Below are 130,375 nucleotides of genomic sequence, written 5' to 3'. Positions count from 1 at the left end.
TACTGGAAATTTACTCGCACGGAACTTTAAAGTCGAAAAGATGATAGGCAGGTCAATGAATATACATTATTAGAAACAATGACGCAATACATGTTTTTTTCACTGACACTATTGGAATATTTTGCGTACTATACACTTTACTAACATTTTAACTTTTTATCACCTGCTCTGTCAAATAATTTAGATCGGCTCTCTCCTCTTCGGATTGAAATGCCAGGATATATATATATATACATACATACATACATACATACATACATATATATATATATATATATATATATTATATATATATATATATATATATATATATATATATATATATATATATATGGAGGAACTTTTCTACGAAATTCAAATAACTTAGTGGTCAATCGACAAAGAAAAACTATTTGGAAACAGAACCACAAAGGAAAATATATAGACGTTTAATGTTCTCTCGTAAAGACTTTTACTGGAACCTTGTGATGAGACGCGTAGGGACATCGTATTCAAAAAAGTGGGAAACAGAATTGGTCTGTGTGTCAGTTGGCACCTGATATGGTCAAGTAAGGTGAAAACATGGGAATCAAGAAGATCGCTGTTTGACTTGTATCTGTTGTATGACAAACTACCTCACAGGTCAAATTTTATTTAGATGGGAGAAGGAGCCTTCTCCAATGGGTGAGCAATGTATTTCTCTTGAAGACTGTGAGCATTTTCTTTTTGAATGATCACGAGTAAAGCAATTTTGCGAAATGGTTTTCAGAATCTTCACGAAGCATACAATATCCACTTAAGAATACGCTGGGAACATTGGTTATTTTCTAGGTATATCTAAGTTTGAAACTTTGAATATGATAATTACGGTTGGAACTTTTCAGTATACAAGACAAGAATTTTAAACAAGATAATGTGGTAAGATATTGATTGAGGAATTATATTACATTATGTCAAGAGAAACAGAATTATTTCAGTTTTTAGTCATCTGCAAATCACTTATGATCAGTTGTATGTTTAATGTCTAAAGAAAAAAGCTGATCTTACTAAAAAATGTTTTGACCTTCGTGCAATATATTACCTAAACCTCATTTTTCAGTAAAATCCTCAGTACCTACTCACTTTTCATCCGCACGAGAATGCTAACAAACAGCTTCAGTAGAAAAAAGTGCCGACCGTAGACCCCTAGACGTTTTAAAGGAGGATAAATTACGATACCCTTCAAAACATGACCGTAACAGCCATTGCATCCCAATATTTTTTTCTATTTAAAGTATATTCCATATATACAAATAAAACTGTTTTCATACAAAGCATTGCCCTTTGTAGTATGTCTGGGTACAAACTGGTAGAATATGATATTAGCTGTGACAGTAATTTGAACTTTGGGGTATGGCGTAAGTTCTGGTCTTAGTTCATGAACACTATAAAGGATATTGTATATAACAAAAAATTGTCTTAAAGAAAAAAAATACCTTTCAAATAATACCCCACAAGCTAGATTATGTTAAAAAACAAGTCATCGTTGATGACACAGTCCCCGCTTGTCCATTTTGTTATAATCTTTGGTGTCTAGGTAGCTGTGATCTAGGTAGCTGTGGAATGACATTGATGCAAGGGTGTATCAGGCCTGTGACTTGCATAATAAAGTAATCTGAGGAACGTTCAATAAATGACTCATCTCTGCCGGTAATGACCACTGAAGGAACTTTTGATTACATCACACATAACGATGACCTCACTGCCTCTAGTGTCATAACGGCACATACTATACACATGGTTTGGTGGAATTTTTGAAATGGTATGGGATCGGGTATGTTGTTGTAATCAGCCATTTCGGATCATATAATGAAACAAATTAATGTGCACAAGAATGCAGCCATAGTATTTTATCTTCGTATCACGTTTGAACAAAATCAGTCCATCGAGGGACAGTGAACTATGTTTATGTTTCAAAGACATAAAAAAATCACACCAAAATTGAAATCAAATGGCTGTCTATTGACCATATGGATCATAGCACAAAATTAGTAGACATGTATATGTATGCCATAGTACTTTATCTTTATACCAAGTCTCAACAACATTGGTTAAGGAATATTTGCATATGATTAAGCCTCAAAGACATGAAAAATTCCCAAAATGACCATCTGGCAGCGATATTGGAAAAAAATGACAATCTGGCAGCCATATTGGAACATGTCACGAAGTAAATTGACGTGTATATGTATGCCATAGTGCTTGATCTTTGTGCCAAGTTTGGACAAAATGGGTGTAATGACCTTTGAATTACGCTTCAAAGACATGCAAAATTCCAACAAAATGGCAGTTCTGCAGCCATATTGGATCCTATCGCAAGGTTAATTGATACATGCATATGTATGCCATAGTGCTTTGCCTTTGTGCCAAGTTTGAACAAAATCGGTTCAAGGATGTTTGAGTTATGGTTCAAAGACATGAAAAAATCGCAAAAAAATGGCTGCCTGTCAGCCATATTGGATCATATCACGCAATATATTGGTGTTCATATGAAGGGCATAATGTTTTGCTTTTGTGCCACATTTGAACAGAATCGGTTCAAGGATGTCTGAGTTATGGTCCAAAGACATGAAAAATCGTAACAAAATGGCCGCCTCACGCCCATATTGGATTGTATCGCAATATAATTCGACATGCGTTTGTAGGTCATAGTGTTATGCCTTTGTGCCAAGTTTGAACAGAATCGGTTCAAGAATGTCTGAGTTATGGTCCAAAGACATGAAAAATCGCAACAAAATGGCTGCCTCACGCCCATATTGAATCGTATCGCAATAAGATTTGACACGCATATGTAGGCCATAGTGTTATGCCGTTGTGCCAAGTTTGAACAGAATCGGTTCAAGGATGTTTGAGTTATGGTTCAAAGACACGAAAAATCGCAAACAAAATGGCTGCCTTGCGGCCATATTGGATCGTATCACAAAATAATTTGACATGCACATGTAGGCCATAGTGTTATGCCTTTGTGCCAAGTTTGAACAGAATCTGTTCAAGGATGTCTGAGTTATGGTCCAAAGACATGAAAAATCACAACAAAATGGCCGCCTCGCGCCCATATTGGATTGTATCGCGAAATAAATCGACGTGCATCTGTAGGTCATAGTGCTATGCCTTTGTGCCAAGTTTGCACGAAATTGGTTCAGCAGTGTCTGAGAAACTGTTGATGACGGACGGACGGACGGACGGACGGACGGACGGACGCACAGACGGGACCCAATCTATAAGTCCCCGCGGACGAAGACTAATAAGCTCAGCATTTTCACTTAAGCTATTTACTAATTTGTGTATTTAACGAACTTTTCCAATAAGGGATATATATCTAGATTGACATCATCAAAGTTGATGAAACTTGCTATGCATATTTGGGACACTCATGTAACAATCATGAAAGTTGTTTTAGCAGTATTAGATAAAGATTACTAATTTGCATATTTAAAGAACTTTCCTAATTAGGGATATATAATATGAATTAATCAAAGTTGAAGATACTTGTGATGAACACTGAAGGTACTCCGTAAGAGCATCGTTTAAGTCGTTTACCGTATATAGGATTAATTAACAAATTTTACTAGAAGACCTGTCTATAATTTTAGATGCAATTGGCCAATTGTGATCGGGTTTGTTTGAATGAGCTTAAAATCAATCGGGAAGTTGATATCTGGATTAAAAGAAACGAAACTTTGAAGAAACCCCGAAATGGGAATACCAATAAGGATTGACCAAAGCCTTCATTGTGTAGATTGGGTAGGGGTAATCTACAAAATAGAAAAACAACGTAGAAGTTACGGAGGTAGGCCTTGCGTACGTGTGAAACATTATGTAGACTTGCTCAGATATTCTGTGAGAGAATATGGACGGCTATTTATCTTTGTCTGTGTGATGAGTATTGAATGAGATCTTCGATCTTCGCTCTTCGTTTTGTACACTGTCTGATCTTGACAGCTGCGAACGCACCCGAGTTATGCGGGCTTCTGTGCATAGCAAACTGCAGTGCATGGAATGCAAAGATAAGCGCCTGTGCAGTCCCCGTTCATAAATGTCACTCTCGTTGATTTAAATGACATTATGGTGATTAAAGTGAATACTACGACTAGCTCCTAATAATGCTGTCCATTCTCGGAAATCGTTTAAATCCAATTTTAGGCATGGCGATCGGAAAATGCAGCCATCCAAGGGGATAGTTTTCTTCTGACAAATCACAATGTTCTATGCTGTGCCCACTATTTCTATGCTGAGGTTCCGACATAGATGTTTTTTTGTTTCATGCAATAAAATTAATGACAATTGACAGATGTGCGTACATCCTCCCAGTTTTGTCCGTGCCAAAATCAATGCACAAATGTACTCAATATAGAACTGCCCTTGTACAAAGTGCAAATGGAAATTAGGCATGGCATGCCAGAGTATTTGAGTCGTAAAAGGAAGATTTTCTAAAACATGGCGTCAATGACACTTGGCTCACATTTTGATTTTGATGTGACAGGCCAGAGTGAGTATACTAATTTATGTTTACCCCTAGAAACATGCGCACCAAGTTTAAAAGTAATCGGATGAGCGATTTCAGAGTTTTTTGACCAAAAATGAGAAAAATTTCCCCAAAACTACAAATATGTAAAATTCACCCCAATTTAAAGATACTCAACTTAGGTTGCCTGTAGGTACATGCATACCAGGTTTCAAAGCAAACAGAATATTTAATTAAGAGAAAATTAAGCTTATTTTGTGACCAAAAATGAGAAAACTTGCCCCAAAAATACAAATATGAAATTTCACCACAATTTTAAGAAATCCAGCAGAAGACAACCCTAGCATCAAGAGTACTAAGTTTCAAAGCAATCCAACACGAACTTTGGAAAAAAATGAGTTTTTGACGAAAAAAGGGAAAAATTGGCCTTAAAATACACATATGAAAATTTCACAACAATTTGTACAAATCTGACAAAGACTAACCTTAGGATCATGCATCAAGTTTCAAGGGGTGAGATGAGCACTTTCTGAGATTTTTTGACCGAAAACAGGAAAAATTGCCCCACATATACAATCATCAAAATTTCACCACAATTTTCACAAATCTAACTAAAGTAAACGTTAAGAGCCTTCATAAAACCAACAAAATCTGGCCTAGGTTTACAGTCTTAGCAATTTGCTAAATTTGCCTTTTTTACCTCATTTGCATATTTTTGACACTGACATGTTCATTTCAAAATGTTCTCATCTCCACCCCTGGGCTGACCTGTACACCAAATACTAAGATGGTATGTGCTGCTGTTTTGGAGTTTTTGATGGGGACGGACATACATCCACACATATATACATACAGGTGCTGCTGACCTAACCGGGTATATGCTCCTTTTGGTATATATACACATACCAAATGTGAGCTAAAAATGACTATTTGGAGGTCATAATGAATTACAAATTTTAAAATGAATTGACATGTGTATGTACCCAAAAGCACGCTATTCTTCTCAGCAGTTAAATAAAATCAAATTGGTTGAGGCATATATGTTTTTGCACAGGCACGTAATGTGGGAACCCTGCTACCATTTCTAATAGCCCCCCCCCCAATGATTGTATTGATATGGTTGGAGAGCCTTGAATAAACATGGCCAGGGAAACTATAGTGATCACATTTAACCAAGGTAACAGCCCTTGACAAATACACTGCATGACTTTTGGCAGTAGTCATAGATAGTGCAAAATAATATGGCTGCCACAGAGGCAAAATTGGATCATATTGTAAATCAAATCCGTGATCATGTGTACATTATTGTAACACGCTTGAAAGGGACTGGTTTAGCAATGTCCGAGTAGGGGCAGAAGAAATGGAAAACGGCCCCATGGGATCGACTTGCAAGACAGATCTACTTGCATATGCATATTCCTTGTACCATGCATGAACAAAATTGGTTTGAGTATGTCTGTGGCACCAGATGACATGAAAATTTGAGCCATGTTCCATACAGTGATGAAACAAACACAAAAGGTACCCGGTATGTTTTCCAGAGGGTTTCTGTTGATGATGATCAATCTGAAGACAACCTTAAGATACTCTTATCAAATAAAAAGCCCTTCTATTATTAAAAGTCCCTACTAAATTTATTACATAAAATACTAATTTGACATAAAATATTTTTGTCTAATTTCAAATCTTGACATAGACAAGCATGTGCTTTTAGCTTTCTTACATACAAGAAATAAAATTGTGAAAAAGGATCTTTACAAATCTAAGAATATTTTGACAAATTTTGCATTATTTGTTTGAGGCATGATTGTTAAAAAAATCCATATGTGAGTAAAAATAAAGATACATATTTCAGTTGGAAAAAAATTTCTTCAGCAAACAGGAAGGAGAAACTTCCAAAATCTTGTATTTTCACAGCGTGAGGTCAAAGTCAATTCTTTGTTTTGCGTCCCTGTACTTGAGTTTTTCAGGAGATAAGAACATAGTGTATTTGAAATAGGTCTTCACCACTTGTGTTTCTGCCAACAGATCGTTGTTTAAAAATTTTGCAAAATGCTTTGAAAACTGCATGCTTGCATGATGTCACACTATTGTGCATATCATGGAGGTGAGAAAGTTTCTGCTTTGACTCTTGCTCGGGCACTTCAGATAAACGTGAAACTTGCCTACATTAAAGATTTTGCATGTTTTTTTTTTAACTGCTTACCCGCTTACCTGTCCAAATTTTGAGTGGACGCAAAACAAAGACAATAATTACTCTCAACTTAATGAAATTTTGTGATTGAAATCTCGTTAATAATCCCACAAAGAACTACACTGCTTCAACTACTACCACCAAATGTAGGTACGTTAGTGCGTCGTTTGGCACCAATGGCTGTGTTTCACAAAAATGTACGGCATGAATTTGAAACCTCAGTTTCTGGTGCATGTCTTCACACGGTACTATTTCTGTCTTGTAATCAAAGTTAAAACATTGTTTCATTTGTTCTGTAAAAAAAGTACTTTCCTCTCATGGTTGACATCCACACACACAACATTTGTCTTTTTTTTTCTCAAATCTACAATTATTACTGAGCCCACTTGTAATAATTGATATTATATATCTTGATCCCGATCTTGATATGCATCATTTTGCTAGTATAAACTGTGACATATCACAGAAACGCAGTGACACAACAAATAATAATTTATCATTTTTGTTGAGGTCTTACCTAAATTTGTCTCTAAAAAATGTGGGTTACACCTATGTACAGAGAACTTCATGATGACAAAATTATGACATTTTTTTCACAGAATACTATATTTTTTTCCATTCTTACAGCTGATGCTCTGGAGATTAAAAAGTTCACCATTGACATTGTACTTGCTACCACAGAAAATAATGTCCCGACATAAACTTGGCACTGTAAATGTGTTTCTGTTTCAAAATGCTAACCGGGCAAATACCTAGAGAGTTTACATAGTTAAATATATACTTAACAGTTACTAAGCTATATCGCTTTACAGTATAAAAAAGCCAGGAAAAAGCTAGCTGTCAAAAGTATAATTTCAGGAGCAACAGGGTGACACTGATAGCAGCAAAAGGGTAAAAGTCAATCTGATTAAAATCAGATGTAGAGTACGGCGACGTCTACTTGCGCGTACGTGGTATTTTCTTGCTGTCGCCTCTAGGCGACAGCAAGAGAATACCGCATAAGTATAAACGTCGCCGTACTCTTCATCTGATTTTAATCAGATTGGGTAAAAGTCAGTAGTAAAAGAGTCACAACCTTGGGCTGACTGAAACAAATTCAAAGTGAATGAAGAAGTCAGAATGTACTGGGGTTTCATAGAGTTCTAGTTGCATTGCTTGGTGACAGCTTATCTGCACACTTCACAGAAAGGTGAACCTTAGGGTACTATGTTCCAGTCCAAGGTTACACATTCTTTGCGCTATTGAGAGACCTAGGCTACTGAAAACAATGCAAGTTGACCAAAATATCAACTACTCTGAGATCAACACACATGGCCATATTTTCAACTAAAAACATTCACCTTGTTGTACGCAGGTTGAGGTGATTTGGTTTTTTTTCAGACTTGTGTTTTAGGGGGCTTTCAATGACTGTTTGTAATGGTAAACAGTGATCCATGACTTCAACTTCTGTTCTTGTCCAGAGTTTCGTGTTATGTTGTGCAAAGCATTGTGTGTGACACTTTTGCCCTTGAAGCCAGCATGAACACACTGCTGACTCACGAATTCTCTCAATGATGTATGGAAATTTTGCAGACTTCCAAGTACTGGGGTAAGACTGACACACGGAAATTTCAAGTCATTCCAAAATTTAACTCAGTGAGTTCAGAAATGTAGTCAGCCATACTCATAGGGCTAACAAAACAGTGAGAGAAGACAAAGGTTACAAGGTTTTCTAATCACAGCTCTCTTACTACTTGATTTGATCAGTAAATTGGCAGTACCCTATGAAATGCAAAGTAACAGGTTCTGAAGGTTCTGAAAGACATTCTCATGGTTCTATGCAATCATTCATAAACCATACACTTATATTCAATGTCTAAACATGGGTATATGCTCTTGGGTAGTTCATGTGTACACTGGTGAGCTGTGACAAATTATTTTAACGCAATCTTGCTAACCATTTCTGAACAATACCTGCAGGCCATCCAAGCTCCAAATGAAACACATGATCAGTGTGGATGATGGCAATTTTTGTTATTGATGTGAGAAAAAATTGAAAAAAAAAATCATGATATCCTATTTATGACAACGCAAAAGTCCCCTGCAATACAACATGTAAAACTAGATAGGTGGAAATTGGTCAGATTGAAACTTTGGACCTGGAAGCAGAACACGGTTTTGTACAGCTGTTTTGAAAGTCAGACTGAAAAAGATGTGGTATTGTGTTCATTTTAAATGCAAGGTTTCCTTGGTGACCCCTGAGCTGTTTCAAAGTTGCTACTCTCAAAGTATGTGACTTTAGCACTTTTCAGAAAATTATGAAAAAAGACAGCATCAGATATTTTCTGAGTGTCCAGATTTTCTTGCAGCCACTCTACAAAGTCAAAACTTTTAAAACTTCAAAACCTACACCCCTTTAATGAAAATATCTGAGGAAGACTCTCTACCAATGTGACACATATTAAAAACCTTGTTGGAAATAACAAACCAACTCTGCAAAAGATTCACAGAGTGTGATCCAACTCACAGGAAATGGCTTTTGCCAAACCATGAGACAAACTTGTACAATTACAATACCACAAATCTGTTGTCCTCACTTTGGTGACCACTCAAAGTTCAAAGGGCAATAGCTGTCACAGTTGTCACTCGTAGTTGTATTAGTTCTGTTGAAGACAATTACATATCATCTACTTCGCCCATAAATGTATTTAAATAGAAAGTATTGGCCTTGGAATCACAGCAGATAGTGAACAACACGCAGTGGTAATATCGACAGATAAATTTTAGTCCAAGACTAAATATTAGTCATCCTCCATGTGTTTAAAGGTATAGTCACCTGTAATCTAAATATGTCCTTATATGGTCAAAGGGGCATTCCTTGGTATTTAAAATGCCCATGTGAGGGCGCTGTTTTGAAAAGCGGCCACCCGCTTAAAATCTGTGATTGGTTAGATTTTCTCTTTCCATGGTAACTGTGGCAAAGTTGGAACAGGTGACAGTATACCTTTAATGTCCGGTCATATCACTGTCGGTCAGTGACATGACTGGACATTAAACACATGGAGGCTGTGTTGACAAGTTGAGCACTTCGGCAATTTTGACGCAATATCAGGATGAGAACAATGGTACAAAAGTACTAGAAAATACACCAAAATGTTACGCTGAATGCAGCTTTAACAAAAACAAACAAGAGCCACATTTTATAACATTTCAGAACTGACTTCTCAGAACTGAAAGGAAGTCACGGAATGTTACTGGATGTCATATCAACTTTCCACGGTCTCATTTACTTATTCTGTTTAAATTAATGCGACTGTATTTCAGTACTCTTGGAAAGACTCTACGCCCTTTTTTAACGTTCTCCTTCAAAATTTTCAAAAAGTAACGGTAAAAAAAAAAGAAAACACAGTCCACATTGTAAGTAAAAAGTCTCTAAAGAGTTCAGTTTCACTTGGACTACATTAAAATAAATATCAGCACTTCTCCGTCTCTGAAATCCATCACTTGGAATATATTAATAGCACCAAATCGTTGATAAAATCTTAGTAACCGACTGAAATGCATCAGTTGCTGGTCTGTTTCTTGTCTTCCTGCAGTTGTAGAACCTAATGGAGAGAGGAGTGGGGACAGGATTACGTATCATTCACAGACAATGAAATAACTGTTAATAGCTGGAACGTCTAAAGCCAGTAATGCTAACTGTTGATGATTTTTTCACTATTTTTGTATTTAATGTCAACCATACTTTCTTGTTCATCTCCCCAAAGTATCTTGATATACATACATGTAGTGTTCAGCTTGTCAACTCAGACTGTACATGTGTAAACTGCATTGTTATTGTTGACAAATGAATTCTGGTCCAGACTAGAATTCAAATGCAAACAATAACAGTACATTTTACACATATAGACACTACAATATATGTTGACAAGCTAAACAGTGAGAGATTCAATATTCTTTGGGGGGTAGAATAAGAACTTGCCGTTAACAAACAAAACAAAAGTAATGAAAAATCATCAAAAGTTAGCATTACTGGCCCTTTAAGTTTCCATTGTAGGCGACAAAACATGTTTCTCTGCAAATAATAAACTTTTGTTGACAATGATGACATGAGAACCTTTAAGCTTTTCACCCTTATTTCCTATACACAGGCCCTAACTCAATATTGATAACCAAGGGTTTGGGCCACAACACTATGGTAAAGGGGTTAAAGCCCAACAAGCTGTACCTTTCTGCACTTTTTTCCGATAAGGTGGTTTTGAAATCGAATGTAACTATATGCAAAACTGCTTACCATAGAACAGTCTTAAAGCATGGGTGGCAAACACAAAACTTAGTTTTTAACAACTAATAATTTTTTGTGTTGCAACTCAAATGTAGCCGCCACATATATAAATGTACATGTAGGCGCCATAAAAAAGTTGATCAAATCCCTCACAAAAGACAATATGGTTTCATTACAGGAATTCAAAAACATATCTCAGAATATTGGATAATGGGAGTTTTTGCTAAACAAAATGTAAAAAGATTCAGCTTATTAGGCTTAAATCTCCAAGGATAATTGCAAATACACAATTATAACATGCAACTAGGGATATCTCATTCCATGCCAAAAACAGAAGTGTATTAAGATGGGAAGGAACAAGAGACCCAAAGCTATGGCTCTGTGCTGGACTCATTCCAACTTATGAGAGTCATTCACATTCTTTTTCAAATCATTCTCATATTTTACAGTTTTTAAATTGTAACTATTGTTTAATTCACTTCTTCTTTGCAATTTCATAATACACGAAATTCAGTAAATTCTCGATCAGATTTGAAGTTAAAACATATGGAACGTAGCCACCTAGTGATGAGAAATTGCTGTGAAAACCACTTGGCTAAATCCTTACCAATACAGTAAAAAGACAAGCTGCGTTGTTAGAATTTTGTACAACCACGACCCCTCGACATGCTGTAGAGTTCATGAAGCAAGCACATATACATGTTTGTCGCTGTACATTGCCACACAAACTTTATCAAAGCAACGAATGCACAATAAAACTGGGCTTTAGACCCTCGGGGACAATTCTCTCTACCAAAAACTGGTCCCAATGCCTCACCTGGTTAGTGAGTTCTTTCACAGTTTGCTGCAGGTCTGTGACAACGTCTGATAAATACTCGACCGTTTTCTCTAAAATTTCCTCATTGCCTTTGTCTTTCCTCTTCTCATTTGGTTTCACCGCCGAGTCTGTCACGTCTTCTGAGACTGTTTTCCTGGCTGACACGAGGGAATGGTCTTCTGATCTCTTCTTGCGGAAGAGCTGGGTTACTGTTGGACCGGTGTTGCTGTCATCTTCGCAATCTGATGAATATTCGAAAAGAAAAAGAAAAAGAAATATTTCAGTTTAACTTACGCATTATTAGAGTTATTCCGTCATAGAAAATTTGCATATATCCATATATTGTAGAAGAAATTCGTCAGCAATGTTTACTCAGAGAACGTCCATGGTTGTATGTAAGCGTACCAGTTTTTGTTTAGTCATCCAAGTAAAAATCAGCGGTTCACTACTATAGATGTAACTAACTGGCTTATTCCAATTTGATGAAATGGCTTACTTTGATTTACTGGGCTGTCACTTTTCGACTCTTTAAGTATTTTTGTTCTGTGCTCACTTCCGCTAAAAAGTTCATTACCCCTTCATGATATTTGTAGCGTTTGCATAGTTTACTATCTTTGAAAACTGTAGTCAAACCCAGACTTGAATGCATTTGTCACCGTTCCAAAGTAGATTACATGGCATTGTATCATGGCATAGGACACCGAGCCAGAAAATTCAGTCGAGGCAAAACTCCTGACAATGTAGTTAAGAATTACAGCTGACAGACATCTGAACAATCTACTTGTTTTTATACAATGTATTTTGATGCAGGGTTCTTCCTAGGATTTTCTTATAGAGTGGAGGATAATTTACATAAAATTTGCTTAATTAGTTTTCGAATATTTGCATAAAATTTGAATATAGTTTGTGTTCAAGAAAAATTGTTAGGAGAGTTAATATGATTTAGATCAAAGAAACTATTAAAAGATGTAAACCAATGAGACACTGAAGTTCCTGTGACAGCATCGCTAGGAAAACATGTCTTTCAGTACATTTATCAGGGTTCTGTGACCCTGCGGCCCCAGTACCAAAATAGAATAGTCCCACTCTGAAAAACATGTCACATCTGCCATTGTTTACAGTATTTTCATTCATGTACACGATGTTGGTTTTCATTCTCTTCACATGCATTTTCATTTGTTTAAAGCAATTAAGCCTCCAACTGTGAACAGTTTTTACCAGTGACTATAACAATTTTCATTGCTATGTTGCTGTTTTCACAAGATGCTGACCGTTTGATCATGGAAAGTTGAGTTGCTTTTACATGCAGCCAATGCATACCAGTGCATTGACAGACAGTTCATACTTTGCTATGCTATGCTTAGCTGTTGATCAACAGCATACATGCTGTCTTTGTTTCAAGTTTACTTTTTATTTCAAGATGTGAATCAAGCGGAAATTTCACCAAATTCTAGAGATTGTGTAATCTGTTTGATCTGAAACAGTGACATAAAACATTTTGTCGATTAAGTGCGGAAATCGTCGCTGACTGTTGTTGTCTTTTGGGTATGGTTGTATATCGTATTTTCTGTCCTTTACACTTTCTTTGGATGGGTTGGTGGAGTTGAAAGCAGCTGGTACCGTCAAGGGTAGGACGTGTGAAATCATTCAGTTGTTATCACTATTCATACAAATTGAAAGGATTAATAACTAGTGACGTTGTAAAACAAAGAAGCTACAAATCATGTGTTCATCTCTCTTGCTTTCGTGTGATGAATTATTGTACGGAAGTTGACCAGTCGGTGCCATTGTGAACATTTTGCCCCTGACCTGATAGCGTCGCAGGTAAAAATAATAACGTCGCGGTGAGATTGAAAGCGTCGCGGGTGTGAACGATAGTGGTGCCGGTCGCGACGCTGTTTTTGCTGTGGAGAACCCTATGATGGATGAGAAAACTAGTGATCTTGATGAAATATTTATGAAGGACAAGTTTGTACTATAACTGCAAGAACAGTGAAACTTCAAAATGCACAAGAAGTGAAAGTGTTTAAATTTACTTACGTATCTCTTGAGTTTATTTGCAAGCCAAGTGACTCTCCTTTAACCCTTTGCACCCTGACCCCTCGATGACCTATGATGTCATACGGACACACTTGCAAATGCACACATGCCCAACCACACACTTTCTGTATGAACAAAGAGCAACAAACCTTCACAACAGTCAGTCCAGACTCGAAGGTCCATTCCTGTGATGTCTTCACATTTGCGATATCCAATAGGATATTCTACTTTTAGGAAGACATCTTTCTGGACTCTGTCTATGTGATCTGAATTATCACATATCACCCTGGCAAGGGACGTCTGTTTCAGCTGTGTTAGCTGGGCCGGTGTGAAAACACCAGGATTCTCATACCAAAACCTGCACGAAAATCATCAGAAACCAATAAATGACAGATAACATATACACCTTGATTTGTTTATGGAGAGAACATCATTAAATAAATTATAATGAAGAAAGCATTGTTTTTTCGGTGTCTATATTGTCAATAGATGTCACATGATGTGATTGCTATTTTGTTCACAAAGTTCAACACCATAGCCAAATGTTGTTATTGAATTAAACACACCTAAGCTGCTTTACCTGTCTCCATTTCTGGTTCTCTGAAATTGCTTCGCAATGATACAGGTGAACGTTGGACCTAGCATTCCACCAGGCAGAGCATCTTCAACCATGCCTGCAATCCATAGATCCACATTTCCAGGGTGGCCATAGAGTTCTTCAAGTTTGTCCCTCACTTCATGGTTGGGGATGTCCTCTCGGAGGTCTTCGAAAGTTTCAGCCGCTGTCATGTTGCAGTAGGTCCGCCAGTCGTTGTACCCTGGGAGGGCGTGATCGCGGCCCCTTTGAAGGTTCAGTGCCGCTAGATCCAATGCTACTGCGTGTGCCATTTCAAAGAGGCGCTCTGTGAGTTCCGAATTCATGATCGCGTCCGGGTCCATTTCCTTGGCTGGCGAGCCGAACAAGCCGCGCAGAACAGGGTCGATGCCGCCCTCATCGACAATCCGGAATGGCGAAAAGAATGCCTTGTGAAGCATAATATTGCCTTCTGGAATGGGCTGAAATGTGGAATTCAGCCTAAAAATGATTGGGTTTACCAGCCCATGGCCAAACCTGAATGCAGCTGTGGCAAACGCATTGATGACTGACGAGTCGGTATTTGGTTCATAGCCCGGGTACTGTCCCATGATCTCTTCTCCTCTTGGTCCTAGAATCTTTGGAAGCCAGTGCCTGTAGGTGATGTGCTGGTGCTGCGCTCCAACAATCTTTCTCGCCTCTTGGTAAATAGTCTCCCCATCCCAATGCGGATTCATGTGCAAGAGCTCGGCTGCTACGCGATTGTGTTCGCGCATCCACAGTGTGTGCAAAGACAGCAAGCCAAGCTGTTCGTTGGCCCGGTGGTCTCCCGCTAGGAAACAAGGCACGGGACTGGCTGCTGGATCGCGCAAACAGTCAATTGGAGTGTCCCTGTTGAACGGAAGAAGAGGCTTTCCCGACGACTGCACAATATTTCCAGTCCTCAACGTTCCCCGGTCATATACAAAGTCTCTCAGCGTATCTGAAAGACTCTTTGAGCTTCCGTAGACATTTGACGCATCAATGAATGAGGTAATCTGGTTAATTTGTTCTCTGGGCATGACACTAGCGAAGAAACCTGATGTGATGCCACTCCCACAGACGGCGCTGGATCGTGTGAACTCCATGCATCGCCTACTCCTTATCCTGTGATCGCCCTCTGGAATCTTGATCGGGAAACAAGGTGGATGGTTCTCGCAGGTCTCGTCACACTTTAAACCATCGACAAACTGCACTTTGCTCGGGCTCACCACTGCGAAGTCGATATCGTGATCTAGAAACTGGCCCCACTGCATGAGCATATGGGAAAATTGCTGATTCTCTGAGATTTCTGCCGCTGAAGCAGCGGTGGTTGAAACCAATCGAGGACTCGGTTTCCTATATCCATGATATAGTCGAGACTCATTCCAGCCGACAGGTGTGTTGAAACCGTTTTCATAGATTGGTTTGAGAAGTCGGCCAAATGGTCCAAGGGACGCTCCCCAAAGAGGGTACTTAAGGTTGTTACACGTGCCATCGGAGGTTCGATATTTCTGATGAAAACACATGTTAGAACAATTTGGGGTCCTCGTGAGGGCAGTACATCCAGATACATTTGCGAGGTGTTGAAGATACTGAGGTGACACTAGATTATTAAACCTGCTGTTATAATCTGTGGCAATAAAAAACAAAAGGAAACAAATATGTAAACCAGTGTAATAACACTGAACAGTCTGACAAAAAATGCCAAATATCTACCAAATTTTCATCGCTTGCAGAAAACTACAATCATACTAATAACTATTAACACAGTAATTCCCGACGGAATTAACAAGGGTTATACAATGAAAGAAAACAAATACACAACAAAAGAAATACAAGAAAAAATATAAAAATACACTGGCAGTGATTCACGGGTAATTTGAGTGGCTTTGGGTGGTTTGTGGTATTTGTAAACTTCTTATTACAAACTGGGCAACATTGATCACCGTAGTCTCATTTTTCATAGCGTTAAATATTTTCTTTTTATGCCAAACATATCAAAATGGGGATTTTCAATTTCACTTCATGAGACAGCAATTGCCTCTCCAATTATAGAGGGAGCACTATGGTAGATATTTGTTGCAATATGATGTTTGATTGAAACTGGTTTTGAGGGGAAATAAAATGAAAGGTAATGGTCACCTGTTGAATGTTGCAGTTACATACAGCTGATCTAAAACCCATCGTTACCATTTGCACATTTGGTGTTTTTCATTCAGGTTCATAATTGGGCAAAATTTCCACAAACACTTACCATAGTTTTTTCCTAACCTTAGCAAATGGCCTCTTGTACTTCTCTTGCACCAAGTTTGAAAGTAAAAGCACGTCAAAAAAAGTGAATGAATGGGACCACGTCATTGTATCTTTTTTTTCTGGATTATGTCTGGTGAGGACTAGCAACATAAATATGCAGTATAAGAACGTGGACACTAACCAACGTGATCCAGATCCAGATTCATCCCCTTGACGATCACATCATGGACTCTTTCCAAAGTGGTCTCAAAGATTTGTGCCGCCCTGCTGATGGCGATAGCATCGGGTGGAGGGTATTTGAACAGATTCAGCAGGTCTCCGGGTGTCCTCGGTACAGAGTTGTTGAAAAGTCGTTCCCTGGTGAAGTTGATGGCCGCATCGATGCTGTTTGTGGTCTCACTGAGTGGACCTTCCACGTCTGGTTGGTTGAATTCAGGATTTTCCGGTACTGCTCAATCAAAACAAGAGAAAAAAACTGTATTGGAATTGTTTCAAGAAGCCTACAAATTCCAAGCGTTGGACTGATGAAAAATTTCTAGAGCTCATGAACTTTGAGTATTCAATAGCCTTTGAGATCACATTATTGAAAAAATTTTTACACACACACAAAGCAATTTTTGCCCTGAAATCTTCTTCATAAATGAAACGCAATATTGCTACTGTTGTAAATACAATGCATGAAAAATTGAAAGCCTGTGTGCCGGATAATGGACCCTAATCATGCGGTTACACATTTCAGTAAGTGCATTCTCCAGATATCAGTCTGTCTTATTTCTCGGGAAGGAAGTGCGTGTTGTTGAATGTGTACATGTTCACTACACACAAACGATTCAATACCCTATGCATTCAATAAAGATAATATTTGATGATGGCAGTCAGTGACACAAGTAATACAGCAAGCTGAAGTCAGGCCAACTGATTACAAGTATGTTCCCTAGTACATATGTCAGTGCATTACTTTCTATTTTTAGCGGAAGTAGGTTATTTGTAGCAATTCTACTTAAATAATATCACACACTAGGTCAACTTAGGATAACATGTAAAAGCAGAGACAGTGTTGTTCAAGCTTTTGTCGTATACAAATCAATGATATATTCAAGTCTGGCTAACTATTGTACCTTTTCAAAGCCATTGCTGTACAGAAAGTACCCATCAAATGTACTACGCGATGATGTGGTATGCGCAGAAATGACAATGGTATTCGAGAAGGCAGTAGTTGGTTGTGTGCGAAAGGGTACTATCAGCGCATGTGGCAGGGCTATATCACCTAAACCATGTTTTATTATTTTTTGTTCTACATCATGTGACTGATGCTCAGCCAATCACAGTAACCTGATGATGCGTGAGGTGTAGTAATTTCTCTTATTGCATGCATCCACATCCTTGTGGTGATATGGTAGGACACAACACAACCTCCTTTCTGAGAAAATGCTTTGATTTGGGCCAAAAATCACTAGGTGTTTAATATTTCGAGACAAAAGTATGTAATACTAGGTTACACACTAAATACATTGGCTGGGGCTTCCTTGCCCGTGCATGATATTTTGTGATTACAGCCTCAGTATACTGGTCTCACCTATGACATTGAGTTGACTGCTAGTGGAAGAGAAACCGACGATATTGCGAGCAGAGCATTCGTATCTGCCTTGGTCACCTCTGCCGATGTCCCGGACTGTAAGAAATCCCTCTGGACTGATGAAGAACTTGGTGCTCTCGCTAATTTGGATTCCGTCTTTACTCCAGGTGAGGGTGGGCGCCGTATGCCGGTGGCACTGCATGGTATCTGAGCATCCGATCCAATCGAAACCTCAACGTCTCTTGGAATTATCAGAAACACTGGGGGCACTGAAAATGAGACATCACAATGCCTTGAGAAGTTCCTATAGCTGTCATCTGGTTATTTTGCCAGCATTAAGATTCTACAGAGCAGTACTTATCTAGTACATGTCTCCTTCAATCTGTACCAATAGATTTTGTGGTGTAAGTTTAGATATTTTGTGGTGTAAGTTTAGATATTTTGTTGGTGTAAGTTTAGATATTTTGTGGTGTAAGATTAGATATTTTGTGGTGTAAGTTTAGATATTTTGGTGTGAAGTTTAGATATTTTGTGGTGTAAGTTTAGATATTTTGTGGTGCCAGTTTAGATGTTTTGTGGTGCCAGTGCAGGAATGTCCTGACCGGCATTTTTGGTTGAAATCACTCTCCTGGAAGTGACTTGTGATGTGGGGTGAAGTTCAAATGAGTGAAGCATCCTTGGGTAAGACCACTGTTGAATATTCATTAGTGAATATTTCAAATTTACACCATGACTGCTACTATTTTAAAATTTATTTCCCTGGTACACCTGTCAAATGCAATAGCTTATATGTTCAGAATGAATTGGTGATTGTCAAATATAAAACTGGAAGCAATACTTTGCAGTAACAGTGGTTGCTATGAGAAGTCAGACAGTAAAAAGTGACAAAAATAGCACATAACAGAGTGAACTCTTACCCCAAGATAACAAAATTCCCTTAATCTTTCTCTGAGTACCAGACAACTCAGATTTTAGGAGTAAAAGTGTGTAAGTGCACATGAGAATCTCACAGACAGAGTAAAAATGTCTTCTTCGTCAAGGGCTTCAGTTTGCTATAGCTGCATCCCCTGAATGTAAAATGCTTTAACCCTTTCACCATCATGGTGTTAGCCAATCCTATTGCTTTCTATGATAAAGTTGGATTTCTAGAGAGGGAAATGGGGATGAAAGGGTCAATCCTAAATCTTTTCACCCCCGTTTACCTCTGTAGAGATCCAACTTTGTCAAAAAAACACATTAAGATTGGATGAAACCATAGTGGTGAATGGGTGAAATAAGTGCTACCAGAATCCTGCAATATTCTATGGAAAAGTTGGACTTTTAAAGAAGGAACCAGCAAATTGATTTTAGGAAGCATACCTCGTCTTGACACTGAAAGTGTAGCTGCTGCCCGCCTATGACCAGCTGTATTTATCGCCTGGCACTCGTATCGTCCTTCGTCGCCGCGTTTAACTCTTGAAATATACAGTGTTCCGTTGGCGAGTACAGTGTATCGTCCATTGTCGGTCAGTGGCGACCCATCTGTGGTATGAGAAAGGTAGACGTCTGTAAGAATGAATCGTACAAGAGGTCTATGCTGTGAGTAGAATATGTAAAACTAATAGTGCTGGGAATCATTGCATTATACTTAGAAAGACAGGGAAACATTTATGAAAATGTGGTATATAATTTCATCTGCACATAAAATGGTGGAAGCAGCTTCACAAGTGTAACAGCGTTGTGCGATTGTACACGATCACAGATTACTTGAAACACATCAGGGGATAAGGTGTGTGTGAGTGTTATTAGATATACATGTAGTTTCATACACCGCCCTTGCAACACTACACTCACAGTTTCTGTACGACAGTTACTTTGTTAGAATCCTACAAAAGTCATATGCAAATGTGACAAAGATGTCAGCCTGCTAGTCCTGTAGGACACAACAGTCAAGAGTTGTCACACGTTTGTCATGCATACCAGCACACATACTGGCTGGATGAATTCAAGAAGTACATGTCACATCATCAGTTGTCTAGTATTTTCTCCAGAGTGCAAGATTATGTTAATCCCCTATTCAAACAAAATCTCCCGTAAAATGCGCACAAACATGCACTATGTCCCCCTCTACCATGAAACCTTAGATATTGACGTACCGGTACACAGAGTATTAATAGTGGCATTCCATCAGTGATGCGACACCACATAGTTGATAAAACCCACTTGCTGACTAGCCAAAGAAAAATGACACAACTTAGAGCTTCCAATATACAGAGAGATGTGCTATCAACTTCTTTGACTCCAGATTACATAACTGTGTGGGACCAGTGCGAATGATTTGTGTAAACTTCTCATGTATTATTAATTTACTAGATGTAAAAGAGCAAGAAGCTAGAGACGGCCCTTTTAATGTTGGTATTTAATCCATGCTACGGTATGATAACTTTAATTTGCTAATATATTGAACTACCTGAATTGGTATAACTTAAATTTTACACGATCTGTTATGGTCCCCTCGAACCAAATTCCCCCCCAATTTTCAAGCATAGGCGGACATTCCCCTGCCCCTCCCCTGAAAGAAAATAGAATACTGTGAAAGTCTTTTTTTTGTCATTGGAAGCATAGTTTACATGCCATGCTAATTTGATTTCTTAGTGCATCATAACTTGCATATGTCTACGTAATCTCACGGCAACACTGCATAAAATTGTCACATTATATTTGTTTGTGTTTACTTAGACATGCAGTGTGATGTAGTTAATGGAAAATACCTCCTCTTGTCCATGCTATCACTGGAAGTGGGAAGCCACGAGCTTTGCAATTAAATACGGCCCTTCTGCCCTCGCTCACTTCTTGGTCAGCAGGTCGTATCTCAAAACTTGGTGGTGCTGCAATAAAAACAAAAGTACGCACATAGTACCGTAAGTTGAGTCTGTAGAGGGCGCTGGATGACCTGATTTGCTGGTGATACCAATTCATGAAAGAAGACATTCAAACTTTCAAAGCATTTGAAACTCTGTTTTTGTGCTAAATCTTGGCAAGTAAGTGTTGTGTGTCTTTACTGGAGCTTCAGCTGATACTGGGAACTGTCAAGTCACTGCATCTCAGGTAGTAGTAGAGGAAAGTTTCCACTTTCACAGAGTTGACTTTTTTATGGTCCACCGATATTACCGCTAGACGACAGTTACACCTGACAGTGTTGGCAACTCTGCAATTTAGACAGTATGTTTAGTTCCCATACTGCCAATGGTTCAACGCAAACCACTGTGAACCATTTTGGTGTGTTCCATTATGCAAAGCGATACTACCCGGTACTACTGATATACATAGTTTCCCAATGCATGTATCATAATTACCCAACTTGGTGTTATTCTTCCACAATACTTGCCAGGTGGTAGATACCACAGTTCATTGCTATGACACAGAGGAAAAAACCCCTGTCTACAGCCTCAATTTTACATCCAGATTTTCTCATAACCGCTTGATTCACCACCCAGGTTTTTATTTTCTTCCCAAGTCAACTACCTTATAGTATACGACAGTTTTCAAAAATGTTACCGAGGTAACACAATATTGAATTTCATAATTCAGTAAGTGATCACATATTGGTAATGATTCCATCAATAGGCAACTTTTTGATGTACTTTCTATGAGTTATATTTGCTTTGTAAAATACAGTTTCTTGTTCAAAGGAGAAAATCATGCTGAAATACCGAGCAGTTTGTTAGGGGAAACTGGTGGCAGATCGTCCATGTAGCCGACACGAACATGAACTGTCTGATACCGGCTATCAAATACAATGAAAAATAGTAAAGAATGAGCTACAAAATCACTATCAGTTTTAAGTTGCAGGTAGTATAAGTCTGTGACTTTGTATAAAATACTATGAAAATAGTAGAAAGTGAGGAACCAGTTGAAAGTTAGTCGAGGAGACCTTAAACTTGTACATTACGCATATCATTTGCATCTCATTGTCGGCTACATGGACTGTGTGCCAAACTTCATCCATTTTCTTTCAAAATGAGGAATAAATAAAAGGGGTCACTGTGTAAATTGTGGTACTTTAGCTACAATTACTCCAACACTGGAAATTCAGAACAGCCAGCATCCCTGTGTTAACTCTATTGGGAAACATTATATTTTTGATTTCAACAAATATAAGCCATGAAATTTTATTCTATGAGCGTAAAAAATGAGCCCCCTAAAGTTGTAGACCAAAAAAGGCAGTGTTCAAGTTTGAGAGTCCAAATATCTGCACCCAAGACACATTGTACGTTACTTACTCAACACGATGAGGCGCGCAGTCGCAGAGATTGTACCCACACTGTTGACCGCCTCACACTTGTAGCTTCCGTGGTCGAGTCGCTGTACGTCCAAGATGTGCAGGGACCCAGACGGTGAAATGTTGTACCTTTCCCCTTCTGGTAGGCTTTGGTCATGCCGGGTCCAGTGGAGGACGGGCCTGGGGTATCCAGTGGCACTGCAGTGTAACACCACACTCTCTCCTACTCTGACTTCCGTGTCTTCCGGTTGGTAAGTGAATTCCGGTTGACCTGTAACGCAGGAATGTTTCAAGTTGTGCCAATAAATGTTTTGGTCGATGTTCATACAAAAGTTTTGCAACCTCTGGCAATGATATTCTTCTCAATGAATCTCAGTAACGAAAAAGAAACAATTTTACCTATCGCGGCTATTCCCAAGTACAAATGCAAGACACATCAAATTTAAATAATTTTCAACAATAGGAGGTTATGTATAGGTTACAATCAAATTGAATGCCTATTCTACTAGTAGCTTCCGCCAATAACATTGTGATAGACATGAACTGTTCATCTATTGATGTCATCAGTGCGAAAATTCCAGAGTCAGTCTAGCATTAATTATTGATAAACAATGTACTTGGCACTCTAAAGAGCCAATTCTCACCACCTTCAATGGCTGTTGCCAAGTATTGGAGGTAGGGAGGGAGGCAAACTACATGATAATGAAATGCATTGTGGGTAAAAAATCAAGTTCTCACCATAGCATGAGTTTGAGATGGTGATCTCATACTTTCAACACAAAAGTAATCGCTCTCATGCCAAGAAGTTCCGTTTGTTTGTGAAAATAGCTAAATTCATTCATCTTTTCACCATTTTAGATATTTCTGGCAGTAAATTCTTGTATAATCTTAACCTAAAACTTGACTTTTGCGTCAGTAATCTTATACGTTTCAGCTGTAGTAATCCACCACATTGAAAATATGGATGACTGCCTGAGATTTTTATGACTCGATTGGGTGGCAAAATTGTAATTAAGGTACCGAGAATCGGTTTTAAGGGATGGGTTGTAGTGCATTCTTATATTGACCGGTGTATTGTCCACAGTACACTCCTGTGTACAATTAACACGGCTACATGACCACAGCGTTTTAGAGATTTTATTCCCATATCCAAAACACCTGACACTGAAGTTTTACAAAAAGAGTGAGTATACAGCAAGGCAGCTGAGCTGACATTTTACAGTTTCATCTCCATTTAAAAGTGCAAGAGCCTTATCATATTATTGGCAATAATGGAGGTTGTAAACGAAAACTTGATTGCAAAAGGGGTACAAGCATCTACACCATGATGTAACAAGAGTTTTGTTCCCATTTTTATGTAACAATGATCTTTTGCTTTTCATATTATTAAATTCAAACTTATTTTCTTTTATCTGGATAACCATGATACCAGACAAATTCAGACAGGTTTCTTGCACAACCGTGCCATACTTACCTGATAGTCTGTTGTTGCAGTTTGAAAGAGAGATGTTAAAACACAGACTGGACACACACATCCGACGCCACAAGAGAAATGGGTACAACAGATTGAGTGTCAATTTGAAATGAATACTTGTAGGCAAACACAGTAAAAGCTCAGTAGCGTTATAACAAAATTAATCAGACAGCATTTCTATAAACACATATTATGTGATACGTGCATATCAAAATATTGAACTACAGTATTGGTTGTGTCTGAGTCTTCTTGGCAAAACTTACCGGTACAGCCAAGCCGAGAAAGGCCATGACACCAAGCAGGAAAGCCTGAATTCTTTTTTCCTTGCTTACGGTGTGCAAGAAGAGCTATTCATTACATTTCAAGACTGTTCACAAAATGGCTACTACATGCAATTCACAATTTCTTTGCACTAGTTTAAGCATTGGAGCACTGCTTAAATCCTTTCACAAAAATGTGTCCAGCATATGGATCAAGCCATTCTGTTTTTAAGTAATGGAATATTCAGAGATATTCAAAGGTTGAAAAGGTTGACATATTGTTATGTTTTTTAAAAAATGCAAACAGGGAAACCGACTTCACACCGAAATTTGAAGCTTTGTTTAAGTGGCAATTAGGGTGATTTGTGGACAATCTAAAGACCGTATGTTATGTTACTTGGTTTTGGGTGGACTACATTAGTCTACCGGTACATTTGAGCTGCAAGTCTTGCTATTTGTATATAAAACATTTACTAACTCAGATCACAAGGTGACTGGGCTTTGCATGGGCATTTTACCATTATATACTGCCCTCAAGGTAGAATGAACCTGGGGGACAGATATTCACTTTCTCTAAAATTTTAAAAATTCTTTTCTGGTCTACCACTTGTGGGGGTTCATTTCGAAGCTCTTGGTGTAAGAAAAATATTCCACATTATTAGTTTTTCGAAAATCAAAAATTTTCCAAAAAATATTCCAGAAAAATATTCCACATGTTAGTTTTTCGAAAATCAAAAATTTCATTTTTCCTCACACTGGTAGAGTTAGCACAGGGATGGCAGCCATGTTGAATTTCAAATATAGGCCGATGTTAAGTCATTTGTTTCTCTAGTACAAAACTTTGCATGGTGATCCCCAATTTTTTTTTTACTTTGGTAAGAGAATTGTTAAATGTTTCACTGTGATTGAGGAAAGTTTTAGCAAAATTTGAAGTCTTTCACTTTTGAGGCATATACCACCTTAACTGCCAACTTGGACGACGTATTCTTTTGGCGTTAAAGCTCAGCTTTTTTAAAAGACGTAGTACGGCATATCAACCAGTGCATTCTTCTGGCATTGAGGGAATCCGAAGCACATTCCTTAAGCCAAGACGCAACCAATACTGTCAGAATTTTGATTTTATTTTTAGTGGAGAATTTTCGGTTACTGGAAATAAAAGATGTGTGAAACGTTACTGTGTCAATTGAACATGACGGGATAGAGAGAGGTTGACGCCACCACACTTACTTGGCTCACCAAGATATCTGAGTTCAGCTGTCCGAGTCACCGCTTCCCCGACAGCGTTCCTTGCCATGCACTCGTACGTGCCCTGGTCGACGTCTTCCGTGTGATGGATCATGAGGGTGCCATCATCTAGTAGGTGGTACTTCTCTTGGTTGATATCAACATCGATAGTAATACTGAAATCGAGGGGGCAAAAATGATTATCATCATCATCATCATCATCATCGTAATCATCACAATTATGGTGGTGTTGGTGGTATCAGTGGTTGTGATAATGATCATATCTTCATCACCTTCATCATCATTGTCGTCCACATAATGATGATGATAATGATGATAACCATCACCATCATTATCATCATCATCATCATCATCATCATCATCATCATCAATATTGGTATGCTTTGCCAAGTGCAGCTCACGCTGGCAACCTTCAACATATGACTGATGTGCGAGAAAATACACCACAACTGAACACAGCCTAGCTGTTAGTGTTCTCCAGCAATATACTGCAGATAAAGTGGCAAATGATCAGAAAGATGAGATGGGCTAATCACTGGGACTGTAGAAAAAAGCTGAAACACTGTTCCCTAAAAAAGAGGAGAGCTACCAGGTCTCATTCTTGTGTTATTGAAACCCTATCCTATATTCTAATTTATTATGATGTAACTGAGCTGCTGTAGAAAATGATTGCTCTCTCTTGCAAAGATTTAAAAAAAAACAAGCCTACTTCTTTCATCACAATAATTACTCCTGAAAGTTCAGGCGGAATAAGAACCTCCGATGTTTCAAGCACAGATGACTATTGTGATGTTCAGCTGTTAAACGCCACTCATCTAATGGGAGACTGTGACACCTCCCCCTACCCCCTGACCCAACCTACCAACCTTCTGATCAATTCCCGAAATTTGACATCAGTGTAAACATGCATTCGCTTGTGAGCTAATGTACCAATCAGGCACCCTGTGAACCAAACACTATCTATCACAAAGGCTCCGAGTGCCATCCCTTTATCTTGTAAATGTTTGCATTCCGCACCACTACTTTTCTTGTCTCGCAAACTCTGTGATGACAACTGTGGTTGTTAAATGCCCTGAGAAGAACTCTGTGAGCGGGATTCAAGCAGATTTATGGCCAAGACTTTAACAGAGTTTGATGACCCACTATGTTTGAGGTCAGACGATACGCATACTGGTTAATCCGCTTCTTGGGAAACGAGGCAGTGTACCCTAGCTCTCCACACAGCACCTCACTTGTAACATGCTTTCTACTGATATATTTTTCCCCTCAAACAGCTGGTCTGAAGAGCTCTACAGCCGTAGCCCATACATCCGGAGTGCAGACACCTTTTTAGTGCTCTGTGTACCAAGTAACAAGGAGAAACCCCTTATAGCTCTTTTTCATGGTAAACAAAGAGCTAGGGGGCAACAAATAGTATTGGGTATCCTTGCAAAGAGGCTGACAATAAAATATTCTGAAATTTTGGACGGGCATTAATTCCCTCGGACTGTTCAATCTCAGAGTGATATCTCCACAGGTTTATGCAGCCGCCGGCTGTAAATTATGTGAGCTTCTGCTTACTTTATGCGAGCATGCCAAGAGTACATGTATGTGTCTACATTCCACTTTATACACTTACAGACTTACAGACAGGTTTGGGTTCCATTTGATGAGCGTATGATACCAATTGAAAAAGGTAATGTTAATTTGTGAAGGTAGCTAAGAAGAAATAATGGCCCATACCTTCAAAATTGTCCAAGTGTCTGGATCAATTGTCTTTGGAACCTTTCACAAAGAATATACAGTTTGGGGTACCATCCTGGGATGGAGGGATGTCTATGAGAGGTATTTATTACCACTTGGGGAGGAAACGTTACCCATAGGTTCAGTTAAAAGCCTTTGAGAAATAACATGACTGGGAAAGTTTGTTTTAAGTAGTTTCTCTGTAGTCTTTGTGACGTGGCCTTGGTGGTCACTGGAATGGATGTGTCAGATCACATGATGTGTAATAAAATGAGCAATTGCATGTATAATAGCACAGCGATAGTGCCAGACAGTCCATCCAAAATTTCCCAACGGAATAAATTCGGCACTGGTATGGGAATGTTGTGAGCAAGGGTTTGAATATAAGTATGACAAAATGGTTGGCTGAGTACTAGAAATCAATTCTTATGTGGAACAAAAGACATCAAAACTTGGTCAATGGACTACAACTTATAATTTCACCATCAGCTTCCATTGCACATGGCCCTAGTCGTGTCACTGTGAATGCTTGGGCTGAAACACAAGGGTTCAGAAAAGGGGGAGGGGGAGGGGTAAATAGGACAGAGTACCATAATATTCACTGTCTGAAAATCTTAGACAATCAAGAATTGACCATGTTCATGATTTCTGCATGAACTTTCAACCTACTGGTAGCGCACTCTTTATAATCCTTATTTGATTGAAGATTCTGTAATTGCAACCTATTATGCACTGACTTGCTACTGTTTGCGGTTATAGGTTTGTTACTAAATACAGCTACATGCGGGACACTGCTGCTTGAAATGCAGACAGCTTTTGTCAGTGTTGCATGTGCTGCCATGTTACAGCTTGTAGTCTGTGAGGTAAATGTGTCTTTTAGTATGCATTGTCACGCTAACAGTTGCCTACTGGTTGGTTTTCATCATTCTTGCATGCATAATTTTCAAAAGTGTAATCTAAAACTGCAGGAAAAGTATGTATTTTTGCATATTAATGAGAGAACAATGATGTCAGTTGCAAACAGCCCTATTGCTATTGTCTTTAATTTTCAAGCAAACCTTTGTAATTGCTTACACAGCCAAAATGTTCAAATTTCAACATTCCATACCAAAAACACACCAGGATGCTAGGTCACAGAGGGGTCAAGAAAATGGCCAATGTCAGTGGGAGTGTCACTCAAAACAGAGCAATTTACCTGTTATGCAGCCATATGATATCTGGTTCGGGGTCACCCGTTGCCTGGCAACTGAAGAACACTTGGTTTCCGTATGTGGCGTCTACGTCTGCTGGTTCAGTCAAAAACTCCGGAGCAACTGTGTGTAAGAATCGGGACATTACTTCATTAAACTATATTATCTAGCCATTTTTGTCAATAATGCACTAAGTCGTTGCATAATATTCTCTATACAAATCAAAAACTCCACAGGATGAACCCCCTCATTCGATGAAATGTGTACATTTTGTCATAATTTTCTAGACAATCTTGAGAACCTATTTCATAAGTGTAAAACTATTATTTCACTTAGAAACAGAAACAAACTGAATGGGCTCAGAAAGCCATTTAATTTAATCTCAACTCCAAGTAAAATATGCATGATTATATCAGATCCAGAACAATCAGTATTATTAATTTTATTTGTCTATTGTATGACGACATATTTACCATTGTAAATTAAATGTAATTTCAGCATTCAGAGGTGTTTTGTCTTCAACAAAGAGAGTTTACCAAAGTGAATACTATATAGCAAAGACGAACAGCAAACTATCAACAAATTTTAACCCTTTGAGTGCCAAAGTCAATTTTTGTCGCCTATATAAAATAAAGTCCACTCAAATTTTTTCAGAGTTTTGCCAAAATGTTGATAAAATCCTGTAGGCAATGAAATGTGATGTCTATTTGGTCCAAAATTATTGAAAAAATTACAAATGTTGAACAAAATATTAGTGGGAAAAATTATATCAGTCAAAGGGTTAAATAGTTGTTACCTATTGTACCATACAATAATGTTCATTTCTTTAATACTTTGATGAATTTGTAGGGAATGTGAAAAGACCAAAATGTATTGTATATCCTTTTTTATGATACAGCGATAGATATGCCAAATATAAAAAAAAGGTTAGTCCAGTCAAGTTCACTTGCTTTGATGGTGATTTAGAAATCATCAAATACTGTGCAGAACAGGTGTTGTACTTTAATCATGACCTTTTGTGGAAGCTATGTTTGTGTAGTTTTTCCTAAGTGTAATGAGTTAATAAGTGTAAGCTGAGCTTCTTATCTGAAATATGAGGTACCTGTCAACTGAATGATACCATGTGGTTCTGAACACATCTGTCTGAGATGTCACTCATTCTGTGTGCCTTATATTACGGTGATGAGTGGGCACATTACACTCTCTAATTACCAAACAGTACTAAGAATTCTGTACCTCTATCATTAAATAGCAACTTATTCTCAGTTGTACTTTTTTTATTCTGTAAAAACAACACTGCACGACAGCCTGACATCTCCAAGCCGCCAGCGCCCAACATCATCACTCACCGCAATTCAATTCCTGCACACTGACGGAAACCAGGGGTCGTCCTCGGAGAGTTATCGGCTCATGGCAGTTGGCGGCTGACTGCGTGTTGCCGCTGCTCCTGGCCTCCCTGAGCAAGTCGGCCAGCCACAGTATCTGGCAGTCACAGATCAGGTTATTTGAGTCAAGCCGTCTGGCGATGTTAAAAGAAACAGAATGCTTCAATAAAGATTTACAATTTCTTTAAGGAAGAACGCGCCTTGGGAACAGCAATTCGAACTCTCAAACTTTATCAATTCTATTCTGATCTACCACTTGTGAGAGTTAATTTTAAAGTTCTTGATGAAAGAAAACTTTTCGCCATCTTAATTTTTCGAAACTCAAACATTTTATTTGTCTCCATAGAGTTAGCACAGGGATGGCGGCCATTTTGAATTCCAAATATTTGTAAATCTTGGGAAATTTGTTTCCCTAGTACCAAATTTGCACGGTGACCCCAGTTTTTTATTCTTGATTTTGAAAGAAAATGGTTGAAAGATTCATTGAGGAAAGTTTGGGCAAAAGTTTAAGTCTTTCACTTTCGAGGCACATATCACTTTAAACACTACACTGAGGGGGATGATGGACCATATTGGAAAAACCCCATCTAAATGTCAAACATAGGGCCAAAGTCCCTGAAGCTACTATAGACATGGATACAAAATTAAGTATTTCCTGACTGTATGAAATTATCTCACTTAGGTCATCCTAGGGACTTGTAAACCAAATATTAAAGCTGTCTGACCAGCGGTTTTGAAAGAACAAGCAACTCAACAGTTGACAGAGCTGCTGTGTTATGTAGAGAATAACCTTTTGTGACACATGTATTGATGAAGAAGGTGGATAATCTTTGATTAACATTGTAAGTGAGTTCTGTTGAATAAGTTGAGACTGTACATACTCAAAGAAAGCGCACTGAAGAGACAAATGTTTGAAACTTAAGAAGTTCAAGGTCATCAAAAGCATTATAAGGAATCATGTAACTTTCATTGCACTGTTTACACAGATTGCATAATTGCTATAAATAGCACATGAGGAATCTTACAGCCCTGCTTTACCATAAAAACCCTATCACTTTGACCACTCTTTTAATTGACCACTCTATTTTTTTCCTCAAAAAGTAATTTTATTTTATCCTTACCAAGTCAACCATAAATGGAAATTAGAACTTTCTCTATCTCTATCTCTATCTCTATTGACTATTTTGAGCAATTTCTTTTAGATAACATACAGGGCACAATAAATGACGGTTCAGAATATGTCAAAGTTGGGATTCAGGAAAGTTGCCTTTACAATGTTTTAATCCTCCAAGATGGTAAGCATTTCACTATGAACTGTCAAAAAAAGTTGAACTTTCTGATAAATCTACACTAAAATTATTTTGGCTTGATGATTTCCTAATTAATTCAATTATTTAAATCATATTAATTATTTTTTTCTGGGTGAATTGATAGGGTTTATACAGTAACAAGAATTACATACAATGTAAGTCAAATTTGACCAAAAATGACAAAAAAATTCCTTAAAAATACACATTTGCATATTTCATCACAATTTGAACAAATCTAAGTTGGGTTACCCTAGGGACCTGTATACCAAATAACAAAGCTGTCTGACCAGCAGTTATGAAGAAGAAGATTTTTTATCAAAAACACCTTTTTTGGCATTAATTTGCCTATTTTCAACAATATCAAAAAATTAAAAAAAATAGTTTCTCAAAATCTATTTTTCATCTACACAACAAATATCAAAATCAGTTAGTACTGCGGTTCTCAAGATATTTGAGTGGACGGACGCCTCACAAACGGACATACATACATACATACATACATACATACTACATACATACATACATACATACATACATACAGACTGACGTCGGACGCCGGACGGATACCCATCCCAATAGCTTCTATAGACTATAGTCTACAGTAGCTAAAATGAGCATTTGTTCAATAATTTTATGCTGAACAGGAGAAGACAATGAATATTAAAAGTTGTCAATGTAAAGTTTCACCTATAATACTGAGATACAATCATAATTCCAAGCTCTTCTTGATAGATAAATGTCATTTAGTTTTGAGTTTGATCTCTTGAGTCGAACAAGGAATTGTCTGGAATTTAAATAAATAGAAGCCTATTTTGTGATAAATACAATGCTTCCAGAAATCTTGTAAGAGATTGTTACCAGACATAAGTTTTGGGGAGGGGTGCAGTGTACACCATAACTGAGGAGCAATCCTGGACTATTAATTTAGCTTTAGAAGGTATACACTGTTGAGAATAATCTGCAACAATGCAAGATAATTATCAGTGACTCTTACACTTACAGTCTTTTGAGCGATGACAAGTTCTTGAACGTTCCAGGCTTGATAACACTCAGCTGATTATTGTGGAGAAATCTGCAAAGGGAACAGAAAGTGTTTTAACTCTTAGAGTGCTGTAATTTTTCCCACCAAAATTTCAGTGCAACATTTCACAATTTTTTATGAATTTTTTGAATTTTTTTTTATAATTTTGGATCACATGCACATCACATTTCACTGGCTACAATCTTTGATCAAAATTTTGGCAAAAATCTGAAAAAAATTGACTTGGGAATATTTGATAATGGCGACAAAAATTGACTGGCGCTCAAAGGGTTAATCATCATTGTTAGGGTCCCAAGCCTATATGGGCACTTGTGGGTCAAGTTTAGTTATTGTTTTGAAAAAATCTCTGTATTTGCAAAATTTTTACACACACACTGCCATTCACGTGGGAAATTTTCGTAAATTTGATGGTTTTTGGGGTTCGTTGATAATATAATGGAAATAAAAGACTCCCATGCTGACCATTAAACGTTTATTTATGGGCACGGGCGAGAGGAAAGCCAAAATTAATGGGGTCAGCAAGCCTTGCCCATTAATTTTGGCTTTCCTCTCGCCCTTAACCATAAAAAAACGTTAATGGTCAGCGCGTCGCCTGTTATTTCTGCTGCAGTTATGCTGCAAGCACTCCAGTTTACTGCTTTGCACTTCTCTTGTCAGCTTTCTGGGGCTGTCAACATTGCTTGCAGCTATTAAAATTAAACTTGACATAATTGTTTCCTCCACTTTCATCCTCATCATCATCATTGTCATCATTCTATCAATCCTCGTCTTTCTCAACATTGGCATCACAATTAAAATCATACCAACACAAAAAACTATCATCATCATCATCATCATCATCCTCCTCAACACCATCATCGCCATATTTAAAAGCAACATCATTGTCATTGATATGATGATCACCAGTGTACAGCAACATAAAATTATTTATTGTCATCATCATCTTCATCATCGATGTCAAAAGCATCGTGATGGCTGGCTATGATTCCGTACATGTACTTCAAGGTGATGATTATCATTAATTTTGGTCCATGATGTTATTATAATAATAATTCTACACTGTCTTCCATACTATCATGTATCCCATAATGCATTTGATCAATTGAGAACAGCGAATAAAAGCAAGTGCCTTACAAGTCTTATTCAGCATTTTACTTAGGCCAAACACACTTTATGAGATACACCATCATCATCATCATCATCATCATCATCACTAAGAATAAGCTTGTCATCGTCGTCATCATCATCATCATCATCATCATCATCATAACCACCATAAATTAAGAGAGGATAGTAGGTGAATGCTCTATGCATAATACCTAGATCAAGAGGGAAATGCCATGTGCATGCCAATTAAAAGGTGGAAAAAATTACACTTACAGCCTTTCTAACGATGGAAGGTCGCTAAACGTATCCTCTTCTAGATGTTGTAAATTGTTAACGTAAAGATATAACTGTTCAAGTGAGTGCAGTCCTGCGAATGCTTTCCTTTCTATTTCCTCAATTTCATTTTTGTAAAGGTATCTGCAGACCAAAACAGACAAATGAACAAAAAAGAAAGAAGAAGAAAGGACCGTCTTTAACGATAGATCTAATATTTGCAGTTCAAGTGCGCATTGTGAGAGTCACTCAGTAAGTGCGGCGGTTGAATAACGACTGAATGTGTAATACCAGTTCAGTGTTCTCCCCAGGCCATTTAGCGTAGCGGTCCCGCTACGCTTTCGCCTCTCCCCGCTATGCTTTGATTCTCCCGCTACGCTTTAAAATATTCCCGCCATCCTTTAGTTCACACGCTAGCGCTCTGCGTAGCTACCAGCTGTTGCATGCATTGTCTACACATTAGCGCTCACTGCAACTTTCAACCTTGTGAAAGAGTGGAAGGTGTGAAGTATGGTATGCGTCCGATAACTTGTCAGTAAGTGTTGAGAGGAACGTTACAACAATAGAAGAATCGGCTGGGTTGTTCACAAGTTTTCATTCTACAACGACTAATACGACCAACAAAGACCTTTAAGTCGGGGCCTTAGTCGGTATACATCGAGGACAAGTATTCACAGAGTTAGGCGGCGTAGCACTAGCGGGGCCTTTGATCACATTCCCATGCTTTGGTCAACGAAATGGACCGCAAAGAAACAAAAGAAGCAGTTGACTATTGAGGTTGATTATGATTTTACAACGATAATCTTTTTTTTGTCCGAGTACGATCACGATCGCGATCGAGTTCACATTGCATAAATTCCAATATGGCGGCGGCCATGTTGGCCGACGTGTTTATAACGTGTTGACGTTGATCCTGGCGTCGCGTGTGGTTCCACTCTGACACGTTCTCTGAAAGATTTTACACCTGATTTTCGAGTGATTCTAGTCGTACTTAGTTCATGTCTTGTGATCATCTTGGTGGTATTTTTAAAATCAAGAATCGAACGACGATGTTCAGTGGCAGTGGTAGTTACGGCGGGGGGGGGGGGGGGGGGGGGGAGGGGGCGGCTGGTTGAAATTGATCCCCGTGATGAAACATTATTCGGGTGTTTGTCGTTCAAAAATGATATAAAACTCAATTACATTTGAATTGTGTAAAGCTTAAACTTATGATTTTCCTCTTTGTTGGCAATTTTTGACAATTTTATTAGCAATATATGTATTAATGAAACTCCAATCAGACGAACCATTTCTTGCTTTCAATCTGAACTTGCTGTTACCGTTTGAATCTTCTATTTTAATTGAAATTGTACTATACTGTGATGATTTATTTAAGTGTAATAAAGAGTTTCCATGATGTTCAAATTGCATACTTGTGTGTTACCATTGCATTTTGTTGTGAGTGTACATGAATGCATGGGTGCATGTGCAAGCTTATATCCATATGCAAATATAAATTAATGATATGCAAATGATTATGCAAATTAGCCGCTACGCTTTTGCTTGATCCTGGGGAGAACACTGCAGTTAGTCTAGGAGCTAGCCGTTGCTTTTGGGCTCTGCAGCCTACAGCTTGCAGCAGGTGAAAATGATTAGTTTCTAGACTGATATATTGCTGGTAAAATTCTAAAAAGCTTGCGCGAAGGAAGAGAGCTCGACAGTAGCCATGAATTTGAAATTGCTGAGGACCATTCCTGTCATGGCTTGGACCACCCGTATATCCATAATTAACAGTTGGATGCAATTCCTTTGTTTCCCAACGAGGTGAGAGTTCACAGTAGCAACACTAAATTCAGTTGAGAGCATGCAGATTTTTCGATAAACTTGACGATCATGCCATCTGCCGCCAAATCCACACAAATAATTCATTAACTTAAATGCCCAGTCAAAAATGCAAATGCATAGTCAATATTTGGTTGGGGTGGGGGGTGGGGTTGAAATTTCAAGAATCATGCTTACTGTTTGTGATCATTTTGATTCTGAGGAATAAAATTTTCAAACCTGTCATGGGCATAAAGGGGACAGACATCAAAATTCCACTTTGTACTCTACAAAGATAACGTATACTTACAAGTATTTTAGGTTTGTCAGGCCCTCAAAGGCTCTATTGCCGATGACCTTTACTAGATTGTTGTTTAGTAGTAAGGTATTAAGATCTGGTAAATATGAAAATGATCTTGGCCTGATTTGTTGAATGTCGTTGAAGCGTAGATCTCTGTAAAACAAAACAAGAGACAAAAATGATTAGATTTGAAGCGTGAATAAATAATGTTGTGTAGTGTAGGGGGAGATAAAAAGGGGGTGGAGAGAAAACAGACAGACAGACAGACAGACAGACGGACAGAGGCAGAGAAACAGGGCACATGCATAGAAGCCTCTTGGGAACGGGAATGTGAGAGAGATGGCTGTACATGTACGGTTTGATAGCATTTTCTTTTTTTTTGTTCCAGACAGAATGTTTTGCTTTTTTCCACTGCAAGGCATGTTGAAATACAGGATTCAGCCTTACAATTGCGATGAAACGTATACTACCGGTACATGATGATATTGTTGACAAAATTCAAGTCAATACTAAATCAATGTGAACAACAACAGTTCACGCTATTATTCACAGCACACTGTCCTTACAAGTTGAACCACAGGGTACAGGGGAAAGTCCCCTGGGGTGGGGAAAAGGTGTCTTTTGTGCACAAAAGACACCTTGGTTGAACACTCTGTATTTTGAAATGGAGCCTAGAACAAGATTTTACAAATGGTATGACAGAAAGTATACACCAAGAATTACATGCAGTTTAATTGCAGTTTTAGGGTCTTTGGGTGTTTGCCCTTTTGCTTTGGGCGATGACTTGGGAAGGCACTGCATTCCATTGAGTAACGCTGGACTCTGTGACTGAAAGTGGTCTACTGAAATGCCGACAATTTTTAAAAACACGCTTTCTACATGTACATCAACAAGTTTTGTTCCTCTCTGGATTCTGAGAAGTCTGCCGGTAGTTTGCGAATAACTAACATGTGTGTGAGATGTGAGTATACTACCCAACCAGTTGTAAACCAGGGATTGCAGTATTGACAAGCAACGTTTCATTTTAAACAAAAGTGGATACTGTACATGCAGGTACAAATATCCACATGGTATTTTGCTAAACCTTCAAAATGCAAATTTTTTTATGTCTGTGGATGGCCATGTCAGTGATGTTACTTGCTGGAGTTGGCCATGGCAGAGTTTTTGTAAAAGGATGGTACTTATGAACACATCAAGTCTACTGATTTGTACTGCAAGCTTGTACACAACCCCTCATTTTGGCTGAAAGAGATGGGCTGTCCAAAATTTTTGTCAATAGCAAAATGAGTAACGCCTTCTCCATCAAGATCAAACTGGACTATGAGTAGAAACCACTACTCTGGGTTCTCTCCTTGGTTACGGTATACGCTATTATTCCATGTAGGTGCAGTAGAAGTGATGCAGTGTATCCCTTTTGCTGCCAAGTCCATATTTCACCACCAGGTCAAGATTGTTAAAATTAATGAAACACAACATATTCCATACAGTGTATTTTACATAATAATGTACCTTTGAAAGCTGTTGAAAACATAAATACTGTAAACTTGATTTATTTGGACTAAAGACACTATAACTGACCAAGCCAAGTGGGTGACCAGATATGAACTGAAAATGCTCACGTGTTTCATACAGTTATGTGTAAATTTGAACCTTTGCCACATGTTTGCAACTTCATTGAAAGTATTATGATCAACATAATGAACAATAATCACCGCCGATTAATTCATAAAGGTCATGAAGTATACAGATATGTAATTAGCTGAAATAAAAATATTAAAGTTCTTTGACTGCTGTCATTGTATCACCATTTTACATAGCAAGTGTAATTACCGTTGGCCAAGTCTTTCAAGCCATATATGCCGAGCTGTGAAAGCTCATTAGATATGCAAATTGTAAATTAGCTGACATGAAAATGTGAAATGACTTTCGATATTGTTTTAACCAGGTATAATCATCAAAGTTGTCATGTTTTGCCAACTTTGATCAAGTAAATCCCAGTATATATCCCTAATAAGCAAAGTTCATTAAATATGTAAATTAGGAATTGACTTAAGTAAAAATGCTTAATGATTGTCAATAATGTTGTATCATGGTATCTGCAATATATGTAGCAAGTTTTGTCAACTTTGGTCAAGTCAATTCAGATATATATCTCTAATTAGGAAAGTTCATTAAACATGCAAATTAGGAATTGGCTGAAGAGAAAATGCTTAATGACTTTCAATAATATTGTATTACAGTGTCTGAAATGTACATAGCAAGTTACATCAATTTTGATCAAGTCAATTCAGATGAATATCCCTAAGTATGAAAATTCATTTAATATGCAAATTAGGAATTGGCTGAAGTAAAAATGTCTTTTGACTTTCAATAATGTTATATCACAGTATCTTTGATGTATATAGCAAGTTTCAATGACTAAAATCAAGTTAATTTAGATATATATCCCTAATTAGGAAAGTTCATTAAATATGCAAATTAGCAAATATCTTTCATGTCACCCTTAATGGTTCCCACTGCTGATATATCCCTTCAAATCCTTACCTAACTTGATTAAAATCAGACCTCTAGCTCTATTGGCTGGCTCAGAATTAGATATGTGCATAATTAATTAGGTACAGGATGTGATGTCATAAGGTCTCCCATCATACCAAATATGGAGGGTTGTAGCACTTAAAGTTACTCAGTTATGGCCATATATGTATATTTGAGGTCAAAGGTCATCGGGGTCACATGACATTTTGTCAAAAAATTGTATTGCTAAGTTATCCCTATATACCAAAAATCAGACCTCTAGCTCTATTGGCTGGCTCAGAATTAGATATGCGCATAATTAATAAGGTACAGGATGTGATGTCATAAGGTCTCCCATCATACCAAATATGAAGGGTGTGGCACTTGTGGTTACTTAGTTATGGCCATATATGTATATTTGAGGTCAAAGGTCATCGAGGTCAAATGACATTTTGTCAAAAAAATTGTATTGCTAAGTTATCCCTATATACCAAAAATCAGACCTCTAGCTCTATTGGCTGGCTCAGAATTAGATATGCGCATAATTAATGAGGTACAGGATGTGGTGTCATAAGGTCTCCCATCATACCAAATATGAAGGGTGTAGCACTTGGGGTTACTTAGTTATGGCCATATATGTATATTTGAGGTCAAAGGTCATCGGGGTCACATGACATTTTGTCAAAAAAATTGTATTGCTAAGTTATACCTATATACCAAAAATCAGACCTCTAGCTCTATTGGCTGGCTCAGAATTAGATATGCGCATAGTTAATAAGGTACAGGATGTGATGTCATAAGGTCTCCCATCATACCAAATATGAAGGGTGTAGCACTTGTGGTTAGTTATGGCCATATATGTATATTTGAGGTCAAAGGTCATCGAGGTCACATGACATTTTGTCAAAAAAATTGTATTGCTAAGTTATCCCTATATACCAAAAATCAGACCTCTAGCTCTATTGGCTGGCTCAGAATTAGATATGCGCATAATTAATGAGGTACAGGATGTGGTGTCATAAGGTCTCCCATCATACCAAATATGAAGGGTGTAGCACTTGTGGTTACTTAGTTATGGCCATATATGTATATTTGAGGTCAAAGGTCATCGGGGTCACATGACATTTTGTCAAAAAAATTGTATTGCTAAGTTATACCTATATACCAAAAATCAGACCTCTAGCTCTATTGGCTGGCTCAGAATTAGATATGCGCATAATTAATAAGGTACAGGATGTGATGTCATAAGGTCTCCCATCATACCAAATATGAAGGGTGTAGCACTTGTGGTTACTTAGTTATGGCCATATATGTATATTTGAGGTCAAAGGTCATCGAGGTCACATGACATTTTGTCAAAAAAATTGTATTGCTAAGTTATCCCTATATACCAAAAATCAGACCTCTAGCTCTATTGGCTGGCTCAGAATTAGATATGCACATAATTAATGAGGTACAGGATGTGATGTCATAAGGTCTCCCATCATACCAAATATGAAGGGTGTAGCACTTGTGGTTACTGAGTTATGGACATATACTCATATTTAAGGTCAAAGGTCATCGAGATCACATGACATTTTGTCAAAAAATTTGTATTGCTAAGTTATCCCTATATACCAAAAATCAGACCTCTAGCTCTATTGGCTAGCTCAGAATTAGAAATGCACATAATAAATGAGTTGCAGGAAGATGCCAAGGTCAAAGGTCAAGTGGAATCCCCAAAATTGTGGAGAGCAATTTGGTCCCCTACTGGCCATTGTCCAATAGACGCTGGCTGTCTTGGACTTTAACATAGGCCAGAATAAGCCATTGCCATAGCTTAGCTGCATAGGTATAGGGGAGGTCAAAGGTCATAGAAAAATCAGAAAAAATAATACTTTAAAAATCTTTTTCTCAAAATCGGCAAGACCTGTGACTTTGATATTTGGCATGAAGGAGCAAGGCTATAAGGTCTAACCAGGGTTAGGTTGGTAGCTGGTCGAGTTGACTGGGGTCGAGTTGGTTGGGGTCGAGATGTCCAGAAACCATGGTCATCATGCTTCCCATAGACTACCATGTATCACAAAAATTAAAACTGTGATAACTTCATTAATATGCAAGCCACGCCCACCAAAACCTTTTCAGTTCTAGCCATTTGAATTCTGAAGATGTCTACCAAATTTGACTGAAATACGTTCAGCCGTTTTTGAGATAATGGGGATACAGACACACAGACAGACAGACATGGCTAAACCATATGCTCACGTGTGTTCACACACGTGAGTGAAAGTACGTCACGTTTTGGCTCAATACCGTTTTTTACTGACTTGGCTAATGAAGAAGTGATACTGTCTGGCAAGAAAAGGGGTACATGTATATGGGGGGTCTCTCTGGCCAGTCTGCTGGACTGTGCTCCGCTTGGGCCATCCATAACATGTACCCCAGTCAAGAAGGCGGTCACCACCGGCCTGGTGGAACCACTTTCACAAGTCCTACATCACAAAATCACTGATGCCCTGAGATAGAACAATTGTTTGTGAACTAAATTGTCACATGCGCACCTGATGACTGATGCTGTTTAAGTTTACAAGTAAGCTTGGAAAAATAGCCTCTAGACTTTCCTATCTATACATTGTCAATTGTGATTAAAGAACACATCTGAAAAACGCACAGTATTACAAACCAATGCCATTACAATGAACTTCCTGTTTGATTCAAATAGCCAATTACACTAACACTTGAAGGCAATCATTTGCCAGTAGTGAAATCTCATTCACAACTTTGCTACAGGAATTTTATTTATTGTTGTTATATTTGTGGAAATCAAATCCGTTAAATATAGACTGGTTGCTGGTTTATTCAAAGCAAACCAGCAGACAGTGGAGCGGTCTTTCTCTTCACTGTCTATGCTCCCAGGCATCAGTAGTCAAAACATCTTACTAACAACATTGTTACTGTATCACTTTTCTTAACCCTTTCACAGGCAATGGTTTGGCCCGAACTTATTGTTATTGATGATGAGTATGGACCTGTTTACAGTAAAACGGGGTGGACATTTTGATGAGCTACACACTAATCTGGTGTCTGGTTTTTGTTTTCCAGGCTGTGCAAACCAAAAACCATTTCAAAAGCCTGAAACCTACAACTATAGTCTCTCTAGATCAGTGTACAAGACTTCACTGCTGTCAAACTTGTGTCTTTGCTGCCCTAATAAGTTTCACTGATGGCAAGATAGCCAGCTTTCTCTCAGTTGCCAGAAATCTAAGCATATATGACAGCCATGGTTATGGAACTGTAGCACATGAACATACAGCGGTTGCAGCCAAATAACATACGGAATCAAATGTTACGCAAACACCTCCAGCAATGCTCCGCTTTTCAATGAAATGATATGTTTATCAGAATCGTGATTGGCTTATTATGCCCTGAGACCTTTCAATTCTTCAATTGACTTATCTGTCAGTTTGGCTCCAGGAAGGTGAAGGGTCAACCTGAGGTCAAAACTCATGGGATCTACAGAAGGAATAAACACTACAAGCTGAAGTTCAGTACACTTGTCGAGAGATGCATTTTTGGAATTAAAACATTTGTCAATAGAAACCATTTTAACATTGACTAGAGATACACAGTGTTACTAGTCTTAGATTACAGTATACCCTACACAACTGTGCATAACTTCAATTGAGATTTGTATATTTTTAAGGACATTTCTTTTCCAACCACCCTGTGAGGCATAAAATTTCACAATAATACACTATTTGGTTTTCTCTTTTTTTCTCCCCCCCCCCCCCTATTTTCTTGGGGACGAGGGCTGTAAATTGCTGGATATATTGTTCCAAGGGTTCAACGCTCTTTTTGACTTCATTTCACAATGTACCACCGATACAGTATAATTTTTGAGCTCAAAATGAGGGCTACATACTCAATACCGTAGTATTGGTAGACTAGTATTATTCAAATGGTACGGGTTGATGAACATCAATGCTGCTTCACTTCAGAGAGACTGTTTCAAAAATTCAAACATTATTTGAACATTTTAATTTCAATAAAAGTTTGGAAAGATTTTACAATTACAGATATGGTGCATTTTCACATATCGGTACCAGTCACTCAATCTTACTTCAGCTGAAAAAGCATTCCAAGTTGGTCAGCTTGCAAGAATATTTGTATAAATGATTTGGCACGCGTGGGCTAGCCACTTATTTTTAAGAAAACCACATGGAGATATTTTCGGCTTCAGACTCGCATAAATTCACTTCTAGATTCATCACACTCTGGCGCAAGTTGGCAATGCATAACTGATGTATGTGTTTGCACCTGTCATAATATTTTGTAACATGCCACAATTTGTCACAGGAAGAAGCCCTCAAGGAGATGCTATACATGTGTACATTATTTCACAGCGTCCATTGATCTTAGGACAACCATAATGTATCGGCCAGCTATCTTGTCACTGCACTATACTACCAGTTGGTATACAGTTTGACCAAAAAAACTGGTTAAACCTCAGGATCAAGGTTTCCCACTGATGTATCAAGGACCACTTTTTCTGCACACACATGACTTCAACGGGCAGATACATTCAACCGTTTGATATTATTGACGTAGTTTATGTGCGACTTCACACAAAAGTTACATTGCAGTATACTGTTGATTTGTTCATCTACCACTACAAGGCACTATACCAGAACTCCCCATCACTTCACCAAGTTATGGGTAGTGGGTACCTGACTCTGTAATTGGGTTTTTTCCAAGTTTCATGACAAAATGACTGAATAAATAAATATTAATAAAGAAATAAAGAAATAAATCATAAATAAACAAATAAATAAATAAATAAATAAATAAATACATAAACTTTAGTGATCAGTAGAAATTTCTACCATGGCTTCAGAAAATACACCAAGTCACTGAAAATGTGATTTTTATAACCAAAATTCACCTGTGAATAGCGAAGACACTAAACTGCAGAGTCATTCACCAAATTGGCACTCATCTCACGGATGTCATCCCCAGGAACCATTGATCACAAGCGTCATGATTTACAATAGCTCTTTGTCAATGTCTGACACTGTGAAACAAACTCAACAATGTGTATAATTTTCATGTCAACACGTCAGTTACAAGTTGTAGCAACATTCCAACCCCCCACCCCAGTACACCCCCCCCCCACCTCTCCAACCCCATCTCCCCCACAAGGAAAACCATCAAGTACTGAGACACTGAGGACCTTTTGCACTGCCAGCTATCACTTCTTACTATTATAAAGGTTCCGCACAAATGGATTTTGAGGGGGTGGGCATACACCTTGTTTTTTCAAACAATCTCTTCACATTTACCATATCAAAGAAAACATGTTTACAACAAAGAACATGCAAATCACCCATTGTTATGTAAATGACCTAAACTGCTATCCCTTTATTTTTCCATGCTGTGGACAACAATTTTTCTTTCTACGATGAAGGGAAAAACTTTCACTGCGACAACTAAACGATAGTGCATACACCACTACATGCTTGCAACTTCGCTAGCCAAGGGTGGTTCCTTGGGTAGGGACCCGGAGACGCCGACCTAACCAAGCCGGGCGGACTCGAGGATGCACAGTTTGATAAATTTAAAAAGGTCTTTACCGTGATAAATGAGTTCGGAACATTTGTCAGCGAAGAGGTCAGCTGAAAACTAACCTCCAAAGAGGACTGCGTGTAATGGGGCACTTTTATGAGCTATCTTCTACAGCTTGCATCTGGCATTTAAAGGAGACGGCCAGCACTTGATTTATTCGTTCTTCACCGGTGACCATAAGTTGTGAAGTTCCGAGGGAACAGAGCCGGCCCTGAAGCGGACAAGGCCTCTTTATACACTCATCCGATGGCCATAATGTAAATCATGCTTGAAAAGCTGTTTGCAAATTGATGGCTTTGGGATGAGGGTGATGAACTGCAGCTGAAATACTGCATGTGTACACAATGGCCACTTTGTGGTGGTTGCAGAAAGAGTTTGCCAGACTGGCAAAATATACATTACTGCTTTTGTCCCAGCTCATTTGTCTTTATGACTCAGCACGAAGTTTGGTGGTACCGACAAGTATATGTATTTGTATTCTGTTGCTGTCTTTCAAACCAAGATAGCATGGCTATTGATTACCTACAGCCCTTGACACGTGTTTAAGGTAGAATGCACCTCGACCATTCTCTTTCAAAATGAAGAACAAATATTGGGGGTCACCATGCAAAATTTGGTACAAGAGAAACAAATTACCCAAGATTTACTGGTATTTGAAATTTAAAATGGCCGCCATCCCTGTGTTGACTCTATTGAGAAAAATAACATTTTTGATTTTTGAAAAACTAAGACAGTAGAATGTTTTCTTACACCAAGAGCTTTAAAATGAGCCCCCACAAGTGGTAGATCAAAAAAAGAATTGTAAAAGTTTGGGAGTCGAAATATCTGTTCCCGAGGTGCGTTCGACAGTTTCTATATACAATCAATGGTACCGGTAGTATTCATGTACACTATCCACTATTGTGATTTGCCTATTACTGGGGGGGGGGGGGGGTGGGGGGGGGGGTCGCTGACAACAATAATACGCAGGGGGTTTCATGTTTTAAAATTTCACACCACACTCAAACCTGACAGCTGTGACAATCTGATGTTAAATTTGGCACTAACTCTTCAGAGTTTTTCATAAGTATCCGGCCTGTCAGACCTACACCTGTCTGATATCTTTATATTTTTAATCATGGTAAAGCGAAATACTTTTTAAGAAAGTTGTAATCAAGATGTAGAGTTGTAATGTATGTAAAAAAAATCCAGAATCATTTTAATTTTTGGATAAACTGGGTGCGTGTGCCTTGCCTTGCAATTGAAGCCATGCAATACTATATAGGAAGAATTAAAATGGCAGTGGTATTCTATCACCATTCACCAACAACAGTATCTTTCTACACACACACTCAGTTTGTATCAATATTCAGACAGATTGCAGATACCCTGTACAAACTTTGAAACATTTATTGAGCCGGCGTCCCTGAGGGCATCTATAGAGAGGACAAAACTGTGATATGCACTACATGCTATGATGTGTTTCATGCGCACATCACCAAGATGCATACCAGTAAAATATCATAGTCTTCAAGGGCAAGACTATCAGCTGGACAAAAATGTGACATCACATGAAAATTTACTTGAGCGAGGGTGAACATGGACCTTGGATCAAAAGGGACAGACATTCGGACTCTCAAATTTCTTCAATTCTTTTCTACTCTACCACTTGTGGGGGCTCATTTTAAAGCTTTTGGAGAAAGAAAACTTTTCACCGTCCTAGTTTTTCAACCATCCCAAATTAAATTTTCTCCCATAGAGTTAACACAGGGATTGCGGCCATTTTGAATTTCAAATATCGCAAAATGTTGGGTAGGGATAGTTTCCCTAGTTTCAAACTTGGCACGGTAACTCCTGATTTTTATTCTGGATTTGGTCAGAGAAAGGTTGAAGGTTTCACTGAGGAAAGCTTGAACAAACGTTTAAGTCTCTCACTTCTGAGGCACACATACTACCTTAATACCACAAGTGGCATTGTGAGTGTCACCATCGCTCTGTATCCAAGCCTCCAAGTAGTTGTTGTTGATACTTTTACGCAAACAGAACTGTCTTGATCTATTAGTGTCCTAGAATGCCAGAAGGTGTTTACCTTGGCAAGGCAATGTCAACAGGAAAATTAGTGGACTGGGAGCAAGTGCTAGGATTTGCCCCCGTCGGGCCAAGTACCGGTATTGTGACCCCTGCTGCAGCTGTAAATGTTGCCAGCTTGTGACATTCACTGCTAAAGCATCAATTGTTATCCTAAACTTCTGTAAAAGCAAATACATTTGTGAAACAATTACAATCGTAATTTCAGGTACATTTTTTGTATTTTTTGTTCTGTCTCTATGTGCTAAAGTTTCTAATTCTACTTTTAAGATCAAGTTGAAATGCCTAGCACTCAATTTTTCTTCGACACAGCCTGTACACATCTAACTCCCATCGCTGTTGTTGAAAACCAACCTTCAGTCTGGAACCAACAGTAGTTTGTCGTCGCATGATGTGCATATCATACACAACACAATTGCCTTGTTAGTAAGGCTACATGTACAATGCCTTTGTACATCAACATACATGTATAATAAGAGAGAGAAGTGCATGAAAAATGTTGTTTGACACAAGAGAAAAAATAACAGAATCATCAAAAGTTATTGTCTCTTTAAAAGTTGTACTTGTATTATTGCACAAAGGACACTCTGATGGATTTGTCAGTCTGACTGACACATGGACAGACATGACGTGTCTGTTCTCACCATATTGATAATAACAGGGAAAAAGCTGCACTAGATTCACTGTCATTGCATGTAACATGGTACATTTGTATACCGTAGTATGTATGAACATATTTTCCAATTCCAGGCATATTTTCAAGTATTCTGTTTACAATGTACAACTTCAAGGACCAGTAGCTGTAACTTTTGATGATTTTGAACTACTTCAGTTTTCTTACTTCAGAACTTGAGGAAGTCTAGCACCTCTTCTCCGCTTCAGTGCATACTAACCCCCCCCCCCCTCCTGCCGAAGCCTAGGGGGGCAGCAAAGCATACAATGAAGCCAAGGGGAGGCTCTACACTAGCTTTGAAGATAAGTCACATGGGGCAGACAGACACTTCCATGTATAGGCAGTAAATGCTGCAAAGCACGTTGATCATCAACTCCTTTTCCAAACTGCACACTTTCAGCGTAAATTCCGGCTACAAATGAGCTTCTAATGGCTGTTAAGTCCACGGCATCTGTACTCCATGGGTACATGATAGCCATGTTGTTCTGATCAAGTGAAGGGAGTTACTGGCTAGTTGATACGAACTGATGTCTCTGAGTGCTTTTTTATAGCTTGCTTGTTATCCTTTGCATCAATCAAGTGACTGTTCTCCTTGGTCACTTAGAGTACAAAGAACTCGCCGTATTGTAGACACGGTATCTGTGCACAAGCTTGATTGCAGATGGCTTCTGCATGTACCCTGGTATGTTCATCTATTGAAACTGATAACAAGTATACCCTTGGTCATTGTATTGGAATGTCTGCTGGTAATGACATTGACTTCCGCTAGCCGATGTAGTCTCTTTTCGAAAGATTGATTCGGACTTTTGTACATTTCTAACAACTTGTAATTTGCTATTATCATACTGCATTTACAAATTTCTCAAGGAGGAACATTATTGTGTACTGATGGCAGAATACAAATTATGTTATCATTGTTCAAGAGAAAATGGAATACACTACATGTATATGATGAATTTCCAACCCAAAACAATCAGACAGCTATATTAAGGCCCTGGAAGCGTGTGGATTTCCTAGACTTATGAAATCAGCAGACAGTTTTTAGGCTAATGAGTTCATGCAAGGACATTCGATACAGCTCCCTCCATGCTTTCAATAATGTGCTGGAATGATTCAATTTGCCAGTCTTGGCTCATGGAAAATCCAAGCAATGATATGTACTACAAGTGAGCTCATATTTACAACATGGGTCTTGAACCCTTGGTGGAAAGTAAGAAAAATCCATGTCGGTGCATAAACTCACTACCCTAGAAAAGACTGCATGTGTCCGACACCGTGTTGACACAGGATACTGACATATTTTTTGTACTCAGACTTCTTTTGCACACATTTACAATTAAGTGTTCCCAAATGCACAGACTTTCTCTATAATTCCACCAGTAGCCCTGCACAGTGCGTACGTGCCACCCACGGTGGACGGAAACCGAGTTCTAAATAGAGCGCTCTGATTTCCTTTGTTTCAGATTTCCTTCTGTAATTTCAGGAGAATGTATGAGCCGCCTTGATACACTCCACTGTTCACTAATTTCGCCCGTAGTTTGTTTCTTTAGTGCCGGTTGCACGGGGCTGCAGGGTAGGATATTTCATCAGGCAGGCATGACACATCACTACTTTACATGTAATGGCTCTGCAGTGTCTGTTTCACAGGAGGATTAGAGTGTACCATTGCGGTTTTCGATTACATTGTAACTCATACCGTGTTTCCACTTTTTAGTCTTTTACCTTTATTTCTATATGCACAGAGAAATGTCCTGAAACTAGGTGTGTGGAAAAACACGAAAAGACCTCATCTTTTGATCGCTTTTACATAAACATACAGAACAAAATGACCATTCTTATTTTTTAAAGAACTGACAACTGTGAAGCACGTACAGACAGGCAAGATCTAGTGAAAGTCATTTGTATTTGTAAATGATAATGACTTGTGTTTTGATTGTATGCAAATTAAAACTGAAAATATTTCTGATCCTCACATCAGTTACATGTACTGTCAGTAAACCAATGTGAACCTACAGCGCCCTCTACAGTTGAAAATGCTGGGAAGACCACGATGTATGGAAGAAATAATAATGTGTATTGTAAGCTTCACTGTCTCTCACTGTACTATTGAAATTCTTTGTGTGAAAAGAAATTCATAAAAGCCTGGCCACGCTTTCATCAAGCAAACTTCTCCTTCCATGTCAAGCCTTGCAAGTTGTGGAAAATCACCAACCATTTTTACAGAACTATACCACACTGTTTGAAGACTGTTGTTTCCAGGGACATTTTGCAACGAGCAAAACTTTTCTCTAACACTGTTTTGTCCAACTCTCCATCCATCCATCCATTTTTCATCAAATATTTTCAGTATGTTAGATGCACATTGTGGTAAACAGCAATGATCCCACAGTCAATCTAGAGTTTGATTACTCAAATAAACTCTACACGCTGTCCTGAAGCCAGCTTGAGGTTTGAGTGTCGGGTGTAAACACAGAGATTGGTTTTCTGCCACAGTAAAAACAATCAGGCTTGACAGAAATACACAAAATGACCTTCATCTGGTTTTGGAGTAATCCGAGCCACTGATTTTTACATGTAAACAATGTAAGGTTTGGTAAATGACCCATCAAGTAATTATTTGAATGAGTTACTTTCATTGATTATTTGACAAACACTACTCAAAATATTTGACAAAGATGTCACCAGCATCTGACCTTCAGAAAACTATATCTGAAATCAGTACTACTTTGTGGTTGACTTCAGCCAATGAAAATTTAAATACAAGTTGTCCACAAAAAGCCTTGATGAATAAAGAGATAATGCAAGTGACAAAAATTATGTCAGCACTTTCTCAGTAATTGTTTTATAACTATAAGAACATTGAATTTTTATTGAAAATTAAGAGCTCCAAAAATGAAATTTTGAAAGGCCCATAAATAAAATACATTTGACAATGCCTGTCAATAATTTCAGAGGTAGAGTACGCCATTTCGAAAGTTACAGTACTGCACTGTGCCTATATCTTTACCCTTTGAGCGCCAAAGTCAATTTTTGTTGCCCTTATAAAATACACCTAAGTCAAATTTTGTTCGATTTTTGCCAAAATTTTGATAAAAAACTGTGACCAATGAAATGTTGTGTTCATTTGGTCCAAAATTATCTAAAAAATTGACAGAAAAGTTCATAAAAATTGGTAAAATGTTGCACTAAAATTTTGGTGGAAAAAATACAGCACTCAAGGGGTTAACACATGTACATACAGTATGTGGGCATCTTGTAGTACAATACAAGAACCTGATTTGTCTCAGAGCTTTAAAGTATGCTGTTGTGATCTTTAAACCTGGTACAATTTCTCATGAAAATCCATGCCTATGAGTGTATGCAGTGTTGACGATTTACTGTCAAGGCTTGCATCTTTTTTAGCGGTGCAAGTCACTTTGAGATGACATGAATGATTGTCTTTCAAGTGCAGGGCTGCAAGTGGTCGGTATTAAATTGTCACTTTTCTTCGAAATATACTGTTAAATATATTACATGCACATGTACACGTAATGTAACAGATGCAAGCCTTATTTATTGGACAGAAAGTGGGACAGTTTTGAATGCAAGTGTTGCAAATAGTTTCACCTCTTGTCGTCAGGGTGCCAGGAACGTGCCGGGAACTACAAACTTTGACAATTGCAATTAGCATAAATCAAGAAAAGGAAGTTTAAAAATAGCTGACACCGCATCTTTCCGATGACCTTCATTATGGCCGGACGCCGGGGCAGCCATCAAAGTCGGTTACCTCATAGGCCTTCCGGGGACACCGGGAGTGAGATAAACATCACTGCTCACTTTCCCTTGGACTGCTCAGCCTGAGCTGCTCCGGAGGTTGACTGCCGGCAAAGTCCAACGATACACGTACTACGGTACTAATGCGACGTGACATGTATCAGCTCTGAGAATAACCGATCTTTCAAAGCAGTACAAGTCAAATAAATGTTAACTAATCACTTAGGGCATTTGAGGTCTGTCAACACTGCTAAGCTGAAAGCAGGAATTCTCACGCACCAATTAAGATGTCTCGTGATTTATACGTATCTGATGCGATCTCGTTTACGATTGATATGCGATTTTCCGAAACAAAGTTGAACTGGTGAACTCCTGATTGTACTCATTCTGTGAGCAAAAAATGCAAGGTACAACAGTGTACTAACATAATCATAAGACTAACCCTCTGTATCAAAGTCAAATTATATTGTTTGGAAGTTATTCTAATCAGAATATAATATTCCACAAACCATCCCAAGACTCTAGAAAGTGGTCTGTGGAATACCACAGTTACAAACATTGATAACCTTTATACTTGTAATGTTCTATTGGAAATTGATGGATAAATTGAAACTGACAGGTTCCACATTAACCCTGACAGTGAAAATCAAGAGGCAGGTGAGACGCTCTCTTTAATGTTTCATATCTTAACACCCTGATGCACAGTTGAGCTTCCTTGTGGTCAAAATGTATTGCTTTCAAGCCCTGTAGTACAGGGACCATTAGCTGGTTTAAAGGTAATTGGAAGTAAATGTGATCACAACTGTTCCAGATGACTCCCTGGGGTACATTCTAAGAGTTGCTGGAGAGGGCCATCCCATCAGCTGTATTCTGAACAGCATGATGAAGTCACATGTCCTGTGCATGTAAATATGTTTTTTGTTTATTTGTTTGTCTTTAGGGGGGGTTGATGTCTTATACCGTAGTTTTGAACGACAAAAGGTAAGCTTAAGGCAGTCAATACGACATTGTTCCATAACTTATCACTGACTATCACTGATTAACATATTATAAATAGCTGACATTGTCTTTTGTCTATGACCTTGGATTCACAGAGTTTTTTTTAACCGAGGGTTGCCTGGATGTACAGTTTACTATTTATTTCTTGCCACAATGGCATTTACCATGATAGGAAGTTTGATCTTCCTGGGAACTTCCGCTATTATGTACATGCTACAGATTTCAACATCCGAAAGTCTTATCCCAATTGGCTAAAAGTTGCAAATACTGACATCTGTAAACCGGTTGATGTCAGGGATTGAACGATAAACGTTTCAGGAGAGGGGTGGTCACAACTCTTGAGTTCAAAATTTCAAATAAATTTTCTTTTCAGATTTTGTATTCCATAAAGTTTAAGGCCCAGTAAGGCTCACTTTCGATGAGAGGGATTTTGACTTTTTCATTTATTTTATTTTATAAATCAATTGCAACTTCTCATTCTACCGTACTCCCCAAAGAATGTTGAAACACCCACTATTTAGCTTGTCAACTTAGCGTCTATACGTGTAAAATGCATTTGAATTCTTAGTCCAGACCAGAAGTCAGTTTTCAACAATAACAATGCAGTTCACAACCATGACTGAGTTGACAAGCTGGATACTGTGTATATCAACATTCTTTGGGGAGAAGAACAAGGAATAATGGTTCACATTCAAAATAAAAATGGTGAAATTATCATCAAAAGTTAGCATCACTTGGGCTTTAATCAGAATGCTAGACCTTTTTTTGGCAACAACACATGATAATATGAACACTGTGTTTATCAAAGCTCAACACAGGCTACACAATTTGTCATTTTTTTTCTCTCTAGATTTTTGACATTCATGAACACACCCCCTCTCAAGTTCTGACGGACAATCCCTTAGAAATGACACTTGAACCACACCGTTTCTCTTTTTCACTGATAGCCAGGCATACCTTTGAAAACAACCTCAACTTGTCCAGGTATTATCAACATAACTGTTGTATGGGCCAGACTAGGGGCTGCTTGAGCATGCCTGCTCTACCAATTACAGGCAATTAACAGGTCTGTTTCAGGTAATTAAGTGTAATTAACACCTATGTGGCCCTGGGAGGAGTGGTACCTGTCCTCAACAAGCAGACCCTGTGGACCCACCGCAGAGCTTGAGACAAAAGGACACTAGGGGTGCGTTCAAATTGCCGGGTCTGTTGAACAATGTGAAGCACCAGGTTCCTATTGTTTCACCAGTACTTTCAATTAATGCCTACATAACTCGTGACAGCAACAATGGAAGAGCGGCTCTAGACACAAAGAGCAGAACAAAAGAGGAACTCATAATCCCACCATTTAAAATAGAGAGATATGATGAGCGTTTTGCATCCATAATAAACCCATCCCTCTAAACAGCAGCAAGATACTGTCAACTCTTTTTGCATATATTGATTTTGAGTAAGAAATAATAAAATACACGATAGAAAGACAAACGCTGACTGTTATGGCTTCAAAAAAGACATGATAAACTGCAGTATGATGCAAGACTTTTCCACAGTTTGACAAACAGAAAGCCAAGTGGTAGGGCCTAATCATATATCCCTAATGGTGTATGTTCTATAGGGATGCTGTGAAATATCAGTGCCGGGAATCTGTCTTGTCAAATACTGAGAGAACTGAACTGCTTTATGGAACCATAGAGACAGTGGTCTGCTCCACTGTGTAGGATTTATACCACATTGCTTCGCATGGGGTGTGGAATAAAGAGAATTTTATGAGCAGTGCTTGACACATCCTTTGTTGCCTTACAGTGTAAATATACTTGACATCCAGTGTGTACACACAGGTGTTCTGTCTTGATAAAGCACTCCTTTTGCCTGGTAAACCGTCCACCCAGTCTACCGGTACCCATTACATAATATTTCACTGCCTTGTGGATTAGGGATTCTGGTAAACCCTTGTCAGAAGTAACTTGAGCCCAGCCAATTGCGGTTATTACATGTATGTACACATGTTAGTTTGATCTGGAATTTTTAGACTGCAACGAACTTGGAAAATTGTCAAAGAATGGTATCTGACCTTCCGGCTTGCAACTTTTGAATATCAGTGATTTCATGTAACAGTGCATGTGGATTGCAGGATTGCTGTTGACAACTTTGATATAAGCCATGTCTGTTTGGGAACATTTCCCTTCAAGAAAAGACTTATACCATGGGGAAGATGATATTGCAAAGGTCGTGACCTGTGCAATGTGCAAGTTACATGATATTATACAATCTTACATCCTCAGATAACACCGCTGATGTTGTACATTCGTAATGAGACCCGTTTTCCGAGCGTTAATTTTAAACAGTACTTGACACCTCTCTGATTCAGGTAGAAATTTTTTTTTTCATTTCACTCAAAACATTTGAATGTCATACAACAGAATTCGACCTTTTTCTTTTTCCAGAACGTTGGATGTTTGGAAAACAGAAAATGGTGAGTACTGAAATTTAAGGTGTGTAAATATAACAAGAAATTATTGCTGGAACAATTATTTGATTATAAAAATTAAATTTTGAGACATGGCAACATACTGTAAAAAAATCAACATCTCTACGTAGAGTAAATGCATATTTGCATAGAAATATTGAAAACTGCAGAACATAAACTCTTACAGTTATAAATCACCTGGCTAAACGACCTTCCAAACAAATAATAGCTAAGATATACCAAAGTCGTCCAGTAATGTATGAATTGATCATCATGTACTCATATATCATACTATTCAGCTTAGATTATCACATCTTATCATGTCAAACAGACTTCCCATGACACAATGATACACTTAAATCACAGACGTCTGGCACCAGATTACAGTTGTACCAGTACACAATACAATACCTCTCTGGCTGGTACACTGTAGATATATGGCAATATACATGTAACCGTCTACGACATCTCGCCAGCAACAAGTTGTGGGCTACCGAAATGAGTGATTCTAAACTAAATTGCAATGTCACATAGCTATGTGAATGATCAAACCTAACCAGGGGCGATATTCTTTATGGGTTGAAGGTTATGCTGGACTCGCTTTGTGTTTTAATAACTTCTGTGAATGCGCAGGGGTGCTGTGTGGGAAATACCGCAGACTGGTCTAAATGGACGCAAATTTTAAATATATCAAATATTCATGTGTCAGTAATAAGACGACACCGCAACTACTACTACACCACTGAAAACACTGTGGCGACATTATATTTACTGCCGCCAGCACCTTTAAAATGTGGAATTCCTTGTTAAGTTTATTCATTATAGGTCATCAAGCTGACATCAGTTGACACCATTGGGCCATTCACACCACCGATGTGTTCTACTCATTTGCATAAATAAACTTCGCATATGAGGCTGATTGATTTCGTGATTGCGCCCATAGAATATATCACGCACACACTCAGTTGCGCGACTGACAACCCCAGCTAAGAGCTAGACTAGGTGAATGTCACAGTGACGAAACAACCAAACTTCCTTTTTTTATAATCGTATCAATTCATTAAGTGTTTGTTATTGGAAACTGTTATTTTGCTCTTACATGTACTTCAAATGCCCAATCCAGATACAGTGAATTTCAAAACAGCTCGGAATTACAACGTGCCTGGGTGATAAGAAAAACGTTTCTGGCGATAGAAAATGACACTACCTGCATTCATTATAAACGTTCTCCTTTGAATAATTTTGCAACAATTTAACCCAATACGACATTCCCTGTGCATCAGTCAACATCATCTGTGTTCCGCGCTCCCATTGAAAGACTCATCCGTACACTGACCGCTTGAACACTCTCATATTGCCTTTATCACATTTCCTGGCAATTAAACTGCATAGAACGCTAACGATGCATTTTTTTCTCTGTGCAGTGTGTACAGGTCGGTACGACGATGGGCATTTCCTACATTGAACGTGTTTTGTAAGTGAGAACAGTGGACATCGTAATGGGTTCAACTGTTGCAAAATCTATAAAAGAAGAATGTTTGCAATGAATGCAGTTGGCGTTATTTTCTATCGCCACAAACGTTTTGCTAATCACCCAAGCACGTTGTAATTCCAAGCTATTTTGAAATTCACTATAAGTGCAAATAGTTACAGTTGTAGCTCTATGTAAACCACTGTCCCTGGCGCTGAAGTCAACCTTACGAGTCAATGAAATGAAATAATACCTTAGGCAAGATGACCTGCCGTGTTCTGATCTGACACTTCAGCATGTCAAAGTTCACAGAATGTAATAAGTCACAAATTCAGAAAAATGTTGAATTCTACCATTATTTTACCATTTTCTTTTTCAGCGAGAGGGGGTAGAAAAAAACAGCATTCCAACGCGGTATCTCCGTATTCAATCAAATCATGATGTTATGAAAGTCTGGAATTCCTGACTGGAGAAGAGCCCCAGGACAATCATTATCTTGTTTTTCTCCGTCACAAATCTGACAACCTTGCTGAGGAATTCAGAAATTCTTCAGCAGGTATATACATGTACACGCACTAGTGTACAACAACACATCACCAAAACACCTCCACAAAAAGGCAATTTTACTCGCCGGGTGTTGCATAACTACAAAGATACCACAGCCCCCTGAGGTTGTTTTCACTGGGCACGTGTGTGTGACTCTGTCTGCGTCAGACATGACAGCACCTGACAGCGCGGGCCCTGTTGTTGACTTCTGTACAAAGGAACTGGATTTAAAGCCAAGATTCCAGAGATTTTATAGGCCTCTGTCATTGACTTCAATGTAATCTGAAAACAATTGAGCTAAACATACAAAGGTGTACACACATCTGGCTAGTCATGACAACGGCAGTTTAAAGTGTCCGCATAAACACAAGACCTGGCTATTAAAAAAGTTTGATGACACTTTGTATTATATTTATAGAGCTATTATTATGAAGCATGAATGACTTTCTGTGTCTGATGGCCTCTTCAGGATTGCAACAGACGCAAGAAATGTAACAAATTGCTTTTATTGGGGAACTTATCAGAGTGTGGTCACTCTCCGCGGTATGATCTGCCGACAAATTCCGGTATGAATCTGGCAGTACCAAGATCTTTCAACAGGCTTAAGCAGTTTGTGGTCCAAAGTTATTGAACTCACTCCCAGTTGTTTTAAAATGTATAACTGAGATTTAACTTTTCAAATTCAAAGTAAAAAACATTTCTTTCTAAATAATTTTATCAACTGTACTGATTTAGTGATTAGCTTTTTCAATTACAAAACATTTAATGAGATTATTTTTATCTTTTTTTAAATGGTTTTCCTATTGTATTCTTATTCATTGTATATTTTTTTTATTGTGTATAAACTTATTGTAAAGTGCCTTTGAATATTTTACTGTAGAAAAGGCGCTATAGAAAACTATTGAACATTAAACATGGTGTAACATGAGCGGTTTTAAGATGTTGCTTTTCTATTTCAGTAGGTAATAACTGTTTTCGTCTTGCGTCAAAACAGTCAAAGAAAACCAAGCAATGTCTGTCTCGTAGGCTATGAGTGCTTGCAATAAGAAATACCTGTATATGGGGTGACAGATTAACTTTGACGGACATACATGTATAAAGGGGAAACATTATCCAGACTTTCATGAAGACGCATGGCTTTAATTATTGTGAGGTAAGATTTGCCAATACAAATGACATTGAAAATTTGAAATACTATACATCAACCATTTCTATTTTAAATAGCATGCTTGTGAGTGAAGGCTGGACAGAACAGGAGATGCTAAAATACAATGAATGTTTACTTAGCTACTGAGCATTGTCAGCGTTGAGTAGCGAAGAAGGTCGCACGCGACAAACGTGGGTGTGTACAATACAAGGCCACGAGATAACAAATGTGTTCCTAAGATTATCTTCACAAGACACAAGAGATGGTGGGGGTTTTTCTTCTCTTAAAAGAAATGCAGAGTTTGTAATTTCATAAAACTGAAAAGAACAGTAGCACTGTCAAGTGCATCATGGGAAATATTTATGCAACGTAAAAAGGTCGGCGATAAGTCACTGTCTATTACATGAAACAAAAAGAATTCCATCACTGATTAAATGAGCATTAGGATTGCCACCGAGGAATTCTAGCTACCAATTTTGTTGCCTTGTAGGTTAAACAAATTCAAAATTTACAAAAACAGGTTCAAATTTTAGAGTTTGTGTGGCTGTATTCGCTTGTATTGTAGGTCTTCTTACACAAACAAACATGTACAGATGTCTGAACCAGCTGCAGTTGTTGAGAAGGCCGTGGTATGACCTCCTCATTTTGATTGGAATGTGGCAAACTTTTGACACAATGTAGCAAAAGAACGAATCAATAACAGTGCCTACAGCATCCCTTGTAAAGGCTGCGATATTTTTAACCCCGTGGAAAATAAAACCGCTTTCCAATAGGAGGTCACCTGCCTCTTTGATGTCCTTGTGCCCAGAATACCTAGCATTCCAACGCACTGTCATTCTATAATAACCTACGGTGGGAAGCACTTCAACAAGAAGAAAATCACATAAAAAAGACAGCTATTCCACGGTCAGAACACAAAAGATATGGGAGTAAACACGTCTGCAGGACACAAAGCTGTCATCGGGCGTACATGCACGTACGCTGCATCCCCAGTGACACAGTTTTTCTTATCACACCAGATGCTCTTACGACCCTTGTGTAGATTTCTGCTCTGGATGTGAGCGGAGACAATTGAAGGGGGCTTCATCCTCTTCCTACACACATATTTACAATATCATAGGAAGTGGTTCCCCAGCTTTCCATTGTTCAGAAGAATCTGATTCAAAGTCACATGGAAGTGTCTTGTCTTACTCATTTCCTCATTGTGTTAAATTCAAATGGGCATCCCGATCACCACAACATTTTGAGTAAATCCACAATCTTTGATAATAGATACAGCCTGCACTGGTTCAGTGGCTGCCTCCATTCAACCGCACTGGTATGGTGAATTGTATGTAGGGTAACCGTGCCCTCCGTAGAGGACAAAATCGTGTGTACTCGTGAGGATGCCCTCACATTTAGAATGTGATCAAGCTGGAGTATATTATAAATTTATTTCGTACACTTTTCACAGGCCTTATGGATTGAAATGCTTGTGACATGTGTCAAAATAATTTATGAGTGCATTTTGAATGTATCATACCGGTATGTCTATACCGGTATGTCTATACCGGTATATCTACATGTACATGTGCATTTTTGTTTGTACATTATTGTAACTCTTTCTCACAAATATGTGTGTAAATATGTACATAAATGTATCTGCAGACATATACTCTGTTTTCTTTAATGAAGATGTTTAACATAGGAATTCTTGCAAACACCAAGTTTAAAAAAAGTTTTTTCCAAGTTCACATACTAGAAAACTGACCAGATACTGATGAATTCTTGGCTTTCTTGACTTTAAAGGCACTGTGTATTTTCCAAAGACTTTCTTCAGGTCTTTGTGTATGTTCAGTCATTTCACAATAATCCAATATTTTGTGATCTGTCAAAGCAAATGTTATTAAATTACACTTCTTTTTTTCATACTCACAAGCACTGCTTCATGCAGGAAACTGTAAAACAGATTAATGGGAGGGGGGCTGGACTGCACTCACGGGTCATACATTTATATGGGACAAATCCCCAAATGACCAATGTGAACACTCTAACAGTTGGAGATTGATGAAAGCTAAAACATGTTTGTCAAGATGTACATGTACATGTACATCATGAAATTTAATGTTGCAGCTATGTTGATATGATGTATCTACATATTGGGCATGAAATACACCGTTTGTAAACAACAACGTTGCATGACAGGTGCAGATCCGATGACCCCTCCCTTTATATAAGTAGCAGTGCTAATGCCCTAATGGTCAAATTACAAGATCACCCTTCAAACCTAGTCACCAGATACTCTCATCTTCAATGTCATCGTTAGTCACACTAAATCAATGAATAATTGCAAGGTGAAAGTTGATAGTGGGAGTGCACAAAGAGTTACCAGTATGCGGTTGACCTTGTTTGCTGGTCAAAGTTGGTCAAAGTTGTGTCTCGAGGGAGGAAGTGTTTCAAACCATTGCAAAACTCCATTCACAGTGTACCGGTACTCCCACACAGCGATGTGGTCACTCAAAGGGTCCACTTATGTAGGCTTTGGGTACTAATGCACTAAATTATGTTAATTGGTACACTATGACATCACATTTCCAATGTACCTGGTAAAACATTGCATTCAAACTGAATGGCTCCTTCACCATTTGTGTGACTCCATGAAGTCACCGAAGTCAAACCCTACAAACCTTACCATGGACAATCTTTCATCGAAGGCTCATTCTAAAGCTATAGTGTAAGTCTGACAAGAGTTACTTCATCATTGATGTGACAAGGATATTATGCTGCTTAGATTAACAACTTATTTGGTAATTGGTCTGGGCTATTATACTTATCAAATTTATCTAAATCTAAAAATATCTAAGTTGTTTAATTTTTGGAAAAAAAGTAAATGCTGACACTAATTTGAAGATGATTGCCTTTGAACTGAACACAGCACAACTCTTGAATTCTGAATCTGTGCATGCTCAATTTGTTGAAATCGTTAAATCCATTTTCTTTTTCACTGCTTTATTTTTTTCATCTGTAGTTTCAGTCCTTGGAAAATACATGTAACTCATGGCAGGGAGATAGTGTACAGCAAATATTACAGTCTAAAAGACTTGAAGAAAGTTACATTTACTCTACCATACAGGGTGTATATGGAAATTAAATTCCAGTGAATGTTCTATATATGGTATATTGTTTATATTTTGCTGTGGTTTGTTCTGTTTGGTTACACTTGTTTTACATTCTGGTAGTTTAGTGTATAAGTTTAACTACTAGCTCAATTTGTGTGATTTCCATATTAAAATATTAAGAACTGAACAAGCCTGAGTTTCCCCATGGTCCAAATGCTACGACATTTCCTAACCACGGTGAGAAAATTTATGTAGTCAATGTTACATGTACATGTAGCTACTTGTAATTGACCCTTTGAGTGCCAAAGTATGTTTTTGTGACCTATATTACCCAGACAAGTTTTTTTCAGATTTTTTTCACGATTTTGTTCAAAATCTGTAGCAAATGAATGGTGATATCTATTTGGTCCAAATTTATAAAAAGATTTACAGAAAAATTAATAATAATTGGAGAGATGTTGCACAAAATTTTGGTGGGAAATATTACAGCGCTCAAAGCATTATTGTGGAGTTGACAAACTTGTAACAACCAACAAACACATCCTTTGTATGTAAAATGTACAGTACACACTCCAAACAGGCAGGCAGCATTTTGGAGTTTTAGCACTGCTGTACTGGTATACAAGATTGTTTGTCGCTTAGTTTCAGCACTAAAAGTGCCCGTTGTTTTCTGTACACATGTAGGTGGCAGAGACAAAAGGGACCGGTATTTCCATTGTGTGGCAGCGGAGACTTTCACAAGATCTACCTTGTTGTTAGGAATGACAATGAACAAATCAAACAATTCCAGAGTCTGTAATTGATTACCTTTATCCTGACTAAGGGCAACTGGTAAATGTCACTTGTCCATATACATGTCCACTTATTTAGGGAGGTATGCCAAAACTGCAGTCTATGCATGTGGACAATGACAGTAGGGAGATTGAACTATACACAGGGACGAATTCCACATTACCAGGGTGTGGAAGGTATCATCACGGCACACTGGAACCAGACAACTTGGGAGATTTATGCTGAGAAGCAATAGATAGCTAATTATTCTAATCCTTTCTAAAATTGCCCAGGGCAGTAGAGACTGGGAAAAAACAACACTGAAGGGAAAAACTACACGGCTACCCTTGTTGCACTTGTGTATCTGCTATTGAAATGCACAGTGAACAGTGCGGCTGAGAATCAATTAGGTCGGCCACCTAGTAGGGAATGTGTACCTTGTGACAATGCTGGGATTTCTTTGCAATTAATTTGCAGTTTTACATTGCAAAGAAGCGGAGTGTAATTTAATCACAGGGCGGTCAGGAACAAAAATACAGTATTTTTGGTTCTTTACAATGACAACTTTCATTTTATGTAAAGATGTTGTTGCTATTTCAAGTGTTACTTCTAACCCTCAATTTTTGCGGCCTTTATAAAATGTAACCCAGACAATTTTTTTCAGATTTTTTCCCAAAATTTTGGTTGAAAACTGTAGCCAATGGAAAGAAATGTCCAGTTGGTCCAAAATTGTCAAAAAAATTACAAAAATTTCATAAAAAATTTGTACAATTTTGCACAAAATTTTGGTGGGAAAATTTACAGCACTCTCAAAGGATTGAAGAGACATATTCCTTGATGCGGTGCGCCTATCGGTTGTCTATGTTTACATGTAAAATTTGAACTTTGCTGGTTATTGTCTTTTGTTGGATTTTGACCACGAAAAAAAATATTCTTTCTGTTTAATCTCATCAGCCACAGGTCTCTTTTATATTTCCTCAGTGAAGTTACCATGGCAACAGGTAACAGGTTGTCCACACCCATATTGATACTACCAATAATATTTGTACAGGGGTAGGGATGTAGGGGTAGTTTGGGGGGGTACTAATAAGTTTAGTGTGATAGTCACAGTGGCATACAGTACTTCATCATGATGCAAGGGGAAACAGTCGTCGGAACTGCGCCTGTGAGAGTTTCTAGATGCACCTCATCATCATAGCAGCAACATTTAAATCATACAATGTAGATCATGACAGACATGCATCTATCACCATCGTACCTTGGATACAGTGTTTATATTGGTCGTATGGGTCCCATGCGGCCTTTGAGCGCAATTCCAATGACTGTACATGTATCCCTTGAAGTACGTGTATGTGCTGGCTATATTCATCAAGTGCGAAAGGAACAGTTTTATATGACAAAGGTGCCTTAGTTCAACGTATGATACATCATAACAGCCCCTTGTAGTCAGGTGGCTTAGCAACAAAAACAGCAAGATCGTTACACGGATGACAAAAGTGCCAAATTTGCTACAGAGGTTCACATATGTGTGTAGATCAAAATTAGCTATTGCTCCAAAAATTTGGGCCACCGGAAAGGCTCGAAGACGTCATAAATTAAAAATGGCCGCCATTATAACGCTTAAAAATGGTAAAATACAGTTTATTCAGCCAGTTTTCACTATTCTTGTAAATAAACTGACTCAAACCTTCTCAATCATAAATGAAACATTGAATTAATGCAAATTAATTCTTATGATGACGTCATAAAGCCAAAGTGGCCGACCAAATTCAAAATGTCCGCCATAAAATTGTCTAAAAATGTTAAAACACTGTTAATGAAGCCTGTTTTCAGCATTTTATCACCTGAACTGAAATGAACACCCCAAATTACAGGCAAAACAGATAATTGATGCAAATTAATTATTAAGATGACGTCATAAAACCAAAATGGCAACCGAAAGTTACAAAATGGACGATTATGAAGTTTACTATGCTTGGTACAATAGCCCATTTACGTGACAAAATGATAGTATAAAAGTAATGTACAGTTTGTTTTAATATGCCATAAACTTAAAATAAAAGATAAATGTATCAAAACTTAGCCAATAAGTTCAACACAATTAACAAACTCTTATGAGATTATTGATTACTAAAAATGGTTTGTGTTTGAAAATCGAATCGATATAAAGGAAATGAAGGCAACTTCACACACTGGTTCTACCTTTGCTTATGATACGGTATAGTGGGTAGATCAATGTTGTTTGGTGATAAGGGAAAATGGTGAGAAACCAGTGAATCGATAGTGCTTTGACCCTCGTAATGTGACCTTGGTCCCGGAAATAAGGTTTTATGTTGGTTATTCCTCCTAGCGGCGTTTCGGGCCAAAGTGGGTCCCTTCTTCAGTCACTTGAATGGTTTTGTATTCCCACATGCTCATTTTAATGGTAGCCATTGTTCATCAAAGAGAGATGCTAAAATCATTATGTTTTGGTCAGAATTTTGCGTGAATTGTTGCTCAGACCGTTCATTTGTACTCTCCTTGTGTTTGAATTTTGCTTGAAGGAGGATATGTTGTATGTTTTTCTTCCTTTTATACGTTATTATAGGTTTTCTGGAAAACCATGGCCAGCGTTTAATCGCCCTTCATAATTTTCCAGATTCTTATCACATTGTTTGATTAGGCTGGTTTTGATGAGGTTGTGCTGACTAGTATTTTGTTACATCATAACTTTTGTTGATGAATTATGGCTGACGTTTTGTTACATTCTTTTTTATACAAGCTATGTTTTTCTTTTTGTAATCTCTTTGTTGAAGATTTTGCGTTGAGAAATTGATCTTAATATGAAGTCCATATTGTTGTTGCATCTACATATCTGAGTAATTCACTTTCAATTAAGCATTTGAAAGTCGGTGGCAGATAAATATCGTCAGATGGTTTTTTTGTGGGTTTTAAAATCGAGCCATCTCTCTCAATTGCGTCAAGGTATGAGATTTTGTCGATAGAATGTTCAATTATGAATTTCAACTTGAACGTAGAGTACAGGGCGTTGCACTCCTTGACAAATGTTCTGAATGTTAAAAGTTGATGTTCAATTCCTGTGTACACCATGAACATGTCATCTTTTAAATTTCCATACGAATATTTGACCGGATTTGGGATTTAATATAACTTTCTCCGTTTCATGGTATATGATATCAGCTATTTCTGGTGAGCCCATACTGCATCCATAGATTCGTTTGTATTTTTCTATGTTGCGTTTCAGAATAATCGACAGTTAAGGCTTTCATGTACATTGATGGTGGGTTTTTGTATCATACCAGTTGGCAGTACTGTTTCAAAGTCCAACGCTACGATCGCTGCATTTATGGCTTCATTTTTAGCATGTTTTTCTACATTGATACCACGTCTTATGTTACCAGAATAGAGTTTGCTTGTTTTTTAATTGGTTCTAACTAGAGAATAAAGTTTTTTGTGTCCCTGGCATTTAAAAGTCGTTTTGGACGATTGGTTTTATGACAAGGTCTAGAAATTCCGACATTTTTTTATTGGGCTTGAGCAGCCATTTCTATTGAGACGTTAGGGTGATGATTGTTTCTTCTGCTTTGGTTTTGTGTATTTTTGGCAGGAGATACCATCGTGGTGTACAAATTATTCTACTTATGGGAATGGGGAAACTGTAAATCACCTCGTCAATGATCTTCTTGTCGCAGATAAATGATTTCGTATACAATATCCACTGTATAGTCAATGTCGCCAAGTGTATTAGTGAACATTTTTCAATTCGCAGCTGTCAATAACTTTCTTTAATGTCATTTATCTTATTCACAATTGCTATTGATGGGTTTCATTAAGATTTATTGTTTTTAGACAGATTGTCTATGGCAGTCTTTTCTGCCAGAGGCATATTCTTTCTGAAGTGGGTTGCGAATGGAATTTCCTCTATCGATCTAAGTTGCTTCGAGACAGTTTTACAATTTTTGGGTTTTCGGCGGTTACTAGTGTTGAACATGTACTTATCTTAGAACAGATGTCTGATTGATTGATTGATTGTTTCTCATGATATCGCATAATGTTATGATGCGAATAAATTTGTTGATATCTCATACGACAATTTTGCTAGACACTCTGGAGTGGGAATAAATTTCAAGCCTTTACTTAATGCTTTGAATAAGGTTTGATTTGCAAAATCGTTGATGAATCTGAGAATCTTTCTGAGTTCTTATCTTTGTTTAACCTTCCATTTCTGCTTATGTTCTTCCTGGTGTTTTTTTATGTTTTTGTTTGGGTTTCCAAACAGCAAAACTCGTCTGGTCACGTTTTTTGCAGTTTCCTTCATCTTTGAATTCCTAACCAGTCTGGTAAGTGAACAACGAAAGGCAAAGACGCTTTTCATAAAACTCACGAAGGCTGCAAAAAAGTAAGCTAAGCTAGATTCAAAAAGCAAAAAATAGTCTTCTTTTTGTTCATAAAACCCTGACCGAACGATCTTTTTCAGGCCGGTACATCCTCCAAAAAGAGAACTACAGTAACTGTAGCACAAAACTATGTCACCACACATGTCATCGAAACATAAAAATCCAAGAAAATTCAAACGAAAAAGGCTTCTGAAACAAAGAAAGCAAAAGTCTAGACCAAAATCACAAACATAAAACCTTTTTTCAGGGACCAAGGTCACATGACAAGGGTCAAGGCATGATTTATTTACCGGTTTCTCGCCATGTTTTTCATTATCATGAGATCACATCACTATTGATCTACTCACTATAACGTAACACTTTCAAAGGTAGAACCTATGGGTGAAGATAACTTTATTTCCTTTATATTGGTTCAGTTTTTCAGACAGAGGTCATTGTTAAAAATAAATAATTTTATAATAGTTTGTAATTTGTGTTGGGCTTATTGGCTAAGTTTTAGTACATTTATCATTTATTTTGAGCTTATGGATTATCAAGACAAATTGTAGATTACCTTTAAAGTATTATTTTGTCACGTAAATTGGCTATTTTACTAAGCACAGTGAACTTCATAATAGGTCATTTTGTAATTTTCGGTCGCCATTTTGCTTTTATGACGTCATCACAATAATGAATTTGTATCAATTATATGTTTTGTCTATAATTTGGGGTGTTAATTTCAGTACAGGGGATAAAATGCTGGAAACAGGCTTAATTAACAGTATTTGAACATTATCAGACGATAATATGGGGGATATTTTGAATTTGGTCAGCCATTTTGGCTTTATGACGTCATCATAATAATTGATTTGCATCAATTTTATGTTGTATTTGTAATTTGGGATGTTTGTGTCGGTTTATTCAAAAAATATTGAAAACTGCCTGAATTAGACGTATTTTACCATTTTAAGCCTTATAATGGCGGCCATTTTGAATTTATGACGTCATCGAGCCTTTCCGGTGGCCAAAATTTTTGGAGCAATAGCTAATATTGATCTACACATATATGCGAACACCTGTAGCAAATTTGGCACTTTTGTCATCCGTGTAACGATATTTTTGTTAAGCCACCTGACTATTGGTGACAAAAATACTTTTGCTTCATAAGTTCTTTATGAGTCTGACCATCAACACCAACAACCCTCATTACTGATTAAAGAGTTTATGCTGACTTTTCCTGCAAAACATCCCATAAATTTTCAAAGCCTATATTCATTCCAATGTCATCTGTTCTTCAAGCTGATATGCTACTCGAGTGGGACTTAAACGGGAAGTTACAGGACCGTGGGCACACAATAGGGGAATTACTGACAACGTAGTCATTTGCATACAGGGGGCGGGAGGTTTTGAATTTTTATAGCTTCACTTTGACCATATGACAAATTTGAATAATCATTCATGATGGGCACTTTCGTAACATATGCAAAGAGGGGTCAAATGGCCGTACAGGGTAAATGTTTTGAAACATATGCATTCTCCAACAAAAATCAGAACATTTTTTCAGTTTATTTTCAATTTTAGTTTAGTCACTATATATTCACAGACATCATATGGAAGACTAAATGACAATAAATGCCTGAAACATGGCAAAATTACGGGATTCTGCAACCAAACACGACACATCCGATCAGTAGCGTGGCTTTTTTACTTTTGTATAGATTTACGATAATCTGGCTTTTATAGGGGAAGTTCCTGTTTAATACTTTGAAGCTTGTGGACTACAAGAAGTTAACCGACTCTTTTCTGTGAACAAAATTATGTTCTCTCTCCTCATAGGAGTAACACGAAGTATGGCTGCCATTTTGAATTTTAAACATGATTGCTATCAGTAACTTGTAGGGTAATTTTTTTTCTCTAATCCCACACTAATTTTTATACTTGATCATGATATAGAACACTTTTAAAGTTTCCTTCGGAAAAATTTGCACAAAAGTTTGAAGCTTTCTTTATTGAGGAACGTATGGCCTGTGTCAGAAAAACAGATTGAAAATTTGGGTACTACAGTCATAAGTTATCATAGACTAACTCCATTTAGGCCATTTGGGAAAGTTACACGGCAATAGCCGGCAATAGACGGATACTTGAGAAATCTTAAATAAATGGTATCGGATTTTCACCATGTAATCTTTTATTTTTAGGAAAGCAAGCATAAACCAACGTCCACGTTTCTCAGTGGTCAGAATTACTTGGGTCAAGGCAATAGGCCGACATGTCTACGCAAAGGCAACAATGACTGGCCGAGACTTCAACAAAGCCTTCTTTTATCGCGGTGATACCCAAAAGTGTGTGGTTTCCAGTTTCTGGTTGCAGCTGAACCAAGGTGCACCTTAAAACAAACATGGCACCTGAGTTCTGTGTTGGCTTGATTTATGGCTACCGGTCGCCGTCTCAACTTTCGCTCTTTTTTCAACACCCATGGCCCAAAAAGCATAGACCGATAAATTCTGAGGCTATTCCAGAATGGCAACTGCTACACACTGTACCTGGGGTAAAGCGGTTGAGAATCTATCTCATCAGTTCACGAGAGCCATCAGAGGGTGTAAGATTCCAGAATTTGGTCGGAGAGGATAAAAGGAAGGCAGTCTTTGTTAATTAAATTATTTCCTCATAATTGCCTGGGCCTACTTGTGAACACTTGGAAATATCGCTTGGTAGTACGGTAAGTAACTTTGACCACTTGAGGGTATTGCTCGGTAACTAGCAACTTTGGTGTATGAAATAAAGACACAAGTAACTACTCTTCACATATTAGGGGTGGGTTCTCTACAAGGAGATTTTGAGGGACAGGCAACCCCTCTATTTTTGGAGAAACATATGCAAATAAAAAAAAATCATTTACATAACATAATATGCAAATTATACATTGTTATGCAAATTGACAACCCAATGTTTTTCAAGCTATGGGGAACACTGCATTTACATGTGTTTGAAAATCTCAATAATGCCAGACATGACGGAAGATCTTTGGGAAGGTGATTTACTTCGGACTAAGAAAGAAGTGACACTAATGTTTTCCAGTGATCCTTTTTTTCCTGATTGCACCCTCTTTCATCAGAACAGGACAAGCAATGTGCCAGCCAAACTAACGGCCGTGCCATCTTCCGTAACTGTTCTGTGATTGGCTGAAAAATACCCAATGAGATCCTTCAGCTGTAATTCAAAATCCACAACCCCAAGTTTTGCCACGTCGTCACTCTGAGTGTTTTTTGATGATTAAGTAAATAGGCTTGTGACAGCTTAAGAATCCAAATTAAAGGATTCTCCACACCGTGATTTAGGGGTTGACCACCCTCTGTTTTTGGAGCAATCTATTCATATATTAATAAAATTTATTGGCTTTTGTTTATAGTCTTGTTCTCAAACCACTACATTCACAAAGTCAAGTAAACTGATAATATTCTGATGGAAAAGTTATGTCGTTCAGTGCCATCTTTTTATTCAAATCCACAAAAGATGCCCATGACTAGACAGGTGCTATTTGTACCCCTATGTGAAGTCTCTGTTCCTTTTAACTTATGCCAACGTTCCTCAATACTTGCATGAGAGGAAAACATCCTTACCTTTAATTATCAATTGAAAACCCGCAAACATTGAAAGCTTTTGACACGTCTTTCCTGTACAATGTTCTTTGGTGTTCTTTTTTTAACTCAAACAAGAGCTTTTACACATATTCTTGAGAAAACAGTTGTTAAGACATGCAATTAGGGAGATTGAGAGATGATTTTGAGAAAATACTGACCTAGTACTCCTATTGTTTGGGCTTCATGACAAGATTTTAAGAGTCTGCGGAAAATTGGAAAGTTGGCCCTAAGCTGGTTTTACAGGCTATTGGAACACATTCCCTGATCTGGCTAATTGGCCATTTCATTAATTATAAGCCGCCTTTGTGGCTTTTCGGCTTGTTAATATGTCTGTCTGTTATTTTGCAACAACAAATATCCAGCATTTTCTACTGAGCTTGTTCAATGTTCCCCCTTGAATTGCCGGCAATACGGGAACAATGGAGGAAACAAACCGGTGGCGAGACCTGTGTGGACTTTGTCCGGCTTTGTTCTGCTGCATCTCTCGTCTTGAATGGAGTTGACTTTCTCATTTATTGCCAGACAGTCAATCACTGGCCACTCCGGCCACGTGCTGCCAAACTGTGTTCATTCAGAAGAGGCAAACATTTCTTCACAGTGGGAAAACCGCTTGTTTACAATATGCCAAGGCTCTGTCCCTCAGGTTTTTGTTTATGCACGTGTAGCAACCCATCGCCCTTCAAAAATTTCACCAGAAGTGAAGTGACCTGCACGAAATGCCTTCTTTCTACCAAATCACATTGTTTTGAAGGAAGCAACAATTCCCACTGTGTACAAACAACTTGTGTACTATTCTATTTCTATCCCTTGGGTGTTTGTTTATGCATGTGTACACAATCCTACCCCACTTCAAAGTTTCCCCCAACGCTGTACCACACATACAACAAATCAACTTTAAACTAAAAGGCAGTCCATCTAAAATGGGCATTATTCTGGTCACCGCTGAAGCCGGGGTCAAGTGGATTTTGTTTCCCTAGAAAGCTACTTGAGAGAAGTACCAACAAGCATCAACAAGGACTTCCACTCAACAAACTGTACCGGTCAGCATCAGCAGTGCGTTCTGGGGAAACTTGTTCCAAACTTTATACAGGCCTCCCATCTCGGAATTGACAACCCCAATGCACACATATCACAAACCCTGATGTGTGAATTCCAGTTTGCTATCATAATACCCTGACACACAAATCTAAAGAGCTTTCTAAACAGACTAATGGTTATTATCAACAACATGACTGCAAACAGAATGTTAATTTGAATAGACAATTAGTCCAGAGTTGATAACACCTCAGCACCTGAACAAACAAGAAGCCATTCCACTCTGACTCAAGACCCACTTGGCCGGTAATCCTCCGCCTTTGACCCTTTATATATCCCTTTCCGACTATAAAGGGTCAATCTTGCCATGGAAAACAAGCAAGAATGTTGATATGATATAGGGGGCAGGGTATTTAAATAGTGGCATTCCCATTGTAAAGGTACACACACATGTACTACTCCATGTCATCAATCTCAGCCTAGAAATATCTCTTTGCTGCAAAACATGCGCGATTTTGTAATTGGCACAAAAATACATCCATGTGAAATCTGTTTTTGCCGGATTCTGCTAATTTTCAGACATTTCTAAACATTGAATTTGCACAAAGGAGGCAGAAAACTGCAATCATAACTGCTTTCAAAGACATCTACATGTATCATCATTGATAACAATACATCATTACACATTTCAATACCTTGTACAGTGTAAGCCAAGCAACATGCTCAATTTCAGGAATAAAGCCAAACATCTTGACACATCATGGAAAAAGTAGTAGAGATTTTGAAAGGTCCTGAACATTCACAGCCACTACCCCTATAAGGTCTGTTTCTTGAACTAATCTGTATAGATGGTTGGGACTCTCCACACCAGAACTCACACTTGGCCACAGAGAGATGCAGTTGTTGCCACTACACCATTGGCCAGTGTGCACTGTCCTCTTGTTTACCATTTGAAGTTAAATAATATCTGGGGTTCTTAGCCTGAGCCTGCAAACACCTTCCAGCAAAAGCCTTGAACACTTTGGAAATATAAAACTTCTAGTTGAAATGATAATTTGCATTTAGCAAATGATAATTTGCATTGTTCATATGCAGGTCCATCAATTACTACATGTATGACATCAGCTTCCTACTAATGACCATTCTACCCGGGTAACCCCATTCAGTAAACTGTACGTGTCATGAGTACAAGTGACACATACTAAAATTTGGAACCGGTTAACAGTTATCCAGATATGCAAATAAGATATACACTGGGCAATTCACAACAATCTGATCGGTGATTAACCCATCACTTTTCAATGGCCCAGGGTTCACATTTTGCATGCATGGCCAAGGGAATAAAACAAGGTCGAGTTGATGCTGTCAACTTGACCTATGACCTATCCACAGCTGGTAGAAATTGTGGAAATCAAGAGGCCGGGGTGAAGAAAATTGAAGTTATTTGAAGGCCTACACATGCATGCACTGATGTGTAATGCTATGTGGCACACATAGCATAAAAGTTCTCATTCACCGTATACAGACGGCCAAGGATTTACTCTACGCATTGGTACATGTATACATCATGCATGCAATACCACAACAATGTAAATTCAGCATACATGTACAGCGGATGCTAAATATCATTTAAGATTCAATGGCAGTTGTATATCACTATACCATTATGAGTAATATTATTTCTCTTCATCAACAATGTTTAACTTCATAAATTAATTACTAACATATACTATTATGGCCAATTAAGAGTACGCCTTCTGACCCTGTGGGTGACTCTTGTTCCCTGTATCTGAACATCAGTAGTTGATACCAGTGTTAAGAAATCAGTGCATAACAGGAATCACAGTGTCCAACAAACTATTGGCCACTGAACATTAAGAACGCCAGTCTCAGGTCATATGTGCATTTACAACAAGCACACCACATACAACATTTGAAGAGCACCCAGATTAAAGAGACACTGAACATGTCAAGTATCACTGGAGGGCATTTGTGGAATTCAGAACACTGATCAAGGCCATGTCTACAGTGTTCAACAAGCTTGTGTGCATACATGTACATTTGTATATTTTGTCATACTGTACAGTCTTGCTCTGCACATCTTGGAAAACAAGGAAACACTAAATACTTGGCATATTCGGGAGAGACTTTTGTGACATCATGTGATATGTTAAGACTGCACTGAGACTCCTGAAAATGATGAATATGACCGGAGTCCGGGATAATTGCTGATAACAGTGACGTAGCAATTGTACCCTCATTTGACCATCTCAAAGTGCAGTGATTTTGGCATGTATTTCCCCCATGTTTCTGGACAATGCATTCTGTTTATAATGGTGACCTGGCAAATATAAACAAAATTTACAAGTTATGTATCAGAATTAATTTTGGTATATACATCATCATGACCCACAGAAAATCGCAGAACAATGACAGTGGAAAATCTTGAAGATATATCCAAGTCTCTTTACTATTTACCTATGTTGTCTATTCAACCCCTGCGAACACATTGGTCAGAAATTCCTTCCCAGGAGATTTTGTTCAAACACTTTGTTTTTAAAACGACTGGGTGTGTATTTTTATTGTATTTACTCATCAACTTTTATGCCAGAAACACCAAGAGTCTGTGCATACATGATCCAGAAAAAAAAAGACTCCACGATTCACAAAGTGTGCATGAATGCATACAGTGTGCATACATGATTACCTGTAGTGCATTCAAAGCTATCACGAAAACCAATAAAGACAAACTTAATTCATCAAATTTTTGTGTTACAATCTTCTCTGAAGCTGACCTATATTTTGAAGGAGCTAGGGGAAAACACTATTGAAGTAAATTCAAAAAAAGAAGCCATACACATAAAAGTGACATGACTGGAGACTGGTGGAAGGTTAATTTCAGGGCTTTCACATTCCAGGACGAAGAAAAGGATTAGCCGCATTATTGCGTACATTTTCATGGATGACAGACCTCTTAAGTGCCGCTTTTTCTTTTTCGGCTGCAACGAGACCAGACCGATGAATCACTCCGATAACGGGACATTAACCAAGAGATTGGTTTCGAATTGTCAAGGGATACTCAGGAACAATGTCGCTGCCAATATGTCACTTCTGGTGACAGTTTTTCTTAAAGATCTGATTGCTGTAAAGTACTCCCTTAGTATTTCCCCCCACCTCGTGAATTGAATTAAAGTCTTTGCCGTTTGATAGCTGAGCTGTGGTTGCATTTCAATTTTTCTCCAGTGATTGCGGTGGGCTTTTTCCGTTGGGAAGCGAGGCTGAAAGAAGTCAAGGCAAGATTGAAAGCAAGCCAATGAGTGTGTCAGCGGTGCACATGATTAACTGTTGGAATGTTTATCTGGCGCACTGCAACCACTCAGTACAAGAATGCTATCAGATGAATTTCTGCACTGATCATCCCCTCTTTATAAAATCAGTCTGTCTTTTGTCACTTTCTAACCAAGATGGCTTCTCAACACCAATGAGACTTGGCAATGGCAACAACAAAATAACAGCTTTGAAGCAGAACTTACATAAACTTAAATTTATAGTCCACAACACCATATCACATCAACCTCAAGGCTTAACACATACATAGGAGGTGTTTCAACTCAGTACATTTTTGCGAAAACTTCAACTAGTCTGAAGCTTTAACAATGGCATTCTCAGTCACTCTATTGTATCTTTTTTTCTAGATACTGCTTTGAAGTTCTTCAGTTCATGGGTAATGTCTTTTAGACTTATGTATGTTCAGACTATGGTGAAATATAACCGTGAAAGTATCAAAACTCATATCAAAACTATGCGTTGAACATATTTAGACTTCAGTCGGTAATTACCCAGTCCGTCGTAATAAAGGTGATGAAGGCAACTTCACACATCAGCTGTACTGTTGTTAATGCTACTGTATAGTGAATGAGTAGATCATTGCAGTTATTTTGTGTGGTATACAGACATGTATGGCAAGACATCGGTGAATTGATGGTGTTTTGACTTTGGTCATGTGACAAGGATCATGCATGTACCGTAGTCTGTTATCTTTTCAAACATTAAATGGACAGAACGTTAAAATTTTTGATAAGGCCTCGCTTCCTTGGCTAGGCCAAGATTCAATGATTCAGTTTTACTGTACACAATAACTTAGGCACTACATGTAGAAATTGATAAACACGCAGCAGCCACTATCTTGGTTTATTTACCAAAAATGCTTTCCTGTAAACTTTAGCATTTTCCAACACAAAGGCAGTTTATATAATATGACTCAAAAATTATTGCCAATTTTATAAAGCCCTTACAGTACATGACGGAATATGCCACAGTCACTTGGGGAATTCCTGTTTTATTTCTATTGATACAACTGTGATTTCCATGGACAAAGGTCAACATTGGTAAATGAAATTTAAAAAAATAGTGTCAATGACACTGTCCTCCCATTTTGCAGCGATACTAACTACTAGTACACACATGACATTGCATTCTTACAGGTTGACTGAGAAAATTCCATTCCATCTCATAATGACTTTTACACGTCTGACAGAAAACAACCCTAGGATCAAGACTATCATGTTTTACAGCAATCCAACAAATACTTTGGGAGAAAATGATTTTTTGACAAAAAATGGGAAAAATTGCCCCAAAAATACAAATATGAAAATTTCACCACAATTTGAACAAATCTGACAAAGGTCAACCCTAGGATCATACATACAAGTTTTCAAGGCAATGGGATGAGTGCTTTCAGAAAAGATTTTTTGACAAAAAACGGGAAAATCGCCCAAAAAATACAACTTTCAAAATTTCACCACAATTTGAAGAAATGTAACTTAAGTCACTATAAAGAGCCTGCATACCAAGTTTCAACAAATCTGGCCAGTGGTTACAAAGTTTTAGCAATTTGCAGGATTTTTCCTTTTTTCCCTTCATTTGCATATTTTTGACTTTGACATGTTTATTTCAACAAATTCACATCTCCACCCCTCGATGCACCTGTCCACCAAATACTAAGATGGTAGGTGCTGCAATTTAGGAGTTTTTAATGTTGACAGACATACATCCTCACATAATAACTAACATACATACATACATACATACAGACAGACCATAGACCCAAAAAACGCAGGTCTACAGACAGACAGACAGACAGACAAACAGATAGACATGCATACATGCATACATTTATTTTTACAGCTTTTAACCTCCAACAGCCGACCAACTTGTCAATATTAGCTTGATCAACTTGATACTACTGCTTATAATAATATAAACGAGGGTTAATTACATTCTAATTAAAGTAAGCAAGACTTGCTTATTAAGATTTATGTCATAAAAAACAGCATATCTGTCAGTTTATAAAGAATCTTCAGCTGGTTATCTTTATCAGTATTTCCAGTATTTATCAGTATTAACCAAGCACATTTTAACTTTCAAATTAACATTGCAAGTAAGTTCTGTTGAATAAGTTGAACCTGTAGGTACTCAGAGAAAGCACACAGAAGAGACAAATGTTTGCAACTTAACCCTTAAAACGCCATGCCCGTATATATCCGTACACGCCCAACTCACGCTCAGCGCCATGCACGGATGTATCCGTACACGGCCTGAGGTTCGCTCAGGCAAAGTTTGGAACTTGATTTCCCGCGTTTAACAGGTCACCTGACAAATAAATCCATTCCTTACCCTTTGAACCCACTTCAGGTCCATATAAGGACTAAAATAATGACATCATCAGTTGTAGCTACGGCAATTTCCAGTAATTTGAGCGACCTTTCGAGGAAATCGGGTCGACTATTTTTACCGTGAATATCTAATCAGATCTGGTCGCTGACTTCGCCGAAGTGAGAGACATTCTGAACGCTTTTTCCTGCTGTACATCCTAAAGACGATCGTTTTGTGACAAGTTATTGGCCATTTCTTTGAAGAAATGACATTTTGGCATTTTTTGAGGATAATTTCTGAGAAAATGAAGACTTTTTTTGATCGGCCGAACGTGATTTTGAAGTTGAACAGCGGCTTGAATGGCGTTACCACGGAGCATCGCATTGACCAGCCTCTCTGAAAGCTCAAGTTTGAGTATGTCAGTTCGGTTTTCTAGGCCGAAAACACTAATGATGAAGAAATTTGAAAGGATTTTCACGAAATCTTAATTTAATATGTGATTTTGGAGCGATCAGGTCTGTTTATGTCAAGTAAACTTTGGTATCGCGGCATTCTTCACCGTGTATCGAGACGGCCAAGATGGCCGCCGATCACGGGTTTGTGTGTACAAAACGTACAACACGGCACGTTCCGAACTGTTGATTTCGCGTCATATTCCTACGTCTATAACATATTCTTTTGTCGAAATATACCCGATATGTAATTATTTATATCATATCTATTGGTTTCTGTTCATTTACTGGCGAATTATGTTGCGTGCTCGTCAAAATACGTGATCAAACTTTCGTATGTGTTCACATTGACTGTCATGATTTACGGAGACGTCGCGATCAAACGTCAGGGCCGTACGGTTATCGAAAGCGTTCAGAGGCGAATGTCATTCTTATTGTACCTCAAACTTATTTTATTTAGTTCTTGAATCGAATTTATTTTCTCAGAAGTTCAGGTAGTGCGTTTTTGTGGTGAAATTTTTCGTCGTTTGCCAATCACAGGGTAGCTAATAACGTAGCTGAATACAGGCTCTGATTTAAATTGCCTTGTAAGATGGCAGCTTGTTCATGATATCAATCAAATTAGTTTTTGTGTTTACTTGCAATGCCAAAATCTTTCAAACATATCCTCTCTAACTTTAATGGCAACATTCATTCCAGAACAACAACAATTGAATTATATCTGATAGCAATCAGAATCCAAATAAAAAAATAAAAACAAAGATTTTTCCTGGTTACATGGTTTCACCTTTCGATGCAGAAAGAAATACACAAACAAACAAACAAACAGACAAATAAATAAATAAACGACAAATGAATAAAAGATGTTGTTTACGAAATTCAATCATGTTGCTGATCAAAATTGTGTCTTGAGCTATATTTCACTTGTGTTATATGCTTTTGTGTAGCTGTGTTGAAGTGTATGTGGTATTTGTATTATTGACAAATATCAACAATTGTTTGTTTGTTTATTATTTACATTTGATAAGTTCCGCTGCTGAAAATTTTCACCAAAATATGTGTCTTTTCATGACATTTAAAATGTGTAAAAGTTTGCAGGTTTTTGGACTATAAGATCTATTTTTAGAGTCTTTTATTCATTTTCAATACATTTTGAACCAAAAATGTGCATTTTAAGCCCATTTTCCCACCCCCATTTGCTAAACCAAACATGGAAAGACTTCTCGAAGCTTCTCCATTTCCTGATCTTTGAAATTCATAGTGGTTTGGCTGGGCTTCCAATCACAGGAAACACACTGTACCTGTCTAAAAGAAGTGTAACATGTCAGTTTATTGGTTCAAAAAGTTCTTGGCATGGGAGGCTATATTGCATGAAAGTCTATGGCGTCTTAAGGTTAAGAAGTTCAAAGTCATCAAAAGCATTATAAGGAATCATGTACCACTTTCATTGCACTGTTTACACAGATTGCATAATTGCTATAAATAGCACATGAGGAATCTTACAGTCCAGCTTTACCATAAAAACCCTATCACTTTGACCACTCTTTTAATTGATCACTCTATTTTTTTCTCAAAATGTTATTTTATTTTATCCTTACCAAGTCAACCATAAATGGAAATCGGAACTTTCTCTATCTCTATTTATTTGACCAACCTATCATGACAAACTGTTATGAGCAATTTCTTTTAGATAACATACAGAGCACAATATATGACAGTTCAGAATATGTCAAAGTTGGGATTCAGGAAAGTTGCCTTTACATGTTTAATCCTCCAAGATGGTCAGCATTTCATTATGAACTGTCAAAAAAGTTGAACATTCTAATAATTCTACACTAAAATTATTTTGGCTTTGTTGATATCCTCATTAATTCAATTATTTAAAATCATATTAATTATTTTTTTTCTGGGTGAATTGATAGGGTTTATACAGTACAAGAATTACATACAATGTAAGTCAAATTCAGTCAAAACATCAATTACCGTCTAACATTGCATCATTCCTATAAATAGCACCTCAGCCTGGAACAGCACAATCATAATCTGTTCGTTCACACAGGCAGTACTTGACTTTGAATGAATGACCTACTACATTTCACCTACGTACCAAATTTGAAAGCATGACAAAAAGTACCACAAAATTTGCAAATTTTAGCTTGAGTTCACAGAGTCATCTTCAGGTCACTCCTAGGAACCTGCACACCCAATTAGAAAGTAATGGCATACACAGTTTCAAAGAAGATTTTTTTAACCAAAAATGGCAAAAATTGCCCAAAAATAAAAATATGCAAATTGTGCCATAATTTGGTGAATTCTATTTTGAGTTTTCACAAGGTTCCTGCACGCCAAATTTTAAAGCGATCCGACAATTGAAAAGATTTCTTACTAAAATGGCAAAAAAGAAAAAAAAATCATTAAAAATAGAAAGCATCAAATATTGACATCAAATCTATATGTTTAAATGAGTTGGGCCTAAGGTACCTAAAACCCAAATATGACAATGATCAGATGAGTAGTTCCTGAGTTATTGATTTTTGACCATTTTCGCTTTTTTTTGTACCTCATTAGCATATCTATGGGCCTAAAAAGTTCATTTTAACAACGGCACATCTACATCATATATGGCATCACTACACCAAAAATCAGCTCAATACGTGCAGTGGTTTTTGAGTTTTTGCGTTGGACGGACAGACATCCATACATACATACATACATACAGACAGACAGACATCTCACATACAGACTTTTTTCAACCATATAACCTCCCATTGCCATATATGTATGGCAAATGGGAGGTAAAAATGAAAATCTCGAAGTGAAAATACTTACAACATGCACGGTTACATGTACTTGGTTGTACACCTAAGCTTGGTTTGGATCTCAATAAATGTAGAATTTACGCAAAAATGGCTGCTAATGTGGACAAACGCTGGCAATTTAGCATGCCCAAGTGTGTGTAAGTGCACTACATGCACAAACCTTATGGGCCAGCCAATTCAAATCTAAAACAATAGGAATTCATCTTTGTTTCCAGACCAGTGAGTGGAGGGACTGTGATTACATGTAAAGTATGCAATATTTGTCTTTATAGAACAAGCTACATAAACCAGATTCTACTCGAGGTGACAACTCAATAGATAATCACCTAATAATTTTACATGTTGAAACTCACATTTTCAAGTTTGTCTGATAGTTCCCCAGTTATCAGCTCAAAATAAATTGTCAATGGATGGACAGACAGACAGACTGAAACACAAAGAGGGGAAGGACATTGGCTCCTACATGTACCTTTGGTACATGGAGCCAAAAATACTGTATTTATACTCTCCTACACCAGCAAATGAGCTGACTCACATGCATAGTTGGGTTTTAATACTGATAAGCAGTGTTCGCGGTGACTTTTTTCTCCTCGCGTACGGCATACGCATTAGTCTGCTAAAATTGCGTAATGGCTGGATTTGAGTGCGTAATTTCACTTCCGCACTCGATTGATGAAAAAACTGACTGCAAAATACAATGTGCCGTTGAATAAACCTACACTACATATTCGGATTGTACGATGTAACATTATTTTAATGAAAACAGTTTAACGAACAACTTGAACAATGTTGAAACGTAACAGCGAAGGTTAGACATGCGACCGTCAAAACACATCGGGCAACCCAAAAGTTAGAGTTATGGCAGCTTATCCAGACGGTTTCTGGACGTTTCGGCACCAAGTCGTTTCGGCCCAAGACGTTTCGGCCTTCGAATTTCAGGCCCCAAGTCCGACGTTTCGGCACCGCACCCAAGACGTTTCGGCACCGCTGAAGGCTACCTGTGGGAACTAGTGCTGGAGCGTAATGTTACAAATCAAAGTACTAAAAAGTACAGTGTCAACTAATATTCACGTACATGCTTTAATATTTGTGAGAACATGGGAAGAGACCGTAAGAAAAAACTTCATATCATTTTCAAATCTGTGACACAAGTTTATCGATATCAATAGCCGCCGACACGGCAAAAGTTTGAAAGCGGTGACGAAACAGCACGGCAAAATTCACACAAAATGCACATAAAGTACTGGTCAGAACGCAAAGGTCACGCTTACGAATATGACGGATCAGTCAATTACTGAATAGTTTGAAAAAATCGAAACACAGATGCCGAAACGTCTTGGGTTGCAGTGCCGAAGTGACTTAGGCCGGAAATTGAGAGGCCGAAACGACTTGGGCCGAAACGACTTGGTGCCTGAACGACCAGTTACCATCCAGACACTTCTGCAGTGTTCAAAATTTATCGGGATTCCGACGAGCTCTACCGATGAATCATTTTTTTCACGGACTCGTAGAGCAAAGTTGAAAGAAAACAGATTTGTCTGCTTCGACGCCATGCTGCATGTGTGCTTGATCAAAATTTGGGAACAGCGAGACGCGATGATCGTGCACGGTTGGCATTTATATAATTTGTCGCAACATTTCTGTCAATCACTCACTTTCAGAAACTATCGCTCGCCTGAAAATTAGCAACGTAATTCATAGGCACAGCTGACATGATAATGTGCCTAACGTGATAACGTGTGGACTACGATGCCGATTTTTCAGACAACGCCCAGAGAATCCGAAACTTTCCACACAATGAGTGATTGACAGAAATGTGTTGCAACAAATTTAGTCTGGTTGTCGCCTAAGCTCAGTCGTGGGGAGTGCTTTCGGTGTTATCCTTTGCGTATAGAAAACGCATAACGATGAAAAAATGCGTAGAGAGTCAATTTCAATGCGTATATACGCACGATTTTTGCGTAAACGCGAACTCTGTGATAAGTTAATATTCTTGGGGTTTATTCAATTTTATCCCCATATATCTTGCATTATTGGTCGACCTTCCACTGCAAATAATTCAGTTGCACCACAACTCTGAAGTGAAAAGGAGGGCACTTTGTGGCGATTCTGACACAAGTTATTGACTTGGGCTGACTATAGGTCCAGTCTGGGGCAGACAATACAGCATTGTCGTGAGCACAGAAAACAGACTAATGCGATTTAAACAATGCCCTGTCAGGGCCGGATTGTTTTCCTTGCAACATAGCTAGCACTGTGTGCAAACAACAGAGAGGTCTGACACCAGTAGGGTGTTAGAGTAATTGAAGGAAAACATCTCCCAGCCAAATGTTACCCACTGCGTATGCGTGTTGCAAATTGTGCATAGTTTTCTGCCAATTGCTTTGGCTAGAACTTGATACAACTGTATGGCCTTTACAACATAACAGAGCCCTACTACATATGGTGGGGTTTTTGATAATATGTTGGTGAAAAATCAAAGTGAATTCTTGGAGTCAAAATTGTTGGCAAGACAGTTCTATGCTAATGAAGATAAATCTGCACACATTGCTTTTGTTCAACAAAACAAAGACATCAAAATAACATAAATATACCCCACATGTACGTGTATACAGGTAAAATTATGGCATGTTTCAAGGAAAATACTACCGCAGACAAGAGAACATGGTAAGGGCTTACTGACTAGATAATGACTCGCAGAAGTAACTGCCTAAGGGCAAACTACAAAATGACCCCCAAGTTCTAATCTCATTGTACTGTTGTAACAGTTGGACGTGACAGCGGGGCATTTAAACTGATAACTTGTCAGTCTGAAAAAATTCTTTCTTTCTGTCATTATATGAGCTACCAATCTCCTGCAGGATGATTCAAAGACTGAGAAGCGGTTACCAATGAGGAGGCATTCAAGGGGCCACAGATAAAAATTAAAACACACGCATGTAGTAAACGCAATTTCTGTGGGAAGGGGGTTTGGCTGTATTTTGGTAGCGTATGAGTGATTTCATAGCAGCATAAAAACGATTGTAGGTCTGCTGATACAGAATGAGACTGAATTTTCGCACTTCCAAACATTCGTTCAGGGGAGGTGTTTGAGACGAAAGGCACTTTTAAAGTTACTTTTACTGTGCGCATGTTGTAATTACCCACGGGCCCTACCATTGCTTTTGTTTGTTGTGGTGTGACGGTGTGTGCACTGAAAATTTCTGATTTATTAATTTTTTTCTGAATAGATTTTCTTTGTCTTCATTGTTAAAGAAGTCTCAATTCTGGTAAAACACAAAGAGTCATTACTGTAATATGTATCCCATTCACACGGGAAAAGTTGCGTCGCTGCTACACCAACATAACTTTTACATCAGTGTTACAAAGACAATCAGAACGCTCGGCATCAGCCAAGCATTGGACCAATTTTGTCCCGTATGAGGAGGGGAGGGGGGGCGGGGGAGGGGTCCAGGCCAACAAAAATCAGATTCAGCCAAGATTTCCGTGAGTGGACTTGTAACGCCAGCCCTGGTCCCAGGTTATAGCAAAGTTTGATCATCAAGTTTACATTTTCAAGAAGTTTTCAATCAGGTCCTTAATAACAGTGACATTTTCCAACCAAGTTTCATTCCACAAACAACATCATGTCTTCCGGTTTGTTTTTACGACTGAGATACGCATCTATGTTAAGGTAATATGCACCTCGAAAGTGAAAGACTTAAACTTTTGCTCAAACTTTCCTCAGAGAAACTTTCAACCATTCTCTTACCAAAGCAAGAAAAAAAATCAGGGGTCACCGTGCAAATTTTGGTACTAGAGAGACAAATAACTTGCGATTTCTCGATATTTGACATCCAAAATGGCCGCCATCGCTGTGTTCACTCTATGGGAAAAAATAAAATTTTCGATTTTCGAAAAACTAAGACCATTAAAACTTTTCTTTTGCCGAGAGCTTCAAAATGAGCCCCCACAAGTGGTAGGTCAGAAGAAAATTGATAAAATTTGAAGGCCCGAATTTCTGTCCCCGAGGTGCGTTCTACCTTAACAACGTTGTTAGAAACACCATGCAGCACACTGATTATTTCTCCACCGCTGACATATCTGATTCTGGCCTGTACACCCAGCAAAGGTATGCTGAAGACTTGTCTCTGATGGTTCAGTAGTCAGTGGTGGTCATATGAACATAAAATACATACGAAAAACATAACTGGTACAAATCTATGCCTGCCATTTTGAACTTTTGAAAGGTCAAGAGGTCACAGAGAGCTAAAGTTGCATCAGCGCATTTTCCCGTTGCGATCATGTCTGAACAGAAACTGAATTGGATCCTTTGGCCAGTGCTAAGTCAGACCTATTCGGCTCTGGCCAAATTTTCCTGTGTGAAAGAGGTTATAGAACTACCCCTTTGATGGTCTGGACAGATTTTAAGAATTCCTAATTATTTTATCGCCATACCATACCCATTGTTCCGAACACTATTGTTTTTTGTCCAATTAGTACATCAATTGTTCGGATGACTTTGTCAAAACTGTGTGCCATGGTTTATTGTTATGTTCAAAAAGCAAATAAGGTTAAAAGCTTGCCTTACACAGACATTCCCACTGTTTATCTATTCAAGTTGTGTTAAATATTGAAATATGTTTGATATGCGTAGACTACTGCTCTGTGGTACATAACACAATGGAATATGTATTTCAAAACTGGCCTCATATTTCAGCATGTCCTACAAAGTTAGCCAACTTACCAGTAGTTTAATTAATTAAGAAAGTTGTATAAAGTACATGTACATGTTCATGTGCTAGGGTGCATACAGTTTACTTATTTTAAAAAGACACGGGCTGCAACTTTCAATTTGTAATTATGAAACAAGTCCTGTTCGTTTCCATATCTTTCTAGCCACGTGGCATGTCAAAATGCGCAGAACTATTAACCTTCCCAAGAAATTACATTGAGAACGAAACATGCGATGTTGTTGACGAAAGACGACCAAATTCTTGTCCATACTGAAATTCAAATGTCTCCAATAATATAGAGCATCACACACACAAGCTGTGCCAACAAGTTGAAAGCTAGACATTTTGACATGATTCGGGAAGGAGACAAAAGAAAGTGTAATTCACAAAGTCTGGAAGAAATATACTTGAAAATATATCAAAAGTTACTGCCCACGTAGCTCAAATGTAGAGAATGAAGAGTTGCGTACAAGAGATTATGAATGATTGGTAAAATTACAAATTTCTGGTACTGTAAGTGTATGTTTGTGCCAGTTGCCAGCTACGACAGTACCAGCTTTTCTGGTACTGCTGCATGTACACCAGTAATTAGTCAAAAGTGCTAGGTAAATGGAAATTTCCTGACTCCACTGGGACTAATCTGAGAGCTAAGCTCCGTTTTTGAGTTGTCTTTATTTCCCTAACTGAAAAAAGAGGGTTATCCTTAGGAATGACTAAGGCAATGGAAAACAATAACAATCCTGGTTGCTAGGGCTTTCGGGCAAAGGACAGCCAATGTGTACAATCATCCAAAACACACAGTCTATGTTAAAGACTTTAGATTTTTGTTTGGTTTCATTTGTGATAATGTTGTGGAATGTGTGTAATAAGATTTTACGGGATAAACACCAGAAAGAAAATCACACAAGACAAGCTCTATCCCTCTCTATCCGCATTTTCCCTTGCAAATGCGGGAAAAACTCATTCCAGAATAAACCTGAGAACTTCATCAGAGAAGTGAACTGTGAAATGGTTACAAAAGTCTTCCAGCAAATTAGCAGGATATAGAGATATTGCAGACGATTAGCTAAGACAGCCGAAGCATTAATCTTCCGCTGGGAATTAATTTTTTTTCATGATCAATGAAATCCACTAAATCCATGACACTATATTCTTTTAATACCTGGAAATTCAGTGAATAAGGTGAAAATGTCTCAGACATCAAATTAGTGAAATCGAATCCCTATGAAAACTACAGTACACATGTACTTCCAAACTGTACTCTACATGTTGTGGTGAAAGCATGATTCACTGGTCACCGTCAGGTGTGATGAGCAGAGTATAGCTGTGAGATTTTCATTTTTAGTGTTGTTGCATGTGAAAAGTCAACCATAGATGTGCAATAGTCATTGTTTCAATGTGCTTGCACTTAGCCATACTTCACTGTTGGCAAACATGACGCACAACATCTATGTACCACCCCCCTCTTCACACTCCCCCCCCCCCCCACATCTGATTGACAAGTGTGCAGTCAAACTGTGGAAGAAAGTGACCGTAGATTTGAAAATGAGAAAGAATTTGAACTATGACACTTGTGATGGCGTTGCAGCCATTGAGGTTGTCTAACATCGGAAATTTCTGAACTCATTTCAGGAAAGTTTTGCATTACGAATAAACAGAACTTTATCCAGTGTCCTGTCAATGTAGCATAGAGGATCACATAGCGAGTTTATCTGTGTTCGCGCTGCCCATTCGCCACGTTCGCAAATGCGAATGGAAATCAGCAGTGGCGAAGAAAAATCGATCCTAATTCGCCACATTGGCGAAAGTGATTTTTGTTGAAAAAATTCCGCAAATAAGCAAAAACGTGGGGTTTTTAAGTCTTTTGTTGATCTGCGCTTCTCTTTCGGCGATTCGCGAAAAAACTATATCTACTTCCGTATTGATCTCTCCGACGTACGCAATTGCAATCGAGCCAAGTCTCGCGAGAGATTTGACGTCAATTTGTATAGTGTAACAGCATGCACATAATGACTATCGCGAGAATTGAAAATGCAGGCAGACGCAATCGAGCCCTTGTCTCGCGATAAATTTGACGTCATTTTGTCTAGTGTACAGCAAGCAAAGCGAACACTCGCGAGAATTGAAACTCTTGCTACAGCAGATATACGCATTTTAATCGTGGTCACAACGTTCGGTGTTGAAATTTATTTGCATCGTGGTCTGGACGTTCCGTGTTGCGCATTTTAATCGAGGTCTTATTTTAATGGTGGTCGATTGTCATCGCGGTCCACATGGTCCCGTATTGATGTTCATAAAAATCGCCATCCCAGCGACGCATTCCGTGTTGTTGTCGATTTGCATCGCGGTCACGACGTTCCGTGTTGTTGTTCATTAGAGAGGTTACAATCTAATTACGTGTACTCTGAACGCACACAGTGGCGTACGCGTATCCATGATCAGTTGTGATTTTTTGGGTTGATTTTGCCGTATTATTTTTTCAGAAACATACGAAATTCGTCTAAGTTTAAGAAATAATTAATTTCTCTACGTGAGGACTATTCAAGCTCGTTGTATCCTCGCATTAAATTTACCGATTTTCTGTAGGCCTAATACAGTTATTTATGTGGTTTACGGAAATCTTTTTGACAGCTTCAGGTAGAAAGTTGAATTAGACAACAGTTCATTTATGTCAGGAAATCATAGCACGTACGTCTTGTTCAGGTGAACTCTACGGAATTTTCTGATATCAAAGACGTTTGCTAATTTACTAGTAGGCCTACTTAACGAGATTTCCTGTCTAAATTCCCGCAAATTACCAAGAAAATCTAAAAATTACTACACGTAATTAAGACTACATGTAGGAGTGTCGTTTGATGACGTTCCGAACGTCTGTGCCACATTTACGAGACGTCTTGTATGACGTGACAAAGACGCTACGTGTACTGATGGAAAGTAATTCCGTGTAACCAAACTTCTATTTTAATCGCAGTCCGAACGTTCAGTGTTGCTGTCATGCTGTTGATTTGCATCGCGGTCCCAACCTTCCGTGTTGCAGTTCATTTTAATCGTGGTCTCAATGTTGGGTGCTGCTGTCGATTTGCATCGGGGTCCAGAATCAAGCAATTTTCAGTGTTAAAATGAAGACAACTGGATACAAGGTTGATGTGTTGATAGTTTATTCTTGTGCATGCAACCGACATTGGAGATTATAGCATTATAGAAAGCTTTGTTTTCGTAAAAATGTGTGGCTAATAAAATTTGTCTGTGGCTAATAAAATTTGAAACTATTCGCCACAGTGGCTAACAGCTTTCCAAACCCAGCGCTAACACAGTTTATCTTTCCCTCGCAGGGTTCTCAAAAATTTTTGAAGTAGGCGGAAAATTCAGTAAAGTAGGCGGTTAGCTTCTGTGTGCAACCAGAATCCCTGGGCGGGCGGGGGAGACAGTTCTGAGCAATTTCATGCATTCTTATACAGTGTATAAAAGGCTATTCCAACATACACACAGGGGGAGGGTTTCCTGTGTGCAAGAAATTTTTAAAATTTGAAGGCATTTTGGAGTAATTTCATGCATTATTGTACTGTACGGAAAGACCATTTCAGCATGAGAGTGTTAAGGATTATTTTTAAATTTGAAGACATTTCTGAGCAATTTCATGCATTCTTATACAAGTGTATAAAAGGCTATTTCAACATACACAAAGGGGGAGAGGGTTTCAGGGACGGGGTCCATGTCCCTGTGTGTGGGCAAGAAATTTTTAAATTTTGAAGACATTTTGGAGTAATTTTATGCATTCTTGTACAGTATGTAAGACCATTTCAGCATACAGAATAATCATTATCATTGCCAATTACAACATGTTTTCAAGGGATAAAGTTTAAAAAGTCAGAAAAATTAAGTTGATATCACTCGGGCCTGTCAACTGCATTCAGTTGACATGGATAATAGCAAAATTTCACCAGACTGTTGTGTAGAATTATGTTTAGCTCATGACTTGAACAAACATTTTGAAATACATCATAGAATAGGGGTTTTCACAACCCAGAAAACGATCCGCTAGAATCCTGACCAGCCTGGCTGCACAAAGTGTTTTACTGATTTAAATAAACTTGATTGAAGATACAGTAAAATCAAAGAGTTTATTCAATTCAATGAATTATAGGAACACAATTTTCAGTGATTTTAATTCACTGTACTAATTTCACAATAAAACGAATCCGCGAGCTGATTATTGATTTTTTTGCTGATGTTGAATATAATTGAAAATGAAAGCTAAATTTCAGTCTTCATGTTTGATAAAACCTCAAACTAACGACACTGAACGCCAGCCTGTACAAAGCACCGGTAGTCAATTGTAACACAGTACACACAACGCGATATCGGTCGACCTGAAATTTGACACTGTGATCGACGTAGCGTTTCAAAAGTACGAAAAGTGAGACCAAGTAATTTTTTGTTTATTTAGATTTGATCTAAACCTCCAAACAGACAAAGTCAGAAAATCAAAGTTTTCGAGCGTCGACTTTCTCTTCCGCGATGCACACAACCACGGCCCCTCCACAAAACGCGATGTCGATCGACTTGAGCACAGGCGTACGGAATGTTTCCTAGATCGTCGTCGGATGGGAAGTGACGGACACTGCATGCACCCTGAGGCCGAAGGCCGAACCTCGGTACTGTATAACATACCAAGGTATGACGCGGAAAAATCGACCGGTGGTCCGAAACAAACGAAATAAAGCATCTACCTCAAAAAAATTACATCGACCGGTCGGAAATACCTTCAAACTTTCAAATCTTTACTCTGGTTACAGCATTTCTTTCAAATCTGCCAGTTATGGGCGATAATTAACTGTCCGGCGAGTACTCGCACTTGCATTGCCACTTCGCCATTTTGAATAGCTTTTTTACTCCCGAAAGCCTTTGCAAGTGGACGAGTGACCCCGTGACCCCACACCCGCTAAATTCAACCGTTAACCGTTTGGTAAATTTTATACTGTCAGTGAATAAAACTTCAGCTATCTGGCAACAAGGCAATCAACGTAAACGATGGGAAAGTTTATGCTTGTGAATCCCGCCATCTGACATTTGTAAACAAACTCTTCACAGGGTCACTCGTCCACTTGCAAAGGCTTTCGGGAGTAAAAAAGCTATTCAAAATGGCGAAGTGGCAATGCAAGTGCGAGTACTCGCCGGACAGTTAATTATCGCCCATAACTGGCAGATTTGAAAGAAATGCTGTAACCAGAGTAAAGATTTGAAAGTTTGAAGGTATTTCCGACCGGTCGATGTAATTTTTTTGAGGTAGATGCTTTATTTCGTTTGTTTCGGGCCACCGGTCGATTTTTCCGCGTCATACCTTGGTATTGTTATACAGTACCGAGGTTCGGCCTTCGGCCTCACGGTGCATGCAGTGTCCGTCACTTCCCATCCGACGACGATCTAGGAAACATTCCGTACGCCTGTGGACTTGAGTTGACATCGTGATCGACCATGGATAGATTGACGTGGCGTTTCGAAAGTATGAAAAATGAGACTCAGTAACTTGTGGTCGCTTTAGATTTGATCAAAAACCTACCAAACCCACCACACTAGGCCCTACTCTTACGCAGAAAACCAAAGCTCTCGAGCGTCGACTTTCTCTTCCGGGTTTGAGCGAAACAAAAGTCGGCTTCATTCGGAAATGGTCGGCTATTCGCGGGCATAAACGTAATTGTATGTTAGTCCAATTTTCGGCTATACCCGATGTGAACGTCGGAATAATTCGGGCTGTGATCGGGCGAGCGAGGTTGACCTCGAGAGCGATTCCTAGTCACGGTGTACAGTACAACACGTTCGCTGATTGCGGTACTACAGTGATAGCAACAAGTTCACCGCGTAAATTGCTAGACTACATATAGCCACATCGGCACTTCTGAAATATTATCTGCGGCTTGCAAGACCACCAAAAAATCTAATTATTGTTATCAAAACCAGAATTTCCGGGCCAGAGAGCGAAACAGTGTTGAAAAGTAGCCGGCCAAAATACGAAAGTAGCCGGTCAATTTGGCGGCATCCGGCTAAAAATGAACACGCTGCCTCGTACGCCGGAAATAACTTTTCCCAGTTTAAAGTACCATAAGAGGATTTTTATTCTTTCACAGGGTACAGTATGCTATTTCAAGTTAAACCCTTCAGCTGTCATGGGTTTGGCCAAACCCATTGGGAAGTTTGAGGGTGAACAGGCCAAACCCTTCCACCACCAGATAGTGGTACAGTCCTATCACTTTTCTATGGCAAAGCAGGACCTCCCTACCAGGAAATGGGGATGAACATTTGTCAAATGACAGCATCACTTTTGAGAAATTCAACCTTTCCTTCTTGTTTAGTACCATTGAAACACCATATACAAAAGATATTCATGTTTCACATTTAGCAGATTATACCAGTTTATGTACAGTGTATTCCTCCTTTATTCAGCAGCCTCTCTATCATTCACCCATTAGTTTTTGTTAACATAAAATATTTTGATGATATTCATCCTGTGTTCTCCTTTGAAAATTTTTTACAGCCACAGCCCAATTACAATACATGTAGCTTGAAATTTATCTTTTTACAATATCATCCAATTATTATTATTATTAAGCCATTTTGTTTTTGAAAATGTCACTATTTCAGTCCTTGGTGATAGATTTGGTCGATAAAACCCTACACATATATTTATTATTTAGTTCTTAAAATCTTCAGTTGTGCATTTGTTGCTAATGTTTGAAAAATATTCTGTGTTCACACTTTGGTAAGCAGTTTCAGAGAAGTTGTATTTGATTTCAAACCATCTCATTAATGGAAAAATGTGAAAAGATATACACTCTTTGAGCGCGAAAGTCAACTTTTGTTGCCTATATACAAATTACAATACACTCCACTTAATTTTTTCTGATTTTTGCTAAAATTTTGATCAAAAGCTGTAGCCAATGAAATGTGATATTTAGTTGGTCCAAAATTATGAAAAATATACAGAAAAATTAAGAAAAATTGGTAAAATGTTGCACATAAATTTTGCTTGGAAAGATTAGAGCACTCAAAGGGTTATAACTAACCCGCCACTTTAAAAAGGCCATCGTTAATCTGTAGTTTATGCACAGAAGAATGAGCAGGTGCCTTATTCCACAAACCTAGTCTCCTTTTCTGGAAAGAAATTCTTTTCCAGTCCCATGGCAGGAAAAGCACCTTATGCCATGAAAAACGGTATTGACAACACTATACATTGAGCAATACCTATAAATAGCATTCAGAGCCAAATAATAGTCCAGTTGATGTTTCAAACCGTAACATATTTTGCAAGATTAAAAGAGACAGACGACTTTCAGCCTGTCCACTGTATTTGTCCCAGTGATCAATTGACCCACTAAACACATGCAAAGACTCCGATTTTCTCTGCCTGACTAAAAAAAGCAACGGATTCATACTAGACAGAGGACGTCTGACAATCCTTTATCTGTGATTCTGGTAAGCTAGGGGGAGATTCACATTGCCTTTCACGCCATCAATGTAGTATTTGTCGATACTGTTATCTTCTAAAGAGATTCCGCAAGTAAGTCTCCACACACACGAGTAGCAAGTGTGCACACAAGGGGTTTGAACTTGCACCGGAATCAAACGGCAGAAAGAGGAGGGGGAGGTAAGGAATGCAAGGGGGTAGAAAAGAGGGATTTGCCTGCTGGGGGAGATCAACTGTGCCTTTCAAGCATTCATGTTGATACTGTTATTTCCATGAACGATTCCATTGGGTAATTCTCTGTACTGGAATGACGGCGTGTGCACACATGGGATTTGAACTTGCAATTGAATCAAACATCAGAACAAGGGAGTGAAAGAATACGGAAGGGTGAAAGGACGGATTTAGCACCATTCTTGTGACGACTTGAAAAAACATCCCCCTGACCATGCATCACCACTTTCGTGCACAAAACACAAGTTTGTTCACAGGGAACTTAGTAATCTTGTTGTTGTTGTTGTTGTTGTTGTTGTTGTTGTTGATGATGGTGGTGATGATGATGTTGACGATAATAAAAAATATTAAAAAACAATGTCTCATTCCTTGCTGTTGTTTGTCGATGTTGTAGATAATTGTAAAAGAAAACTGTAATCGTGATCAAAAAACGACGTAGGTCGCCCAACGTCACTCCCGTCCTATTATACAACCAAGGGTGGAATCGAGATGCCCCTGATCAAGGCTCATCAGCCACCTTCAAGGCCCAGAAAAAACACCCCATTCACGAGCGATCGATTGAAATGTGCTATCATAGGCACTGAAATTTATCTCACTGACCTAATTTGGGCTTCACTTGAACTACCGACCTGCAAACGAGTGGAAAAACGGCGATTTCCAAGTCGTACCCGGTCAAAATCGATCACATTTGAACTTCCCGGTCGATGGTGACGGCGCTTTCGTCACTAGGCATTTAAATTGACCAATTGGGGGCCCTGTAAAGGCTGCTTCGGCCAGCCGATTGTTTATGTTTCAATACTCCCTGCTCGTACGCGTACGTGTAACGTTCAAAAGTACGCGAAAAAACGTAGAAAAACCTTCATAGTCATGCACATAAACGGAGACTTTCCAACTCTTTGTCAGGAAATCTGCCATTTTACGTCAGGATATACTGTCGATAGTTAGAGCGTACACTTCCGTGTATTTGACTTTCCCCCGTTACAAGGATACAAGCGTAATCAACATCCGGGCTCGTACTTGAGCGAGTGTACATTGTCGTTGTGAATGAGTATTCCAGGTGATAGTTTACAGTAAATGACGGGTTGATTTGTCATTGGTATCCATATATAAGTATTATTCTACAAGAATAGAAATTGAATGAAGTTGAGACCGCGAAGTTTAAACTGTAGTGAAATTTTGCGTTGGGACAAGCCTCCTCATGTATTGGTAATGAGAGCTGGCCGAAGCAGCCTTTACAGGGCCCCCAATTGGTCAATTTAAATGCCCAGTGACGAAAGCGCCGTCACCATCGACCGGGAAGTTCAAATGTGATCGATTTTGACCGGGTACGACTTGGAAATCGCCGTTTTTCCACTCGTTTGCAGGTCGGTAGTTCAAGTGAAGCCCAAATTAGGTCAGTGAGATAAATTTCAGTGCCTATGATAGCACATTTCAATCGATCGCTCGTGAATGGGGTGTTTTTCTGGGCCTTGAAGGTGGCTGATGAGCCTTGATCAGGGGCATCTCGATTCCACCCTTGGTTGTATATTAGGACGGGAGTGACGTTAGGCGACCTACGTCGTCTTTTGATCACGATTACAGTTTTTTTTACAATTATCTACAACATCGACAAACAACAGCAAGGAATGAGACATTGTTTTTAATACTTTTTTATTATCGTCATCATCATCATCACCACCACCATCAACAACAACACAATAACAACAACAATTAACAACAACAACAACACAACAAGATTACTAAGTTCCCTGTGGTTTGTTTTCCTTTCATGAGCAATGAATAGACCATACATGTCAAAATAATTTTCCTGTCAAAGTTTTCAAAAATACTGTAACAACCAAATAACTACAGTTTTACCAAAAACAGGGAGCATGATCAGAAATGTAATTGCTTTATGACACAAAACAAAACGGAAATATTATTAAATGTTACAGCAATTACTACCAGGTAGTAATAAAACACTACGCAGGATTGGCACCCTGTCTGTACAGTAATAGTCATTTGCGGTTGAACTATGTTGTGAGTGGTTTGGTTTGAACCACATACATGTACAGGTAGTGATGTCATTTGACCCTGAGAAAAGGGAAATATTACGGACAGATATTTGCAATCCTGGTCAGTGCAGCTGACCCTTAGTATTGGTACTTGAAATCAAGTCAGGGGAGATTTATACAACTGCATGAATAGTTTATTTGCTGCACAAATAAAACTGTTGTATTCCACATGAGAGGTACATGTAAGGGCCTCTGTACCTGCAATCACAAACAAGTAGTAGGATGAGATCTCGCTTCTACTGTCTGTGCTGTAATCAGAGTGCCAAGGATTGACCTTCAATAACCCCGTCGGTTGTGTGACATATTACATGTACATCATCGTTTTGCTACCAGCTTGGAAGTAATATTCAGTTTGTTGCTTGGCACTCAGTTGATCAGTGCATCCAATGTAATCCACTGAACTACTTGTATCAATTGACAATTGGTGCTAAAGGCATGTTTTGGATTCAGATCTGATAAAAATTATACTTTACCAGACTGACATTGAACATTATGCATAATGGTGCACAGTTGCAACTTAATGGTGTCCTTCTAAACCCCTGGTCCTTTCCATGAGATGCTGAGTGGGTGTGTGAAGAGTTAAGTCAATCTTTTGTTCTCTCTGATTGAATTTTTTATCAGTGCTAAGTAAATTTCCTGTTTAAACTTCAATAGGTATAAAATCTGATGATACAGAGAGGGCCTTCATTTGACACCAGATTCATGTGTACACTTACAGCTGCACTCCAAAATCTCTGGTTCTCTGAGCAGTTCTTGTTGACAATATTGACAATTGTCATGGCTCCAGGCTATAGTTTTCCTCTGTTTTATCAAAGACTTTGTCAACTTGCTTTATTGGACAAATAAATAACACGCTCTGTTAAAGAGGCATACTCCTGACGAGACTACACATTTCAGGATATTGTTGGACAGATTTACAATTTGATGGAAAACAAATGTTTATCCAGTGTGAATTAGATAGGTAAATTCTCCACACACAGAAGGTGTGCCATATCAAGAAATATGCCCCTATATTTAAGGTAGTATGCGCCTCGAAAGTAAAAAACTTTAACTTTCACTCAAATTTTCCTCAAGGAATCTTACAACCATTCGCTTTCAAATCAAGAATAACAACCTGAAATCAGGGTCAACTTGCAAGTTTTTGAACTACAGAAACAAATTACGGTACATAAGATTTACAAAAATTTGAAATTCAAAATGGCCGCCATCCCTGTATTAACTCTATGGAAAAAAATAAAATTTTTTATTTTCAAAAAACTAAGATGGTGAAAGTGTTTCTTACGCGAAGGGCTTCGAAATGAACCCCCACATGTGTTAGATCAGAAAAGAATTTAACAAGTTTGAGAGTCCGAATAGCTGTCCCCGAGGCGTGTTCTACCTTAAGTCACTATCAGATATAAAATATAAAATTACTAATTTCAACTTTCCAGTTGTAAAATTTTCAAATAGATCCATTTTCTAGTATTTGTTCAGTATACTTAACAACGTTGGTGAATACATGTTCACACAACTAGGTCACACACTTTGCATACAGGTGTCTGGAGCTACATGTACATAATACATGCTGGATGTAATCGCCAACAATAAATATGTATACATGTCCATTTCACCAATCTAATCAACACACTGGAATTCTTTCTGATCCGGCTATCACTTAATCCGGTTAACAGAACTTGTGCTTATAATTCCCTCCAGTATTACGCTGTCAAATCAGCGTAAACAACATGTTGTTTGTATTATTGGCAAATCTCTGCATATCTTTTGGTCTAGCTCCAAAGAATGTACACCTTATATCACACATCTGCGATGCACCTATCAACTTTTTCCGGGGAATGCTGGGCAGGGGAAATGGATCCCAAATGATACTGGGACTGGGAATGACGTCTGCCCAGCAGGGGATTATTTGACAATGCCATGGTAATTCTAATTTTGAATGATATCAAGTCCTAAATTACCTACAGCCTCTATCATCCCTAACCCTTGGGTATTTGACATATTTTTGTAACCTGTGGGTGGGGAATTTGACACGGCTGGGGAAATTAAATGTCTAAGTCCCCTGTTAGGTCTGCACTCCTCCCCAACCCACCCCCGGCCCCCAAACTAGGAGCATTCAAATTGAGACACATTTAAATTACCATTCACTGAACATTTATGTTTGTATGACATGACCGCCATTACAAATGTATTTTTAAAAACACTTCAAGCAATCGTTCTGAAACCATACCAGATGTGAACTGATTACACTCCCGGTGAAAAGTTTTCACATTCATGAGACAGATGTTGCTTTTAGTGGATAGCTCTTTGAGAAATGGTGGTTGAAAAGTTGGTCTATGTAGCTTTAAAATTCCCATGTAATTCTGTCCTCTCTATTTGGATTTCTTTTGCAAGTTTTAATATAAGTGTAGCCATACACAACCTGTCATAGTAAATATTTTGACATCTTGTGTGATCGTTATGACCTAGTCTACAATGGCGTCAGTTCCTTTTAGGGGCCTTAGATAATTGAAGCATGCGCATGGTAAGTCCAACTAACTGGGTTTGGCCCCCTCCTTCCTAAACAAAGTTTGGAAGTGCGAAAATCCAACCCAGCCTCATTCCGTATCAGCATAGCTCTATAATCGGTGATTACGTCGCTAATGGCTCCCACCACCCCGCGCATAACGTTTCCACCACCCCTGGCATACCCCCTCTAAAATCAATCTTTGTCCAGTGCCAACTCCAAAATGACGCAACCAATGGAATGAAATGAATTGAAATACTGTATCTAAAATGATTGTTACGTTATTTTATATGTGCACTGGACCACATGTACGCCAAAAGAATGGTGTAGTGCCGGTGACGCACTGGCCTGGTACACGCCAAACAATATAGCGCTATATTTTGCGATACTTAAAAACATGTAGCAAAATGTCACAATATAAAAACATGTAGTGCGATTTTTGCAAATTTATGGTAATCGTCAAACCCCTTAACCACCCTAAACATAGAAGTTGCATTTGCTGTGTGCGTGTTGTAATTATTCGCGGCCCTTTAAATTTTAGTATTTTGGTTGAGCCGATGTTCACAGCATTACAGTTTCAGTTATAGTCTGACTAAATAATTCAAGCCAAGCAGTTGATTGCAATTTAAAAATGGAGGGCCCCGCATAAATTTAGCCCATTGTGACCTTTGACCTGTCAAAGTTCAAAATCACAGGTTTAAATGATGGCGTGATGTTTGTAACATCCATGTGTGTCTCATGGTTTTTAAACACAAGTAGGGCTAATATGACCACAAATTGCCATTTTGCCAATCAGAGACAACTTCAACATCTCCTGAACGGTAGGTACCGGACAGTATCAGGTATGTCAGTGGTGCAGAAATAACAAGTGCAGTACGAGGCCTTGCCCAAATCAACCGTGAGGGCACATCAACGGGGACCAGGTCATTTCGTCCGTTCACACATGCAAATTTAGTCAGATTCAGATATGCACCAAAGATAAACCACTCTTGAAACCAGGACCACACTAGTCTGTCATCACACGTTCACATCCGTCATTTTGCACCGGCCTAAAAATTAGACCTGTGCAGTGCCAGCCCTGATTTGGTAACTAGTGTGAACACTTATACATTTACATGTACTTAGACTGTTGTGGGATCAATGTACAGTACCCTACAGTACTGTAGATGACTGATTGCATTGCCCTTGGAACACATTCTGCTATATTGCAAGGTGAAAACATGCAAGGCCAAAAGATGATTGAGCAACAGATGATTGAGCACAGCTTTCCTCAGAGCTGGTGAACTCCATACGACATAAGCAAACAAGGAGCTATTAGAAGTGTCTGCAGTAGGCATACAACAAAGAAACAAAAGCATATACACTTATTACCATGGAGATGCTGGTATTTAGAACTCATAATAATGGACAAAAGTTTGCTTTTGGTCTTTGGGCAATGTTACCAGCCTTCCTACAAACACCTGCAAACATGTCTACCAATTACATGGGTACCACACACTACAAAGGCGACGCTTTCAAGTCCTGTTATATTCACACACAATCTGATTACGGGTGATTATCCCTGTATTTTGCTTTCCAGTCAAAAGAGAGATTACCTCTTTGCAGGGAAAGTGAATGGAAAACAAATTCCCCTCTTGAAAATTATTGGCACTTGTCAACTGCAGGAAATTTGTAACTGTTTGGTGGGCTGTGCAGAGAATTCTAAGCAGACAATGTCAAGGAAAACTCCATGTGGAGTTTCAATGGTGTGTTTGCCCATACCGGCATAAATCCCGGAATGAAAGTGCAGATTACTGAGAGTAAACAAGATTTTCCACTGTGTTTACCTATCTTATCCTGCAATTGTTGGGGAACTGACAGTCAATTCATGCTGTATATCCCATGATTGAATTATAGCAGCTTTCCCATCTCCCTTTTGCAAAGATTCTATCTCCTGCGGATTAAATAAAAGCCCCTACCCAGTCAAAACAGCCTCTTATGAGAAAAGAGCATAGCTAAATTAGTGCTACTCATCAAAGGTTATATGTCAGTCATGCAAAGACTGAACTCGCAGTTCTGAGCGTTTGAAGCCACGCAATTCCAGATTAATTTTTCATTTATTTCAAAAGTTTGGGGAGCATTGGTGGATGGTACCTCAAAAGCCAGAAAGAGGCACAAATTGTACCTTACACTATAATGTATGGGTGGACAGTTTGACCCATTTTTAACCCTGCATGAAATTTTTTGGGGAATCAGCTTAAAAGTTTTATAAAAGGAATGGAAATTTACATTTTGAGGCTGTTTCATCCACGGTTATATATATATATATATATATATATATATATATATATATATATATATATATATATATATATATATATATATATATATATATATATATATATATATATACAATAAATATGAGAACACATCAAGTATGTTTGGTACCTATTACTAGAGTTTCACACATACACATAAAATGTACTTATATATATGTATTACATACTTGTATAAAGTCGACAGGGTACTATGTGTGTGTGTTGTTGTTTTAATGGAAGACATCGCGGACAGGAAATATTTTGCATAAAAATCTCAAGTGAAAAGGAATGTGTTTGCCTGGGAATACCTAGGATGCTTCAGCTGGATTTGGACCATTGTCTGCTCTGAGTGGAACGAAAACTTTGATTAGCAACTTCTATGGCCTTTTAACTCATCCAAAGTTTTTACCCCGTGGGTCACTCAATTTGCACAATAATTAGAACTGCTTCCTGGATTTGGAGAGTTGTTGAAACAGCCATCTCAAAATAACTTGTTTGTGGCCGTGCCCTGTCAGTCAGGGGTGCCAGGAGGTAAATGGCTTCTATAAAATGTCACAGGCTTGTGGTTTCGGGTGCCAACTGGAAAATTTCCAATGTTTATTCTATAAACATACACAAATAATTTGGGCAGATTTGGTTGTTGTCACTTGATTGGTTTCAGTTGCGGGGTTGACAGGGGGCCAAAAGTTTGCACCTGCCAGTCAAACTCTGACCTTGAAAATGGCTTTCTCAATGTGATTTTTTGTCTGAAGGTTGTTCTGGACACTTTTAACAGCCATTGGCCTACAAAGGGTGTGGACTTCAAATGTGTTAAAGCAATCTGAAGGGTCGCAGCAAAAGTTCATGAACCTTGCTGCCACCTGATGTGTCGGTCAGATGAAGAGCATGCGACACAAACCTTAGAGAGAAGTTCTCCAAATACCCATGTGCGAAAAGTGCATACCCTAACAGCAAGCCATGAAGTCAACATTGTTATTTATCGTGAGTGAATGTACAGGCCCTGGAGAGAGAGTGTACATTGAGCATAGTCAGTTTGAATAGCGTGAATAAAGAAGGTGGGTACGGAGGCAGACAGCAAATAAAACCTGGAGACAACATGCCCTACTTGTGTAATGTTGAGAATAACTGTTTTCCTTTGAAAGATTAGCATACAGAACGAGTCAGGCCGATACATTGGTCATTTAATAGATAAACAGGAGGAACGTCCGAGTTGTCTCCAGGCGCTGCGCTTCGACATAAACAGAGCTGCGCGTATATACAGAGCTCCCAGGCACAATGTCGAGCTAGGTTTTGCTAAATATTTACCAGTAAGATTGGAATCAAAATACGGTGACATTCTGGGCGCAACTCGACCAGACAGGTTTTGAGAGATTTATTATGGTAAACACAAATGAATCTTGACTTGGTAAACGCTCAAGTGTTCTGCGACGGTTTTGTCAACATTGATACGAGATATGCCCATTGCTTTCTATGGATGCGCTCAAAGCCTCGCAGCTGTTCGCCCGGACAAAGTTTCATCGACCGGAAGACTGAAGTCCAACCAAATAACTTGGCAAGCGCGCAAAGTTGGCGACCACGCATCTTGACTTAGAGATTACGGGTGTGAGTTATCTGTGACACAATGTGCACTCTCTGACAAAACTTCCTTCAGTCAGTCACAAATCGGGCGAGGCCGCCAGCATGTGTAAAGCTCGGGCCGGCGACCTTGGCGAAAAGTATAAGCAAGGCAAGCCGCCTGACGTGACATGACCTTCTGTTTTGTTCCACTGTACAGGAGTTTCAAGGATCGTACAGACCTTTCATAGAATCACTGGTCCATAGATCACGACTTTGTTTAAGCACACATACCAATCGCCATATCGTCAGGAAAGCTTGCCCGCGGAAATTTATCGCAAAAAAATTCGGGTAAATGGGCCGTAGAGCGAGGTGAACACACTTCAAATCACACGTCGCGGGGCAAGCCGCGTTGTTTATAAATGGACCGGCTTCCGGTCAAGAAATCATCACACTTTTATTTGGAACTCTTCCAAAACAAGTACGATGTTTTCGAAACATTTGTTACGCACAACAAAGGGAATACCTGTACGCCGGGGCATCTGAGAACGGGTAGGGACTTTTCTATGGTCACGTAAAAATTTATACGGTTTAAACTTACAGGATAGTGGTCTCCGGTGGAACTCGCGGGATTTCCGTCAGCATCAGATGCATACACCGAACTGTGGTTCGAAAACAAAGACAGCGACTCGGGCATGACAGACAGACGGTCGGCAAAATGAACAGGTAGACTAGGAGAAGAAGTCCTCTCGGCCCCATTGCGGCTAGTTTTCCATGGAAAGCGGCTAAGTTTTGTTATTAAAGTACGACACTTCTTCGAGACAAAGTGCCCGGCCACTCCGCTCCGGTCAAGTTGCCAAACTTTTCAATTCACCCAGACGTTTGGGACGCACTACTCTTGCAGAGGGGGGATCAGGGGACTTACATGTTTCAGGTCAATGGCATGGCGGACAACGCGTTACAATAGTTTCACTGGTCTCTTACTTCTAAAGCAAACCTTGTACGCGTTTAACATTCACAGAATTAGTCACTACCTCTAATTTGAAACGAAAAACCTGAGTATTTGCGTGCTCCCTGGGAGACCTTCTTGTCCCCAGGGACGGCCCATGTCGACACGCAATCGTGACGGAATGTGGAAGCATTCACGTACGTTTATGCCTTGCAAAAAGTCTTATCAAATTACTTTGTAAAATGAATGCATCGTTCACATTGTCTGTTTATTGAGTCGCAAGTCTGGCTTTCTTCCTTTGTGGGTAGAATTTTTTTTAATTTTTAAGCCACATTTTCTAAAAAAGGAGGTGCGTTCACCAACACAGCTGTATTTGTACGCATGGCAGATGAGGCCTTCTTCCCCCTCCCCTTAAAATCAGTAGGTCCAGTCGCTGTGACGACACGATTATCATTATGATCATCATCTTTGGCTACTTCAGTGCGTCAGGTATTGTTGTTGGAGTGACACGGAAAAGTGAATCAGCTGAAAGGAAGGAAATGACAGCGACGCCTCTTTTCCTGGCAACACTTGCAAATATCACACCCCGGGAAATAGCCGTGATACCGTGTGATAAAATTGGCGACAAACACACAATAAAAACCTGGTCGATGAGAATTTGAATTTGAATAAAGTTCCGGTCCGCATGGTAAAAATACCCTCCACCTCTAGGCCTACAATTAATCAAATCAACACGACAAACCAGGTTAAGGGGAGGGGGTTCCTTATTCCCCAACCAGCATTTATGCCCCAGACACCGGGAGCAGCAATTTCAGACAATACTCCAGTGAACATCAAAAGCTGGGTTGTTGGGGAGTGGTGGTGATTAACGGTGTTGAGGTGGGTTGTCAAGCGAAAGCCCTTGTATCCGGTCGAGAAACAGCCTGGAATCAAATCGAATAGACTTGAATGTGTCTAGCTCCAACCATGCATGAACAGAAGTGTGTTTGTACCCTGGGGTTTGTGTATATCTCACTCGAAATGACAGCTGAGGTCAAACAATTTAAACTGTGGTCATTATTCCTTTTCTATACATAGCTTCTAATATTTCAACAACGTCGTTGCCAGATATATGATAAGTAGTAACGGATACAACCTGTGTGAGCGTAGCTGGGACAGGTATACAAGCGGTTATAAAAAGCTTCTCATACGATTGAAGCACTTGATTCAATGACCTATACCTTCACAAAATCAATACACAGTGTGTTGCATCCTGTCTGTAATTAATCACATAAGATTAAAATCGGCGCCGTGGAAAGGGTAATCTTTAACGTGATAATTAAGGTAGTATGTGAGTCAAAAGAGACAGACATAAACTTTTTGCTCTTAAGGAATTTTTCAAACATCCTCTTTCAAAATCAAGAATAAAAATAGCGGGTCACCTTGCAAATGTTGGTACTAGAGACAAACATTACTCAATATTCAACGATATTTAAAATTCAAAATGGCCGCCATCCCTGTGTTAACTCTATGGAGAAAAATTAAAAAAAATCGAATTTCGAACAACTAAGCTGGTGAAAAGTTTTCTTTCACCAAGAGCTTTAAAATGAACCCCTATATGTGGTATATCAGGAGAGAATTGTAAAAGTTTGAGAGTCCGAATGTCTGTCCCCGAGGTGCGTTCTACCTTAAGGGTTGAAAATAAGCGAACTCAGGAGAGAAGTATCAAAATCAAAACTAAAGCTTTTAGCTTGCAGCGAAACTCGCGAGTGCGACATAACTGTTTACAAAAGTTTGCTTGTTTCCTCAACTCGACGAAGTTAAATGTATACCGCCCTCTACGTCCATTTTCAAATAGTTGTTTCAACACAAAAATATTTCCATGGAAAACATTCCGTATTTTTATATATATTTCTCAGCTTTAGACCGCAGGAAGTGACGACAAGATCCAATATTTTTGTTATTCTTGTTTTATTTTTGCTTTTTATATGAAAGCATTTTAATGATCAATATCAATTTTGATTACTGTGTCGAGAGACAGAGCTTTTGTAGAATGATGAGGTTCACTATATTGAAGTCTTCGATAAGCGATTCAAGGTAGATCATTTGATATTGGGGTGGGAAGTTTGAGCAATTATTTACCTAATATGGGTACTTTTTTTCAAATTGCTTTTTGAACGCGATTTTTTGTCAAGGAGAGGCACAGCGGTTTTTTTTTTGTAGTGAAACATTTGAACTTTAGCATTTTAACACCAGAATATCACATCAATCTGATCTGATGTCACTCATCACTGCTGCCTATGCTGTTTGAAAACTGTTTTGAAGCCACAAACTTTGGCGACACACTTCCTGGACAGGGTAACTTACATCAAGTGTCTAAGGTCTATACATTGAGCTGCTCATTGAGAGATGGCTTGTGTTTGCATTGCTGTCTACCACTACTTTACATGTATTTGGCAATAAAGTTGGATAGTTTCAGAAAAATGTCATCTTTCAATTGAATATTTGGTATTTGATAATAATGTACATGGGAAATACTTTAAAGGCAAAGAAAAATAAGTTTGTTTCTCATCCTGGCGCATCAATTCAGACCCGCAGCGTCAACTTTTTTCTACTCATGAGGAAATAAAAACATAGGGCCAAAGTCCCTGAAGCTACTATAAACATGGATACAAATTAAGTATTCCTGACTGTATGAAATTATCTCACTAAGGTCATCCTAGGGACCTGTAAACCAAATATTAAAGCTGTCTGACCAGCAGTTTTGAAAAAAAAAAGCGACCCAACAGTTGACAGAGCTCTGCTGTGTTATGTAGAGAATAACTTTTTGTGACACATGTATTGATGAAGAAGGTGGATATCTTTGATAGCTCATTTCAGGATGGCCAGACCAAAAATGGCAAAATTAGCTGCAAAAATACAAAATTGATGATTTCATCATAATTTCAATATATTACATTAAGATAAAGCCTAGGAACCTGTATACCAAATATCAAAGCTATCAGATGAGTAACTTTTGAGAAACAAATATTTTGACCAAAAATGGCAAAAATTGACCCAAAAATACAAAAGTTGAAGATTTCATCAAATTTCAATATATCACACTAAGACAACCCCTAGGAACCTGTATACCAAATATCAAAGGCATCAGACAAGTACTTTTTGAGAAACACATTTTTTGACCAAAAATGGCAAAAATTGCACCAAAAATACAAAATTGCAGATTTCATATTTTCAACAATATCAAAAAATTAAAAAAACAGTTTCTCATAATCATATTTTTCATCTACACAACAAATACCAAATCAGCAAGTACTGCGGTTCTCAAGATATTTGAGTGGACGGATGCCTCACAAACGGACATACATACATACATACATACATACATACATACATACATACATACAGACTGATGGCCGACGCCGGACAGATACACATCCCAATAGCTTCTATAGTCTATAGTAGCTAATGAAGAAAAAATAAACGCAAAAATACGCGACAATAGTGCGTAACACAGTGCTGTATAAAACAGAACTGGTAAACAAAATAACTGACACTAACATTCCATTCAGAACTGTACACATATGTCACTGTCATATTCAACTGTCATAGTTGTGCATTGCTGCACTAAAAGTCAAACCACAGAACTGTTGCTATACAAAAATACTAAAGCAACACTGCTGTGCATTTCTCTCTGCGTGTATTCCTAAGTTGTTTTCATGTTTTTTGCACGTCCTTGCTGGTTGAAGAATATAAAACCAATCAGAAGAAAAAAACCTCGTCACTGCATCATTTTTGCAATATGTCTAGGATGAGGAACAAACTTTTTATTTTTCTTGGCCTAACCCTTTGAGCGCCAAAGTCAATTTTTGTCCCCTTTATAAATTTACCCTGTCGTTTTTTTCAGATTTTTGCCAAAATTTTGATTAAAAAATGTAGCAAATGAAGTGTGATGTCCATTTGGTCAAAAATTATCCAAAAAAACTACAGAAAAATTCATAAAAATTGGTAAAATATTGGTGGGAAAAATTACAGCACTCACAGGGTTAACAGTTTCAGAAAAAGTCATCCTTCAATATACTAGCTTTTATGTATCCTTGAAATTACGATTAAACTATTTTTTTCCTCCTTTTGAATAGTTGAGCTATGAAATGTGCATGTGATACCGGACTTTCAAATGATACAAAAATCTATTGATTTTCACCCAGTTTTCAGACGCAACTGCTTTGACAATTTTTTTTTCACGTTTGGATGGCAACAATTTTTTTCAACCCCCTATCAGATGATGTACCCCCACGTAGTGCTGGTAAGTATCCATACCTTACAATCAACATATGAGATATGAACCACCTTCAAAGAAGAGGAACTGGAGGACTGCCTTCCAAGAAGAAGACCTGTTGTATGTTTTCACTCAGACTACATTTGCTCTTCCCTTTTGAGGTTACAGGAAAACGAAGCATTACACTGAATACATCAGTTTGGGTGATATGTGATACAATATATGTGTCCTCCATTGGCAAGGCACTGGCAAAATTGACATTTTATTCAAAAATCTTTGATTCCTTCCGGGACTGGGAGACCATCATTTGAATCTTTACCCTTCCATGTCTGTCTAGGATTCAAAAATGCCACCAATATCAGAAATCAACTCTCTCTGATATTGTTAAAAGGATTAGCAATATATGCAGTGACACTATGGCAAGGCTTGTGATTAACTACATCAAAAGGAAGAAAGACATGATGCACGCGACTTGAAATCAGGAATGTGATAATCAGGAACAAATCTTATATTTCTGTTTTGCAGAGGATTGTATGTTTTGTTTTATAGTTTTTGTTTGATTTTTTGGTGTGAATAACTTATAATTTGTGTCAGTATAACTATCCTTGCAAATTACGCATGTAAATGTATGCTTATGTATCTGTATAATCTCCTTATATATGAGCTAGGGCCTAGAGGTGTGAAACTGCTATGAAAATTAGCCATTTTTACCCTGCTTGCAGGAATCCCTGAATGATGTCAAAAGGGAATGGGGGGGGGGGTGTATTGTCAGCATTCATATAGGTTGACCTGGTCACCCCTGATTTACTGTACACAGGTCTACACTCACCATTGATAACAATTACGGTTTGGACTAAACCACGGCGATGAACAGAAAACCCAGATGACAATGTGGAAATTGGTTGTGTTATCAGCAGCTATAAGAGAATAGTCAGTTAGTTGATTAATAAGGTGCTTATAGGTTTTATTCATTCTACCATGCATATTTGAAAATGGACAGTTCCGTGTAAATTGAAGAAAATTTGAACTTATTTTTGTATCACACTTTTATTGCCACAAATGTGATGTAAATCCTATATTTACAAGCAAGCAATAAAAATATTATTATTATTATTATTGATGAAAACAAACACTTGCTCTGTTAGCCTACAGCCATTTTCTCAACTGACATGTCCACCAACCTCCCATTGTATTTCATATTAAAATTTGAACCAATTACCATCGGAGTACATCAAAAGTTGTCACAGGGAGAAATAATGTTAAGATGCCTGGTATGGTCTTTGGATAATGTTTATTTGTGATTGGGAAAGGCAAACCTTGAAAAGATGTTGAAAGCAATATGTTGCATCTCTCAGACATGTCGGTTTCATACAAACTCTTTGTATTTGACCTTCTTCTATATTAAGCACGGATTCCACAAAATGGATAAAAAATGCATGAGAGCATTTCTAGAGAAGTTTGCTGTTCAAAGTCCTGGTGATTTACTAGCTCTATGGATCTAACTTTATACACATATCGACTGGCCATCAAGAGAGTCAAAGCCAACATTTCTTGCCCAAGAGCCTGCGAGAGTCGCCAAAAACTGCCTGTTTCACGAGGCTGTTGGCCAAGGACGACAGACAGTTTTGGCCGACTCTCAGGCCACAGGGAGAAGAAAAGAATGCGGTGCTGTCACCCGAATGTGACCAGCCAATGTGTTTCGTAACATCTCTAATTTCTCACCAAAAAAAATCAAGAGGATCCCCAACTGTCATCACTCGTCTTGGCCGCAGAAAGCAGCACATACGGCAATACACTGAAACACGTGTCACATTTCATATATTTTAAAGTTGATTTGTATTGCTTCCTACAGTGTTGATGTGGGTCCTATCAACTCATGTAGTTAAATGGGAAGTTCAGTACAGGACCGTGGGCGCACAATACAGGGATTACTGATGACGCAGCCATTTGCATACACTGGGTGGGAGTTTTTGAATTCTCATTGCATCGCTTTGACCATATGATAAATTTGAATAATCATGATGGGCACTTTTGTAACATATGAAAAGAGGGGTCAAATGGTCATACAGGTCGTACAGGGAACACATTTTGAAATGTATGCGTTCTCCAACAAAAAACGGAACATTTTTCCAGTTTATTTTCGACTCAATTAAGTTTAGTCGCCATATATTCACAGACATAACATGCAAGATTCAATGACAATAAAAGCCTGAAACTTGGCAAAATTATGGGATTCTGGGATCAAACAAGGCACGTCCGATCAGTAGCGTGGCTTTTTTACATTTGCATAGATTAACGAGAATCCGGCTTTTGCAGGGGAAGTTCCTGTTTAAAGGCACTTGTCTAACTCAAATTCATACACTGTTTTCATAGTGTAGAACAGCAGGAACAATTTATCTGCATTATCTGATAAAGGCAAAAATACTGGGGTTTTTGATCAGCCCATACCCTGCCAAGTTCATATTTCGATCACATCAGGTCTCTGGCAGCCCCTTGCTGGCTATACCCACTGTGGTTGCATGGATGTAGCCTGGATCAGCACAAGCTAGCCTAGCCTGCTCAGCAAGGCTCTGCCATGAAGCCCCACTGAGTCAGATTGCACCAGTCACAGTGTGTAGCCAGCCAGGGGCCTGTAAGAGTCTACCAGTACGGCCACAATAACATTTCCTATACATTGCATTTTAAAAGACTTGAATTTTTGAGGGCCCCTGAAAATAGAGATACTGTAAAACATGACTTTTAATGACTCGACCCATCATAACATATACCAAGTAGGAGAAAATGCATAAATTGTTTGGCATAATACCATTTTTCACTTTATTTTTTTTCTTACACATTTTTTACCATTTTTTCCAGATAAAAAAAGGCACCTGCGAGACCAGGGTCTCATGTCCTTGTGACCTGATTAATTGTAGTCAAAAATACATGATTGGAAGTTTTCAGCCTCCTGCTCTACGTCTAACGTCATTGTCCCTCGTTGATGAAAATAATTAGCGCCCTACCACCAAATGTATATATTTTGTATCTCTTTTGAACATATGTTTCATTATTATTTGAAGGTCAACCATTTCTTGGGGTTTTCGATGAGTATCTTGTCGACTTGCTCCTGCGAGATTCCTCGTTTCAGCATCTTTGGGACAACGTTGAGCAAGATGTGGGAATAGCCATGGCCTCCATACTTCATCTGTTGACAGATAAAAAATATAAATCATTTGAGAATCATCGGCCCTCTTTTTCTGCTACACAAGAAAAACTGTCATATTATTCATTGTCAAACGAGACATATGTCTTCTTTTGTCCCTGAAAAATAACGGCATGTGGTTGTGGATAATTCTCTAAAACCATCTGTCAAGAATTGCACGCAAAATCACAGATATTTCACCAAAAAAATCCAGCAATTGTGCAGAATATGACAGCTGCAGTCAAAACTTAATACAGTGAAATTGGATTGCATGTGCACAGATAATTATTGTAAACGAAATAAAGGCATAACTCCCCATACATTACGGGAAGGCTCCATCAACTTAGGAATACCCTACTTCCCTAGAGGATCAATTTCACAGGCCTGCCTTTCCTACAATGGCACTACGATGGCACCAGCTGGATTAGATAAACATAACAATGGAACATTCACACCTTGGGGATTAAAAGTCTTCTGTTTGTCACCTGAGTTGCTCAGGCAAGGACTCGGGTTTCGGGTACCATGCAAGTTAATGCAGTCATCCTAATGAAGTGCAATACCCTTCCCGATAATATTCTTAAATTACATGTCTTTTGTGGAATATTCAGTACATTATGCTCTATATTGGATTCACAAACTGAGAGTCACTTAAAATTCAAGGACTTTTCAGCAATTTTCAAGGACTTCTTGAGATCCAACATGCCGTTTCCAAGATATCATTTTTACAACATATAAATTTTTGAAAAAATAATTTTACATATCATTCATACAAAATCATGACCAATCATACTGTGGGTAGCTAATTCTTGGGGAATTGTCAGGGTTTAATTTCACTTTCGAGGACTTTCCTGGAGGCTTAAAATTTATGGACTTTCATGGATTTACAATGAGCATACTATGTTACTGAGGGATATCATATGTTTTTTATTTAAGAAGGCCATCTTCCAATATGTGTGCATCCATATCAGTCCCACTTACCAATCTGTGCTTGGTATGCACATCATGCGCAATGACAACTTTGTCATTGTAACCTTCTTCAATCAAGAATTTGATGTACTGAATCCTCTGGGCATCACTGGGCATGTCCACGTCGTGGTTCATTTGGTAGTGAGAGGTTTCGATGCCGAACAAGTCAAACTCTAGGTAGCTACCCTGTTTGGCAAACTCTGCCAAAGTCTCCTTGTCGAAGATTGTTCCTGATGGAAGAAAATGCATCAATTATCAATTTAATGACATCTGTCTGTTGATGGCTAGGTGACCATCTAAGGAACTAAGGAAAAAGCGGCTTCTACATACGTAGGCTGAAAGATCCCCGGCTTGAGGGCGCTCTATGCTCCCAGTCAATACAGGGAAGGCAACTCCACACATGATTCATATCTTGGTTGTTTGCATTTAGTGTATTTTGTCAGTGTATTTTATGTTTTGCTGTCTTGTGTATAGAACTGATGAGGCAAGTAAGAGGGGGAAGCGTAGAGAGCGCCCTCACTCAAGTGATGGATCGTTCAATCCACTACATACAGATGTGGGCTTTCTGTACACCGGTGCATCTGTCCATGTGCTTTTGGCAAAGTGGCAATCTGCATGGTTGATATGGTGACAAGATCTTGGTAATACTGTAGCTATTCAGAATATAATAAGTCTATAACAAATAACATTTCATTTCTGGGGAAAAAAATAGTAACTCACTTAAACACAAAAAAAATCAAAACAGAATGCAGGCACCGGAGTTTTCACAGAGTAAAATCTGTGAAGAGGTGTCATGGTGACCTCTAACAACAGCCTTGTACATACTTTAGAATACTTTAGAGAGTCTGGACCAATATATATATATATATATATATATATATATATATATATATATATATATATATATATATATATATATATATATATATATATATATATATATATATATATATATATATATATATATATATATATATATATATATATATATTGAGAGAGAGAGAGAGAGAGACCTACACACACATTCCACACACACACACACACATATATATATATTAAAAGGACTTTCAAGGACTTTTTCAGCAATGTTCAAGAACTGTTAGATCAAAAATACCATTTTCTAGATATTTTTACAATACCTCAGCTGATAACGTTTCTATCGTACACTGGTGATCACGATACTTAAACTTGGCCACAGGAGGCCTATAACTGGCAAAGCGAGGGGATTTCTACACTAAGGTCTCTTGCAAAGGAAAGAAACAAGGTACACTTTGGAAGAGCTAGAAAGCAGAGATGAAACACTCACTGTCCAAATGAGACATGACAGTCTTGGTGGTATCACCGCCGGCCTCTCCCAGTATTCTGAGAATATCCGTCGGTGCAATGGGGTTTCTGCCAGGGTGGATTATCACTGGACAACCAGTGGCTGCCTGGGCTGCCGCACTGGCCTGCAGTACTTTCTTCTCATTGGCTAAAGAAAGAAAGACAAACTAATGAGCATATTATGAATCTCACCAGAAGGGATCTAAAGTGTCTAATTGGCTAATTAGAAAAATAGCATGTTAAATTCTTACTGCAATTTCATCAGAATGGCCTAGCTGTGGAAATGAGGTATGTGTTATTTTCAACAGTGGGATAGCATGTACCATTCATACTAATTTCATCAGAATGAACAAGCCCTATAAAACGATGTATGTTACCTTCAACAGCTTTTCTTGGCAATTACAATAATTGCTAGACTTGGTTCAAGTCGGTGAATTTTAAAAAAATAAAAGCATTTATGATAGTTTCTCTTGTGTCTCTCCTATTTCGTACAAACCTATAAGGAATTTGGCAGCTCACGCCAGGTTTTCCCAGCGATTGAATGCATCACGTTTGAGTCTGCGCAGTAGTGAGTTAGTTTCTGCCGGATTCACCGACTTGGACTTCTTGCAAAGTACAGGCGGTGAGACGGACTGTGTACACAGTGACGTAGAGCAAATACAAAATGATTGACAGCCCCCGCCGTTATTCTGGCCAATAAGAAGAACGCATGCTAATAAACCTCTGCATGCATTAAAAAGTTTGTTGTCATCTCCGTGCAAAGCTAGACATCGAGTACGTTTTATATCTGGGCGAATAATGGCATCAAGTTCGTACATCAACCGCGTTTTACAACTGATCGGTCGACCATCGCTAATCATGCGAGATTACCAAAGAAAGCTTGTTGAGAGTTACATTGAGGGAAAAGATGTGTTCGTCTGCGCACCAACCCACAGCGGAAAATCACTGACATACGAAGTCGCCCCACATTGTTTTGATTTCCATCGCTTTGGGCACGTAAGAGAACAGGCTACAACTGTAAGGACGGTGTCTTTTTCAATCCTTGAATAACCGGCGACGATTTTCGCATTTTGCAACATGGGCCTCACAAACAACACAGATATTTTCACGCGTTTTCGGTGATACAACAGAGGTCGTGCTGACTTTTGTGGGAGTGATCGCACTCGACATTTTGTCAACAGCGCCATGTGAGTTTTATGCATGTCCCGTTTGGGTCAATTGGTAACTCCTCCCTATGTGTAAAATTTAGTGATGTCATCTTATGAATAATATATGCAGTCAGAGTAAAGAAAACATCATCTCATGAATAATTTATAGCAACGCATATCGTGCAAGAAAGCCAAGTCTGTGATTCCGGGTGAAACGCCGCTGTATAGCGTTCACTCCACTCATCGCGTCCACTCACGCGCGTTACACATGAAAGCAGAATACAAATCATTGCGTTCACTCTACTCAAACATTCACAAATCACAGACTTGAACCAAGTCTAAATAATTGCTACAAATGCTAGATAAATATACTATCATGCTTTACCTTGAACATAAAAGTTTTTCACACAAGAAATTTACCAAGTTAATGCTATGTTTTTTTCTTGTCTGCCCATTTCATACAACATGCTAATATTAAGTCCATGAAGCATGCTGAATTACAATAGCTTTAATTTGTTCATTTTCGCAGTTGGAAATTGAAAATCGGATAAAATCTCACAAGCATGTTTTAAAGAATACGGTGGAAAACGATACTCCAGTATCACACTTTTTCTGGTATTATCTGTATTGTTTGACAATTTGTTCATTTTTAGGGTATTTTTACTTCTTTTGTAGAGTAGTACAAAGGTTGCGATAAAAATATATCCTCTCCAGACTTTATAGGGCTAGCAGTGTAACTTTTGATTTTTTTTCACTATTTTTGTTTGGTATGTCAACTGCAAGTTCTTGGTCTACTCCAAAAAGGATGTTGAAACAAACCTAGTATTTTGCTTGTCAACACATAGTGTCCATACGTCACATATGCACCGTCATTGTTTACGTTTCAATGTGAATTCTAGTCCTGATCGGAATTCACTTCGCAAGTGAGTTAAGGCAGTTGGGTCGAGACCAAATTTCAAGCTGAATTTCATTTCTCAAAAACTACTGGTCATATTTTGATGAAATTTGGTACACATACGTAATTTTGATAGCTCTTTCAGTTTATGTCATTTAAATTTGCATAAAAGGTGTCACGTGATCTTTATACTGACATTTACCCGCCAAAATGGACTATATTATGTATCAGCATATTTCATCTTGTAAACAACGTTTAAACTTTATTTTTTTCGCTAAATGATATTAGAGTAGAGTCAAGTCAATGGACTAATATACTTTACCAAGGAAAAAATCAATTCTTATTTGAATTTCGGTAATTTTTTTAAAGGAAACGTTACCAAATTATACATGTTAAAGGTATGGTTGTAAAGATCTTTTAAGCCTTAGTTTGAGGATAGCAAAATTTCTGAAAAATAGGGTGCTCTACAAGTTGAAATTTTCGAAAGAAATTTTGTCGCTGTGTACGCGATCGGGCCATCTTGCAAGCCATCCAAAGGTCATGACTCCGTCGCCTACTCACAGTATTACCGAAACGATTTGTAATTGTAGATTGGAAAGTGGCTTCACACATCATTCAGCTTGTCTTGTATGTGCTTTACTGTGTTTTGTGTCTGTGTTGGGTAAGGTTGTTAGTGTGAAAATTGAATAATTGGTTGTTAACTTAAAATAAGCATGGTGAGACGTGGAAGTTTGTCTCAGACCACCTTGACCTTTTGACCCCATGTTTCGTAACCGGTTCGTTCCTCAGTCGCTTATAGAAACATGGAGGTACCAACTGTCTCTCCATGATATATCTCTTTCTTAATTTTATATTGTATCTATGTTGTTGATCTCTTGATCTCTAGAATACTTATGTTTGGATCGTTTTGTGTCCGACTCTGTTCGTTAACGTTTGTCGCCTTGTTTCTTATGCCGTGGACTTTGGCCTTTATCAGTGTATCGCTGTATGCGATGATCGGTTGTTTGGTGAATAAATTCGCGAATGTTTCGTCCTTTTCTGTATGTTCCAAGTTTCCACACAGTGCTTATTGACTATATTTTGTTGTGAACAATAGTGACTGCTTTATCAATTCGTTTGCTCACTGGTGTTCTAGTTGCGAACTTCGTTTGTGATGTGATGTAGCTTTCCTGTTGTTATTTCACGTATGCACAGTGTTGTTTTATAAATATTCATGAGCCCTAATGCATATTCATGATAACGTTTGACGCCTATGCCTTAACCTACTTGCGTTGTCAACAATAGCAACGCAATTTAAACATGTACAGGCTGAGTTGACAAGTTGAATACTGTGTATCTCAACATGCTTCAGAAAGTAGCTCAAAAAACTGTAGAAGTTACAGCTATTCGCCCTTTGAGGAGGCCTGTGCTGTTTATTTCATACACCTTTTCATGGCCATGGTTTGGCCGAACCCCATATTGTTATCAATTGTGACCGTGGACTAGACTTGGTTCAAGTCTGTGATTTGTGAATGTTTGAGTGGAGTGAAGGCAATGATTTGTATTTTGCTTTCATGTGAAACGCGCGCGTGAGTGGACGTGATGAGTAGGGTGGACACGATGAGTGGAGTGAACGCTATACAGCGGAGTTTCACCCGGAATCACAGACTTGGCTTTCTTGCACGATCTGCGTTGCTATAAATTATTCATGAGATGACGTTTTCTGTACTCATATATTATTCATAAGATGACATCACTAAATTTTACACATTGGGAGGAGTTACCAATTGACCCAAACGAGACGTGCATAAAACTCACATGGCGTTGTTGACAAAATGTCGAGTGCGATCACTCCCACAAAAGTCAGCACGACCTCTGTTGTATCACCGAAAACGCGTGAAAATATCTGTGTTGTTTGTGAGGCCCATGTTGCAAAATGCGAAAATCGTCGCCGGTTATTCAAGGATTGAAAAAGACACCGTCCTTACAGTTGTAGCCTGTTCTCTTACGTGCCCAAAGCGATGGAAATCAAAACAATGTGGGGCGACTTCGTATGTGGGTTGGTGCGCAGACGAACACATCTTTTCCCTCAATGTAACTCTCAACAAGCTTTCTTTGGTAATCTCGCATGATTAGCGATGGTGGACCGATCATTAGTAAACCGCGGTTGATGTACGAACTTGATGCCATTATTCGCCCAGATATAAAACGTACTCGATGTCTAGCTTTGCACGGAGATGACAACAAACTTTTTAATGCATGCAGAGGTTTATTAGCATGCGTTCTTCTTATTGGCCAGAATAACGGCGGGGCTGTCAATCATTTTGTATTTGCTCTACGTCACTGTGTACACAGTCCGTCTCACCGCCTGTAGTCTTTGCAAGAAGTCCAAGTCGGTGAATCCGGCAGAAACTAACTCACTACTGCGCAGACTCAAACGTGACGCATTCAATCGCTGGGAAAACCTGGCGTGAGCTGCCAAATTCCGGATAGGTTTGTACGAAATAGGAGAGACACAAGAGAAACTATTATAAATGATTTTATTTTTTTTTAAATTCACCGACTTGAACCAAGTCTAACCGTGGACCTGTTTACAAAGCATTAGGGTGAATAGATTAAATCATAGTTTGGTACAGATAGCAGCAACTGCTTTCCTTTATTCACCCAAACTTGTGTATCAGTTATCTATTTTGGTATCACAGAAGTCAACACAAAAGGGCGCTGTTTTTGAAAATATATGGCACATATTTCATTTTGTTTTTTCAAAAAAAAATATTTCATTTGTTTATTCCTGCCTTGACCATGGAGATTGCCTATGCCTTTTTTTCTCACCTTGAAGCGGCCAAGAGCAGCCAATTTCACCGATGACACCACACTTGATGTCTGTACCATCAGCACCTTTCTCAATATCGTTGACCATGAACTGTGTCAATTCTTCAATACTCATGGTGTTCATTTCAGGTGGATGACAAGCACCAACGTAATAACCTGTGTGGGGGAATAGTTTCCGTGACATTTCACTATAGACACTCCGGGACATGAAATGACATTTCACTATAGACACCAGGACATGATGAAATGATATTTCACTATAGACACGAAATGACATTTCACTATAGACATGAAATGACATTTCACATAGACACTGGGACATGAAATGACATTTCACTATGGACACCGGGACATGAAATGACATTTCACTATGGACACCGGGACATGACATTTCACTATGGACACCGGGACATGAAATGACATTTCACTATAGACATGAAATGACATTTCACTGTAGACACTGGGACATGAAATGACATTTCACTATAGACACCGGGACATGAAATGACATTTCACTATGGACACCGGGACATGAAATGACATTTCACTATAGACACCAGGACATGAAATGACATTTCACTATAGACACCGGGACATGACATTTCACTATGGACACCGGGACATGACATTTCACTATGGACACCCGGACATGAAATGACATTTCACTATAGACATGAAATGACATTTCACTGTAGACACCGGGACATGAAATGACATTTCACTATAGACACTGGGACATGACATTTCACTATGGACATCAGGACATGAAATGACATTTCACTATAGACACCAGGACATGAAATGACATTTCACTATAGACACTGGGACATGAAATGACATTTCACTATGGACACCGGGACATGAAATGACATTTCACTATAGACACCGGGACATGAAATGACATTTCACTATAGACACCGGGACATGAAATGACATTTCACTATAGACACCGGGACATGAAATGACATTTCACTATAGACACTGGGACATGAAATGACATTTCACTTTGGACACCGGGACATGAAATGACATTTCACTATAGACACCGGGACATGAAATGACATTTCACTATGGACACCAGGACATGAAATGACATTTCACTATAGATACCGGCACATGAAATGACATTTCACTATAGACACTGGGACATGAAATGACATTTCACTATACACACTGGGACATGAAATGACATTTCACTGTAAACACCGGCCAGGACATGAAATGACATTTCACTTTGGACACAGGGACATGAAATGATAGACACCGTGACATGAAATAACATTTCACTATAGACACTGGGACACGAAATCTTTGTCTCCTCGATTCAACCAGACAATTTTTCTTTCAAGGAAAGTGTAGCAATATCGATCAGTATCAATGTTTCCACACTCAAAGTCATTTACAATTCCAGGACTTTTTCAGTAATTTTCATACAGTAATTAACATCTAATGAATAATTGTTGGAAGCAACTGCATGATGATGGAAGACAACAGCAGCAAAGTACCAACAACCTGCACCACAGTAAAAGAGATTTTCCACAAAGCATGGCAAGCTGATTGGTTTTTCTAGTTCCTTGGTATAAGGTCATCCCAGTGTTGCCAACGGAAATCGCTGATGTCTAATACAGTGGAGGTAAACTTTAACACATACACACTTACTGTATCGTATAAATCAATATTACTTTAGTATTATAAACCCTTTGAGTGCTGTAATTTTTCCCACCAAAAATTATTTTAACAATTTTTATGAATTTTTCTGTTATTCTCTTGATAATTTTGGACCAAATGGACACCACTTTACATCGCCTGCAGTTTTTGGTCAAAATTGTTGGAAAAATCTAAAAACAATGTTTGGGTTACATTTTATAAAGGCATCAAAAATTGATGTTGGCCCTAAAAAGCCAACTATATCATCCAACAGTCAAAAGCTGTATTATGTAGTGAGGTACCAATCAAATACACTCCAATGAAGCAAAGAGAAGGAAACTGCCTTGTTCAAGGGCACACCACCATGCTCGAGTTTTGACATCACCATCTTCTGATAGTGAGCTTGTTACTCTGGCCTTACGTTGTACCTGGGACTCAAACTAACCATACTTTTGATGGCAAGTCTAGTACTAGGAAAAGATGCTGCCCTTATGCATCTCATTTTTTCAAAAAAAAAGACAAAGATCATCATTATGTCGTGTCCTTGTCCATTTAGCATGGCTCTATTGATACAACTGTGCAGCTGTGATACATGGAGTCACCATGGTGATGGAGGGGTTTATAATTATTAACCCTTTGGGTGCCAAAGGCAATTTTTGTCGCCTTTAAACCTCATTCAATTTTTTTCAGACTTTTGTCAAAATTTTGATAAAAAACTTTAGCCAATGAAATATGGAGTCCATTTGGTTCAAAATTATCAAAAATTTTATAAAAATTCATAAAAATTGGTAAAATTTTGCACTAAAATTTTGGTGGGAAAAATTACAGCGCTCAAAGGATTAAAAACCATGTATCACAGCAGAACATAAGAGAACATAAAAACTCACAAGCAAATGAATGATTTCAGCTTTTGTTTTGAACAAGAATTTAAGAACTCTCTCATAAAAGCAAAAACAACATAAGCATAAAAATATGGACAACAAACCTGTCCCTTGAATAATGTTCACTCCAGATGCCTCAGCGTACATTTTTGACTTTTTGATATCTCTATCAATGCCTAGGATTGTGTTCTCAACCAAACTGCATCCTCCGTTCTTCTTATAGAACTTCAATTCCTCTATCAAAGTCTCATCTTCGTCATCTAGTAGCAAGTTGGGTCTGTTGCTGTATCTGTCAGGATCAACAGAAATTACCAAAGATGCAGAAACAAGTGATCGGAAAATTATTTTCTTTATGATAGAATGTCTCGGGGACAAATGTTTGATTCTCAAACTTTCACAATTCTGTTTTTTGCTGCCATTTACAGGGACTCATTGTGAAGGTCCAGAACAATTGCACCTCTGATTGGTTTATTTTTAACACTGAAATTAGCATGGCATATGCCTAATATACATATTTTATTGGATTCTCCAGCCATTAATATTAACAGTTGGCTTTGTAGCAAAGACTCTTGCACCAGCGGAATGACAAACTGGATGAGAGGACACACTACTCTGACCTGGGCCATGCATGGCTATACCGGTAAAATCAGGGGGTGCTAAGACCTTACAGTACAGCAATTTTTTTCATGCAATTTCTATGCAAAATGTCAGAATTAGCACATTCAGAACACAGGATTTAACCTGATGCTAGTTTTGAAAATCACAAATTTTAAATATCTGTGTTGATATGCTTGTATACTTGACGATTCCTTGGGTATGAGGGCACTTCAATGCCCTCTTTAGTCTCACTCAAAGAAGAGGTGAAAGGCAGGTGAAAGGTGGAAGCCAGCATTGGAGCGCCCTCATACGACCAATCTTCCGGTTCACTTTGTTTGGACAGTTCTCACAAGACTGATCAAATGATTATAATTACGCCAGAAAAAGTTGCACAGAAATAGTAGCGGAACATAAAGGCAACCATTATCACTAAAACTTACGGATTCTGACGAATCCAGCCGATGGTGTCCAGTTTAAGCGGGATGTGAGTCTTCTCCATATCGGCCTCTCTTTCAGCTGGTACATAGGACACATTGAAGGTCATGTGCAAATGTTCATGGGTCATGGTGATGCCTAAGTCACTGGGATCCATAAGCCCACACACTGGAAGAGCAAATTGCCACCAGATATTGACAAAGTAAGTACGCATGAATGCACAATGCACAAAGTTCATTGCATCATATGAGAAATGCATGAGGGCAGAAAAGCTAGAACGCAGCACTATACTCCTCAAAGGATAGTAATACAACCTTCAATTACACATACTGTACAAAAGATCTTGATATCAGAATGATATGTCCCTTGCCCCAGTCAGCTTGAAAGGCAGTCACACCACTGCAAAGGACTGTTTAATCATAGTTCTCGAGGGTCTATGGTTTAACGTAAGGTAGAACGCGCCTCGGGGACAGATATTTAGATGCCCAAATTTCTACAATTCTTTTCTGATCTACCACTTGCGGGGTCTCATTTTAAAGCTCTAGGAGAAAAAAACTTTCCTTGTCTTAGTTTTTCGAAAATCCAATATTTTATTTTTCCCCATAAAGTTAACACAGGGATGGCAGCCACTTTGAATTTAAAATATCGCAAAATGTTGGGCAATTTGTTTCGCTCCTTCCAAATGTTGCATGGTGACGCCAGATTTTTAGATTTAGGAAGAGAATGGTTAAAAATTTCATTATGGAAAGTTTGAGGAAAAGTTGAAGTCTTTTGCTTTCGAGGCACAATACTACCTTAGGGTGAATGTATTTCATTCGTTTCTTCGCTTCGATAAAGTGTGTATGTGCGATGTATGATAGTGAGCATGCGTGCGTGAGTGCTTCACGAACTCTACAACGTGTTGAGCGGTCTCAGTCAGAAAAATGTAACAACTTAGCCGGCTATTGAACCACTCTTTTTTGGGAGTGGAGATTTAGCCGAGTGGTTCTGTCTGTGGCCTCTCAGCTAGGCGACTGATGCCGTATGTTGTGGGTTTGAATCCGATTGAAAACTATCCGTATTTTCTACCCTGGGTTGGTTACACTGCTGGTGGACAGAATTGTCCCCGAGGTTATCGTTCGCCCAGTTAAAGCGATGAAATTCGTTTCTTCGCTTTGATAAAGTGTGTATGTGCGATGTATGATAGTGAGCATGCGTGCGTGAGTGCTTCACGAACTCTACAACGTGTTGAGCGGTCTCAGTCAGAAAAATGTAACAACTTAGCCGGCTATTGAACCACTCTTTTTTGGGAGTGGAGATTTAGCCGAGTGGTTCTGTCTGTGGCCTCTCAGCTAGGCGACTGATGCCGTATGTTGTGGGTTTGAATCCGATTGAAAACTATCTGTATTCTCATGTACAAACTTCACATCACACTGTACAATTGAGTACAGGTTGCTGTAGACAATGGATAATGATGATCAGTGCATATTAGCAAATTAAAATAGTAAAATATATCAGGCCAGATACGAAGACCCAGTGACTGAGCATTTCAAGATTACCGGTGCAGGGGACACTTAACACGTACCATAATAAGGCTACTAGGTCTGATTCAGTTCTGGTTGCTGGAATGATAATCATGAGGTTTATACAGGTAGAGAGTGTACGTTGGGAGAGAGTTGCATCGGGTCAAATAACAATGTAGGGTCCTTGTTGTGTTTCTCATGACATCGACATTAAATAATTTGAAACAACAACACAAAAGTTAATAATGTTCTTTGAATTTACAGCACGACTACTTTAACCCTTTTCCTACTAGACAGTTCACTTCCCCATCAGCAAACTCAGTGAAAAGCAGTATCGAGCCAAAACCATATGTATTTCCACCAATTTGGCTTCATATGTTACAACGTCAGCTATAGTAGACTATGATACAGTATCTGTGATTTCAGGGGTCTTCAATTTATGTTCAATTTTTTGGGGTTAAAATGCACCAAATAGGATACACTCCCGGTGCGTCACTAGTTTTAATGATCTTGACCTGATGGCAAAATATGAACTTGGCAGAAAAATGGGGTAAACATAAACAACAATAAAAACAACAACAACCAGATTACTGGGTCGCCCCTGTTAAAATAGCAATGGTTACAATTTGCTGAAAATCGGTGTCACTGCCCAATGATTCATTAATTTATTTATATCCCATAGTCTGGTAAACTAATAATGTACAATCGAAAATGATATTCAGAAATAGTCCAATTATAATCAGTATCATTAAAAATAAATTGATAATTTACCAGCAAGGTCAAAGACTCAAATCGAAAATAGCAATGCAAATTGCAATACACTCACGATACTATAGGGTCATCCTGAACCACTGCAATAGTGGTAGTTAATAGTGCCAGGTGTCCGGAATGGGTAGGCCTATAAGGCGCGTGGGGGTTTGGTGTACCACCATTGGCAATTCCCAGCGCCTGTGTGCAGGTATAACCTGCTACCATGCGCATGGCACACATGGCAAGATCGATCCAGACTGACAACTTTAGGGAAACCTCTTCCACAAGCCCCTCTCATCTCCCACTTATCCCATCCCGGGGGTCTGATCACAGTCCCTCGTGGGCTATTCAGCTCCGGGACTATTCACCCCATAGACGAGTGTACAGAAGCGAGAAACAACCCAAGTCTGGAAACAGAATGGCTATAAAAACCGCGCCATGTCACATTCCGTGTCCGATTTCACTGTGAAAATTAGCAAGTTCATCTACCATGCAACCGTCGATCGTTCCCTATCATTCTAAAAGTTCATACCTGATACTTTATTCAATAACGCTCGTTTCGTGTGATTTTCGGTCGAATTCGACGGACACCTCGCCAAAACCTGGGGGTGAGCAACATTCCGGTCACCTCTTGGGTACCTCCACTTTACTGACGTTGGCGCCGCCTACCCATGAGGGATGACTGGAATTTGCTCACACTTATGTTTTGGCCAGGTGTCTCTCGAACTCGGCCGAAAATCACAGGAAATGAGCATTTTGTAAGCAGATGAAGTATCAGGTATGAATTTTCGTGTGATTTTCGGCCGAGTTCAGAAGACACGTCGCCAAAACATAAGGCATGAACAACCTTCCAGTCACCCCTCATGGGGACGCGGCGCTAAAGCTGTGCTCTCGCTGTCGCTCGTAACTTTCGTAAATTACGAACAAAAATGAAAATTTACGAAAAAAAATGAATGCCCGATCGGCCATTTACGAACGATTTTGTTATTTTTGAAGCCTGATTTTCGGTCAAGATTGTGAATTCCGGGGAAATACTGTCATATCTCGTCTTTCAAAACCTACGCTGCCCCTATCATCGGCGCATCGACACATGGTGATAGCTGGCTTTGGACTTTGACCTGTGATAACATGAGCATGCGCGAAAAGGTTTCAAGATCCCCGGGTCTTGTAATCTCATAGTGGTGTGTCATGCACCCCATTACGGTAGTTTCGAGACACCCAAACACTCACATGCTGTCAACTTTCCGAATGGACTGTTGACGCGGATCGAGGGAAGCGGGCAGTTACAAATACTTTGGATTGATAGTATCCAGTTGGGAAAGAAAGTTGGGCATAAAAACGCAACTGATATGAAAAAAATACGAAACAATGAAACCGCCGAGCTAGAAGAGATCAAGATTAAGAACAGTCAGCCTGAAAGACAGTCGAACTACAGCAGAACTGCAGTCCGGACCGCGCATGGTTGAACATGTACTGCAAAGTGTTTTTCTGTGCATGGAGGTGGAAGCGAGCCGGAAATCTTAGATGTCATAGATTTGTCATTTGACGATCTGCAAATTGAATTTTTCAGTCAGCTTGCCAATTTTAATAGGTTTCCTTCAAAATATTTTACAAGAAACTGTCTCAGCAAATGTTATGAATACTGATAGTTTTCTATGATCCAGAGAAAATGCTGTGCACAGTCTAGTCCCATGACAAAAAGTTTATCCAGACAAAAAAATAAATGACGATCATCTGCAGCGTTTTAAAAGTGTAACTGTCTCTAAGAAAACATTAGCAGGATCACCAGTCTCAGTTTGCGTACTTAAATTTGATTGAGATGAGACAAAATTTGTGCGAAACTACAGACTGCCAAATGTTCTGATCAGTGGTTGTTTAAAAAGAATTTTAGAGATGAACATGGCATAATGACTGCAGCTATAGAGGCACCACCTAGTACCTATGGATGACATGCATACTTTCAAAGTAACAGAGCTTTCCAAATATGAAAAACAGGGGACAGATTTTCTAGCATCTAAAACTTGTGCAAACACTGATAATATTTGATAATATTAATGACCGCTTCATAAATTAATATATATAATCATCAACCACTGACTACACACACAAAGGGAGTTATGATTTGTGTCACAATATACTTGAATATGTTATGTTGCATAATAAAGATAGAGTAATTGAATAACATTCATTGGCCGTTGACCAAAATTACACACTTTATTGAAACAAGGAAGAAATTTCAATGTTACAAGCATTCATGACCCATGATGTACTGTGTTATTCAATAAATCTTTTGAAAATGCCTATCAAAATATGAGTGTTCATTGTCAAAAAAACTAAAAAGGGATTTTTCATTTTCTTTGTCTATAATGAAATCATTCATCATTTCTATCCCCTTAAATATTATTGAGTACCAGAAGTGCTTGTTGAAAGTTGGTGGGTTCAGAATAACATAATTTGTGCTTACTAATATTTTTTGAACCCAATTCGTAAATTTACTAACGATTTCGAAAGGCCAGGAGAGCACAGGAATATGTTATGTTTGTGTAATAAAGATAGAGTAATTGAATAACATTCATTGGCCGTTGACCAAAATTACACACTTTATTGAACCAAGGAAGAAATTTCAATGTTACAAGCATTCATGACCCATGATGTACTGTGTTATTCAATAAATCTTTTGAAAATGCGTATCAAAATATGAGTGTTCATTGTCAAAAAAACTAAAAAGGGATTTTTCATTTTCTTTTGTCTATAATGAAATCATTCATCATTTCTATCCCCTTTAAATATTTATTGAGTACCAGAAGTGCTTGTTGAAAGTTGGTGGGTTCAGAATAACATAATTTGTGCTTACTAATATTTTTTGAACCCAATTCGTAAATTTACTAACGATTTCGAAAGGCCAGGGAGAGCACAGTAAAGTCAGTAAAGTGGAGGTGCCCAACGTCCACTGTGAGGTGACCGGAATGTTGCTCACGCTTATGTTTTAGCGACGTGTCCGTCGAATTCGGCCGAAAATCACAAGAAACGAGCGTTTTTGAAGCAAATTAAGTACCAGGTATGAATTTTGAGAATGATAGGGAACGATCGACGGTTACATGATAGATGAACTTGCTAATTTTCACAGTGAAATCGGACACGGAATGTGACATGGCGTGGTTTTTATGGCCATTCTGTTTCCAGACTTGGGTTGTTTCTCGCTTCTGTACACTCGTCTATGGGGCGAATAGTCCTAGAGCTGAATAGCCCACCAAACGACTGTGGTCTGATCACTACTAATGCCAAATGTCTCATGTGGTTGTAGGCGTGACATCGCAGTGAAGCGGTGCTGAGGCTTGTCGCTCGCGCTCGGGTCAAGGGTCATCGCCACTGGTTGTGCGGCGATGACTCTTGACCCGTGAGCGACCGATAAGCCACATCACACACAGCATGCACTGCTAGCGCTGCGCGCTGGGATAATGTGGTGGTTGTGTCTATCGTTTCTCCAATTTGCCCCGCCCCGTCATGTGTGACGGACGGACGGAGCATTAAACATAAAGGTGTGCAAATCCAGATTCAAGGACCACAGTTTGCATTCCACCACGGCCTGATTTAATACCGCAAACCGACCTGACGATGTCGACCCAGTATTACCATGCTGAAAATACTAACAGACCCTGTTACCCTGTTGTTTTATGTGTTGTTTACCTGTTTGTATTTTGCCGCTTCTCTCGGTCATATTTGCAAATGCTGTTCGACTTCTATGAATGACGGTGACAAATTGCAACCGCTGCGCTACTCAAACGCTTCTCCCGAAGACGTTACAATGAGAGACTGCCACCAATATCAAGGTCAGCGCCCTGAGAATTCGGCAAAGCTATAGACTGGTCTTGAGGAACAGCGATTCTATTGCTAACGCCGGATTGCTACACACACCTCCGCTCAGCGTTCACCATGCCACGCTATGCACACGGTACATGAATGACCCAAGCGACATCGACACAAATTTAGCGCACGAGTCGACTTCCGGCGTACGCAGGGGGTGTCCACTATAGGCCTAACCATAGACCCGCATAGACCCCAGAGCGAGATGGTCTAACCAGTGAATCGTAAGTCAACGTTAACGGTTTAATCCAAATGAGAATCGCGGTTCGTCGCTACTCTCGTTTCCAGAAAAAAAAGTTCTTTGCTGCGAGTTTTGACAGCATCATTCTGCAGAAGGCCTGTGACTTAAATTTTTGTCCAACATATTTTTACATATTTTGGTCATAATTAGAGACAAGAAAATGGACAGGAAAAATATCAAGTCACCGAGTGAACGAAATGACGACGGTACATAGCTGCAAAAGTGTTAAAAATTACCCCTTTGCTGAATGCAAACATGATTTCGTTCGTAATCGCTAGACCAAGTTGAGTAACGAAAACTGAAATGTTCTGAATAATTTTGATTTTACACGCTAAAATTCACTATTTTGATATACTGTCAAAATGTTCATGTTTCTCAACAATTGTTATCATTTCGCACACATTGATGATAATTTGCTGAAAAATACATTGATAAAAAATTCGGGGTTACCAGACTTATCTTTTGCGTAATATGACGAAGCATAAGCTTACATCACTTTGCCACCCTCCAAATGGATTTTTCATTTAAGTACGGTGGGCTACCATTGATACTGTACTCGTTTTATTAGCAGCAAATATCACTTTTCAGTCCATAGAGAAGAGAAAAACACTGGTAAAGGCAGCATCTTACAAGTGGTAGCCTACAGCCACAAACTGATGACGTCAAATCGCCGTACACAAACACACGCCTTGTATACTATGGCACTGTGTACTGGTGTATTGTGTACGGCGATTTGAATTGACGTCATCAGTATGTAGCTATATCACTTGTGAAATGGTGCCCTGGAAAATTATTACTTTACTTTGTTTGAATGCCAGTACACAGTTTTCTTTAAAATGTGGAAAGATTACCCATGATGCATCGCAACATGGCATATATTCATGTGAGAAAAGTTGCTTGCAGGGACGTTTTGTGGGTTTTAGGCCACTTTCCAATGGAACCAGTTTGACAGAGCATACACATCACGTATTAACACGTCAGACTGTATCACCCTTCCAGCCTTGCTCTATTTCCATACTCGTCGTTATCTGCTCACAGTTTCTTTGTATTGATGCTTTTTTGATCACATTTTGCTAATCCAGGCATTGTTATTATCAACTTAGAAGCCGTTCTGATAACAAGTTGCACCATCTCCAAGCGGAAAGCCATAGATGTTTTACAGCGCCGGAAAGTCAACACAGTCTCGCATAAACAGTCTCGGAATGCGGATGACAAGTGAATTGATGGTAAATTAACCCTACCACCGGAGTCATAAAATATTTTTTCTCCGTTGTTGATCGCCTCGGAATATCATGAACATGTAACCAGAAAATCGACTGACATTCAAGAAGAGCATTAGAGCCCCTGTAGCTGTAACTCCTGAGATTTGTTGACCTGAAAAAAACTTTTTATTTTCTCGAGATCTGGTTTTCTTTCAATTCCACAATTTAAAGGATATAGTCTTTTACCACCTTTATTTTGATTTCCCGCCATTTTTAAAAATTGGTAATATTACAAAGAAAACATAGCATATGGTGTCCCAGTGGAAAACATTCAGCATTATTTGCATTACATTGGACTACTCTGTCGTTTCTGTGAAGATTCCAATGCATATATGCACTGCGTACTGTGTTTTTGTTTTATTTGCATGAGGGCGCCATTTTATGTTTGGGCAAACATTTATTATTTATCTTGCTCAAAATTGCACATGTAGTCACAGTGGACAGTTTATTCTACCTACATAAACACACCTAAAGGAGTACATTCTCATGAACTTGTTTTAGTTTGGAAGTAAAATCACAAAAAAATAATGTAAAAGATACAGCTATCGGGCCTTCAATTAGTATGTGTAAATTTGAAATTCAAGGTCGAAATATTCTCCGTTAGACATTAATTTACATGCAACACAGATCTTGATAAGGCCGTTCATCAAATCGTTTACAACATGACACAAGTACTCATTAGAATAACGCTGAACAGCTTGCCGATGAGCCCACTTTGTCAATGCCATTCAAAACAACTACGACACAGTCTAGTGTATTTCTGACAAACGTTTTAGCATACCAAGGACAACCCGTCCAAAATATTTTGAATTTGCAAATATAGTCGTCTTCGAGCATAATAATGGAAATCAGATGGGCAGCAAACCAAATTAACTTTGTGTCCATCGACTGTCACTCATAAATCACTATAACTGTAAGCTGTCTTGAATTGTCAATCGGCGATCTTTGCCAAGACGAAGTACTGCATACTTTGTATAATGAAGATGTTTCAGATAATCTTAGGCAAAAGAAAAAACTTGTGCTGTTCCGATAACCCGACCCACCCTATATTTTGTCTGTCGACATTTTAGAGCTACGTAAACACGGAAGTAAAACACAAGAAAGAAAAAACCAGATATGAACTGAAAATGCTTACGTGTTTCATTATATTTTGCAGTTATGTGTAAATTTTAACCTTTACCACATGCTTGCAACTTCAATGAAAGTATTATGATCAACATAATGAACAATAATAACTGCCGAATAGGTCATGAAGTATATGTAATTAGCTGAAATAAAAATATTAGAGTTCTTTTACTGCTGTCATAGTATCACCACTTTATATAGCAAGTGTAATTACCGTTTGCCAAGTCCTTCAAGCCATATATGCCGAGCTGTGAAAGCTCATTAGACATGCAAATTATAAATTAACTGACATGAAAATGTGAAATGACTTTTGATATTGTTTTAACCTGGTATAATCATCAATGTACTTAGCATATTTTGCCAACTTTGATCAAGTAAATCCCAGTATATATATCCCTAATAAATTAGGAATTTGCTTAAGTAAAAATGCTTAATGATTTTCAATGTTGTATCATGGTATCTGCAATATATGTAGCAAGTTTTGTCAACTTTGGTTAAGTTGATTCAGATATATATCTCTAATTAGGAAAGTTCATTAAATATGCAAGTTAGGAATTGGCTGAAGAGAAAATGCTTAATGACTTTCAATAATATTGTATTATAGTGTCTTTAATGTACATAGCAAGTTTCATCAATTTTGATCAAGTCAATTCAGATAAATATCCCTAATTATGAAAATCCATTTAATATGCAAATTAGGAATTGGCTGAAGTAAAAATGTCTTTTGATTTTCAATAATGTTATATCACAGTATCTTTGATGTATATAGCAAGTTTCAACAACTACAATCAAGTTAATTCAGATATATATCCCTAATTGGGAAAGTTTATTAAATATGCAAATTCGGAATTGGCTGAAGTAAAAATGTTCAATGACTTTCAATAATGTTAAATCATAGTATCTTTAATATACATACCAAGTTTGGTCGATTTTGATCGAGTCAAATCAGACATATATCCCTAATTAGGAAAGCTCATAAATATGCAAATTAGCAACTATCTTTCATGTCACCCCTTAATGGTTCCACTGCTGATATATCTTGGTATGATCAAAATTTGTAGCAAATCTCATCAAATTATATGTTGTCCTTTTTAATGTATATCCGTTTTTTCTCAAATCATTAATTATACAAATGAGAAAAAAGAATGCAACGCACACCCACCAAAAACTAATCAGTTCTTGCCATTTGCTGACTGAATCTATATACCAGATTTGATTCTGATCTGATGAGCTGTTTTTGAGATATCGGACCAAGAGACAGACAGACACAGGCTGCGATATATGCTCACGTGTGTAAACACGTGAGCAAAAAGACCGTAAAATCACGTGTTCGCTACCTTGCATTTGATTTTGGCTTAAACAAGGACGTCCTTTTATGTGGTTTTTCCTTTTATATATATATATATATATATATATATATATATATATATGAATGATACGTTTTTTTTGGAAATGTTGTGGCCAGTGTTTGATCGCTTGAACCGGTGAAAAGTGCATATTTAAAAATAAAAATATTTTGGGAAAAAATCCCGCCGACCTACTTACCCTATCTTTGAAAATCATGTTATCGGAACAGCACATTTTTTGCTCACGTGTTGACACACGTGAGCATATGTCGCAGCGATGTCTGTCTGTCTGTGTGTCTGTGTGTCTGTCCGTCTGTCTGGGTGTCTGTCTGTCTATGTGACTCAATATCTCAAAACCGGCTCATCAGATCAGAATCAAATCTGGTACATACATTCAGTTTGTAAATGGCAAGAACTGAATAGTTTTGGTGGATGTGCCTTGCTTACTTTTTGCTCATTTGCATAATTAATGATTTTAGAAAAACGGATATATATTGAGAACGACTGCACACAATTTGATGAGATTTGCTACAAATGTTGATCACATCAAGATATATTAGCTGTAAAAGTTATTAAGGGATGATGTGAAAGATAATTACTAATTTGCATATTTAATGAAATTTCCTAATTAGGGGTATATATCTGAATCTACGCAATCTAAATTGACGAAACTTGGTATCCATATTGAAGATACTATGATTTAACATTATTGAAAGTCATTAAGCATTTTTACTTCATCCAAATCGTAATTTGCATATTTAATGACCTTTCGAAATTAAGGATATATTTGAATTTACATAATCAAAATTGATGAAACTTGCTATGTACATTAAAGATACTATGATAGAACATTATTAAATGTCATTAAGCATTTTTACTTCAGCCAATTCCTAATTTGCATATTTTATGAACTTTCCTAATTAGGGGTATTTATCTGAATTGACGAGACCAAAGTTGACGAAACTGGCTATGTACATTAAAGATACTATGAAAGAACATTATTGAAAGTCATTAAGCATTTGAACTTTAGCCAATTCCTTATTTGCATATTTAATGAACTTTCATAATCAGGGATATTATCTGTATTGACTAGACCAAAGTTGACGAAACTTGCTATGTACATTAAAGATACTATGAAAGAACATTATTGAAAGTCATTAAGCATTTGAACTTTAGCCAATTCCTTATTTGCATATTTAATGAACTTTCATAATCAGGGATATTTATCTGTATTGACGAGACCAAAGTTGACGAAACTTGCTATGTACATTAAAGATACTATGATACGACATTATTGAAAGTCATTAAGCATTTTTACTTCATGCAGCTCCTAATTTGCATATTTAATGAATTTTTGAAATTAGGGATATATATATTTGAATTTACATGACCAAAATTGATGAAACTTGCTATGTACATTAAAGATACCATTATGTAGGCTAACATTATTGAAAGGCATTAAGCATTTTTGCTTCAGCCAATTCCTAATTTGTGTATTTAATGAGCTTTACTAATTAGGGATATATACTTGGATTTATTTGATCAAAGTTGGCATAACATGCTATGTACATTGATGATTATACCAGGTTATACCAATATTGGAAGTCATTTCGCACTTAAGTTTTCATGTCAGCTAATTTATAGTTTGCATATCTAATGAGCTTTCAAAGTTTGGAATATTTAGTTTGAAGGACTTGACAAGAG

At 38.4% G+C, this 130,375-nt stretch overlaps 2 protein-coding genes across 2 annotated transcripts; both read right to left on the bottom strand.

Moving 5' to 3' along the window:
• Positions 1-9,621: 9,621 nt before the first annotated feature.
• LOC139133158 (peroxidasin-like) lies at positions 9,622-100,369 on the bottom strand. Its single transcript, XM_070699587.1, is given in 17 exon segments — positions 9,622-10,261; positions 11,759-12,000; positions 13,948-14,156; positions 14,379-16,023; positions 16,828-17,094; positions 18,223-18,408; positions 18,411-18,491; positions 19,582-19,743; positions 20,973-21,089; positions 22,485-22,754; positions 25,445-25,617; positions 28,380-28,497; positions 29,724-29,893; positions 32,070-32,141; positions 33,492-33,635; positions 35,602-35,745; positions 100,092-100,369. Coding segments are annotated over 17 exon segments (4,200 nt in total). The 5' UTR covers positions 100,250-100,369; the 3' UTR covers positions 9,622-10,219.
• Positions 100,370-105,971: 5,602 nt separating this feature from the next.
• LOC139133157 (N-acetyltaurine hydrolase-like) lies at positions 105,972-124,802 on the bottom strand. Its single transcript, XM_070699586.1, has 7 exons — positions 124,521-124,802; positions 118,587-118,749; positions 117,654-117,838; positions 115,022-115,177; positions 110,151-110,315; positions 108,857-109,074; positions 105,972-107,881 (listed from the first exon to the last, which is right to left on the bottom strand). Exons 1-7 carry the CDS (start codon positions 124,549-124,551, stop codon positions 107,747-107,749), a joined length of 1,053 nt encoding a protein of 350 aa, XP_070555687.1. The 5' UTR covers positions 124,552-124,802; the 3' UTR covers positions 105,972-107,746.
• Between the last annotated feature and the right edge of the window lie 5,573 nt (positions 124,803-130,375).

The sequence above is a fragment of the Ptychodera flava genome, chromosome 5 (assembly GCF_041260155.1).
Source record: "Ptychodera flava strain L36383 chromosome 5, AS_Pfla_20210202, whole genome shotgun sequence".
Taxonomy (NCBI): domain Eukaryota; kingdom Metazoa; phylum Hemichordata; class Enteropneusta; family Ptychoderidae; genus Ptychodera; species Ptychodera flava.
Note: the sequence above shows the minus strand (reverse complement) of the source record. Positions and strands in the feature narration are given on the sequence as shown.

Bases quoted from the DNA above. Each gene is read 5' to 3' on its own strand.
- LOC139133157 (XM_070699586.1), bottom strand. From the start codon at position 124,551: ATGACCGAGAGAAGCGGCAAAATACAAACAG. The intron at 117,839-118,586 runs GTAAGTTTTAGT...TGATCCTGACAG, and splicing joins GGCTGGATTCGTCAGAATCC to ATACAGCAACAGACCCAACT. The intron at 109,075-110,150 runs GTGAGTGTTTCA...TTCTTCCATCAG, and splicing joins TGTCATGTCTCATTTGGACA to GAACAATCTTCGACAAGGAG.